Below are 127,973 nucleotides of genomic sequence, written 5' to 3' on the forward strand. Positions count from 1 at the left end.
GATTGCCTCAAATGGTTGTGCAACAAAATATTAAGTTAGGGGTGCCATCATTTTTTTCCAGGCCTGATCCAGGAGTTTATAATTCCAATCAACTGTTACAAAGCAATGTCTGACTTTCACTGGTTACATTTAATAGAATTTTTATTTATTTTTGTCAGACTCAAGTTATTTCTGTGACCTTTATTGGCTTTTCTTTCATCAACCGAAGGGTACCAACACTTTTGTCCATGTCTGTATGTAAAACATCGAGAAACTTTCAAAATAACAGACATGTGGAGGAAATGATGCAGGAACTAGCTACTGTCACCCTGGCTCCAGTAGACGTCCCGCCTACTTTTTGTAAAAGGATAGGATTGTGTCCAGATTTTAAAATATAATATAAAAAAATATGAACCATGTATTACCTATAGAAATCTTTTGGAGACTGTCTATTTTTACACTCTTTTATTAACCTTTTGTTAACTTTTTTAACGACACCATAAGACTTATACAAAATTGGGAAAGACTGCAGGAGCTGTCCAGTGATTTAACAATAGTTGCCCAGGCTTTCTGAAGGCCGTTTTTAGTTTTCTTTGGACTTTCTGTTTGTTTCACATGTTGCAATTCCTTGTTTCTGACCTGGTTTAGAGCAGTTGAGTTCAGCTTTTTCAGCAACATCATTAATTCATAAAGAAGGCTGCATAAATGATGCACGAGTGTTGTGTCAATACATACAACTTGTTTCCGTTTCTTGAACCGCCTCTGTTAAACATTAAATAAAAGCAGCAGAGTTGAACTCAAATTGAGTTAACAACTGTCTGAGGCTGCAATCAGGAAAAGACAACTGAACTGTGTTTAACACTAGAACACCCATACCATCCCCACTAGTTTAACATTTCAGATAGTAGCTAATTTAATTAAGCCGAGTTACCAGACTATCTAACATCATTTCTAAGGTCATGTTTCTTCTATGCCTCTGTGCCAGTTTCTCTTTCTTTTATATTTTAGTTATAAAAGACAAACATTCAATTATGAGGAAGAGAAAGAACGATCAAACACTGGAGAAGCTATTTGACTGTAAAATTTCTCAGTCATGGTGTCCTATTTTTGTCCTGTCCAAGGAAATCAGCGAGAAAAATACATATTCTTTTGTCTTTAGCACAATAAACATGAAATCTATTTTTAATAAACTGTACACTGTTCTAGGACAAGTCAGGGAGTAGCAAGGCTTATGTTTAAAACAGTCTGAATAACGCCTTTCTAGTGTGAATAAATAGAATGATGTCATGGTTCTATCTCTTGAATCTTTTTAGCTCATTCACTTGTTTTTTTTTTTTTTTTACTTTAAATCATAAATAATTTGACTTCAACTGATTGATTGTATCACACCCTGTCCTGTCTCCCCTTTTGGTTTAGTCCTGTGTCTCTGTTAATTGCTCCCACCTGCCTCTCGTTTTCCAATCACCCAAACTCCCAGCCCTCTTGTATTTAAACCCCTTTAGTTCTGTGTCTCGTGTTGGATCATTGTTTCTATGTCTAGTGTGTTTATTATTAAAGCCTTTAACCGTTCCTGTCTGCCTGCCTACCTGCCTTCTTCACCTGCATTTGGATCCTTGCCTCCGCTCACCTCGCCCACACGCCGTGACAGATTGAGATAATCTGTTCATCTAAAGCTACTAAGAAAAATTTGGAAAACAAATTAGCTTCAAACATTTTTTCATGCCTCTTAACCATCTTGTTGTCGATCCCATCGAACCGCCGCACATCTGCACTTTGTTGGGTCCTCCACTCATTACGCATTATGCCACAGGTGTGAGAGGTTCTCCGCTCAATAATATCAGAGAAGGAGAAATAGCCGGCTGCTACCACTTCAACTTCAGGACAAACTACCAGATTCCCAAAAAGAAAAAGACCGTTTGAATTCACGGACTACAAAATACATCTGGACCTAGAAAACTGCCAATGATGTTTAACGCGCTCTCTCATTTCATCCGGGATTGTGGGTTTCCAGTTCCGGCAGAAGCATCTCAGGGAAGATTTCCAAGGGGAGAGAAAGTGATCGAGTTTGTAGTGAAAGCCTGGCTTATTTGCTGATTTGTTATAACAGCTTTCATTGGGTTAAGCAGACAAAATATAAAAAAATGTAATTCAATGATTCTAATTAAAGTAGCAGCCCACCCTGCAGCTAATTGAAATGGATGGATCCAAATTATATAATGCATTACAATGTATTTATCCACATTACCAAAGTGTGACAAATATGACTTGCATGGCTGTTGCCGTTTGTTACCCATGACATCATGACACCTACATGACTTTGGCCTCTGTTTTTGTGTTTTTTTACAACTGATATTTGTACTGAAACAAATGCATCATATCTTGATATAATGTGGCCCAACGTGACCCTAACCCTGTTTTTTTTTATTTTCTCACATCACAGCCTCCCAGAATCTCCTTCTAACATCTAAAGTTGTTTGGACTCCATCCTTGAGGGTAAAGCAGCTGTGCTGGGTAATTTGTGACTATTACATAACATGCAGTCTGTAATGTTTATCGCTTTCTTATTTATTTCGGGGTAATAACACACGGCTGTGTTTGGTGGGTAGAGACGGTGAGATAATAATCGTTGAAGCAGCAATTTCTGTGCCATTCGGATTTCAAAGTCAAATGTGTTCAACTGGTGAAGCCAGTGGAAGTGAGAGGCTTGTTTCTTTTTAAGCAGGATGAGGTTTTCTCTCTTGACAGTCAAGAAGATCCAGGATCTAGCTCCAAAAGCCTCAGTGGTTTTTAGCATCAATCTTAACCTTAATTATGTAAATATTAATTACATGAGATTAGACACGGCTGAGTGCGTGCTCAGTCAAGCCTTTACAGAAGATAGTGAAGTTTGTTTTACATTAAATGCAAAGTTAACACACTTCAATCACACCTAAAGAGGAAGTCTTTGTTTCACTGTGTAACCCTCAATCAGAAGCAGATTAGGCAGAGTTCAACGACTACCTTGTTGGCTGTCAGTGGTCCATGTTGGAAATAATGAAGCGCTAAGAACAAGACAGACACAAATAGCATGATTTATGTGCGTAACGAACTGTGCTGGCTTAATTGATAGTTGAATGATGAATAAAGTAAGACATGGGAAAACTCCCATTAATTAATAGTGGTTGGGAGAAAACACCCACGGTGCTCTGTCTGCAAAATATAGACGCACGTTGTTGTGAAGATATTATAATGAATGGCTGCTTTGGGTTTTAATTAGAGGCAGTAGCAGTGTTGCTCCGTCTTAAACTGTGGGAACCTGTACACCGTGATGGCTGTTTGCACTCTGTTAACTGTGCCCAGGGTGTCTCCACAAGTTTTACACAGCACCAATGTTAGCTGTATGTTATTCATGTCATCGATTCTTGGATGTGATAGATCAAAATCTGGTTTCTGGGCTTCGACTAAAGGTAATGTTTAGACAAAAACATTGTCTTGATCAGGTGGAATCCAAAGAATTTTTCTTTTTTTTTTTATTTATGACGACCATTCAAAGAACTTTAAAGGTGTGGGAAACTCGTTTAAGCAATACATTTGCAGTGATCCCTGGTAGAAGTGACTGCCTTGCAAGCCGTGCTCGAGGCAAAAAAAAAGTCCAGAAACACCTGCATCAGCAGAGACAAGTCTGCCACGTCAGAGGAGAGCTGAACACAGCAGGATTTGGATCTTATTTCCTGATATTTGAACATCTTGCCTGGGATTGGCTAACAGCAACAAAACTCTACCACTGACTCAGTTTACTCTGGGGCATGGATGTTTCATCTCCACTAATAACACAAGCTTGGAGGATCTTCTGCTGTGTGGTTGAGTTGTTAATGCTAATGGTTAGCTTCTGCTATCCGAGACGTCCTCTGATTCTGGACCCTAAAACAACAACAGTCTTCCCCATTGTGAGTCAAGATGTGACTCCATGAACGTTAAGTGACAGTGTGACATAGATCTGTCAGGATCAGATTCACTGTGTGTTTTCTATCAGAAGCTAATGCAGGAGATAGATGTAGGAGACTATTTTCATCTTCAGGCTGCATGAAAAACGCTGTGATCAATTATGACCAGATATAATTCTAAAAAAAATGTTTTATGAAACTAGAAACAGCTCAAGGCAAGTGTGAGCTATTAAACAGTCAAGATCATCATTTAACATCTATTGAAGTGAGAGGGCAGGAAACACACTGAATGTGTCAGCGAGCTCATTATTCAGACAGTTATTGTCTTGTTAGATTTTAAATTTGCTCTTTGGTATCAAAAGGCAGCTTTAATCTCCTTTCTAATATTACCGAGGGTTGTTGAAGAGCTGATTCATCGTTACAGTCCAACGTGACTCGTGCCATTCATCATGTTGGGAAATGTAGCACAGCTCCCACTGAGTTTGGTGTGTTGCCCACAGCTCCCAAGGAAGTGGATTCTGGGTTCCAGCTGCTGATGTGCCCTGCTTTTGGGACGGATTAAACCTTGCAAAGGAATCATCCACTCAGTTAAATGATTTGTTACCAAAACAAATGTGTGCCACTATTTTAAAGTATGCATGATAATGCAAACATAAAGAAAACATCTTATTATTACTCGGATTTTGTTGGGGAATCAATTTTAGCATTTGCATTTTGATAAGTCACTTGTATTGGCAATAATGAATACATTCAGGCTAATCTGGTTTATTTTTAAGTTTTTAAAGGGGTATTTGGCAATTTTTTCATATTATTAAATCATTTTCTTGAGCCAGAATGTGCTAAAATGACCCTTTAGGGTTAGTGAAAGGCCACCCAGCTCTTACCACCCCCTGTGGCCAGAATATTCCACTTGCAACTTCAGACTGGTGGGCTGCTCTGTTGGGACTTGAATTGAATAAACCTGCTTTACAGGGTAAATGAAATGTCACTCAGACCCCTAACACCCCTTTTATTGTGGCCAGAATACCACATTTGCAACTTTGGTGTGGCGGACTGCCACCTGTTGGACTTAGAATTTTTTTTTACTGACATACCTGGTGCTGCAGTCTGCTTCCAGCATGTTTCCTGCATATTTAAGATAATGAAGACATCTGATTTGTTTAGTTTAGGGATGAACCACTCCTGTAGACATTAATGAAGGCTGGGAGACATTTCAGTTAGATTAAAGTGTTATCAAGATGAGCGCACAGATAAAGAGTAGATACGTTTTGCTTTCCTTTCTACAAACGGACACTAGAGGGTGCTAAAAGCAAGCCAATACTGCCTAGTTCCCCTTTAAGAGCGTTGTTTAGAAAATTGGGAAACTTTTTACAAATTATTTTACAACAGCTGCAATCTATTGTGAATTTTTACATAACTTTAATAAATGATTACCTACAATAGAGATATATGAGAGATTTCAAGCTTTTCATGTTACAGATGTGCAGCCTTGGGCATCTTTTCTGCAAGGAAATTAGGACATATAGCAAGTTTTTATCTCTGTTTTGTGGTTAAGTAGAACACATAATGGAACATGTAAAAATAAATTTATGGTTAAAAACTTTGAGAAAAGGGCATGGTAATCTGACAAACCATTAACTTAAAACCTGTTTTGTTTTTCATTTTAAAAGGTTTAGAATCAGAATAACTGAGTTCTGCACATTTATATGAAATCAGCTCATACCAACTGCACAACCATATCATTTATATGTTTTGTTAGCAGCATATTTAAAATAGACCATTTAGACCAGGAAACTGCATATTGGCTTTCTATCATGATAACTGGTAGTTTGTCCATCAAACATCTGATGCACCTTTTTTAATCTAAAAATGCACTAGTGGACAAACACAATGGTTTACTAATGGCCAGGATAAATTAGGAATTTCAAGAAAGAAAAAGCAAAGATGTAAATTTCATCAAGAGAGAGTGTTTATTTTTTTTATTTTTACAAGCTTGATTTTTGTCAAATGAACATTGTTAAATTTTTATCCATCCATCCATTTTCCTTTGCTTCTCTAGGGTTGGGTCACAGGGGCAGTAGCCCAAGAAGGGAGGCCCAGACTTTCTTCTCCCCAGCCACTTGGGCCAGCTCCTCTGGGGAAATCCCAAGGTGTTCCCTGGCCATCTGAGAGGCAGAGTCCCTCCATCGTGTCCTGGGTCTCCTTTAGGTCTCCTCTTGGTTGGATGTGCCCAGAAAACCTCACCAGGGAGGCATACAGGATGCATCCTAACTGGATGCCCGAGCCACCTAAATTATCTCCTCTCAATGTGGAGGAGCAGCAGATCTACTCTGAGCCCCTCCCGGATGCCCGAGCTTCTCACCCTATCTCTAAGGGAGAGCCCAGACAGAGAAAACTCATTTGGGCCGCTTGTGTCCGTAATCTCATTCTTTTGGTCACTGTCCAAAGCTTGTGATCATGGGTTGGGGTTGGAACGTAGATGACTGGTAAATGGAGAGCTTCGCCTTCTGTCTGAGCTCTCCATTTACCACAACAGACCGCTCACACTCCATCTTTTCCTCACTCGTGAACAACACCCCGAGATACTCCTCCACTTGAGACAGGACCTCAGCCCTGACCCGCAGAAGGAATTCTACCCTTTTCTGACTGATTTAATCATAACCTACAATCCTTAACTCTAACCCTAACCCTAACCACCTTCTTCTTTCTTGCCCTGATCACTTCCTATTCTTAGCTGCACCCCAGTACTTTCAGCAGAGTCTAAGAACAGTGTCACATATCCACCGTACACAGAGATTTTTTTCTGTTTAGTAACAACCCACTCACATGCACAGCTCCGTCTCACTTGGAGAAAAGCTACACAGTCATGTGCCAACAGGCGGTGCCTCAGCTCATTGCTTCAAAGGTGAAGTTTCACCTCAATTATCAAAAGACGTCTGCTGATGCAATCAGAAAAGGTGAAAAGGTAGATTATTCCAAGCCCTACTCAACAATTGATGAGTACATTTTGTTAGTGGGGCAGTGCTCATGCAAGAATCTAAAAACACTCTTTATATTTTATGATATTTTAAGAAGTTTTGGAAATAAAAGGTGCTTGATTAAAATGCTTGATTACTACAAATCTGTTACTATTCAAGGATAAAAGAACACTCAAAGGGGAAATAAACGTTGCAAAACCTGGCAAGGAATTGTTTTAAATGTATTATTAAACTACACAAGTATTTCTTACAATAATGTCAGTACTATTTTAGCCAGATCTAATAAAGATTGTAAAAAAAAATAAGCTAAGTTGAAATAAATCCAGTGATGCAGAAGTGGGCACCTCTACAAAAGCAATGTTGACAAATAACTATCAGCAATGGCATGGTAACAAAAATATTTTTAGTTGAATGGATAACAAATTTTAATTTATCTAACTCAAGGTTTATGAGTAGAATTTATTGAGAAATTTAATTTCTATAGACTTAGAAAAATTTGTTTTGCAACTCAAAAATTTTAAGGCAATTGTTCGCTTCAAAAATTTTGAGTTGTGGGAACTTATTTGGTTTACAGTGTGGTAACAGAAAATATTTTGAGTTGATTGGATGAGCAATTTTAATTTAATTTAACTTCAAATGTATGAGTAAAATGTATTAAGAAATTTAATTTATGAAAACTTAAAATGTTCAGTTTCAAAAATCAAAACAATTGAGGCAATTGATTGCCTCAAAATGTTTGAGTTCTGGGAACTTATTTGGGTTTACAGTGAACTGTGACACAGATCTTGCGACTAACAGTGTACCCTGAGGAGTACATGAGCTCTCCACACTGAGGAAATAAATCAGATGTGTACAACAGGTGTGGTAATCTGTTACTGAGACCAGGTGTGTGACAAAGCAGAAGGTTGGACTAAATTTTAAAAAAGAGGGATGTGCATTTCAAGTTTTAAAATTGCCCAAAATTTGCAGAAAACAATGGTTTATACATGAGGCATAGAAATCACATTGATGATTCATACACTGGTGTTTATATTAACTTAACGAATAAAGATACATCAGATTCCCTGACTGGAATAAAAATTTGAGATGAACAGCTGGTGTCAGGAAGAAAAAAAACACCCAAAGACCATCAGAAGTCCTGAAGAATTAGCACCCAAGGCTATTTTCTGCCAACAGGAGCAGAAAATTTGCAATAAATCAGGTCTCCTTGAGAGCAAACTATAAATAAATGAGCAGTAGCTTAAAACTTTTACACAGCGCTGCATGTCAGTTCTGCTTTAATTATAGCCACTAGCTGTTGAAAACTTTATGGAACCCAACAATATCTAAAAACTCCTTTAGATTTGCTTTCATTCGGACTTGCAAAGCGAAGATATATAATATTTATATCCCATCTAATTGTGAATCATGATTACAACCTTGGCCTCAAGAAAGGCTCTGGAATAAATTGAATTAATTTGGCAGCCATGAGTTGTGCCTGCATGCTGATTCACTGTGCTCCACCTTTATAGAAAATCTGATTAAATGCACTAATAATGCATTTACGCCAGTAAAGTTCTCAAAAGAGAAGGAACCCACAGCCTAAGTCTGTCTAAGTCAGTGTCATTCAAAATCTCTGTGCAGAGAAACAACCTAGGTCCATACATTCTTACCTCAGCAGGTCTCAATGTTTCTTCATCATCTCTTTATGTTTGTCTCTCCTTTTTTTCCTTGACTGCTCACACATCCCAGTAGGGACTACTGATCCCATCCCCGCCACCCCTCGGTGGTCTTCCGACATGCAGCTGGGGTCACGGATGATTAAAGCTGTGGCAGGTGGACTCCACTTTGAAACCATCAATAGACCTCTGGGAGTGGAATGAAACAGCAATCCCTCCATCTCTGTCAGCCCAGTCTCTCGGTGGCACAGAGGGAAAGGACATACAGAGGGTGAGAGGGCACACTCCACCTCTGGATCTTTGTCATGTACTCTAGATTTAAACCAGAAATCTATCTATCTATCTATCTATCTATCTATCTATCTATCTATCTATCTATCTATCTATCTATCTATCTATCTATCTATCTATCTATCTATCTATCTAGCTATCTATCTATCTATCTATCTGTCTATCTGTCTGTCTGTCTGTCTGTCTGTCTGTCTGTCTGTCTGTCTGTCTATCCGTCTATCTATCTATCTATCTATCTATCTATCTATCTATCTATCTATCTATCTATCTATCTATCTATCTATCTATCTATCTATCTATCTATCTATCTATCTATCTATCTATCTATCTATCTATCATGTGTTGTGGTGATTTGAGAATTTGGAGCACATTTTTCAGATTTGTTTGACAAAAATTCAGCTTTAATCCAACACAAACACAATTTTATCTCCATATCATGTCTCCTTGTGATTTCATATTCATTACAAAGCTAACTGGGGATGTGTTTAACACTGTTTTGTACAAAGGAGGGACAAAGAGAGAAAGATAGATGGAATTGTCATTTAAAAACAAACAAAATGTAGAATATAGGTCAAGTATCTTTTGTGCATTAAAATCGATGTGGTCGTTTGGCTCAAAGCAAGAGTCCTAAATGAGGAATCATTTGTGTGATGAACTACAGGTTACTATAGAGAATGGCTGATTCAATGGGCGGAGGTGTTTTAATAGTTTCATGGATGTAATAACTGTTAGTTAGAACGGTGATAAAAATCCTGTTTTATCAAACGATTGCGTTTTTACTGAAGAATCGTTTGGAGAAAATCAAACCAAGCAGCTCAGTGGAGCTGTCCGTGGTGCTGATCAGAGCAGTTCGGAACGGGGAAGTTCAGAAAACTCCAAAGCTGTTTGACGTTTGGTGGAATTGTTTACAAACACCAATAATAATAAGAAACTATTTAATTCCCCTGAAAATGTCAGAGTTTTTGCAACTCTGCTGTTTTAAATCTGCTCAGGACCGATTTGGGATCCGGGTTACTCCGTTATGATTTTCAAAAGGGCGCGGTTGTTCTTATCGTGTAATCTCCAGCAGTTGGCATTACAGCACAATTAAAACGCGCACTGAAAGCGACCTGTCACCGCGGTTGTTTGCCGCGCTGCGTGGCAGCCTGTAGTGGAGAAGGTGACATCTTTGACTCCTCTCCAGGGGAGCCCGGCACCAGTGCGCCCGCGCCTATTTGCACTTGTTCCTTCAGCTCTGCGTCCAAAATATCATGAAAAACTTCTCCATAAACCTCCAACGTCTCTTGGTGGTTTTAACAAGGAGTCCTGCAGCCTGCACATTTTCGTACGTAAGGTAAGAATTTCTTAAATGTTGTATTTATCGAAAGCATCGATGCGTTGTGGTATTTGGTAATCATCAGCGCACACGACCATGGGATATCCTTGCAGTTTAAACAAAAAGCAAAATATTTTTCACACTTTTTTCTGCTTTCTAATCTCCATTGTATCCTTAGAATGCGTGTTACGTTCTAAATGTGCTGTAATTTCTGGGCTGGGGTGCGCGTTAGTCCAGATTTACGCTCCGAACCTATTTTTTGTCCATGTGAGTTCACTCAAACTCATAGATCTCATGCGCTCGATGAAACGTTCATCATTTACAACCGGAAACACGTGCAAATGCTCCGCTGACTTTTGCGTTTTCCAGATTGCATTAGAATATGTAACGTTACCGTTTTCTCAGTTGTCATGGTACGCGCTTCTCTAGATAGAGACGCATCATTAATAGCAATTATCAAACCCCTGTACTCCTCCATGCGCTCTGTTGTGTCTACTATAAATACCATCGCTGCCCTTATGTATTACCCAAACCTCCTAAGTATGCTTTAGACAGAAAGTAGCAGCAAGCCTTCATAGAAGTTGAGATTGATCAGCAATCAGTTTTATCTTTAGGACCCGGCGGAGCGCTCATATGTAACTGGACATCGTGGCTCCATTTCAGAAAGATTGCTTATCTCTCTCCACCTCTGTTCACAACTCAGCTGGGCTGAGAAACCAGCCTAAACCATCCAAGAGTTGCTCTCCATCGGGAAGCGCTTGTTTACGCGTAGATGGACTTGGATAAATCTTGGACTACAGTGAAACTGCTACTTAAGCTTTTTATTTTCTCTCTCCATGCGCCATTCCGGCGAACACTGCGCCAGGCACCGTAAAGTCAAGCTTATTTCGTGAACAGCCGTGGATTATTGGAGTCTCTAGTGGAAAAGAAGCTTTCAATATCAGCTGATCTTTTCCAGGATCACTGTTTGGAAGAATAAATGCTTCGTTAGAAAGACTGAAAGTTACAGGAAAGTTGTAACAAAAGGAGAAAGCGGTGTTTTTCCTTAAGCGCAACGCACGAGTTGTGCGTGAATTTAACGTTTATTGACAATTTATTTGCTAAATAGAGCAAGACACAAAAAGGCTGTCAGCTTCGAGTTCAGATCTGTCAGCGAATTCTGTAAATTACTTGTTGAACGAGCAGCTCGTCCCAGGGGCGCTTTCGAATGTAAGTACTCCATTTGACCACCTCGTGCCTGTCGCACGCGCAAAAAGTTATTTGAAGTGAACGGATTTGTTATTATAAATTTGTGTTAAAACAGTCAGGGATGAGCGTTTTATAAAGGATGAAAGGCTGAATGCTCCTGCTCTACAGCATGGTCAGACTTCCCCTGATCGGGAGAAAGGCTCGTTGTTTTACAGCAGGAGCTTCTCAATCCAAATAAGAATCTTTTTCACCGTTTAAATCACAAACAGTCAACGAAATTAGACTAGCTGCATAAAAAAATGAAGCTCACTTCTATGTAACCTGATCAGGTGCCAGCTTTGAGGATGAAACATTCTTAATTTTGCCAAACAATTGCCTTTGGTGACCTGACTGCAAATCAGCTAGATAACTGTAGCTTTGGTCTCCGATAGACATCCAGGATTTTAATGTGTTTCAGACACGTGTGCTTTTAAATGCTATGACCTGAAGAAGAACTTTGAATAATGCATGGCTGCAGATGTCATGCGTCCCTGTGCTGCTGGATGGATGGATATTGTTGGGACCACGGATATCTGTACATCACTCACAACATTTCACAGAAATTGTTCTTTGCAGAAAAGCATGCAAATAACAAGATAGTTAATGTGGCGGGTGTTCAATCAGTTAAAGGTGGAGCGGTAGTGCTTTATGTGCTTCTAGATAACCAAAGTGAATGCAGGGGGTGGGAGACAAATAATATATGACTAATAATAGAAGACTAAAAGACAAAATAAACGAAGGTCTTCTTAAAGAAGAGAAAAACATGTTTCCTTCTGACTGCCAGTTGATCCCGCTGTGACTCATATTGAGGGGTCTGTTCTCACAGAGCGTTGGAAGAATTTAACCCATTTATTGTTGCTCCCATCAGCCAGAAAACAAAGCATCAGTCTGCACACATTGGCAGTGTATCAGAAGTTGTTTCTTGGAAGTCAGTTAAATCAATAAGCACAATGACAGGGGTGATTATGTGTGTCCTCATCGAAAAAACCTGAGCAGCTGCACAGGGTGGAAACAAAAGACAGCTATTGTTTCGGGATGAATACCAGGAAACACGTTGGCTAGTGTTGCCTACATGACTTGTACATGCACAATTGCTGTGATTGTTGTAATCAACACATTTCCAGGAATTCAGCACTATGGACAGTTCCCTTTTTGGGTTGGTCCTGAAAGCCTCACTCAGACAGGATCACTGTAAAATAAGCATGTCTGGCATGATTTTTAAGAGTCTAGCTGGGAATTTGTAACCATTACAAGCCATGGGGGCACGACTGCCTGCTGACTTTTAAAACACTCAGCTATGCTTGAGCTGCCCGGGGGATGGGAATGCAAGCGGACACACGGGGGTGTTTCAAAAACAAGTGAAGGGAAAGCAATGAGGAGGAGGGGCGAGAGGTGAGATGATAACCTTTAGCTCTTCGTCTCCTTACATATAGAGAGCTACTTAAAAATTCATGACTTTTAATATAGAATCTGACCTCATGTTTTTCGCTGGTGAAATTATGGCATTCTGGGTTTCTTGAATGTGAGGCAGACGTGAGGACACGGAAAACAAAAGCCAAGACTGATGTTTATTGCTTCAGCGTGAACTGAGTCCAAGATAAATAGAAGAAAATAAAGAAAACACGTCCTTTCTGTGTCCTACCTGATGCATGTTTTATAGAAGTTGTTTTTTCAGCATAAAAATGTGCATTCGGTCGTTGTCTCTCATTTATGTTACCTATGAAAGAAAGAAGTTGATAAGTGGCCTCCACTACCCACGCTGATACCTAACTCAGTTAGTGACATTACAAAAGTCAACCTTGGTGTTGTGTGAAACAGGATGATGGAGTATGATGGGACAGAGTGTCCGTGCATGAGCATCTGAAATTAGCGGTCCATCTCGCGGTGCATCTTTGATCAGAGACTGACATTTATATTTATATAATTTGATACACATCCCAGTGAAATAAATTGCTTATTCATCACTCAGATTTCTAGCTGTGTTATCAAATTTGTAATTGGTCTCTTGTTGGAAGGCTTCTTGATTGACATGAGCAGATATTTGTTTCCTTCTTGCTTTTATTTGCTCTGGTCTCTTTCTTCTTGCTGCTCGAGGTCTGTCAAAAGAAGGCTGCCATCAGTGACATCATTTACTCTGAAGGGTCTGCTCAGTCTGGATGGCAATGCAGATAAGTTAGAGTTAGAGTGTAATTAAAAGGTGCTTTACAAGCTGATGTTATAATTGCCAGGGATACCATCCAAAACCATTAAAACTGGCATGGATTCTGCTACATGCAGGATAAATTAGAAGGTTTAAATTCTTGTCCTTCCACACGTTAGTAGGAAGTAACGTGTGTTTCACCATAACCGGATAAGTCTGTATAATGATGAATATAGTGTAGCGGAGATGTAATATTCTATATGAATATAAAATATTAACCTGCAAGGTCTTTATTGTAATTATTCAGAAGATTCTAGGATTTAATTCAGAAGATCTAGGTTCTTTGCTTTTTCAGTGATCAACCACACTTCGTTTTACTTCAAGAAAGAGTCAAGTTTATAAAAGTAAGAATTTATTTTACAAACAATTTAAAACATGACAAAGTGGTTAACTATTATGTACTGTGAGTGGATGGAGCTAAAGGTGATGTCTGGAACCTATGTGTGGATGCGATGTTGGTCAGAACTTCCGTATCTCAGAGAGCTGAGTTCTGGATGTAAAAGAATTTGGTCTGTGTTAAACTATGAGGTTGATTGTTATCACAAACCCACATCAGACACTATCGGTGTGTCTACATTACCCGTATTCAGAGACCCTCTTGGTGGATCTGAAAGTCACAGAGGTTGGATGACCGTTGGCACCGGAGGGCTGTAGAATACTGTGGTACCGATCCTTTCAGTCCAGAGATGTCTCGGGTCACGACAGATGGATGGAACTGCGCATCTGGGACTCTGAAGGAGTCTACACAATATTAGCTTATTCTGCAGGAACTGTTTGCTCATCAGCTTTGAAGGAGCAAAAAGGTTTTGACGACGTGTCAAAATCTTTGATGGTTAAAGAGGTTTTGCTACAGATAGCCGGTCTGAGCGATTCTCTAGAACTGTTGAATCTCTCAGGATGTTCTAGTTTTAAGGTTTATCTGCTATGATTTGGACAGCCAATCAGACGCTGACAAGTTTGAGAGATGTTACCAAGACAACTCAGAAACAAACCCTCTTTGATCTGGAGGCTCTGATCTGGGTAAAAGGTTAATTATGTGTTGTAGTCTTAACTTAACCTGTACTTGTTATTGTGTGGATTCAGGTGTGGAACCTTGTCTTCAAAACATGGTGAACACATCGCAGATTCTAGTAGACAAACATGATATCACATCCATTCAGTGTGCACAGGCTAATGAAGCACTTTGTTATACTATAATTATCATAAGTAGTAATAAACAAAGGTTTATTTAATGATTATCTAGATTATAAGTCATAGAAGGAGTTCATATTGATTTGTCAAGTCAATCTTGAATTTAGCAACTGATTCAAACTGGAGTTCTTCTTTCTTCTGGAGGCAGAGAGATGGGACCTTGGGGAAAGAACGTTATTGTTTATCTTTCAGACTAGCATGAGTCTGAATCCCAGCTGGTGTGAAGCCTACTCATTAAAGGGAACACAAGCAATGTTGTGTATCCTTTCTGACCAGATGTTGAATTGATGGTGAAAGGTAAGGCTGTACCTAAACTGACCATTGCTGGACGCTACAATAGGTTAAAAAAAAAGTCAGCATATGTATCCAATTATAATGCAATTTTTTTTGTCTCAATCTGACTAAAAGTCACACCACTTCATCACACTTCCCCAGCACACCACTTTTACTTTAAGACTATGTAGGTCTCAACTGACTTGATGCAAGACACCTGATGAGGATGGCCCACCTGACTGATGGCTTGTGAAAGCTCTGAGAAACATACAATCCCTCAAATAAACCACTTCTGTCTCCCAATTTTACTTAAATGCGCCTTCGACGTCTCTGTAGGTGTTTCGACAACCGCAACTCCACGTCAAGGAGTCAGAAGAGTCTGAAAAAGCAATAACTTAAACGCAATGAGCTGATGCATGGAAATAAGCCTTTCTGTATGAAAATCAAATGGAGATTGCACTTTGCAGAGCGAGCTTGATTTGACTTGCACACAGTGGTTTTGGCAAGGTTATTATCTGGTGTTATGTTGAAACATGCAAACCTTGCATTGTGTGCATGGACGTAATTTTGGGGGCGACAAGGGGGACATGTACCCCCCCCCCCCCACACACACACACACACACACACACACTTTTTCCAAAGTCAAGTTTTGACCCCTGCACTTTTTACCATCCAAAAACAATATTACGCTATATTACATTGACACTGGTTGAGCTCTAGGACGAAGCGGAAAACAACTGTAGGTACAGTATGTTCTAACTTACAGTTAGAACATACTGTAAAGATACCCCCCCCCATGCCCCCCCCCCACACTTCTAAAGTGAAAATTACGTCCATGATTGTGTGTGTGTGTGTGTGTGTGTGTGTGTGTGTGTGTGTGTGTGTGTGTGTGTGTGTGTGTGTGTGTGTGTGTGTGTGTGTGTGTGGACAGCGAGATGCATTTCCTCTCATTATAGGGGATTTTTTGCATTTTTTTAAATGTCAACATTTCTTCACTGCATCACAAATATCTTTAACATCTCTACGTGATTGTTGTGTTTAACCAGAGGGTGTTCTCCTCTTTCCCTTCAGGATGCTGCCAGATGCAAACAGCGTTTCTGACAGAGGATCAAGATCAAATGTCTGCTGACATCTGAGAGGTGTCACTCCCCTCTGAGCATCGCTTCTGACCACTGGTTGACCTTTTCATTGGCGATTACCACCACGGAAGTGCACGTGTTGGCACATCTCATCAGCCAGTCAGACGAGGTGGCAATCAAAGGCAGAAAAAACAAAAACTGAATGGAGGCTAATCCTTTCTTCAACCTGCTCACACTCAAGTGCAAGATGCTGTTTCTAAATGCTCGATTGCGCTGCTCAAACCTGCAAAAATACTAGACACAGCCAGAGAAGAAGCAGCAGCTTTAGAGACAAAAAAGAAAGTGTACAGAAACCATAAAGAAAAGATCAGCAATGTTTTGGCCTATATTATTCACCCTGCAGGCTGTGTGCACCAGTGTAGCACACGCTATGCAACATTACCCAGCAGCCTGGGGACACTATGACGTGTGCAAGTCGCAGATCTATACAGAGGAGGGCCTGGCATGGGACTACATGGCCTGTCAGCCAGAAGCCACCGACATGACAAAGTACCTACGAGTGGCCCTCGACCCCCCAAACATCACGTGTGGAGATCCGCCCGAGACGTACTGCGCCTTGGTGAGTCGTAACCTCGCTTGTCCCCTGATGGAGACAAATGAGGCTGTAGGCAGGATCACACAGTATACTGGGTCAGGGATAGGGAGCAGAGCACACAAGGCGACGTGGTGCAGCTGCGGCAGAGATTAATGCACACCAGCGAGCATCAGGATACAAGTCCTTGCTGCAGCTCAAGCACACGGGTCCACATCAGCAAAGATTTCTGATACATTTGGACAAACTGGCACCAGCAAAGACCGGCAGGTGTACATGTGAGGATACATAAAACGTGCATTCAAAGACGAGCAATGAAAATCAGAAGTATAAAAGTAGCGTACATACTCATGGGCATGCATGAAGCGGTACAATTACCGAGCATGCACACAAAGACACAATATATGGGTCATCTGTTGGAATGAAAACTGTAAGATTTGTCACATATTCCTCATGGATATAAGTATGTGCATGCTATAAGTCCCCAGAAACTAACATTAAAGTAAACATTTCCAACAGAAAGCAAAACGCTTTGATTTGCTGTGTTTCTTTTACAGCAGTAGCGCTCCTCTGATTCACAAACCCAGACCTTTTTTATCCTGCATCTCCTTTTGGAGCATCCTTCTTTCTTCATGTCTAATTCAGAGTGTCTAGACAGTCAGACTTAGTTTATTTTCATGAATCAGAATCAAGACAGGGTGACAAACATCTTGTAGATTTCCTTAGAAGGAATCTGCACTAACAGGACACACAAACTCGTTCACGCCTGCACACGATGGCAGTGGCGATGAGAAAGTAATTGCACGACTTTGCTGTTTGAGTGTCTCGTTCCAGTCCTTACAAGCTGTCATCAATAGTTCAACCCCAAGCCGCGTTTGTTTAGAAACACGCTAAAAGTAAGCTTGAAGAGCCCAGAGGCTTTGGTGATTCATTAAACGCTGTGCGCCTGCCCACCGAGAGTTGCTGCGAGTAAATATTTACCAATTAGAATGGGAATCTTCAGAAGTGATTTTCTTTTTATTCTCAATGCTCCAGATGGCATTGAGACCTTTAACACCACTGTAGGATGAAAAAGAGTTAGTCTTGTGCAATCAGTCGTGTGTGATATTTTTGTATCAAAACAAACATTTTAACCTTTATCAGCCTGGAAGTGCTTCTATTCTCACAACACAACGATGAAAAAGACAGATCTTTTCTCTTCGTGTCATTTTATTTTGGACCTGTAAATTCAGATTTCTGTAAATGCCTTAAAATTGATCTAATCTACAGTCATGTTTAAGTTTCTGCTTTGCAACAAACAGTATACATTAAGAAGTTTGCAGGTAAAACTAAGTGCAGTGGCTTTTCTGCAGATGAACATTGTGTACCGTTTGTCAAAGCAGGGGCTTTATCTGGTAAAACCGTTTGTGTCATTCACATAAAAATATGTCTGTGGTAAAGTTTCTTACAGATTGCATCACTTAAGAATGATACATGAAGCTGATGGTGTAAAGTTGCATCAGCCGAGGGTTCCAGTAATATTTAGTGAGAATGCTCACTAAGAGTTTCACTCATTGATTGCTTCTATCAGTGACATTTTATTTTGAGTCGGCAGCAGCTAAGTGGCATTAATGGTTGTCCTCCGACAGTAATGTCAACATGCCCTCAATCCTATACTCCCTGTTGACAAAATTAGATTTTATCTGTGTGCAACTTCAGAGGAAAGAGTCTTGCATTCATTGTCTGCTATAAGAAGCACATGACTAGTGTGTGTACACAGTTTCATGAAAACAAAAAAAGCACTTTTTAGAGCTTGGAAATGTTCAAAGGGCAAATCATTTTAGGTCGAATTACGGCGTTTCATTTAAAATGTTAATCTGAAGAAAGCTGAGAGCCTCTGACATAATTTCACCACTTGTTACACTGTTTAGCTTTCCTCTCATATTTTCCTAAGTAGCTTTTATATGTAGATATTTACCTGTTTTGTGATGCAAATCCTTGTTTTAACCTCCCGTCACCGAAAAAAGGCAGAAAATGTTAATTTTATGCATAATACTCTCTTTGAACACGGTTTACCAGTTGAATTAGTTTGCAGCTGTTGAAAATACCTCACACTGCAACCTTGTTTGTTTATGTATGGTATAACTATGGCTGCCATTTAACTCATTTGGTTGAATAGTTGGGCTAAATTCAGATTCACATATTGTAACCCATAGAGCAGAGTTGTTGTGATCAGATCCTCATCACATTATTTCATTATTTAGTGAAATAATGTACGTATAATATAAAGACAGCACAGCTGCTCCTAAACATTGGCTTGATTTATTTTGATTTTATTGCTGGCAACACGCAAAATGCTTAAGTTGCTAACACAGGTGAAATTGATCAATTTAAAAACAAATAAATTAAAAGTGTTGTCAAAAATAAAAGAATTGTTTTAATCCTGGAAGAACCAATCATTTTGAAAGTCCCATTCTAAATGACTGGATGCTTATCCATCCATCAAATTTCCTCTTTCACATCCCTCCCTTCTCACGAGTACCCCTCTTTGGGTACAAATGATGTGTTCTCAGCTTGGAGCAGCTGAACAGGAAGCTAACTCCTTTGGGTAGGGTAGCATTTGAATGATGGCATCAACTATTTAAACCGTTGAATTCTGCATTCTCCCGTATTCTGGATTTGCAGCTTTTGGGGGAGTCCTGAAGGAATGGGGTTGGCACTTTAATTTTTTTTTCTTTTATCAAAATGTAGTTTCCTCAAAAAAAGTTTTCTAGTTATCCTAACCCCTACTTCACACTGGAAGCATCAGCAACACTGTACGGTTTACCTGCGAGCTTCAGTGTGGTCTAATACGCATCGGGAGAGTCTTGGCCGCAGATTGCAAGATCACAAAATTTCTCGAGACTTCAAAGTTCCTAGTTTGTTTATGCCATTCACCATTAAACCAAAAAGAAGGAATCACGCTTGATATCTCTGTTTGATGTCATATGTGACTTTGTTCCTCAACCATTGACCAGAATTAAAGCCATGAAAAACACACCGCTGCACTTCTGGAATGATGCTGGGAGTAAATAACTGTTAGTTCCCACGTATTGACATAATCTACTTAGATATGAAATTGCATCACTGTAATAGTCTTTTATTTAGAAAATCACTGGGTTTTTACACTGAAACCATGTGTGATTTCTTGTTAGCTGTGGAAATTGACGCATCCCAGAAGCAGCCCACGTCAAAAATAGAACCCGATATTTAGCGGTGAGGTGCCGTGTGCTGCTTTTGAGACATGCCTAAATCTGCTGCGCTGCGGCTGGTTTGAATTGCCCCCAAAGACTAAAATGGATTCTATTTGAATAGAAATGTTACGTTGCTGGATGGGTACCGAATTCGGTACTTTTTAAGGTACTGACCGAATTCCATAGTACCGACCGAGCACCGATTCACGACATTTCAAACGGTGCCTCGTTTCGGTACCCGTCCTTCATAACAAGAACTTGCCAAGACAGCTGCGCATGCGCAAGAGCGTTATGTCGTCGCTCACTGCGAGCCAGTTGTAAACAGAGCAGCATGGTAGAAAGAACACACGCTAAAGCTTGGGTCCACTTCACTAAATGTGATGGGTAACTGGGTGATGATGAAACCAGCGACAACGATCTAAGTGAGACATCCTCATCTTAATCTGCTCCAGTAGGAAAATAAAATGTTTAAGATAATGTTAGCTTGATATGTTAGCTTCCGTTTCACTAATGGTGCGTTCGCTTTCTCGTCGGAACTCCGAATTTCCGACTAGAAGAACATGAAAGCGCTCTAAAGTTTGGCTTCACTTTACTAAACGCGACGGGTGATTGGGTGAAGATGAAACCAGTGGCAACGATCTAAGTGTGAGGCATCGTCGTTCTAATCAGCTCCAGCTGTTAAATAAACTGTTAAAAATAACGTTAGCTTGATATGTTAGCTTCCGTTGCCACCGCTGTTATCAGCTAATGGTGCGTTCACGTTTTCCTCGGAAATTCTAGCTTCCCAGTAGGAAAAATCAAATGAAAAAAGACGGCAAAAGGAATGAAGATACACAGTAAATTTAGTTCACAGTAAAGATGTTTGCTTCAGTTTAATTATCAGCTTATAGAACTACAAGGGCGATGTTAAAATTGTCACACCCTGTCCTGTCTCTCGATTTGGTTCAGCCTGTGTCCCTGTTGATTGCTCCCACCTGCCTCTTGTTTCCCAATCACCCAAGCTCCCAGCCCTCCTGTATTTAAACCCCTCCAGTCCTTTGTCTCTTGTTGCTTCATTGTTTCCATGTCCTGCGTGCGTGAATCATTAAAACCCTTTCAGTTGTCCAGTTTGTCTGCCTGCCTGCTTTCTCCCCTGCATTTGGATCCTCACCTCCGCTCCACTCACCCGCGCACCCTGACAGAATGAAGCAACCCGTTGAAGGATCCAGCGGGGAGATTCTCCCGTGGGAGTATCTGCTCCAGTGGCTCGCTCCAAGCCACCACCCGGCTTCTCCAGCTCCAGCTCCGCCTCGCCGCGGACGACGGTGCCGGCGTGTACCCTCGGCCTTCCTCTCCACCCTCCCAGCGCCTGATGAGAGATCGGATCGAGAGATGCGTTCGGATCACTCCAGTTACGTGGGCACCCGTCTGGCTGTGTGCTCCCCCGGCGTTGGTCCACGGCGTGGGGAGAGACGCCGGGCCCCTCCGCAGTCCTGTGTTCCGGGACGGAGCTGTGTGCCCGCCGCTGCCCCTGCTCTGCGCAGCAGTTTGGACAAGCCCCCGGCCAGACCAGCAGTTCCGGCTCTGACCCAATCGGCGTCTCCGTCATCTGCAGAGGGAGGAGCGTTGGCCACAGCCCAGCTGACTGAGCTCGTCAGTCTCCAGGCGGAGCTTGGCCGGTTCCGCCAGCTCATCAGCTTCCAGGAATCCCGCCTGGACGCTCTATCCTCCTCATCTCAGGACCAGACGAGCAAGCCCGGTGTTCACCCAGTGGAGCTCGCCGATCTCCGGGCTAAGCTGGCCCAGCTCCATTGGACCCTCAGCCTTAAGGAGCGTCAGCTGGACGGTCTGTCCTCCCTGCTTTCACAGTTCTCAGCACCACCTGCTCTGTCGCAGCCAGCTCCAGCAGTGGTCCCGGTGGACGCTCCGCATCCAGTTCCAGCGGAGGTCCAGGAGGTCGCACCGCATCTGGTCCAGCCTGGCCAGGCAGCTCCTCCTGCAGCAGCTCTGCCTCCAGCCCAGAAGCTGATGATACCGGTCCGGAAGCAGGCGGTCCCGGCCCAGAAGCAGAAGGTTCGGGCCCCGAAGCAGACAGTTCCGGTTCCGGCCCAGAAGCAGAAGGTTCGGGCTCCGAAGCAGACGGTTCCGGCCCAGAAGCAGACGGTTCTGACCCCAAAGCAGATGGTTCTGGTTCTGGACCAGAGGTCGACGGTCCAGGGGTCAACGGTCCAGGGGTGGACGGTTCGGAAGTCGACGGACCAGAAGTCGACGCCCCCGGACCCGAAGCCGACGCCCCCGGACCTGAAGTCGATGGAAGTCGACGCCCGATCCTGTCCTGAGGTCGACGCCCGTTCCTGTCCTGAAGTCGACGCCCATTCCTGTCCTGAAGTCGACGCCCGTTCCTGTCCTGAAGTCGACGCCCGTGCCTGTCCTGAAGTCGACGCCCGTGCCTGTCCTGAAGTCGACGCCTGTTCCTGTCCTGACGACGTCTCCCCTGATGACGTCGCCTCCAATCCTGAAGTTGGCTCGTCTGATGACGTCGCCTCCAATCCTGAAGTTGGCTCGTCTGATGACGTCGCCTCCAATCCTGAAGTTGGCTCGTCTGATGACGTCGCCTCCAATCCTGAAGTTGGCTCGTCTGATGACGTCGCCTCCAATCCTGAAGTCGGCTCGTCTGATGACGTCTCCTCTGAAGTCGGCTCGTCTGATGACGTCGCCGCCTCCCAAGTCTGCTCGTCCGACGACGTCGCCTCCCAAGTCTGCTCGTCCGACGACGTCGCCTCCCAAGTCTGCTCGTCCGTCGACGTCGCCTCCCAAGTCTGCTCGTCTGACGACGTCGCCTCCCAAGTCTGCTCGTCTGACGACGTCGCCTCCCAAGTCTGCTCGTCAGACGACGTCGCCTCCCAAGTCTGCTCGTCTGACGACGTCGCCTCCCAAGTCTGCTCGTCTGACGACGTCGCCTCCCAAGTCTGCTCGTCTGACGACGTCGCCTCCCAAGTCTGCTCGTCTGACGACGTCGCCTCTGAAGTCGGCTCGTCTGACGATGTCGCCTCTGAAGTCGGCTCGTCCGATGACATCGCCTCTGAAGTCGTCGCCTCTGAAGTCGGCTCGTCCGATGACATCGCCTCTGAAGTCGGCTCGTCCGATAACGTCACCTCCTCCTCCGAAGTCGGCTCGTCTGAAGTTGCCTCGTCTGAGGATGCTCTCTCCAGTCCAGAGGTCGACGCTCTCTCCAGTCCAGAGGTCGACGCTCTCTCCTGTCCAGAGGTCGACGCTCTCTCCTGTCCAGAGGTTGACGCTCTCTCCTGTCCAGAGGTCGACGCTCTCTTCTGTCCAGAGGTCGACGCTCTCTCCTGTCCAGAGGTCGACGCTCTCTCCTGTCCAGAGGTCGGCGCTCTCTCCTGTCCAGAGGTTGGCGCTCCCTCTAGTCCGACGTCTCCACCGTCTCCAGTGCCAACGGTGGTTCTGGAGGTCATACCGTATCCGGTCCAGCTCTTCTACGAGTCTCCGGTCCAGCCCGTCCAGGGGGCTTTGTCCCCGGCCCAGCCTGCAGAGACTATGTCCCCGGCCCAGCCTGCAGAGACTCTGTCCCCGGCCCAGTCTACAGAGCTCCTCTGCCATAGACGCCGGCCCCCAGGAGCCCGTCGTCGCCTCCTCCTCTGCCCCAGGCGCAGGCCCCCAAGAGCCCGTCGTCACCTCCTCCTCTGCCCCAGGCGCAGGCCCCCAAGAGCCCGTTGTCGCCTCCTCCTCTGCCCCAGGCGCAGGACCCCAAGAGCCCGTCGTCATCGTTGCCTCCTCTGCCCTGGGTGCAGGCCCCCGGACTCTGCTGGTCCCTGCCTCCTGATCATCGGGCCCTCTGTCCCTCTCTGCCCTCCATCCGGGTCCCCCTCCTCCGGCCCTGTTCTGTGTTCCTGTGGGCTTCTGGAAGCCGCCCTTTGAGGGGGGGTGGGGGGTGGGGGGGGGGGGGGGTACTGTCACACCCTGTCCTGTCTCTCGATTTGGTTCAGCCTGTGTCCCTGTTGATTGCTCCCACCTGCCTCTTGTTTCCCAATCACCCAAGCTCCCAGCCCTCCTGTATTTAAACCCCTCCAGTCCTTTGTCTCCTGTTGCTTCATTGTTTCCATGTCCTGCGTGCGTGAATTATTAAAACCCTTTCAGTTGTCCAGTTTGCCTGCCTGCCTGCTTTCTCCCCTGCATTTGGATCCTCACCTCCGCTCCACTCACCAGCGCACCCTGACAAAAATACAAACAGTTGAATGTTATTTATCGTGATATTTATCAAATATTGTTATATATTGAGCAAAATATATATTTAATTATAAAAGAGAATTAAAATAATAAACACTCAAAAGTATCTCAAATTGGTACCGTTAAGTACCGGTATCGATTCCTAGGTACCGGGAATTAGTACCGAATCGATTCAAATGTCAAAGGTACCCATCCCTAGCCTGCACTGCTGATGCTTCCGGTGTGAAACCGGGGTAACCAGTCAGAGGGGAGACCCTACTCTACCTTTAATTGTAAGAGAAATAATGACTCATGTCAAGTCCATGATCAACAATGTTCCAAGATTTTCCAAAAGTGTCCAGACAATATTGTCTGTGATATAACAGTCAGGCAACTTTGTATTTATTTAATACAAGATAACTATTGTTTTATATTATTGTGCCTAAATTAAGTGTAACGGAATTGAAGTGATGTAACTATCTAAAGTTTGACTTTATGCCAGTAAATGTGCATGTCAAGTGCAGTCACCAGAATGTCACACGCCCTGAAGAGGGCCTGATTTTTGACGGGCTTCCGGCTAGCGGTCTGGAACCCGTTACTCTTCCACGTTGGTAGATGACACAAGAAACTGAGACGCACGTAGTCCGAGTCAGTGCAAACCACCAGTTCACAGAAGCCACGGTCCTTAGCGCTACGCAGCGCTATCACGATCCCCGCCACTTCAGCATAATGTGAGGTCTTACCACCCAGAGAGTAACATCGGGACTCCCTGCGGTCACCGTCTACCCAGACGACACCCACGCCCGCACTAGGCGCAGAACTGTGCCGAAAAGCACTGCCATCCACGTATACGGTCGGTAAACCCGCACAGTATGACTGGTCGTAGTAGTGGTGGTTGCGGATCAGAAGATTCTAGGTTCGGCTCCTGGCTGGCTCGCCATATGTAACGGAATTGAAGTGATGTAACTATCTAAAGTTGTATTTTAATACACTGTAGGTAGTTCACTTTTTATAAACAGAAGAATAGGCTGTTTTTATCATCAGGGAGTTTAATTAAACACTCTGTATTGACTTTGAGACAAGAAAAGAGAGAGAGATGGGATCACTTGAGAATCTTTAATTTCTGAATTATAAATTCTAAACAATCTACCAGGACTAACTCTGTGATGAATGAAAATGGATTCGGATGTTGTGTTGGTGCGTGTGTGTGTGTGTGTGTGTGTCTGGTTCAGGTTCTCTAGGCTGACGTCACTGAATCTGGTCGTCTTTGTTATGACTAGATATCACGAGGCTTATAAAGTGATGACATGAGCCGCTATTTTGCCGTGTACGTACCCAGTGGGGGTCTCCCAGATAGATCAGGAAATGCCAGGTCTGGAGACCTCGGATGTACGCTGGAGCTGTCGGTGCAGCGATCACAACGTTTCAAAGCCCGTCTGGAGGGTCGACCCCGGTACCGTTCGTCGGCGTCAGCAGGTGCTCCTATTTTGAAAGGATGTCCTCTGGTTGTTAAACGACGAAAATCTCCCGCTTCACAGTTCTTAGTTTAAAGAAGAAAACACATCTGGCCAGGCTGCGTTTTTCTTTAGGATGACGGTGAATAGAACTGAAGTCAAAATGGAACTGACTTAAAATGGCGTTGCCTTGTTTTATATCTCTGAATTGTTGAAAGTTGGAGTAAAGTGGATTGGACACTTGAAGTCAACACCAGATTCTCCTGCGGCAGCCGGAAGCTCTGATTGGTTGGAACAATGTGTCATGCGTTTCTATGGAGATGAGGATCAGTATGTCTGTGCCGTAGTCCTGTTTTCATTAAACATAATTCATGACATATTTATTTCACAGATCATTCACTTGATTATTGTTGATCAACATCTGTTGTGTTTAATAATTTTAATCACAAATAAAGTACTTTGATTAAGTGAAGTTTCTTCTTCTCCTTCGGACTCTTCTCCTGGAATGTAAACAGTCTGAGGAACACCCGACCTTGGTTTTCCTACACGGTGTTATTGTGCACAGGGGGCAGCTGTATGGAGTTGAAAACCATGAACTTCATAACCTTACATATGCATCAACTTGTTGCTTACTTCTTTTCAATATCTCAGGTTTATAATTTTCCAAATACAGACATTGAAATAGGTTCAAATATATGATTAAAATATAAAGAATATTTAGGAAAAGAAAAATAAATCTAACTATTTCCACAAAAGGTTGAAGATCAGCAACACGTTTAATCACTCTGAGACATTTTTATTCCTTGTACTTAAGAAACTGAAAGGTCCAAAGCCTTTTTTCCCACATAAGATAAATTTGTGTTTGGAAATCCAATATTAAGCCGTGCGTTTTTAAAATGTGCTTTTACTACTTCTTTCATGCTTTTGATTTCCAGAAAATTAGTCACTTCTGTCATGAATTTGAAGTTATGATTGTCCAGATGATTAGGAACACAGGCGCCCTGTGGACTTGCTTAAATGGCTGTTGCATGTTTGATCTGTTTACACACTTAGCTGGCACACAGGCAGACTGACACCAGTGACCTTATCCACTGGTGCTTCCTGAGAGTTTGCTGGAGATGAGAGAGGCATGCAAATGAGCCCTTTCAGCCAATCACTAGGTTGCCTGTGGTTGTGAGCCTGGTCTAATCAGTTTCCCCAGGAACTGATTTGCTTCATAGATGATGGTCTAAGAATTCTGGGTGGCTCGTTCCTCATCCAATCGCTCGGTCTCGGGGCTTATGATTCTATTCTCTGCAGCTCAGTGGTGGTTTCTTTTTAAGACAACTCTAACAAACATAATTACTAAGGACAATCTGTTTGTAAATAATGTCCTGAAAGAACACAGAGCCTTCAAGGATTCATTACAACTTCTCCATTTATCAGCATGAGATGAAATAGGAGAATCAAACTGCATTCGGGACAGATGTTCTGCATCACATAGTTAACGTTCCTCTTAGCTTTAGCTGCAGGCCTTCACTGGTTCTTGATAACGGTTCACCATAAAATCTGTTTTCATGTGGTGCACTAAAGCACTGAAACTCAGTACCTCCAAACTTTGTTTTAGGCTCTTTTGCTCTGCAGAGGTCCTGCAGTGTGCCAGTAGGGTCATTTGCATAACTTCACAATTAAATACTTGATTGAGGGACGCAATCATTAAAGCAAATTCACCAGTACGTTGTGTCCTCCAACTTCTTTTTCAGTTTTGTGCAAAGATCACTCGCTCTTTTTGTTGTAATCAGTTTAAAAGAGAGAAATAATTATTCAGTGTTAATAAAATTGCTACTCATCTGACTTTCTAAGGTTCAAATCAGGCTACATTCACAGATTTTTAAGAGCATTCTAGCAATAGTAGAAAATTCAGACCTTATTTCATTTTGATACTGCCAAGTAAAGGTTAAAATAAAATTAAAAAATACAGATAAACTTGCATTAACCCTGTCAGGACTCTATTTGGCACCATAACATGCCATGAACATGCACCAAAAACGGGGAAGAAGGCGTGTTCATTACAGACACAATTAGCAGTTTTGCTTGCTTTTAGCACCTCCTTGTGTTATTCATTCTCTGTGGTTAATAGGAAGCGTATCTCCTCGCTGTGCATGCGTCTTTTTACCATCTGCTGAAATGTTTCCCCAGCCTTCATTTGTGTCTGCAGGAGCAGTTCATCATTAAATTAAACAAAGCAGCTATGTTCATGATCTAAAACATGCAGGAACCATGCTGGTAGCAGACTGCAGTCCCAGGTTTGTCAGCTACATTTTGTCTAAGTCCAACAGACCAAACCAAAGTTGCAAGTGCGGTATTCTGGCCACAAGGGAATGTAGGGGTCTGAGTGGCATTTAATTTACCCTGTAAAGCAGGTTTATTCAATTCTGGGCCTGGAAAGCCGATATTCAGCACGTTTTAGTTTTAACTCTTTTTCATCCCACCTGAGTTCAGTCAGCAGGTAATTAACAGCTTCTGCATAACCTGATGAGCTGCTGCACAGGTGATTCAACCACTGAATCTAGTGTGTTGGAGCAGAGAAACCACTAAAACATGCTGGAGACTGGCCCTCCAGAACACGAATAGAATAATCTGGTTGTCAAGGGTAATTTTAACACATACTGACTCAAGAAAATGATTTAAATATAGGAAAAAGCTGCACAGTATCACTTTAAGCTTGAATATACAGCACATTGGTCTAAATAGAATGTTGAATGGGCAAGTTTACCTTTTTGTAACTAATATGGGATTTCCATGACAAGTCTTCATCAATAAGAACTCCAAGAAATTTAGTTTCTTTTACTTTTTGAATTGCAATCCCATCTATTTCCAATGACACATCCCTGTTCTTTTTATCATTAAACATTCCCACGTGTTGCTGACCATCGATAGCCACGCTAATTCTACCACGTCATCGAGGCAGTTGAGTAAACATTTCTGAGCCTGATTCAGTTATCGTGCCTATTCGAGGCCGTCTGTGTATAACTGAGCAGATTCCTGTAATTCCTCTGAACTTTGCTCAGTTCTTTCATAGTGGATGAAAAGAACTGTAGCTGCCAGTTCACCCATTGTTCCCGTTGGTGGCTTAGAATGGAAGACGAAAGGAGAGCTGTCGCTAAGCTACTTGGAGATTGCACATTACTGGCAGTCAGAGCAGCAGGACTTATCTTAGCTGGCATTGACAGGAGTCATTGTGAACTTTCAGTTCTGTGTCTTACATGTTTAAAGGAACTTTTTGGACGTAAAAAAATTTATAAGCAGAAATAGATCATGGACACGAGAAATGGTTGCACACTTGACTTGGAATCAGGCTGTAGGGTGTTTATCACTTTTTCCATTTACATTTTATTTAAAGTAAAAACCTCTTTTTCGTGTTTCCCTTGTGAGATTGAAAAGCAGCAAAGCTTCACAAATTTGAGATTCAAAGCTACAGAAGTGTATTCCCGTTAGTGAAAGGAAAAACAAATAAAGGACTCGTTTCTGGTTCTGTGTTTTCTATCCAATTTCATTTTTTGTGGTTCTTCATTACGCAGAACAAATAGAGCTTGTTTTTAACATTGCTGAAATGTTTCAGCATCCACTGCTGCCTTCGTCAGACCAACCGCCGATGTTAGTGGCGACACTTCTGTGTATCTGCAGGCAGCAGAGGATGATATCGCCCCCTACTGCCCACACCTTTTCCATTGATGGGCACATCCGATTAGTGGTCCAATGTGTTTACACCTTTGTCCTTGTTCATAGTCCTGGGTCCACCTTCTCCTTTTCTCAATTAAATTCAATTCAATTCAAAAATACTTTATTAATCCCAGAGGGAAACTGATTGCTGTAGTAGCTCAGAATAATAATAATAATCAAGTCATCAAAGAGTTGTTGTATATTACAATGGCTGTTGGCAGGAAGGATCTCCAGTAGCGGTCAGTGTTGCAGCAAAACTGGAGAAGCCTCTGACTGAAGACACTCTTCCGTTGTCGGACAGTCTTGTGAAGAGAATGCTCAGGGTTGTCCATAATTTTCTTGATTCTCTGGAGAATCTTCTTTGCCTTATCTCCTCCAGTGGTTCCACAGTCGTCCCCAGAACAGAACCAGCCTTTTTATTAGGCTGTTGAGCCTTTTTAGGTCCGTGCTTCTGATGCTGCTACCCCAACAGACGATGGCTGAAGAGATTACACTCTCAACAACAGGCTTGTAGAAGATCTGCAGCATCTTGCTACAGATATTGAAGGACCTAAGCATCCTTAAGAAGCGCAGTCGCTCCTTTGATCCAAAAGGTAAAACCTAAAAAGCTCTATTTGCTCTGTGTACAATGAAGAACCACAAAAAAAACCAGAAAAATCATGTTTTCTGTTATAAATAATGTTTTTTGTTATAAGGTGATATACAGTAAATATTGTTTTAATGAGAATCGTTCCCGTAATGATGACACAAGTCGTTTTAACAAGAGTTCCTTGTAAAGTGAAATGTCATAACGGTATAAAGGAGAAATTATGTTGCAGTGTTCCAATCCCAGTGAACAAGCCACTTAGATCAGTTTTGCTATTAATTTTTGCAGACATACATCAGCAGCAGTGACACAGCAAAAGGGGGAAAACCGCTAAACAACAGTGCATAACTCAAAGAATTACACTCGCCGACTCTCTTCTCCGCAGTCTCTGCCACGCAGAATGTATTGCCAAGGCAACACACTGACATCTTCTTATGCCAAGAGGTTGTGTTCAAGTGCAACAGGTGTATAACACAAAAAACTCCCACTCTAATAATAATAGGGACTTTATTTTAATGCATATAATTTTGGTCATGTAAAAAAGTTTCTAAGTTTTTAAATGTAAAAAAGCTCAAACAGGAAGTTAATTTTACTTTAAAGGCACAGTGTGTGATATTTGTACCTGTTTACTATCAAATCCTGTGTTCCCAGTTCACAAACTTGTCCTTTTTCACTAATATTTCTCACCAACATTAATTCAAAATATTCCTTTCAACATCAAATTATACATTTTTATGTACATAAACTGTGGTCGACCCTCCATGGCCATCCACCATCTTAAAATACAGTAGCTGTTTAGGGACATAAGAGCTCCACGTTACCGTTTGGACTATGACTGTAACCTGAAAGAACCAGCAGAGGGCAGCGGTGCACCCTGGAAGCATGGAGTCCGCTAATTCAACTAAGAAACAGAAAAGAATAGCTACGCCGTTGCTGTACTTGTTAGTTTGAATAATAAACAATTAAATGAAAATACATAAAATTTGTCAGTTCGTCATCATGTCCAACACAAGGAAGCCGCACATGTTCAGACCTCCGCCTGCCATCAGCTGGATGCCAGCCTCCAATTAGTGTCTCTGACTCCCAAACTCACCTTAAGCTGTTCATTCGTCTTTTCCTATTACCAGAACTCCCGACCAGTCCCAACGTGTCCGTTCGAAAGTACTTCTACTCAAGTCTCCTCTCTTCCTGCAGCCTGCCGTCTTGCCCAACATGCTCATCCGCTAGCCAGTGGCTAATCAGCATTGTTTACTTTTTCTCCACAACACTTTACTAACGGCGATGTAGTTCTCCACGCATTACTGAGACGCTCCAACACAGAGGGCTTCCCCTCAAACGTTACCTTTAGACTTGGGTCTCCTTTTGCTGGTAATCCGTGGGAGTTTACAGCATACACAGCGTCTCCCTGGCTCTAGCTGTGGCTAACAAGTAGCTCGGTAGCGCGTGACACCGATCTCCACCACGCCAGCCATGAGCCACGATTAGCTGGTGGATAAGTCAGCATTGTTTGTTTGATCTCCAGCGTGTCCCCGGCTCACCAACACACCTTCACCAGTCGTAGTTAACGATCAGCCAGCGATTGTTCCATATCCATATAAGCTGGTAGCTGCAGCCAGTTTGTTTACATCGAGCTGTGCGCTCCGTGATCCATGTGAAATGGGTGTTGTGAGAAATTATGTTCCCCTGAAATATTATGTTTCCCTTAGGCAGTCAAGAGCAAACATTTCCAAATCCACAGAGCTTATTGTCCATTATAAGGACTGAACAACCTCAAATAAAAGGTGGTTAAACTGAGTGAGATTACATATTTTTACATAACTTTCAAAAATTATAAATAAACTTGCTGCAAAAGAGTGAACAAGAAAGTTTTTACTGTTTCTTTTTTTATTGTTTTTAGGAGGAAATACAGATAAGAAATCACAAGCATAACATTATTACATTACATTACATCATTTTTCTGCAAAAGTTTATCACAAATATTGTGAAAATAGCCAGAAGTGTAATCTCCTGACACGGGGGGACAGAATATTTCAGGGGAACACAATCTCTCACAACACCTGACCTCCCGGCTGACGTCTCCCCTCCACGGTTGTGACTGCTTCAATAACAGAACTAGCTTGCTTCCTTCAGGCCTGGTAGGCTGATAAAACGCTTTAAAAAAAAAAAGGTTGAGTAGCTTGTTTGAAGCTTTGTGTGGGTTAGGCTTCACAAGTTTGAAATCCATTATACAGTCAAACTCATGAGTGAGCCACCGTAGCTGCAATACTTTCTCGGAACTGCATGGCGCTAAAGAGTTGCGTTTATTCATCATGATTTCAATGGATTTCACACACGGGGCCTTTAAAAACTGAATCTTTTTTTAAATTAATTAATTTATTTAATTATTTATTTTTATTGTGGTAGTGTTAATTTGTCATTTTGGTTTGACTCAAATGAACGCTCTGTTATATTGGCTTTGTGTTTGCATCTTTGTTTCCAGGAGGACCCACTTGTAAACGAGATGTTTCATCTCAAGTGGGTTTTTTTTATCCTCCTTAAATATAAGTCAATAAATAAATAAATTAAAATTAACCTCAACTGCAAACCTGCATGGACAAGAAATCCACAAGATACTGCGCCTATATATTTTTCCTCACATTAGTCTTCTGTGCATAGCGATTCAAAAGTTAAAGATTATCTGCTGAACATTGGTATTATCTGCGCTCGCGCGCACGCACGCACACACACACACACACACACAATCACTATTTGTATCTTGTATTTGTATTTGTATCTATTTTTATTAGATGCAACAAAGTGTAATCACAGAGCACTTCATCCAACTTAAAATGTTTGTTTGTTTTGCTGTTGAGTGTGATGTACTTTAGCAAGTGTAAAGAAAAGTGCACCACATACTTTGTACAGAATACGACTGTTATTGCAACCTTATTGCATCAGAGGATGGATTTTAAAAGACAAAGTTGAGCGATTTACCCCAATTACGATAAATGCAAGGATTGATCCCGCCCAACTGTCTTGATCCTTTTCAGATTCTGCGGTTATGTCCAAAAAGTACTGCTCTTCACACTCATTAGTTATTCCCTTTCTAATGGAGCATTGCTCATTCTGTAAGGAGCAGTAAATGAATGAATTCCCAGGTGTTTCATTTTTTTTCCTTTGAGGGTGTCTGTTACCTCCCGGAGCTGAAATTTCCGTGTCAAAACAGTTTTCATGAACTCTTTGTTTGTCTCAACTTCCTGAAATGTCAGGTAGTTCAGAGGTCAAAGCTAAAACTGTCATTGCCCCTCTTTGATCTCTGTGCCCTTCCTCCTCGGTGGGAGAATCACTCATCCATATATTTGTTTGGAGACAGGGAACAGTTGGAGCATTTAACTTGCCGTCACCTCCGTGCCCTTGACTCTGTTCTGAACTGGCCCTTCCCGGCACATCATCGCTGCACCACTGCGTACCGAGACACCGAGATGACATGCAACATGTCCCCTGACTCCAGGAGACGGGGGGAGAGCCATCATTTATTCTTTCACTCGCCTGCCACCTTCTTTGTCTTCTGGCTTTTTAATTTCCCTGTCCCTTGTTTTCTGTCAGCTGATGATGCATAATATCCATGTCTTGTTTGAACATGCCGAGGTTGGATGCTCCATATGAGGTGTGCGTTTGACAGACAGAGATATGTCGGCGTTAGTTCCTGGGATCTGCGGCAGGTTCATCTTTAGTGGGATGTAAAGAGGAATTAAACGTGGAGGTTTAAGGTTATGCTCCATGTGGTTTAAAATGAGTACCTAAGATTTAAGGTAACAATAAATAGTTTTTAAACTTTAACCTAGAGCTTTAACATTGATCTCAGTGAAAGTTGGGCTAGAAACTTATTAGACACCACTCAGCAGCCCTCTACTGACCAGATTCTGCACTTAATAGTTTTGTGGAGTGGGTAGGTGCTCTAGGGGGCACTCTTATACATGCATTACAGTCGTTAGCTATTTTGCGTTTTCAGTTTGCTGATCATCACTAAAAAGCACAAGAAGAAGAAAAAGAAGTTTGCTTTTGTGTTGGCATCTTGGCAGGGCCTGGAAGTAAACGTAAAAGATTAATGTCTTTGGAGGTGAAGCAAAGAGCTAAAACTGGAGTAGCCATTGATGCGGCCTATGCTAGTTTGAGGAAGCTGACAAAGGCTGTGAAATCGCAGACTGATCGTGACCTGGCTTTGTTGCTACTGGACTTGTAAGTAATAATGTTTTTTGTCCAAAAGTGTGGATCTTTTTAATTTGAGGCTTATCTAGTAAGATGTGGCTCATGTTAGCGTTAGCTCGTTTGTAGCGCTAGCTACAGCGGGCTGCTGCAGGGTTGTTTTAGGCAGTTGTAATTCCACCATCAACCAGTAGGGCAGAGGAGCAAGAAACTGCTCTGTATTACTTTAAATGCATGCTGTTCATCTTAAATTCAGTTTTTGATGCTTTATTGGGGGTGATTTACTCATTGCTTGATTTTAAAAGTAAACGAGACAGTTGTTTTGGATCAATGAGCACATATTAGTTTCACACCACAAAAAAAAAGTTTCATTCCTTTTGCCGGCTTTCCCCTGACCCAAACCATGCTATATACTGTATTTCTCCAACAATCTCATTTAAACACATTCTTTTACCATCTTTTTTACTTTTTTCACTAACAAAATGTAATTTGGGAGTGACAGTTTGGTTGTTTAGTGGTTGGGCTGGTGCTTGGCTCTGATCCTGTTGGTGATGTTCATAGACAAAGTCTAAATGCCTCGTCATGGAGCAGAGGGTGTTTGGTTTTGGGAACTTGGGGTCCCATATGTGCTTTTAGCAAATGGTGTAGTTCTGATGGTATCTTCAGGGGGTTACACCTGAATGTGAAGTGGTGGTGATGAGAGTTGGCTTCTTTAAGTGTGTCTTTGTTCTCAAACCAGGAAATCATCTGGATTGGAAAGAGGATGGATGGATGGATGGATGGATGGATGGGTGGATGGATGGATGGATGGATGGATAAAATAATGAGACAGTATGTTAGCACTTAACACAGCTGGGAGTAAAGAAAAAAGTTCACACATATTTCATGGTTAAGCAGCTCCACAGAATTTAATTTAGTCCAAGCTCAAGAGTCTTTATTGTTTCCGCTTGGAGCGATTAGTTTCACAGCCAGCAGTAATGAAAACAAGCATGAATTAATGATTTTGTAAAAGTTTAATAAAAGTGAAAAATATCTTCTTCACAGCAAGAAAATCAAACCATGAAAGGCTAAAAAAATTAAACCTTTGATCGATTTTATTTATTTGTTTTCTTTAAATGAAAACTTAGAACAAAATTCAATGATTCTAAATCTCATCTACAAAAAGATCTTCACCAATTCTTGACAAAATTTATAACTTTATGAATGCTTAAGATCTCTGATCAAATCTGGTCCCATTTTCTTTTCAAACTTCATCACCATTGTTGGTGAATGTTGTGCATTTCTAGACAATGTCATGGAAAATGTTTAGGATCACTAAATAAATGATCACAGTACTACTGCAGTATTACTCATCTATTTGATAGAGCAGATTGTGTCGTATCTGATCGTGTCATATAAAATATCTCTAACAAATACTTTTAAAATTTTCTTAAAAATCACATTTTGCAGTTTAGATAGTAATTTCAGACTTTTTAAAATAAATAAAATGAAAAAGACTGAATGAATGCAAAAAAAATATAAAAAAATAAACAAGAGAAATTATCTAAAACAACAGGAGGCAAAAGTCTCGAAAGACAGAAGGAAAATCTGGAGTCAAACTGTGACTGATGGGATAACGAGGCCCAGGTGGGAGCAGTCAGGAAAATTACAAATGCTGGAGAGCAAACACATAGTAAAGGGTTTTTGAGAATTCAAACACAGTTTATAGTAAAAGTTCAGTTGCTTCTTAACAGTGAATTCTTTAGAAATGTTACTTTTCAGCTGGATCATTAGAACATTTAGAATCTGTTAGACAAGCTTTTATTGAACGAAGATAAGCTCATGTTGGATTTGCTGAAGGACAAAATCTTTTCGGATTTTAAAGAAGAAGGGAGTCTATTTTAATGTTTGCAAAAGCAGGATTGCATTGTTAGGTTACTGATTTGGACAACTAAAGACATATTTTGTCATGCCATGTAGGTGGAGTGAGTCACCACAGTCATCGTAGCTCTTAGAGGACTGATCGTTCTCATTCTTCAATGAAGTGCTTTTCTAGTGATGTCCTTGTTATGGTGACCCAGGGGCTCCTCTTCTCCAAGCCCTTCCCCACTTCCTCTTTTAAAGCATCTTTCTTGTTTTTATTCATTTTCTCTTCATCATTTTCAATAAATTTATGAATTATTTTCAATGTGTAAATGGGACTTCTGCTAGGGTTTGAGGAGGGGATTGTCTCCGTTTGGATGGAGAAACAAGGGTTTAAAAAGTATCTCAACAGGAAATAGATAAACGTTTCAAACAGTAGTCACATTGACAATACCTTCATGAGTGTGAAATGACACAGGATGATTTTAAGGAATTCCCAAAAATAAATGTACATTGAGTCCTGTTGTGTTTTTTTATGGCTTAAAATATGGGAAATGTTATTCTTTTTGTCAAATTACTCATCTAGCACTACTACTGAGTTTCTGGTACAGTAAAATTATTCGTACTCTGAACTTTTATGCATTCAGAAACTACAAACACAAACTTAACTGATTTAATTTAATTTAATTTAAATTTTTTTTAGATTTTCAGTGAGAGCCTAAAATATGTCAAATTCAAGGGGTATGAATGTTTTTTAAGGCACTGTACTTCTGTCATTGCAGAAATTGTAACTTGCATGAAAAAGTCTATTAAGAAGATTCCCTTTTAAATTCTTCAGTTCATGGAGCAAGCAGTGAAAATTTTGTGAAAAAGTCATAAAAAATAAACACTTTGGGTTTATGACATCTCTATGGTTTTCATGAGAAGCCTTCTGGTAATTTAGTAAAGAGGGTTATTATCAGTGGTTAATACAAAATGTGGTAGTCAAAACAAAGAAAAATATTACTTGACAAGCTTTAAATTAGCTGAATAAATTGGGTGATGATTGAAAAGAATTGTATAAACAAAGTCATAGATGTCTTTTGTAGCCAAAATAACACAAAAATATTAGCTGCAAATAGAAGATCGTACCGTATTTGAACTACTGTGTTGAAATTTGGGGAATAACATGTAAAACCTATACACATTCAGTTTGCATCCTACAAAAAAAAAGCAATAAGAATTATAACAAGAAGCAATTACAGAGATCCGTCCAACCAATTATTTATCAAATTAAAAATATTAACATTTTACGACCTAGTAGTATTTTGAAATGTATGTATAAAGTCGACAAAAAGCACCTTCTAACAAATTTGATTATAAGATTTAGGGAAAGAAAGAGTAGTTATGATTTCAAAGGCAATAAAATATACACAATAACAAATTTAAAGGAACGTTGTGTCTCAATATATGGAGTCAAAATGTGGAATAAACAAAGTACTGAAATCAAGAATACTAAAGCAATATATACCTTTAATAAACATATCAAAGATTAAACGCTTAGCTTATATGATGTTATGAGATAGACGTATTTATTAAGTGGAGAGAAAGAAAGGGAAACACACATTGTAGGTTCTACTTTCTTTCTTTTTAGCTGTTATTTTTATGTGTTTAGTTTTGCATTGATTGTTTTCTCCTTTCATTAATATAAGAAGAAAAAGAAATTATTTTTGTGTGCATATTTGTTTCTCTCCATTTTTTGCCAAAGTTAAAACAGTAAACCAGGTCAGACATTTTTTTAACTATAATAAATTTGTTGTCATTTGTATTTATTTTGGTTAAGGGGAACAGATAACATAAGTTTTGCTTCTTTCTGTTCCTTTTTCATTTTTTATTTTGCAAACCTGTTTTGTGTTTTATTTTTATTTTTGAATAAATGAAAATAAACTTTAAAAATTAAATAAATAAAAATTAAAGTGTAGGAAGGAGACGGAAATGGCTAAGATCACATAAAAATATTGGGTAGTGTCTGGTATCATAGTCTTGCTAAATTGTGGTTGCTGTAGACATTTTCATTTATCTAAAAGCTTGTTAACTGTGACAATTTAAAGAGGTCCTTCACTCATAATTTCATTACATTATTATTTGTCTTTAGTAAATGAATGACTTGTACATGATACTCTGAGGAAAGCAAGCTCAGGTGCACCATTTTTAGCATGAATAATTCAGCCAGAGGAGAAAGTAGCTTCAGATGGAAAGATTTGGAGACTTATTATCAGGTATTTGGAATTCTCCCCTCTGATTAGATAACAGCAATGTGACTCTACCACTGACTCTGTTTGCTTTGCAATGTTGATCTCCACAAATAACACAAGCCTGGAGGTGTTCTGCTGTGTGGTGGAGTTGCTAATGCTAAGGGTTTGATTCTACTAGCCGAGACGTTCTCTGCTGTTTTGTGCACACTAAACCAACAACTGCCTTCCCCGTTTTGAGCCAAGATGGGTGAGTCCATCAATGCTAAACCTGATTTATACGTCTCCATCAGCTCCACAAGGGTGAAGCGCGCTGATGGAGATGTTTTGCTCTGAGGTTTCTCCGTCACCTCGGGAGTGTTGCGAACCAATTCCCTGCCAGGACAACAGAGGATGTAGCACGTTTCTGTGGTATGCCACCATTACACACATGTATCTGGTCCACATCAGTGTATTTACTAATGTGTTTATATATTTTAGAGACTTTGATAACACGGATGATTTTGTCCTTCATTCTCCTCTACCTCGTCATGCGGTCACCACCTCTAAACTATCTTAACTCAAGTTTCCCATCTATTGCATCCATGAATAAAATGTTTGCTCCGCATTTTTGTACTCCTGCAGTCACGGGTGAATAAGTGTTTATATTTTTGGATTTATTCCACGATGTTTTCTTCCAATTGTTTTGGTTCTGCCACTATTTATCTGTTTACTTTTTAGCAGGGAAATGGCGGTGCTGTTGACAGATTCACAGGATGCAGCGTCCTGACCAATCACAAGCTTGCGGTCGACGGATTTTTTTTTTCCAAAATATGTTTATTATGATTTTCAGATTAAAACAGAACAAAAAACATCAACACCTCCACCCCACCCCCCACCCCAAAAATCCCCTCACTCCCACCCCCCACTTCACTCCGCTTCTTCAAAGTCAAAGGCGTCTAGAAGATGCAGAAAGGGCAGCCAGATGTCCTTGAAGTCCTCGAGTTTTCCTTTAGCCATATATGTTAGTTTCTCAAGCGCCAGATTGCTGGACATAGAATTGATCCATTGTTTCACTCCTGGCCTTTCTGTGGCCTTCCATTTCAAGGCAATAACGTGTTTAGCTTGTAACAAGGAGAATTCAATCAATTTCTTATTCTTTTTGTTACATACAAAGCTGTCTGGATAGATGTGCAGTATACAAAGTTTACAGTCAAGAGGCATCTTACATTTAATTAAATCTGAAATAATTGTACATATTTGCTTCCAAAAGATTTGAAGTTCTTCACATTGCCACATACAATGGTAAAGCGTCCCTTTTTCTTTTCCACATTTATTACAATCATCAGGGATATTAGGGTTAAAATAATGAAGCTTCACTGGTGTGATATAGGTTCTAAACAGCCACTTGTATTGTAATAATCTAAATCTTGTGTTAATTGTTTGTTTTTGCGCACGTTCACAACAGTCATTCCACTCTTCTGCTGAAATGTCTGTTTCCAGATCAAATATCCAGGCCTGTAAATATGAGTTGCTATTTTCGTTCATGCCAGAGATTAAAGTACTGTAAAATTTGGAGAGGAGGCCCCTACTTTGGTCATAGTTAACTGCTGTATTCTCTATAGTAGACAATGTGGGTTGTACAGTCGATCCCAGTGTATTAGTAACAAAACTTCTAATTTGAAAAAATTAAAAAAAAATGTTTCCTAGGCAAATCGTATTTATTTACTAATTGTTCAAAGGACATTAGAATTCCATCCTCGTACAGATCTTTTATTTGGCCTATTCCCTTGTTTTCCCAGATTTTAAAGCCTCTATCAGCACGTGCAGGTTTAAACCTAACATTACCCCAAATCGGCGACAAAGCTGACAGTTGTGACTCTTCATTTAAAGCTATATGTGCTTGGTGCCAGATTGAAATCGTATTTCTAACCATAGGGTTTTTTTGTATTTTTCAGTATTCTTTTAGCTGTATCTGAATAAACATAAGACTGTAATGGCAGTCCTATATTGTTATTCTCAATTTTAACCCAGGAAGGAGTATCCCTATTTGGAAAATAGCAAGTAGCCGCACTTAACTGGGCTGCCTAATAATACATCTTCATATTGGGCACTCCAAGCCCCCCACGCTCATAAGGTAAGTATAGCAGGGAGAGGCGTAACCTGGGTCGTTTGTTGTTCCAAATAAATCTGGAGAAAAGTTTATTCAGTGATGAAAACATAGAGTCTGGGGTATATAGGGGGATGGACTGAAATAAGTAAAGAAATCTTGGTAGAATTGACATTTTCAACGTATTAATGCGACCTATCATAGAAATCGGCAACCCATTCCACCTTACCAATAGCTCTGAAACTTTTTGTATCAAGGGGTCATAATTAATGGGAACAATTTTCTTTATGTCAGGGACAATCTGTATTCCCAAGTAGGTAAAGCCTTCACAGGTACTGGTGAATTGTGTCTGGATATGAGGATTGTTTTTATTTAGAAATAACAGGGAGCTTTTCTTCTGATTAATCTTGTACCCAGAGAAGTACCCAAAATTCTGAAGAATATCCCCCACTGCCGGAACCGACTTCTCTAGGTTAGTTAAAAACAGAATGATGTCATCTGCAAATAATGATACCCGATGTTCGACCTGACCTATTCTTATTCCAGTTAATTCAGAGGAATTGCGTATCGCCATAGCAAGTGGTTCGATGGCCAAAAGAAACAATAATGGACTGAGTGGGCAGCCCTGTCTAGTAGACCTACCAAGTTGTATAGGCCTTGATATCTGATTGTTTGTAACGATTTTGGCTATCGGTTCCGTATATAACAATTGGACCCATTTCAGAAATTCTCCTCCCAAATCGAATCTCTTAAGGGTTTCAAAAAGGTATCTCCATTCTATTCTATCAAACGCCTTTTCAGCATCTAACGATAAAAAGGCATGGTCAGCAGCAAATTGCTTATCCCACAGTATATTCAGAAGCCGACGAGTATTATAAAATGCCTGGCGGCCCATAACAAATCCATTTTGATCATCAGAAATTAATTTTGGAATGTATGAATTAATCCTACGAGCTAAGGCCTTACACAATATTTTAGTATCACAGGACATTAGTGATATGGGGCGGTATGAACTCATATCTGTTGGGGCCTTACCAGGTTTTAAAATGACTGAAATAGATGCCTCCCTCAGAGATGGTGGCAAAATGCCTCTTTCATAGGACTCATTAAACATTTCAAGCAGGTGTGGCAATAATTTGTCAGAAAAATTTTTATATATTTCAATTGGGAGTCCGTCCGGACCTGGGGCTTTGCCGCTGTTCATAAGACCCAGTGCTTCTCTGAGTTCCTCTATGCTCAACTTAGCATTAAGGGCCTGTTTGGCTTCTTCGGGAAGGGTCGAAAATTTCAATCGTTCTGAAAACTGGTTTTGTACATTTTCATTTTCAGGGTATTCTGATTTATATAAATTTTCATAATAGTTGGCAAAAGTGTTATTTATATTTTCCGGATCTATGATCTCTATTCCATCGTCCAATATAATTGAGTTTATGGTTCTTTCTGATTGTAATTTTTTTAGCCTCCAAGCCAAGAGCTTCCCTGCCTTCTCCCCTTGATCATAATAGGACTGCTTCAACCACATTAGATTTGTAGCAATCTTATTTGTGCTGAGTTCATTATATTCTGACTTTAACAGAAGGAGTTTTTTGTATTTTCTAACATCATTGTGGTGATATAAATGGTCTTGTAAGTCTTTAATTTGTTTTTCAAGTTCCTTTAGTTTGTTCAAATGGATTTTGGATTTGCTCCTAGTATAGCTTATCATTTCTCCCCTTATATAGGCCTTAAAGGCTTCCCATTTTATTGATGCATTTGTTTGGTTCGTATTAAAAGTGAAATAATAATTTATCTTCCCATCCATGAATTTTACGAACTCTGTATATCTCAACCATTTTGCTTGGAAACGAAATGGGAGTGGCTGGAGTAAAAGGTTCGGCAGTAGAAGAGATAAAATGACTGGGGCATGATCGGAAAGTAAAATAGCTTCATACCAGCATTTTTGTATCAGAGACATTAGATTTGTTGAGATCAGGAAAAAATCAATACGTGAATATGTTTTATGGGTGCTAGAGAAACATGAGAACTCAGTTTTATTAGGGTGTAATAGTCTCCACACCTCGATCAAGTTGAGGTCCTTCATAAATTTCCCAATCATTATTCTAGTTTGTTGGTGAGAGGGAGTATGTTACGTCCCCGACAGGAGATGTTAAAATGTGAAGGAGGGGGTAACATAAGAAATACGACAGTGGCATTTAAAATGGGTTTATTGTGATAAAAGGTTCTAAAAACAAGAGCAAACAGATGGCGAGCATTATTAAAATAATGCAAAACGAAAAATTCACAATAAGGTTAACAGTTAAAAGACAAATTATCAACTATATAAAACACCTGGTTAAAACTTTATTAAAAGTTTTACCTAAACTGAAGGTGTTTTAAAACACAATGACGTTGATAAAAGTCTAAAAACTAAATCCGAGTTAACCTTAAAACACAGTCAACACTAGGTGACATGCACAAAAGATCCATGTGGATCACTCAGAGTTAAAACTATAAGTTAAAACTCATCATAACGACGGTGTTAAACCAAACGAGACCTGGAGGACAGCAGAACCCCTGCACTGCTGCCTCCCAGACTGCTGAAGGCACAGCCTTTTTATCCCAGGTGTGGCTCATCAGGAGGATTCAGTTCAGCTGTGCTCCTCAGCAGCCTGGAAGAGAGGAGGAGGAGGGGCGGTGTCCAGTCAATCACCAGAGCTGGGTGATCCTGGCTGCTTTTTCCCCTCTTCAGGCTGGCAGCCGTGACAGAGTAACATGGGTGTTTGATCTATCAACCACCGGGTTAATCACACAGTTGAAATCACCTCCTATTATGTAATGGCCAGTATAGGAGGAAATAGTTAAAAAGAAATGATGGTAAAAAGTAGGATCATCTCCATTAGGGGCATATAAGCAAACAAGATTTACTAGAGTTGAAACTATAGTGCCATTCAGTATAATAAATCTCCCAGAGGGATCTAAATACTTATCTCTTAACTGAAACGGAATCGACTTATGGACCAGAATTATGACCCCCCTAGAGTGGGAGGAGAATCCAGAAGAGAATACTTGTCCAGGCCATCTGGTTCTTACTCGGTTGATATCTTTCTATAACAGGTGTGTTTCTTGTAAAAAACATACTGTGGCCCCTAACTGTTTTATTCTGCCTAATACTTGCTTAAGTTTAACCATGTTATTTAAACCGCGCACATTCCACGTAAGTACTTTTATAGCAGATCTACCCATCATGATTAATATGTTTTAGTATGATAGTGCCAAAGGATCGTGGCTGCACCTTTTTGACTTTCGTTTTCATATTTAGTAAAGACTCTTGATTTAAATCATATTGAGTGAAGTTTCTAAAGCAACACCCCCCACCCCCCACCCCACCACCACCACCACGTTTCCCCAAACAAAACGTGGTTCCAGACCCTCTTAACCTAAGACCTTGGGTTACATAAGACGTTTCATCCCCAGTGGGGGTAACGTATAACTGCTCTTTCATATCAGCTCCGGTGTGCTCGTCTCTAAAGTTGACTCCCCCAATAGTCAGCATCAGCCAGGAGGAGAAAAAAAAAAAAACAGAGGTCCATATCGCCCCACACAGGAGATCCCTGATCAGTGCAACAATAATTATGATATCAGTAAAAGACTTAACCATTCGGTATGTAATTCAACAGTATATAAGTAAGAGATAACAAAATAGGATACGTGACGTAGAACTCTTATAATAATAATAGTAATAAAATAAAAAATATATAAATAAATAAATATCATAAATAAATAATAATAATAATAATAATAATAAAATAAAATAAATCCTTACTTGCTTTTAGAGCCACCATAACTTATAATATATAGTTTGGTTCTTGCCTCACTGTGTGATCCACCCCCATCAAAGGGGGAGAGACAGGGATAAGACCAGGCCGTCCCCGAACTCAGTCAGCCCCGTTGTCTGTCGCTGGTTGTCGTTTTATTTTCTTTTTTATGTAGTCCTCAGCCTCTTCTTCCGATTTGAAGATGATGCGCCTGTCGTTATGAGTGATGATCAGCTGGGCTGGATTTAGCATCCCGTAGCGGACATTCAGTGCGCGCAGCTGGGCTTTCACAGGGTCAAATCGTCGCTGCCGGCTCCGCGTCTCTGGCGACAGGTCAGGAAACAGGCTGAGTCGATGGCCCCCACAGCGAATCTCCTTCTTCCTCCTGGCCGCGTCCATGGTGGTTTCTCGATCCCGGTAGTTCAGAAACTTCATGATGACCACCCTTGGTATTTTCGCTCTGGGGTCATATTGCCCGATCCTGTGCGCTCTCTCAATGATGGGGGTTGCTGCATAGCTATTATCAAACGTATCGACGAGCCATTTCTCCAGAAACCCACACATATCTTTGTCCTCTAATTTTTCGGGTAATCCCACCAACCTGAGATTGGAGCGCCTGCTTCTATCCTCATAGCTTGTAATCTTACTGGATAAGTCCTTCACCTTGTCCTCGAGTTGTTGAACTTTTCCTTGAAGAGCTGTTATGTTATCTTCAGCCTGGGATATTCGCTCTTCTGCCTCATCCAGTCTTCGTGCATGTGCTTGCACGTCCCCTGTCACACTTCTAATAGCTTCCAGTGTGTCCACCGCATGTCTCTCCATATCCGTTCACAATTGACGGATGGCATTGAGAATTTCACTGTTCGTAGTTGTTTCTTGGTCCACGTCTTCTGAGCAGGTCTGAGGGGATGGTTTTGCTAGCATTAGCGCTAGCCACATTAGCACCGATGTTCGATCTTGTTTTGGCTGCTTGCTGACCTGATGCAGCGCTTTTAGGCGGTGGCATGATGGATTAAGAGATGCTAATAGCGTTGCCGAGTCCAAATAGTTGCTAGTCGAGAGTTAATAAGTAATAATTGTCAGAATTACAAGGCGAGCACACACTCCTGCGTCCTCTCCCTTTCACGTCATAACCCGGAAGTCCGTCGACGGATTTTTTCAAAATTTGGACATGTCTCCATCATCCTCTGCAAGCCTGTTGGAGAGCCCTTGCGCCAACGCATAATGACGTTGCACCAACGTAGACGTATAAGTAGGCTTAAGTGACAGTGTGACGTAGATCTGTCAGACTTTTCAAATCCTAGAGTTTCACCTTCTATTTTCTATCAGAATCCAATGCAGGAGATAGGTGTAGGAGACTATTTTCATGTTCATTTTAAACCCAGAGAGATCGATCATTTGCATAAATAATGAGTAAAAAGTGGTTTCTCAGTGAAGGACCTCTTTAAAGAATACAACTTAGATATTGTAGAAAACATGTCTAATTTGCACTGTTCCTTTGGGTTTAAACGTGAAGCCCACCAAACTTTAAAAAATTGTTTTTAAAAATGTTTTGTAATATTTTCTTTACGACTAAAGCTCTGCACTGAAGGGCGAGACTTGAGAGAGAGAAATAGTAGCAAGATGACAGGCAACTATTGCGACGCAGCTACCCTTAGGAAACCCAGCCATCATGCTGTCAGGCCCTATCGATCTCTGAGAAAGAGTGAAAGAGACTAGGTTGCAGAGCGAAGGGAAGTCTGAGAGGTAGGAACAGAAGCATGGAAAGGAAAAACCTTCGTTTCCAAAAGAGGTGCTGGTGTGATTTGATCGTGCTCGGTGAATGGGTGACATTTCAGTAACGCTTTGTTCCTCACTTTGGCATTTCAAATTAATAAAAGCCTCTAATAACTATGCAGATTGAAAAGATGGAGGACGAGTTGACACACTATGAGCTGGCGCACTGATGAACAACGTGGCCATTTCGCTCTCGCGCTCCCTCCTTCTTTCTTTCATTCTTTCAATTTCATCCCAGTTTCTACCAATTTATTTGATATGACCCTTGCATCTCATTCTAACTGGCTGAGAGACGAAGATGGTGTTTTCTGATTTTCTTCTTTAATGACAATCAGAAAAAGGGGATTTCTGTTTGATTTGAGGGTGTTTAAATGAAAATTGCAAGTGAAAATCAATAATACATTGATTTAAAGGTCACTCACTGGTGCTTTGTGAGACTGAAAGCATTTTGGGATAGCAGATGAATTACACTCTGATTTTAATTTTGCTTTAAACTACAGAGCCACCAAGGAGTGGAACTGAGTTGATGAATCAAAACCTAAACTTGGTGCAAAGAGCTTAGTTTTACCGGTTAATGACATTTTTGTGACGTTTACAGGCAGAAAAGTATATTTGGCGTTAAAAAAAACATTTTATATGTGGATTATTCAGCCAAAGTTGCTCATACAATGCTGTTTATCCTAGAAGATGCAGATACAATGGCTGTTGGCACATATTACAGAAATAAAATTATGTTTTTTGAGTTTTTAAAGTGACAGTGTGTATTTTTCCTAACAGTAGATACCTAAATCTTTGCAAGCAAGCAGTATTTTTGTGTTGGAGTTCCCGTAGAAGGAAACACCCCTTGGCTGCTTTCTAGGATTACAAAATGTATTTAGAACATCAGTAAGTCATGTTAGAATATGTCTAAAACAATAACTTTTAATTATTTTCTTTTTCCTTTTTTCAGAGAAAATTTGTTGTATGTGTGTCGGGTTGTGTGAGTCTAACCCGTATTAGTACCTAAGATGTTAAATAATAAATGGTCTGTATTTATATAGCACCTTCTTAGAGTTCTACAGCACCCCAAGGCGCTTCACAACACAATATGTCCTTCACCTATTCATACGCTGGTGGGGATGGGTCGTACAGTATGAGCACATGGCTCGTGGGATCTGCCCTGCGTGGAAGTCGTACAGTTTGAGCTGAAGCTGAGTGCTACGAGTGAAAAGTCGCACATTGTCCGCCCAGCTTTAGGTATCTACTGCCCCCTATTGCCAGGGAAAATACACACTGTCACTTTAAGAACATGTAAAACAATGTGTTTGACTTGCTTTTGCCCTTTGGAGCCCCTCTGTTTTAATAGCTTTGAAATTTTGAGTTGAAGTTAAAGTATTTAACTCATACTTGCAAGTTTGTTCTTGCTACTCACATTAAATTATGAGTGGTGTTTGGTCTTGTGTCAAGAAAATGTGGTTTTAATAAAAACAAAAGTAAATCTGAGCTGTACAGTGGATGACACACTGATATTTTTAGGGTAACTGCTTCCAATAAATAACAATAAAGAACTTTGGAGAAAAGTCTAAATATAAAGTCTGCAAGTACCAGTTTTTTAACCTACACACAAACATTCCTTTTGTTGTAAATAATCTACCCAGAGCATCTTAACAGTTAATATTTGACATTTGATCCATTTAGTGCTTTGAAACAGACGTTTAATTTCCATTTTTGTCCTCAAAAACAAACAAAAGTCACTTATGATCTCATGTGTCTGGGAACTAAAAACGGCTGGTGTCTGCTGTTAGTAATGCTACACTAACATAAAAACAGCGTGCACGCTCATCAGATCAGAGTATTGTGACAGTGATCGCTGACAGTGAAGCTTTCAATCAGACACACAGATCATATGTCTGTCTTCTTTCAGAGAATGATGAGTTTTTGACACTGAATGAAGAGTTTTATGCAACCAGACGCTGGCATTTTCATGTTTTATTAAACTAAAGGTAAACTATATTACTGAATCCATGTAAAAGAGAGAAAACTCTGCAGACAAACAAGCACTAATGTGCTCGTAACTACAAATACCAACACAACAAATGCACACACACGGTTTAGTTTAGGTCTTCATGCATGAAAATAGATGTTTAATATGCCTAATCAAGTGTACAAACACATGAAGGCTCACCCCCACCATCGTGCTAAATGTACCCCAGTGGAGTTGTGCCACATGGGACAGATAATGAGGCCAGGTGTTAATTAATGTGGAGTGTGTTTCCTCTCATCTGCTGACGCCCCGTGAATCCAAATCAAGGCTGCAGCCCTGCAATTTGGTGTGGCTGAATTGCCGAGCGATGCACTTCAAAAGGCCAGACTGGCTGTGCTGCAGCCCTCAAAGGGACTGCTTTGGTGAGGGCTGCATTCCAAAGGGCGGCCTGTTTGGTGTGCAGCAATTCCAAACGCGAACGCCTGAAGAAGTTTGTGTTTTCTTTTTGATCAAACATCAGCTTCAATTGAAAGTTACAGACATCACCTCAGCATCCTCTGATGTGCTGTTAGAATAACTTCCTGATCTAGCTACGTTGTCTTTGTTCACCGGCCAGTTCGTATGTGTCAACGGCATATTTTTAACATAGATGCAAAATAAAAGTAGCTATGCATTTTTCTTTTTTATTTTGACTGTTTGCAAATCAACACAATTTTATTATGCAATCATTACATAACCATAATTTTATTTAAAAGTAACATTTCAGAGAGTAATTATTGGCGGGTACATGAAAAAAATGTCTTTCTTCTGCTGTTTTGCAGCGTGCAGAGTAGGTATTGAACATGAGTGAGTTCACAGAGAAACTAGCTGATCATGAAAAAATACAGGGTAAACCTTCAAATCCTGCCCTTTTCTGCACCCCTCTCTTCCAACCAACTTCTGGTTTCCGAAACAGAAGCACCAGAGCTTTTGTTCCCCACAGAGATCCACTCACAAGGCCTTCTAGACAGATAAGGCATACTAGAGACCACTGCAGATGTGTTGGAAAAAAGAAAACAAGTTAACTGGTCTTTCAATAAATAATGTTGGAATGTGAATCCTAAAGGTGAAGTAACAACTAAAAAAAGACCTAAATTAAACTGTGCATTCATTGTGTCTGTATTTGTAGCTACAAGCAAATTAGTCCTTATTTGTCTGTCTGAGCAGAATTTTCTCCTTTATACACAAATCCAGTAATAAAGTTTAACTTCCCCTTTAATGAAACATAAAAATGTCAGCATATCTGCATAAAATTCTTCATTCAGTGTCAAAAACTCATCATGGTCCGAAAGAAGACAGACATGTTCTGCTGTGCATAATTTCTCAGACCTAAAGGTTGCCCACATCACAGCTGAGCCTCAGGCAGCAGGTTTGGAGCCTTATTTCCGGATATTTGGACATCATACCAGCAATGTGTCTCTACTGCTGACTTGCAACGTTGATGTTTTATCTCCACAATTATCACAAGCCTGGAGGAGCTTCTGCTGTATGAGGAAGTTGCTAATGCTAACAGTGAAACTAGCCGGGGCGAGATTGATGTTAAAACAACAACAGCTTCCCCCGTCGTGAGTCAAGACCGGTGAGTCCATGAATGCTAAATCACAGTGTGACTGTGAGGATTTTCAAATACTAGATCCTCACCGTCTATTTTCTATCATAAGCTAATGCAGGAGATAGGTGTAGCAGACTAGTTTCATGTTCAGCCTGCATGAAAAACTCAGTGACCGATTATAATTAGACATAATTCAGTCACCCACACCTTTAATAAAATAGCATGAATGGGTTTTTGCTGGCACTGTGTCAACATTTAAACAATAGTACAATAAAATGATTTAATCACTGTGTAAATGTAAGTCAGTAGTACAAGAGTAACAACCAGCAGGAATACCTAGAGTACAATTTTCTGTTTTAGTAGCTGCTGGAAAGAAAATCCATGGTCAACTTCCTTCCTAGATTTCAGTAAATATTGGGGGAAATAAAATAAAACAACTGCAGAAACAGCAGAAAACATATGTTTACTTTAGCAGCTTGACTGCATTAAATGCTGCTGGTACATCAGGTCATTCCTGCCAACCACAATACAGCCTTATATAATCTCCATATGTTGGGTTTTATGGTCAAGAGAGAACCAAAGACATGGAGGCAGGAAGGTCAACAAAATTTTATTATTTCTTGTTTTAACAAAATGAAACGCTGCAGTAGCAAATGTATTTTATGTGCATCTGTAAGCTAGTAAGAGTTAAAAAAAACATGATGAAAAGGTGAAACACAAAAGGGAAAGACAAAAGTCTGATGATTACAAGACAAAAAGTGGTTTTATTTCTGAGATGTATTGTCTCAAAGGGATTCTGGTGGTGATGAGAACTTGAGAGCAGGGACAGCACAAAGGAGAAATTCAGAAGTAAAAAAAGCTCGAACAAAAAATATATATTAATTATAAAGCAATTAAGTGCTAATTATAACTGCATGGCCATAAAAAACGGAATATAAATTTTCTAATGAAATCAAAAAGGTGAGGGATCAGACAAAGAGCAGCCCGAAGACCTCTTATGGTGAATTATATAAATGGAAACTGTGTTCCCTCGCCCGGACGTGGGTCACCGGGGCCCCCCTCTGGAGCAGGGCCTGGAGGTGGGGCATGGAAGGCAGCTCGGGTGGTCGTCGAGGCCGAAACCCGGGCATGGGAGGAGTTCGGTGAGACCATGGAGCAAGACTTCCGTACGGCTTCGAGGAGATTCTGGTCCACCATCTGGCACCTCGGTGGGGAAAGCAGTGTGCTACCAACACTATCTATAGTGGGGAAGGTGTGCTGCTGACCTCCACTCAGGACGTTGTGGATCGGTGGGCAGAATACTTTGAAGACCTCCTCAATCCCACCAACACATCTTCCAGTGAGGAAGCAGAGTCTGGGGACTTTGAGTTGGCCTGTCAAATCTCTGGTGCTGAGGCCACTGAGGTGGTTAAAAAGCTCCTCTGTGGCAAGGATCCGGGGGTGGATGAGATCCGCCCGGAGTTCCTTAAGGCTCTGGATGTTGTGGGGCTGTGTTAGCTAACGCAGCTCTGCACTATTGCGTGGACATGGGGGCAGTCCCACTGGACTGGCAGACCGGGGTGGTGATCCCCTTATTTAAAAAAGGGGGACAGCTAAGTGTGTTCCAACTACAGGGGGATCATACTCCTGAGCCTTCCTGGTAAGGTCTATTCAGGGGTTCTGGAGAGGAGGGTCCATCGGATTGTTGAACCTCAGATTCAGGAGGAGCAATGTGGTTTTCTTCCTGGCCGTGGAACACTGGACCAGCTCTATACCCTTAGGGGGATCCTGGAGGGTGCGTGGGAATTTGCCCAACCAGTCTACATGTGTTTTGTGGATTTGGAGAAGGCGTTTGACCGTGTCCCTCGGGGGGCCCTGTGGGGGGTACTCTGGGAGTATGGGGTACCAGGCCCTCTGATATGGGCTGTTAGGTCCCTGTATGACCGGTGTCAGAGCGTGGTCTGCATTGCCGGCAGTAAGTCGGGCTCGTTCCCAGTGAGAGTTGGACTCCGCCAAGGCTGCCCTTTGTCACCGATTCTGTTCATAACCTTTATGGACAGGATTTCTAGGCGCAGCCGAGGTGTGGAGGGCATCCGTTTTGGTGGCCTGAGGATCAGGTTTCTGCTTTTTGCAGATGATGTGGTCCTGTTGGCTTCATCAGAACGTGATCTTCAGCTTTCGCTGGAGTGGTTCGCAGCCGAGTGTGAAGCAGCTGGGATGAGAATCAGCTCCTCTAAATCTGAGACCATGGTCTTGATTCGGAAAAGGGTAGAATGCCTTCTCCGGGTCAGGGATGAGGTCCTGCCCCAAGTGGAGGAGTTTAAGTATCTCAGGGTCTTGTTCACGAGTGAGGGACAACTGGAGTGTGAGATCGATAGGCGGATTGGTGCTGCATCTGCAGTGATGCGGGCGTTGTACCGGTCTGTCGTGGTGAATAGAGAGCTGAGTCAGAAGGCGAAGCTCTTGATTTACCGGTCGATCTACGTTCCTACCCTCACCTATGGTCATGAGCTGTGGGTAGTGACCGAAACAACGAGATCGCAGATACAAGCGGCCAAATTGAGTTTTCTCCAAAGAGTGGCTGGGCTTTCCCTAAAAGATAGGGTGAGACGCTCGGTCATCCGAGAGGGAATCGGAGTAGGCCCGCTGATCTTCCACATCGAGAGGAGCCAGTTGAGGTGGCTCATGTGGTCAGGATGCCTCCTGGACGCCTCCCTGGTGAGGTTTTCCAGGCACGTCCAACCGGGAGGAGGCCTAAAGGTAGACCCAGGACACGTTGGAGGGACTATGTCTCTCACCTGGCCAGGGAACGCCTTGGGATTCCCCCGGAGGAGCTGGCCCAAGTGGCTGGGGAGAGGGAAGTCTGGGCCTCTCGACTTAGGCTACTGCCCCTGCGACCCGACTCCGGATAAGTGGATGAAAATGGAATGGATGGAAATCACAAATGTATTTTCTTTTTCATTCATCAACATTTTAAACAAAAATATATTATAATTTATAAAATAAATATATATATATATAATATATTTCATTTTAGATATCACTAATACCACCTTTGTTTATGAATTGCTGAAAGCTAACATATTGAATGGTGAAATTATTTCTGCAAAAAACAAAGTTTATTCCATTTCAATAAATGTTGGAAAACTGTTATAATTTTCTTTTTATCTGCAAAAACTAATGACTAATTGGTGTGTTTTGAAAGCAAGAGGCTTTAAGCGAGTGTTCAAACAGACTAATAAAAATGCCCATGGACTTGGTGTTCCTGAATAAATGTGAAAAGATTTACAAAAAGAACCTTTTTACCTCGTGTCCTCAGCATTTAGGCAGATGAACTATCGTGTAGAAGGGAGTATTTTCTGTGTGCATGAAAATGAATTAGCTGCTCTAAGCTCCTTGATGTTAATAACCAGCCCAGTTACAGATATGATGGAGCAGTTACAGTCATACATGAAGTCAGCCTGTCCTCTGTTCCTCTGAAGGTCAGAGACATGAAAGGCTCAGCTCAGATGTGTGTTTCTCACGGTCGGTCATTATAGCTCTATTGAGTTTCTGCCTAAGCTCTGATAATGAATATCTCACCATAGCTGATCCCATCTGTCCATCCTGTCACATTTATGCCTGATGGGATCAATATGCAGCATCTTTGCATCATGTTACAGCATCTTCTTAAATGTTGTTCAGAATATCAGCTAAGACTGTGTCATTTACCTGGTTCAGGTCCCCGAACACTGAATCACAGCCGTCTGCTGTGAGCGTTCTCCTCCTCCAGCGCGCACCATGAATGAGAATGGGCATCCGGAGGTGTGGTTGAGAGGGTGTGGGGCCAGTGACAGGTCGGCAGGTGTCATGTGGCAGGTTAGGAGGTGCAAGGCCGAGCAGGATGATGGGCTGATTAATCCAGCAACACCTCCGGTCCGAAGAGAGAGACCTCTCACAGCCGCAGAGGAATCACAGACGTTAGAGCGAACAAACTTACAAAGTACACACAGGTCAGAGAGATTTCTCAAACTTTTTCTCATTGGATTTCTTCCTCAATGTGTGTTCCAAAAAATGGCTAACACCTATATTTAATAATAACCTTTAGGACCAGCATTGGGTCATCTTACTCTGGCTTTTCTTTGTGCCTATTGAGGAAAGTTGGTCATGATACCAAACAAAGAGAATCAGATTAACAACAAGCTTAATATATTGGGGAATGTTGTAAATAAAACTCTGAAACTAAATTGTAAAATTGCATTTTGTTAGCCTGGCAAGCCAAATGTGAATATAAAGTCTGGACACGGTCTATTGACAGCACTCAGTCGTGGGACGGGATCTACTGTCTCCACATGCGATTGGATAACGAACAACATGACATACTCGCCGCTACGGATGTCAGTCAACGAGGCAGTTCACCATACTTCATTAGAGAAAATGCAAATACCTCTCTTTTCTAAATAAACTGAAGTACATCTATCTTCTCTTGACTCAAAGAAAAGCTCAAGTCCAAATAGTCCAAAGTTGATGCCAAAGCTGATGCCAAAGCTGTTTCAAATGAGCCGTTGCCATCTTTGTTTTTACAGTTGCATCCCGCCCACCAATAGAGTGCTGTCATTGGCCCTCCAGACTAATAGAGTGCTGTGATTGGACCACTACGGTTGTCGGTAAATGGAGCCGTTCACCATTACATCATGGAAGAAAACTTACAACATAAAATAAATACATAGATTTTCTTAATAAACACGATGGAAATGACCAGCCACAATACTAGCCAGGGCTACTGAGGTTCCTTTGGAGCTTGTCCAGAATGAAGGTCTGGATTATAGGTTAGTATTTAGTAGGTTTCTCAGTGTAGCTACACAAGTAACTAGTTGTGACAGAATGCTGAAGAGTTTACTGCAAATTTAGGAAAATATCTTTGAGACAAACCCTTGAGAACATCTTTAATATTTACTGTACTGATTGTCCAAAGTGAGCAAGGCCTGTGCTCCCAAAACAAAATTTCCTACATAAAACTTAAAAACAAAAGTCATTTGGCTTGAATTAATTGTTGTACAGCTTATTCACAGATTTCATGTATTTCAACCTCCAAAACAATGGGGCGTTGCTCATTTGGGTAGCTTTGACATAGAAACTCCTGAAACCAAATAGACAATAAAACCAAAGTGTGTGTTTGTTGTCTGACTTATTTGAAGGACATCAAACTAACCGTGAACAGCCATGACTCGTTGTTGAGTTTTGACACAACAGATTAATGTTAAAAAGGCCAATTCATTTCTAAGGCTTCTGATATTTGAGATTCTCAAAAGTTGGCAAGTTGAACGATATTGCATTTCATTTCCATTTTACCCATTCTGACACATTCATTTTAGAACGAGTACCTTCAGACCTGAGCTCCACTGGTAACTTTAAGGTTATAACTAGATCAGCATTTTGACATCTTCATCAAATAGCTCGACCCAGGGGTCTCAGGTCCAGACAAGATCTAGAGAAACACATTCATGTGTTCATCTCCAGCAGGCTGGACTATTGCAATGGTCTTTTATCTGGTCTTCCCTAAAAAGCTGTGAAACAACTGCAGCTTTTTCAGAATGCTGCTACTAGAGTCTTAACAAGAACCTATAGAACTGAGCACATCACTCCTGTTCTTCAATCTTTACACTCGTTAGTAGTTGGGGCGATGGTGCCACAGGAGTTAAGTGCTCGCCTCATAATCAGAAGGTTACAGGTTTGAGCTCCGTTCAGTCTGTCACTGTTGTTGTGTCCTTGGGCAAGACACTTAACCCACCTTTGCTGCTGGTGGTGGTAGGAGGAACCGGTGGTGCCAGTGCTCGGCAGCCTCGCCTCTGTCAGTGTGCCCCAGGGCAGCTGTGGCTACAATGTAGCTCAACACCACCAGGGTGTGAATGTGTGTGTGAATGGGTGAGTGACTGATTGTGCTGCAAAGTGCCTTGGAGGGTTCCAGGACTCTAGAAGGCGCTATATCAAATACAAGCCATTTACCATGTAGTAAGTACAGAACTGATTTCAAAGTGCTTCTACTAGTTTATAAATCACTCAGCAGTATGAGGCCAGAATACATGTTGGATCTCCTTCCTGTACATCCGGTATAGGGCTCTGAGATCCTTATAGGAAGCAGTCAGCTGGTAGAACATCGGGTCAGAACCAAACAGGGTGAAGCTGCTTTTAGCTACTATGCTGCTCACAGATGGAATCAGCTTCCTCAGGACCTCAGTAGTGCCCAACTCTAGTAACTTTTAAATCTAAATTGTAAACTTGCATGTATTCATCAGCCTTTGAATGCCTCTTCTTTTGCACTGTAGCTGCTCACCCTTCAACTTATTTTTTTTTTCTGATTCTTAAATCTGAAATAATGTGTTTTTAATTTGATCTAAACATATTTGTGCTATCATGTTATTTTAATGTTAGTCCTATTCTCACTAATGAAAAGCACATAAAATTGCCTCTGAGTACGAATTGTGCTGTACAAATAAAGCTGCCTTGCCTTGCCTTCTGGTTCCCTATGAGGGTGCTGGTCTGAGGATTTTCATCCCAATATTTCAGTCTGACCTTGTGTTGTGGGCAAGCGGACAAAATTCTCCCAGGTACCCAAGGCTTTTAATTTTACTTGTACAGTTGTAGAGGTATTTATTGAACTGGGGCATGTTAATTATAGAAAACAGCTTGAGAAAAGCTAATCCTATTATATTATGCTACATCTTCTTATGTAAAACATTGACAAAAATACAAGAATATGAATCAATATTTTTGTTTTACCCAATGACATCACTGTGACGCTTTTACTTGTAGTGTTGCAGAGATTTAGCAGGCAAACGATTGTACCAGGGTGATTTTTAGAAGCAGCAGCAACCACATTCCTCATTGAAAAATATACTTTTACATGTTCTGAATATTTTAAATGGGAAGTTTGAGTTGAAGAAAATGCTGGAGTAGAGAACTGTTGTGAATTAAAGCTTGACCAAAGCTCCAGGTCCAGAAATCTGTCAGCTGAACTGATTGGTCGGCTTGCCTGTGCCCATCTTTCACCAGCAGCTGTCTTTATCGTGGGAATTTATCTGCAGGGCCACATCGTCTGTCAAAGGGGACATCCACACGAGGTTGCACTTCGTCACCCTCATAGGTTACAGGACACTCATTTCAATATGTGCTTCTCTCCAAACCAAGCACCAATGTGGGAATTTCTGTGGTTCCCTGCAACTTCCAGGGAAAAACACACACTTGTGACATGATAAATCTGCAAAAGAAATAAAGTCTTGATGTGTTTGATGTGTTCTCCATTGAATTCTATACATTGCAAACAAAGGAGCACAGTCATGAAATTACATCCCAACATCCTCTAAGCCTTCATGATGATCTGAGGTGTCCTGATTTCTTTACATTCCAGTAAATTACATTTGGATTCACAGCTCAAGTGTTTTCCTTTGTCTGCCTTGCTCTCTGGCTCTCCTGCTGTGTGATGCCCTGATATTGGATTGACCTTATAGGCTGCAGAGATCAGTACATCATTAGCTGCCACCGGCCACAGACTCCCTGCTCAAAGCCTTCTGCACTGAGCAAGCGCCTTCAGACGGATCATGTAGCTCCGATAAAGACCAGCAAGGCTCGGTGACAAGGCAGCCAAGGTGGTAATATAGATGTCAGCTGGAGCAGAAAGACAGACCATTAAAAGGTGTGTTACATGTGCTGTTTGTCGATACATGTGAATCTGCGTTAGCTACCTGGTCGGGTATGGAATGGGCTTACTGAAGCAGAGATGTGCAGATATTAAAGATTCATGGTCACGTTTTACTAAAAGTTTAATACATTTGGTGGATAAGCTATTTTTGTCACAGGGACTAAAGGTCTTCTTTCACTATTGGGAGCTGTCTGAGACATTTTTAATCCTATAGATTCCCAACCCAACACAGACTTGGTGTTGTGCCGAAACATTTAGTTCTGCTGAAATCTGATCGGCCTGCGTGACAGTGTGGGAGGCCATTTTTCAGCTGACCACAAACACACCTGAGCTGATTAACCTGCACGTGATGGAAACGTGGTGGTTTTTGGCTTTGGAGATTTGGAGTTTGGATGTTTCGTTGATCTACTGGCAGTAAAACATTAATCGTGCATATTTTATTCAAAGTGGAAATATAGACTCAAATGGGATATTTTTCTGACTATTAAAATTGGAATAATTTGGAAGCATATTTTATTTACCTGCAGTGTTGGGCTACGTGGGTTTCAAGCACATTTATTGATTTTAACAACTTGAATCTACTCGCTTAAAAAGAGTACAAAATCTCAGCCTCCCCTTGTTCCCTGCAGTCCATCCATCCATCCATTCTCCTCTGCTGATGGGGTCTGGTCGCCGTGGCAGTAGCCTGAGAAGAGAGGCCCAGACTTCCCTCTCCCCATGCAGCTGCTGGAGCTAGCCTCTCCAGGCCAATCCTAAGGTATTCCCTGGCCAACCGAGAGACATAGTCCCTCCAGCATGTCCTGTGTCTTCCTTTGGGTCTCTTGCCAGTTGAACGTGCCTGGAAAACCTCACCAGGGAGGCATCTGTTATTCTGATCAGATGCCTGAGCCTCCTCAAGTGGCTCTTCTCGATGTGGAGGAGCAGCGGATCTACTCCGAGCCCCTCCCGGATGACCGAGCTTCTCACCTCATCTCTAGCCCAAGCCACACTGCAACTATTTATTTAGATCCGATCCCGGCTCCGACCAGAGAATGCTGCTGTTGTGTCCTTGGGCAAGGCACTAAACCTGCCTTGCCGCTGGTGGTGGTCAGAGGGACCGGTGGCGCCTGTGTTCAGCAATCTTGCTTCTTTCCGAACACCCCAGGGCAGCTGTGGCTACAATGCGGCTCACCATCGCCAACATGTGGATATGGGTGTGAATGGGTGAATGACTGATTGTGTTGTAAAGCATCTTGGGGGGTTGTAGAACCCTAAGAAGGTGATATACAAATGCAGGCCGTGTGCCATCTTACTCCTTTTATTAATAAAATGAAACTTGGTTTTGATCATTTTAAAAATCTTTTTTATGGATTTTTCATTTCAAGATGTAAATAAAATAGTTTCTTACACACATATATTGTTTGACATGACATCATGACTATGGTGCATTATATTTGAAATAATTGAATTTTTCCATAACAGTGACCTATCTTTTCATAACACCCCAAGCTAAGCTGTATTTTCATGCAAGCACTTCCTCTTTTAAGGTCACGTCTATTTTCTAGTTGGTCGATATTTAATTTTGGTACAAAATTCTTGTTTCTTTGAAATCCTCTGCTGACTTTTTCCCTCTCCCACAGCCGTGATCCACAGGTAAAGGATCAGGTTGAGAGGGTTTATTGTTTTTCAATAGCTGCCCCCCGGTAGAGCACCGAAGCCCTGGGTCTTAAATGACCATATAAGGTATTGATCTTCATAAGGCGGTGTTTTTGTTGTTAAATAACCACCACAGGATGCCCACTAAAAGGTGTTGACCTTTTTAGGTCTCTCATTCCACCTAAACAAGGTCCTCTGGGGATATGCTGGCAAGGGTGGACTGGCCTAACTGGCATTCTGGCACTGTCCCGGTGGGCCACTTGCCTATTTTGGGCTAACGCCACCACCCCATCCCGCTCTGAGGTCCGACGAGTCATAAAGATTCCAGGGCCGAAATGCCATCCCAGTCCACCCCATACACTGGTAGTTTAGGGCTCATGGAGGGAGAATAAATAAAGTACCTTTTTAAAAGTAAAAAAAAATGTTGCCCTAATATCAGATCATTGAGGTACATCATCAGCGGGGTATGAGAAATATTATCTTTGTGTCTCTTTGAGCCTGTTCCTGGACACTTGTGGTGACTTGGCTGAGCAAATGTCTCCCTTAGAGGTTCCTGTTTATCCTCTTTTTCCTGTTTTGCCAGAAATATGTGGTCTCATTAACCACAGATGATGTTGTCACAGTGTGACTGTGAATAAACATCCATCCTATGTAGATACAAAGACAGCCACCCCACTGTTCCTGGAAAAAACAGTGGGAACTAGTAAAAAAAAAAAAAAAAGTGTAGACACACGCTTCTGGATCACAACAGGGAAATCACACTGTCTTCTAAAGTCCATCTCTCTCTCTCTCTCTCTCTCTCTCTCTCTCTCTCTCTCTCTCTCTCTCTCTCTCTCTCTCTCTCTCTCTCTCTCTCTCTCTGTACCATCAAGCTCTAACAGACCTCCAGACCCATTCAAGCACAAGCAGGGAATTTAACGAGCTTCAGCACACATCATTGGTAAACTGTAGACTCGAGTACAATTTATTGTCCCTGTGGCAGAACTCAGACAGCCACCATTCTCCTTATTACCACTTAACTCTCCTTTTCAAATCTTCTTTTTTTTTGTTCTCCCGTGTTTGTGGTTTCAGGCTACGCCGTGGCCTTTCAAGCTTTCTGTTAGTTTGAATGTGTGTGGGTGTGCATGGGCGGGAAAGGAGACTACTTATAGCCGCTGAGATCTTCCTTTAAAAAACACACATTTCTAAAGGGTTACATTTTCTCTACCTCCCACTCTTTTTCATCCGCACATTCTCTCTTTGCTTTATAACCCTTATTACCCTTCTAATTGGATCATGTAATGTGCGTTTGAGTCAGCCGCCCGGGCCTAGTGACCCACAATCCGGCAGTCTTTTTCCTTCCCTCATCGAATAGTTATCTCTTCTAGCTTCAGAGTAAGTGACTGATAGCATATCAGAGTCCCACAGGAAATGAAATGGACTCTGGAGATGTATATCTAAAAACAGAGCAGCCATCCATATATCTCCCGGTGAAGGAGATAAAAGAAAATCTAATATAATTTTTCTCTTTGGGGAAGAGATTCTTAAAATCGCTTTAAGACAAAAGCAGCTATTGGTCTTTTCAAATAAAAGACAATGGTTTGGTGCTTATCAGTATTCCTGCCATTGGTCTTCCTTCAAGAGAGTGGCAGTTTGGGATGAATGCACCGCAACATCTAAGCGATAGGTGACTAACGTCGGAGATAGCGCTGCTCTCACCTTAAGATAATTTTGAGTGTAGAGTGTCAGATGATTGCAGATTATCGAACCATGTTACAGTTGATCTGAATCTCATCAGCACTTAACCCTCATTCTTTGTGCAACAGAGGTGAGAGGAATGTAAATTGGAGAGTTTTGTGCTTTCTGGCCTTGTTTCAGCTCTCTTCTCTCTCACTGTTCTCTCACCTCACTATCCAATCACATTTGTGCACTCATAAGTACACCCAGACATACAAATACATACAGCACACACACACACACACACACACACACACACACACACACACACACATTCAGAGCTCTCTATCTCTGTCACAAACAAACACATCAAGAGCGCCTCTCTTTCTCCCCACAAATGCGCTCGCACAAGCACCCGGGCTTACTGGATGTCTATGGTAGAAAGCAAACATGGGCCCATGAAAAATGCATGTCCCTTTGCCTGTTTATAAGAAACACTCATCGGGATTCAGTTCCCCTCCCAGCTGAAATACCACACAGGAATATCAATTACACAAGGCAATTTGGGTGGAAGTGTAGGCAGGAATGATGCTCAACGAGAATACGGTATCTACAGTGTCGTCTCAGTGAGAGGGGTCACCCTTTCCTCCATCCTGGGAAGGGACGTTTCTAAAAAAAAAATTATATATTGGCTGGAATTTGATAAAAAAAAACTGTGTTGAATCGGTGGAATTTTGATAGGATAGCAAGTCAACAAGGCAGCAGAAAAATAAATATCTTCTCAAGGCCAAACGCAAACTTGTAAGACAGTCCAAAGGACTTGGTTTGAGAGTTGTTTTCAGAGCTAAATTTAATGCAATATTTGTGAAATTGTGATTTTTGAGCCTTCTTGAACAAAAAAACTCTGTGTGTATTTCCTCCCTGTCAAGTTTATTGAACAAAAGACAGTCTTTGACGTGTTAAAATTTCAGAGACCGTACATTCTACCTGATGTCTGTTTCTTGCTGTCTTTACCACACCCCTGATCAATTCTGATTCAGCTTCAATCAGTTTGCTGTAGGGTCACTCATTTTACCAATTGCTCTTGGAACAGCTTATCAATATAATCTAAGGAAAAGAAAGTCAAAACACAGAAAAACAAGTGAATGCTAAAAGTAAGGAGCCAGGTTTATGTTACAATTGAGTCAGACCTCTTTTGTTTTAATTCTTTGGTTTTGACCCTTTTTACCAATATTGTTGAAACTTTAACTACTTTTTGCACATTAAGTGTACAAATTACTGTTAAATATTTGTGTTCACGAAACATTTTCCCCAAAATGTCTTCATTTGCATAGATTCCAGTTTAAAGTTTTTTTGGATCAAGAAAATACATTTTTTCCCAGAATCACTTCAGTAAGCACTTACCTTGGTGTTTTTCTCTCTTTCAGGAGAATCCTTACATGTGCAACAATGAATGCGATGCTGATACAGAGGAGCTGGCTCATCCTCCTGAGCTCATGTTTGACTTTGAGGGTCGTAACCCTACGACTTTTTGGCAGTCAACGTCGTGGAAGAAGTACCCAAAACCCCTGCAGGTCAACATCACTCTTTCATGGAACAAGACAGTAGAGCTGACTGATGACATTGTAATTACTTTTGAGTCGGGTCGACCAGAGCAGATGGTTCTTGAAAAGTCCCTTGACTATGGTCGGACCTGGACCCCTTACCAGTTCTATGCCACTGACTGCTTAGACGCTTTTACCATGGAACCCAAGACAGTGAATGACCTTACCCAACGCACCCTGCTCGACATCATTTGCACCGAGGACTACTCTCGCGGCTACGTGTGGAAAAATGACAAGACTGTTCGATTTGAGATAAAGGATCGCTTCGCTCTGTTTGCCGGACCCCGACTACACAACATGGCCTCGCTATACGGCCAGCTGGATACCACTAAGAACCTGAGGGATTTCTTCACGATCACTGATCTGAGGGTTAAACTACTGAAACCGGCAACTGGAGCCACCATGGTGGATGAAAACAACCTGTCCAGATATTTCTACGCCATCTCTGACATCAAAGTACAGGGCAGGTAAGACCCACTAAGGTTTGTTTTGTGGTTTTTGTTCTTGAATAAAAATAAAGATGTTTTTAAAAATAGACTGCTTTACACATAAAGTAAACAAGGTCTCATGTTTTCAGTGTGGTTTGGGGCAAAACCTTCTAGGGACTAGCGACGGTGGGACAGGAGTTGAGCGCTCACCCGTAATTGGAAAGTTGCAGGTTTGAGCCCAGCTCAGTGTCGCTGTTGTTTTGTCCTTGGGCAAGACACTCTGGAGAGCTGAAACCTGGGACCCACTTCTATGATGTTGATCGTTCTCAGTAAGAGTGCACAGCTTGTCAGGGTGTGCTTTTTCCTTCTGTAAGTCATCGGAATGAGTCTGCTTTTTCAAGGATTGGGAACAATGTTGTTTCCGGATGCACAGAAACGGTCCATGCGACAGTCATAAAGCCCTCACAGCTGCTCTCCAAATGGAACCTTTGTTGCGTGCTGCAGTTGGTTTATGTGGAGGGTAACTAGGTTTGTAATGACCCATTAGATGAGGCCCACAGTAAATTGAAACAGTTAGTCTCTAATTAAAATTCAGTAGACTTCAATGGTAGATTACAACCATTAGCAAGTTGGCTAATTGGTGGGAGACTAATCTTGTAATTAAGAGCATTTGCAGCTGATTAAATGCTAATCATCTGGGACACATCAGTGAAGCGTGAATACATCTAGAATAACCAAACTGTTGTTCTAAATTTAGCTCTGCTCAGTTTGTAAAAGACTGGATTTATGGTTGTATATATTAGTTTACAGTTTAAATATTTAGCACCTTATATGTGTTTTTTCTTTTCTTTATTTGGTCAGTTTACTCAGTTTGACAAAGAGACAAAACTTTGAGGTGCTTGACTTTTTTTGGCCTCACATATTTTTCCTAATGGAACCACGTTATGATAAGAATGTCGTGTTCTGAAGTCAAAGGAACCATTTCAGGATTGAAACTTACACTCTGAAACATGAACTGATGAGTTTTAAATTGAAAGGACTGCCAGCGTGGACAACATAGCGTCTCCCACAGTTATCTTGTTTTGTCATTCATTAGAGTCTCGAAAAAGGTTGGACACCATGAAAATAACTTATTTTGCCCAATTTTCCATCCCACCCCTGGGCATCAAATTCAATTTTTGAGCAAAAGTTTTCAGGCAGGAAGAAAACAAAATAAACATATGATTTCAGTCGAGGAGTGGATCAGTCACTCACATGAAAGAGTGCGATGGAGACAGGTGGAAAGTGACTGATTAGAGCTCCCAGCAGCCTCAGCAGCCTTCTGGCTACCACCAAACCTGAAAGTCTTATCTCAGGATGGCCATCCTGTTCGAAAACTCCCAGAAACCCCCACAAAGGCTGATAAACTCTCTCTCTCATACATAACTGAATATTTGCAGGCTCAGGTTAGCTGCAGATGTGTTCAGGATTTTGAAGTCCGAGCTCTGAAAGGAAGAAAAGCTGCACGTCATTTAGATACAAACAGAAAAGTTGTTGCTGAATCAAATTTACGAAAGGAGCCTTTGAATTATTTTACCAAGTTCAAAATTGAGGTTTCAAACAAAGAAATATTGATCTGAACTGATGCTGTTTGAGACCGTATTTAAAGCTGCTAAAGCAAATCTGCAAACAAGATTTGAACGCAAACATGGTCATGGAACACTCACCCCTCCCTTCATTTATCCTCTCTGGAATTGCATCCACCAGAACTGGAAACACGCAATGCCAGAGCAAACGGGAGAACGTTAAACACCAGTCGCTGTTTTCTAGGTCCAAATGTATTTTGTTGTACATGACTTTTAATGGTGTTTTTCTCTTTGGGATTCTGGTAGTTTATCCTAAAGTTGAAGTGGTAGCTGCCAGTTTTTTCCCCTTCTCTGATATATTTGAGCAGAGAACACCAGTGGTGGTCTATTGCTGTATATGAGTGCTTAATAAATGGAGGACCCAGGGAAGTGCAGCTGTTCGGTGAGACCAACAGCTGGATGGTGCTTTTGATCCAAGCCGAGTTATTGGTGAAGGTCTTTAGACGAATGCCAAGCCACTTTATTTTATTTTCTTATTTTTTTTATCTCCACAATATATTTATAGCTACTATACTATGACAGAAGGTTGTTAAGAGGCATGAAAATGTTTTTTTTCCGAATTTGCTGGAACAGCTTTAAAAGTGTAGAATGTCATGCAGGCTGAAAATGAAAATAGACTCCTACACTATCTCCTGCATTAGCTTCTGATAGAAAATAGATGGTGAAACTCTAGGATTTGAAAATCCTGACCGATCTACATCACACTGTTACTGAACATTCATGAACTCACCCATCTTGACTCATGACGGGGAAGGCTGTTGTTGTTTTAGCGTCCAGGAAACAGCAGAGAATGTTTCGGCTAATAGAAGCTAACATTTAGCATTAGCAACTCCACCACACAGCAGAACCCCTCCAGGCTTGTGTCATTTGTGGAGATGAAAAATCAACATTGCTGAGCAAACAGAGTCAGCGGTAGAGTTGCATTGGTCTTATCCAATGCAGAGGTGAGGTCTACAAATATCAGGAAATTAGACTCCAAATCCTGCTGTGTTAAGCTTAACTCTGATGTGGCAATATTCTAGTTCCTGAAACAGGTGCACCAGAGATTTTTTTCCCCAGAAAACGACTTACAAGACATTTCTTCCTACTAGAGACCACTGCATATGAACTGATTAAACGAGCTTTCCGCACCCTTAAAGGTAGTGGCCACACTCAGCATTAAAATTGTAGATATACAGTATAACTACACTTTACCATCTATATAAATATGAACTGGGTTCAGTTTTTCATTTTTTTAAGGAATTTAGTCATAAATCATTACAGAAAATCAGAATTCTCTCCTCCACGCAATGAAGAACTGTGTTCAGCATACGTCACTCACACACGTCATAATAGGTAGCTGCTGTTGCTAGCATGGTAAATCACTGTATTTTGTTTACTATTGTGTTCCTAATAAAAACAGAAAATTGTGTTTACTGCTGCAGCTAAAGGCCTGAGCCATATGTCCGTGTCCTTTCGCGTATTTTTAACTAACATAGGTTTGATCTAAAATAATAAGCTACATCTATAAATCCATTTAGAACCTCACCGGCACTTCTGGACTCCAGCAGGCGAGTCCCGTCAGCATGACTGCCGCAGCACTATCCGTGTTAGCACCGGTAACAAATAATTTGTGAAAACTACGACACACACACACACACACACACACACACACACACACAGAGATACAGATATAATCTAAAAGACAATCCCCATTTTTCAACAATAGATCCTCCTATAGGACCGGTAGAACCTCCGTGTCATCCTGGATCAGAAAACAACGATCCGAGCTAGCGAGTTAGCATCAGGAAGATTTATTCTGGTAAGCAATCGTTTAAATATTTTGCGATGTTATATCAATAAATACACAGCGGTAAAGCTGACAACATGTTATTTTACACATCTGCAGATTATGGAACTATATTAGGACAATATGATGGAGCTAATCAGCTGAGAACTTAACTGAAAGCTACCGGTGGAGCACAGACATGAAATAATAAACAAACTTTAACAAACTGTACCGATTTTGGTTCCGAAGACAAACAAAATCCTCCCAGGTGTCCCAATCGGGCCACGGGTTTTCTGAGTGAAATGGTCCAAAGCATGTCTGCACCTCTGGTTCTGATATCCAGCTGCAGGGCACAGAGTTCAGTTGAATGTCTCTGGTAATCCAACATCCATTCTTGTTGCCATATCCCAGAGAAAAAAAAAAACAAATCTGACCGACTAGCAGAGGCTTCAGAAGCTACATCTGACTGATGACACATTGTTCTCTGCTACAACGCTAACGCAGAAACACCGGAGTCAGGCTTTGTTTACTATCACTGTTTCAGCAGAAAACCTCGTGAAATCCTCTAATACAGGCCCGGGCCTGTATTTGACTCAAGCTCATCAAGCTCCAGGCCTTTATTGGAAGGAGGACCAGAATTAGAGGCAGGCCTCAATTTCTATTTGAGCAAAATGAACTAATGGTTCGCTGGAGTTTTTGACAATTAAAATTGCGCCCACATTTTCAAAGTTAAACACATTTCTTTTAACAACGGTAGTTTCTGCTTCAGCCATCTCCCCCCTCCCCCTGCGCAGCGGCCGCAAACTCACTGATGCGCCTGCAGCCTCTCAGAGTTCCTGCTGCTCTAAACATTAAAATAATTATTTCATTTTCTGTTCCTCACTTCTGATTACCTTCAATGGTGTCTGTTTGTTGCAACCACTAGGTACAAAAACTAACTTTTTTCTATGACTATTTTTCTGTCCTGCCTGCTTATTATCTTCCTGCATCTCCTCTCAATCCTAAAGAAAAACTGCTACCTGGGTTCATATATATTCACCTTATGAGTTACCTTTGAACTGCAGTTCTAAAAGATCTACCGACCACAAAAACAGCGGAGTGCTCGCCGGCCACATCAGTGATCGGTGCGTCACCGAGGACAAAACAGGTGATGCACCCCGATCCACAGCAGCGAAAGGCATCAGGCACAAATAAAAGACAGAAAACATAAAAGGAAATGAGCCGACATGAACGAACGCGTGTTAAATTAGTTTTTGAGATGGTGACACCTGATTTGATAATGTTACTGTGGCCGTTCTCAGGACGCAGATGTCTGGAGCGCGTCAACAATCAGAGCGTTGCATGCGCAAGCTGGTTAAGGTTAGGATGGGGGTGAGGGGAAGGTTAAATTGCAAGAGGGTAAACGTCACAATTTGGTTAAATGTCCATTTTACGGCGGGTGTCAGTACCGACGCTCTGGCACAGCGCGTTGCCTCCCGACGCGCAGGAGCTTGTCACCTGCTGACAGCAGGCTGCTGTATTTTACGTGGACTGCATCTTGCCGGTCATTATCACGTGACAGCGACTAGTCGATGACAGGCATAACAAGTCACTATAGAGCGGTGAAATCGACTAGTGACTAGTTCATACAACCCCTGCTACTGCTCCCCAGAGTGTTCTGCAGCATAATCAGCACGTTCTCTTTGAACTTGATATCAAATTTCTGCCTCCTCTTCGTCTCCGCACGGTTAAAGTTACCCTCGCGGTCTATCACTGACAAATCAAAAGTGAGATGGATGACACAACCACCCCCCGTACTTGCTTGTTACCACATTCCACCCGGCCACAATAAAAAACCGGCCATTATTCACCTCCGCCAACTCAGGCACCTGCCAAAATATGATACCCGGCAGTTAATTAAATACAGGCTAATATTAGAGGAGTTACGGTAAGATAAGTGTTAGTTTGACTTCATTGTTGTAATTTGCATTTATTTTAGACCAATTATGTTGTTTCTTTTAAAATCTAACCAATGCTTTGAATGGTAATCAAACTAATTGTGCCTTTTTCCATAGGTCTGACAGAGTTTGAAAAAAATTCAATTCTCCCTTTCATAGTATGAGGAGATAATCCCATAAATGCATGACTTTAACTCAGCAGGCAACGTTTGATACATCCAGCCACTTTGTTAGATTATTACAGAAGTAAATAAAGCTGAAATGTCAGCACACATTTTGTCTTTGATTCAAACAAACTGTTTGTTTTTTTTGACAAATGAAGCAGCACATTAGCAAAACATAAAAATCTGGATATTATTTGAGCAAAATACCAGCCTTCAATGTATTCAGTTACAAACTTAGATTTAATTCAACATTTCAAAGAGAGAAACTAAAAGCAGCTCATTGTGTGAATATTAGAGTTAGGTCTGATGTTATATATATATATATATATATATATATATATATATATATATATATATATATATAATATATATGTACACACATATGCCAAACACGTATACACATATGTATATGTGTTTGGTTGATATTGTGTTTTATTTGTGTAATTCACTGTGAATTATTCAGTGTACCTTGGGTGTTAGAAAGGCACCTGAAATAAAATGTATTGTTATTATTATTATTTATTATTATATTGTGCAACTAAACCAACTAGAATTCTAAATTTCTTCTGAACTGTAGAAAACGTTATTTAAATAGTTAGCCTTCAAACACGTAAGGTGTTGTTTTGAATACGTTTTCAATCCAGACTTAATCCAGATGTGTCTTATTGAAACAACGCTCCTAATATTCATGGTAATTTAAACGTTTTCCTCGTAGTTTCGAAAGAAATCCCTGTTTTCCAAAGATCTTACAAATGATTTGGTGTTTTTTTTTATTTTATTCAGGGTTTTTTTGTTTGTTTGTTTGTTTTCTGCATAGAAAGACTATGCATGTGTTCCCCACAAGACCTAATGCTTTATTTCCCATCAGCTGACAACAAAAACCTTGAACCATGTCGGCTTTCCCACTTTTCACATCCCCCCTCTCCATTGTTCCTCACTTATTGATCAGATGTCTCCTTGTTAATTAAGACATGACCGCTACCGGGTGGTTGCGCGGTCAGCGCTGCACATCTGCAGGGCTGCAGCAGAGCCTCGGAATAACAGGCAGTTAATCCATAAGTGCTAATGTGCTATTCTTCAATCCCCATCCCCTGATATCATTCTCTCCTCTCATTTTATTTTCACTCTGCCTTTAACCCATTGCAGACATGTTCTAGTGTTGGGAACATTTTTTATTTTAAAAACTAGTAAAAACATGTTTTATCAAATGTGATGTTCAGAATCAGAAGGGCTTTATTGCCATTTGTGTGAGAAATCACAACATTTGGAAATTGTTACAGTATTGGTGCAAAAAAGAAAGATGAAAATAATAACATAAAGTGGCGATGATAAGAGAAATGGCTACTACATACACGACAGTGTAGCAATCGATCAGAGCGGAACAGTTCATGTACAAACACAACACAAGGTCATGTGACTGAAACCAAGCAACTGAAGTGGGCAGCCCTAGGATTGTCATCCATGAGTCCAACAACAGAGTAGACAAAACTGTTTTTGTGGCAAGATGTTCTGGTCCGGATTGATAGGAACCTCCTGCCAGATTGGAGCGAGTCAAAGAGACTGTGTCCAGGGTGACACGGGTCAGCAGTGATCTGACCTGCACGCCTCAATGTCCTGTGTACAGGTCCTGCATGGAGGGGAGTTTTCAGCCAATGACATTCTCAGCAGAGCATACAACACGCTGCAGCTTCTTCGTGTCCCTGGTGATAGCAATGATTGAATAGAAGACAATGAACTCAATGACTGCAGTATAGAACTTCCTCATCAACTGTTGACTTTCTTCAGCTGCCTCAGGAAGTACATCCTCTGCTGGGCCTTTGTTTATGATGGAGGTGATTGTGGGCTCTCACCTGAGGTCTTGGGTGATGGTGGTGCCCGGGAAGCGACATGAGTCCACCATCGAAATGGGATGGTCATACAGGGTTATGGGGGGAGTGGGGCTGTGCGCTTCCAAAAGTCCACAACAACCTCAGCTGTCTTCAGGGCATTTGGCACCAGGTTGTTTTTTGCTGCACTAGGACACCAGCCGTTTAACCTCCATTCTGTTAGCAGACTCATCCCCGTCCGAGATGAGTCCAATGACGGTGGTGTCATCTGCAAACTTGATAAGCTTGACAGAGTCGTGGTTGGAGGTCCAGCTGTTGGTGCACAGGGAGAAGAGCAGAGGGGAGAGAACACAACCCTGGGGGGATCCAGTGTTGATGGTCCGCAGGTCCGAGTCATTCATATGTTCCCCAGCCTCATTCGCTGCTTCCTGTCCATCAGGAAGGCAGTGATCCACTTGCAGACAGGGTTCATAGTGGTGTGTTACAAAAACAATATGGAGGACTCTATAACAGATGGCAATTATTTAGACAGGTTGCAGTACTAAACTATTTGATGTTTGTTGTTGGCATCAGTATGTTTGTGTAACTAGTGTTTTACCTGCAGTGAAGAATTAGTAGATTTAGAGATCTGTTTTTATTAGAGTATAACAGCAAGTCAGCAGAGAGACTTGAGAGCAATTCTCCAACATCTAACACAAGTCTAACCTCAAAAGATTTTCTTTTATTACACACTTTTTCATCAGATATTTACGTGAGCTGGGTACACTTAACATCAGTTGTGTTTTCCATGTTGCACAAGAAATGTGCGACAGAAGGCCGCAGACTGTATCAGCATGGCTTTGTCTGTTACATTAGACTTTATTGTTATGTTTCATGTAACTATTTCCTGAAATAAATATGAGAAATGATTTCCTATTTCCAACTGAGATGCAAGTTGTTGCATTTCTTTAGTTTTGTTTATATTTCAGACCAAATGCACTGCAGGGCCCCCCTTGTGAGACAGAAGGATATATATATATATATATATATATATATATATATATATATATATATATATATATATATATATATATATACATATAGCTGCAGTTTTAACCCTACAGTATATTCTCAATAACATGAGGAAAACATTAATTGAACAGTTTTTTTTATTGGGGAATTATTAAACAGTCTTAGGGAGCAGGCTGAGTTAGCAAACTCAAAGTTCAATATTAAAAGTGCAAAACATAAAAAATATATTATCTTTCAGTTAAGTTCTGTTTCAGTTTTTCTAAATGAACTTTGACTCCTCCACACAGCACAGCCAGAAGCGTAGACGCACCAACCGCTACTGCCTATGTTGGGCCGCATTTGCGGTTTCTTCTTTTTATAAACTCTGTGGTGAACAGGATGTTTTAGCTAGGCTTTAGCTCCGGAAAAGCTTAGTGGAGATCTGGAGCTAGAACGGCGAAAGAACGTATTCATAAACCTGTTTACGCACGCCAGGATGAATGCACTCACTTTTACGTTCGTCAGGCAAAATACGAACGAGTTCAATTCACGTTCACAAAAAAAACCCAGAACAAATTCACGAACAATCGTTCAATGAACATGTTCAGGCACAACACTGCTCCCAATCACCAGGGTTGGTCTGTGGATCGTTGGCACTAGGCTGCTCAGAAAGTACAAAAAAAAAAAAAAAACCAAAAAAAAGAAAATCCTTTAGCCCTTTTAATATGTATTTTTTTGCTGATTATTTTATTTAAAAATACAATGTTTAGATTGCAATTTGGCAATACTAGAAATGAAGTGCATTATTTCATTAAATGAAAGTAGTTCTGAAATAGGGCTGCAACAAACGATTATTTGGATAATCGATTAATCGGATGGGGTCTCGACACGATTAATCGGATTACATGGGGAAATTTTTAAAAACTGCTAGGGAAACGTTATTTCTCTCCTTCCTTCAATTTATTTAACACAACTTTATTAGAAAACAGTTCAATAGCAGAAAAACAACATGCCATCACCTAAATTGTCTTATAAGGTGTATAGACAGAGACCCTAAGCTACATCTATCTGTGACCTAAAATGCTTGGTCCAAGTTAAACAGCTTAAGGGCAATTCTCATCTGTTTTGTTTGATCTCATCTGTTGACATTTATTTTAAATGTAATTAAACATAGGCTGTGAATTAATCAAAATTGATCACTATTTCCAAAAATGACTGAAAAAATACCAAATAAAACAAAAGTAAATGAATGCCATCCTCCTTGCGATGATGCCCTGGGCAACTGCCATAAAGTCACATCAAGAAATGCTGCTGATCATTCCAATGATCCCAAATAGACTCACATTAGGCCACATGAAAGCAACTGAACCCAAAAATACATTAACCAGTATATAACTGCACTCTCACACAACACGCCTGCAGCAACAGTTAGGACTCCTCCCTCCCTTTTAAAAGCGTTTTTGCTTCTGAGGACATTGTGGTTGTAAAACCACATGCTAGTAGTCTGGCCCCGGTGTGATCAACCAGTTTCTGCGGGAATGTGATGGTGGAACCAGTGCCAGATTAACACTTTGTTGTACCCTGGGCAACAATATTCAAGGGCTCCATCATCACGACCCAAGGATCACCATAATGTGGTCACATACAGAATATTTTACTGTAATATGCAGTAAATATACTCAATACTTGAATGCCTGACAACACGTAACCCGCCCAGAGTAACCTTTGACCCACCTCGTGTGGACTGACCAATGAGGAGAGGGTCTTAACTTGAGGCCCTCTCTTCATTGGTCAGTCTGCATGAGACTGACTCAACTGACGTTCAGTCGTAGGCAGCGAAGTGTCTCTGTGCAGTGCAAAAGCCCGGGTGGACAGTTTGTTTAATGTAGGGTGACCATATTTCCATTTCCAAACAAGAGGACAGGGGATCTGTGCCTATGACGTCACACTATGGCAATGCCACACAAACCATGTTGGGACCCATTTTTTATAAGAACTAAATTAATATCAGATTCTGCCAATTAAAGGGCTCTAAAACAATTCATATGTAAATATTTTGCATATTTAATGCAAAATCTAATTTTTCTGCTTTAGTGCTGCAACAAGGTTTTATTAATAATAAATTATTATACCTTTTGTTTTACTACAGCATCGGTAAGCTTCCTGTGCACAGATTATTAAGGATGCTTGTTTCAGCTGTGAGATTAGACGATAGGATCAATGAAAAAATAAGTTGTCACACACTCCATGGAAACTTTCAGAGAATCCACAAATAGCAGCTTTCAACTAGTTTTGATACTTTTTGCAAGTTTATAAAAGAAGCAGATGAGACAGCATGTCTGATAATTTACTTTTTCATCTGATAATATTAGAACATGTCAGTAATGTCTGAGGGGCTTTTATAAACACCATATAACTAACACTACTGGAGAGGGTATGGATTACACAGAGGCTTCTGGGGAGCCCAGTTATTGGGGGGGGGGGGCATTTTGCCTTGGCCCCCAAAATGTCTTGAAACGGCCCTGGGTGTGTGACTGAGTTTTGAAGGTGACCTGAATTGTATCAGATGTATAAATATGACATGTGTATAACTTATTGTTTTTTACTGGTAAAAACGTGTAGTGGAGATAAATCTACCTACATTTTACTTTTCAACACTTTGTTTTGTTTTCTTTTTATTGAACTATTTTCCTGTCCTGTCTGTCTCTCTTCTTCCTGCATCTCCTCTTAATTCTCCAGAAAATCTGTTGCCTGGATTCTTACCTTTTCACCTCATCAGTTACTTTTGAGCAGATCAAAGGGATCTCCTGACCGAAAAGCGCAGAGCGCGTTTTCGATGCTGTGTGAGGTGAAATCACCACAGCACAGGTGATGAGCTCCGCAGTAGCGAGCTTCAGGCACAAATAAGACAGAAAATAGAGAACATGAGCGGACATGAACGATCGTGTGCTAATTATAGTTTTTTGGTTGCGCCACTTTGAGAATGGACCGTGCGCTGGAAGCAGCTGCCTGGATCATAGTCAGGGACGAAATTTTGATTTCAGAAGTGGGGGGGACACAGCAGGCTTGTGCGGATTTGGGGTGGGGGTGTTATGTAAAGACCCCTTGACACGTCACGTGCCCATCTCAATAATTTTTCCATCCTCAATATATATATATATATATCAAAGTTAAAAAATGTACAACTCTATTATTATTTTTATTTATTATCATTATAGAAGTGCAGTTTTTGCTGTTGACAATGGATAGGCCATTGTATTTATTGTTTTGGGTCTTTTTTTATTGTTTTTGGTGCAACATTTTCTAACAGGGAGTGAGATTCTTTTTTTATTTAATTTTTGTTTGTTATTTTTATTCATTTAGAAGTTCTGGTTCTGGGCATTTCAATGGTAAATGAAGGTTTATTTGTTGCATTTTAAAGGGTGTACTTGCATTGTTATGATATATTAACATTATATTAGTGGTTATTTTGGTCTAGATAATGTTGACAATGATATCGCTTATCATCAACAATTTGTTGGACAAAATATCGTCCAGAAAAATTTGTTACTTTCCCAGGCCTAGTCAAAAGTATAAAAATTATTTATACATAAACGGTCCCTCCTGAGATCTGGCCGTTTCTTCATTTGCTGTGTTAGAGGACATGCTGAACTAATGTTTTACACATGATCATCACCTTAACATTTGAGTGTATAAAAACATATTAAATATGTTTTTCCCTTGAAAGTGTTTAAACAGTTGTTGCATTTCAACACACAAAAAATAAATGGAAAAAATAAGATAAATCTAATGAAAAGTGTACATCTTTGACATTAAGCTTAAAAAATCTGTTGACGATGATGATACTGTTCATTTTTCAGAGCTTTTTAATGTGAAAATATACATTGCAATAGATAAGTTTACAATAAAGTTAAATGATAAAAGATTTGAAGTTACACTTCTACTACTACTACTACTAGTAATAATAATTATGATGATAATAGTAATAATAAAAAAAAAATTATAATAATACTAATAAATTGTGTCTGAGGAGTCAGTTATGTGGAGGAGATGAGTTTGTAAAAGTTAGTTTTGAGTATGTTTGCTTAATGCAGGGGGGTCACATGTTCCAACTTACGTTTTGACTTTGAAAGAAGTCTCTTATATCCACTTTTCGTTTTCTTGACATGCTGCCTCCTGGCTGTGCATAACTACCAAAGACTCACAAATGAACACTTATTCAAATGTTATGTAATGGAAGCTGAGCTGAGCTCTGATATTACACAGCGTCTAGTTGACGATGTGACTCAGTACCGGTGTTCCCTAGCGGCTCCAAACTAGCAAAACAACGCGAGCACGTTCTGACTGTTTGCAACTTGAGTGACAGCAGCAACAGCCAATAATACGTTAGCAAGTATCAGCAGAGCCAATAGATTAGCTTTTGGGCGGGTCTAATAGTAAAGCGGTTTCCGTTTCGGTCCTAGTGCTCAACCAAATCCATTTAATGGAGCGTAACATTGTTTTTGGACGGAAAAAAGTGCAGGGGACCAAAACTGCCTTTTGAAAAAGTGGGGGGGACATGTCCCACCTGTCCCCCCCCAAAATTACGTCCCAGATCATAGTGCAACAATGCGGAACCGGTTCGCAGCAGCGCAAGTCTACCGGCTCTCCCTCACGCTGATCTGCGGCTCTCCCTTGCGCTGATCTGCGGCTCTCCCTCGCGCTGATCTGCGGCTCTCCCTCGTGCTGATCTGCGGCTCTCCCTCGCGCTGATCTGCGGCTCTCCCTCGCGCTGATCTGCGGCTCTCCCTTGCGCTGATCTGACTTGCTCTGGTCTGCGCTCAACGGCGGGCGGGAAGGGGGGGGGGGGGGGGCGCTTTTGGAAGAGTTGTGCGACACAACGAATCGATGACGCAATTCGTTGCCAACGCTTTTAGTAATCGATTTTCATCGAATTTATCGATTCGTTGTTGCAGCCCTATTCTGAAAGTACAAATACTATTCCATAAAGGTTCATTAAAAGTTCTGCATTTCAACAAAATGTTAAAGGGAGACTAGGCAGTTCTGGTTTGCTTTTAGCACCCCTAGTGTCCATTTAGTTAAACCTAAAGTGAAGCGTATCTCCTCGCTGTGCATTTGTCTTTTAACACTTTAATCTAACAGCTGAAACAGGAAATGTGCTGGAAGCAGACTGCAGCACCAGGTATGTCAGCTCAAGTCCTGCAGACCGGACCAGCACTCTGAAGTTGCAAATACTGCATTCTGGCCACAGAGGGCGGTGGGGGTCTGAGTCATATTTAATTAACCTTGTAAGGGGTCATTTTAGCACGTACTGGCTCAAGAAAATGATTTAAACTTTTGAAAAAGTTGCAAAGTATCCATTTAAGAGTATGTATGAAAAAAATCCTGATGTTTTTAAAATACATGATAAAACTGTCAGGAGCTGCCTCTCCTTCCCTGTTAATGTGACGCACCTGGCCTTGATTTGTACAAGCACACCTGTTCCTAATGGGTTTATGTGATCTTCAGTTGTTTTTTAGTTGATGTGTCCAGTCGAGATTATTCACGTCGTCTTACACTCCTGTTAATAAATGTTTACGTACTCGACACTTACGCTTTACCTGCATTTGACACTCCATGACAAAATCTGTCAGACTTTTTATGTTGAATACTTGATTGAATGTAGTCAGGTTAATGAAAACCAAACAAAAGGTGCATTGAAATGCTACTTTGAACATCTTTGGATTATTTTCCAGCTTCAGTTTCTTTTACTGACTGTTTTTTTTTGTATGTTTTTTAAAAATCTAAAACTATCCAGTTTATGAAAATTTCATCTAAAAACCACATTTTCAACCAAAAAGAAAGATATATTTACATTATCTTCAGCTTGTCATTGCAAACACAGTTAGATACATCATAAAGATTGAATGACAGTTACAAAAAGAGTTTAATACATAAATGCAGCATTTTAAACCATAGGAATGTAAAACTATCTAATGTTAACACACCTGCAGGCTTGAATATATTAAAAGACAGTTCATTTCCCACTGGTGTTTTAAGTAAAGCTGATAAAAATCTGAACTTCTGAGATTTACAGGAAAATTATGCTAAAGCATTTTGGATTCAGGAGAATAATAGTCTAAGATGAGTTCTGAAACATCGTTGCTAATATTTGACGCTTTCCAGTGTTCCCCTAAAGTCACAGACTCCATTTTCCCTCCCTGATGGGAATCCTCAGATCATGAAAAAGCCACAGAAATGACCTAAGTTCAATTTCTGTAGCCACCCCCAAGCCTGATTACTACCACACCTGTTTCAATCAAGAAATCACTTAAATATGAGCTGCCTGACACAGAGAAGTAGACCAAAATCACCCCGAAAGCTAGACATCATGCCAAGATCAAAAGAAATTCAAGAACAATCGAGAACAAAAGTAATTGAGATCTATCAGTCTGGTAAAGGTTATAAAGCCATTTCTAATGCTTTGGGACTCCAGCGAACCACAGTGAGAGCCATTATCCACAAATGGCAACAACATGGAAGAGTGGTGAACCTTCCCAGGAGTGGGCGGCCAACCAAAATTACCCAAAGAGTGCAGAGACAACTCATCCGAGAGGTCACAAAAGACCCCAGGACAACTTCTAAAGAACTGCAGGCCTCACTTGCCTCAGTTAAGGTCAGTGTTCACGACTCCACCATTAGAAAGAGACTGGGCAAAAATGGCCTGCATGGCAGATTTCCAAGACGTAAAACACAGTTAAGCAAAAAGAACATTAGGGCTCGTCTCAATTTTGCTAAGAAACATCTCAGTGATTGCCAAGACTTTTGGGAAAATACCTTGTGGACTGATGAGACAAAAGATGAACTTTTTGGAAGGCAAATGTCCCGTTATATCTGGCGTAGAAGTAACGCAGCATTTCAGACAAAGAACATCATACCAACAGTAAAATATGGTGGTGGTAGTGTGATGGTCTGGGGTTGTTTTGCTGCTTCCGGAACTGGAAGGCTTGCTGTGATAAATGGAACCATGAATTCTACTGTCTACCAAAACATCCTGAAGGAGAATGTCCGGCCATCTGTTCGTCAACTAAAGCTGAAGCCATCTTGGGTGCAGCAGCAGGACAATGACCCAAAACACACCAGCAAATCCACCTGGCTGAAAAACAATAAAATGAAGCCTTTGGAGTGGCCTAGTCAAAGTCCTGACCTGAATCCTATTCAGATGCTATGGCATGACCTTAAAACGGCGGTTCATGCTAGAAAACCCTCAAATAAAGCTGAATTATAACAATTCTGCAAAGATGAGTGGGCCAAAATTCTCCAGAGCGCTGTAAAAGACTCGTAGCATGTTATCGTAAATGCTTGATTGCAGTTATTGCTGCTAAGGGAGGCCCAACCAGTTATTAGGTTCAGGGGGCAATTCCTTTTTCACACGGGGCAATGTAGGTTTGGATTTTGTTCTCTCCCTAAATAATAAAAACCATCATTTCAAAACTACATTTTGTGTTTACTTGTGTTATCTTTGACTAATAGTTATTGTGTTTGATGATCAGAAACATTTTGTGTGACAAACATGCAAAAGAATAAGAAATCAGGAAGGGGGCAAATAGTTGTTCACACCATTTTTTTTCTTTCTTTTTTTTTTTATTAAGAAATCTAAAATTATACATAACTTCTTCACAGAGCTTTTAGAGAACCTACACCCTGAAGACAGCTTCAGATCCAGGGGATGTGCATTATTGGATGAACAATAACATAATGCCTTATCTCTCTTTGTACACAGATATTCGCCTCCTTTGTTTTAAAAACAACGTTTAAACATCTTTCTGTGCTGAAGAGACAAACCTCATGCTCATCCTTTCAGCTTGTTAGTGTTTATTGCAGCACAGAATGCAGCAGTAAGCAAATCAATATTCTTGGAGTGTTTATAAAAGACTGTTTAGCAGCTTGATGGAATTTTTCTTCTGTGTCTCATTCCTGCATCTTGAAAACACTAGCAGGTTAACCTTGCTTGCTGATTTACACATTTAATACTCTGGTACTTAGGGTCTAGGGTGGCTTTTTGTTTTAGTTGTTGAGCTCTGGTAGTCAGAGAGGTAGAATGATTTCTTTTATTTATAATATTCAGGTGTGGTATCTTGTAGGATGCAGAAATTTCTTATAGTATATTTATGTTTATTCATTTAGCATCTATTATCATTACACTTTCAAGGGTCATGAAAGATGATACATTGGTGAACAATCAGTTTAAATGTATACTGAAGTATTTTAGAAGTTGGGATAGTGTCTTACTATCTTTTTGCTTTGTGGATTTTTATTTTTTTTACTGAATGGAAAATTAATCTTGGCACAGAGTAGTCACCTCCCTCTTTCTATGCCGTTACAGATGTTTGAGCTGCACACAGCTGGAAGCAGAGGGATCATGGACTGGTACAAATAACAAAACTAACACTAAATCATTAGAATTTTATGAATAAAGCGTAATTCTCTAATGTCATGGTCTGCGTCTGCATCTCCCCTCATGTGTCTCCTTGTTTTCTCCATCCCTCTCTAGGTTTGCCTTTGTGTCTCCTAGTGCCCTCATGTGTCCCGGTCTGCATCTCATTTATGTGTCTCTTTGTGTTCTTTATGTGTCTCCTGTTTGCAGCCCTCCAGAACATTCCTCCCAGGTCCTTGTAGCTCCAGCCTTTTTGTCCCCAGCTCCCTCCTGGTTTTCTTCATGTCTCTTAGTCTCCCCACCTTAGTTTCTATAGGTCTGTTATTTCAGTTGTGTGTGTGTGTGTGTGTGTGTGTGTGTGTGTGTGTGTGTGTGTGTGTGTGTGTGTGTGTGTGTGTGTGTGTGTGTGTGTGTGTGTGTGTGTGTGTGTGTGTGTGTGTGTGTGTGTGTGTGTGTGTGTGTCCTTCCCCAGTCAGGTCTGATGTCCTCCCCTGCTCCTTTCTGCTCTTCCTCTCAGTTATTGTTTTCACCTGCAGTTCCCCACACACCTGCTCCTCGTCTCCTATCACTCCAGCCCCAGTGTATAAAACCCAGTCCTTGTCTCAGGCCTAGTCCACACGTAGCCGGGGTTTTTTGAAAACGAATATCCGCCCCTCCAGAAACTTGCATCCACACCACCTCGTTTAAAAAACAACTGTCCACACGTACCTGGATAAATACGTTGTTAAGGACATGCCAGACCTGTAGGCGGCAGTACTTCCCCCGTTCTTAACCTCGTCCTTCGTGTGTGGTCTTCCGCAAGGAGCAGTAATTCCGCTTGCAAAAACAAACAAGCAGAAAACGCTTGGACAATTGATGGATCGGGTAGTGACAGAGCGCAGCTCTGAGGGCTTCCATGATGTCGGCTAGTGTAAACACAGGTCGCACACGAGATGTCAGCATTTTTTGTCGCGGAAAGTGACGTTGCGGACCTTAAAACCGGTTTTGTCTGTCCACATGCAGACACCCAAAACGGAGAAAACGCAGATCTTCACTTTGGCCGGAGTTTTTAAAAAGATCCGTTTTCGTGTGAAAAAACTCCATTTTCGTGTGGATGACGGGCCAAAACGTAGAAAAATATCTACGTTTTGGCAGATCCCCGGCTACGTGTGGACAGGGCCTCAGTGTTGTGTCGGTCCATTGTGGTATTCTGTAAGTCTTCTCGTTTTCGATCTCTAGTGTTATTTGGTGTTTCTCGTGTCTCTAGTGTTTTGGATCTCTAGTTCAGTATTTGGACATTTTTGGATTTTTGGCTCCCAGCCTTTTGGATTTTTTTTTTTTTTTGGTTCATCCTAAATAAAGGATTTTTTCTTAATCTTCACTCCTGCCTCGTGTCATCCTGGGTATCTGCATTTTGGGTCCTAATCATCTCCTTGCTCGCATCGTGACATCTAATTCATGAAGAAGTTTCCATCATTTCTGAAAACAGTTTTAAGGCATCTGAATTTCTTGCATTTTCCAGGTGCTTTCCTCTGAAAATAGCTGTTTGTCTCCACGAGTCAGAAAGAGTAAAAAATCCATATCACCTTTCAGAGGAATTAGTAGATAAGTGTTAAAAATCTGAGAAAATTTAAATCAAATTAATATTGAGACACGTGACTGACTGCAAGTGGATAATTAGGTCTTAAAAAGCAGTTACAGAAGTGTCCTAAATGTATCATTTTAGGGAGAGTCTAAGTGGAAATTTTGCTTCTTTTTCCTCATCTTGGTGAGATAACGGGTTAATTGTCTGCAGCACAAGACCTTGTTTTTATGCTCTTAAAAGTTGAGTTGTGTGGTCTTTTTTGAAAAAGTGATGCTCACACAGATAGGTTAGGACAATCTAAATGGTTTTATCTGCGCATCTAAACAACTTTGTTAGAATTTGAAAAAATTACTTTAGCTTTAATCAGAATCGGTGACAAAGGGCAGCCCTGGCGGAGTCCAACTCCAAGCTCTGACACCGGTTATACAAGGACCTAACAGCCCGTATCAAGGGGCCTGGAACCCCATACTCCCAAAGTACCTCCCACAGGGTCCCTTCTATTCATAACTTTTGTAAACAGGATTTCTAGCTGCAGCCAAGTTGTTGAGGGTATCTGTTTAGGTGACCTAAGGATCAAGTCTCTGTTTTTTGCAGATGTCCTGTTGGTTTCATCAGGCCGTGATCTCTGGCTTTCCCTGGAGCCATTTGAAGCAGAGCATGAAGTAGCTGAGATGAGAATCAGCTCCTCTAAATTTGAGACCATGGGTTGCGTCGCAAATGGGTGAAATGCCTTCTCCTGGTCAGAGACGAGGTCCTGCCCCATATGGAGGAGTTTAAGTATCTTGGGGTCTTGTTCACGAGTGAGGGAAAGATGGAGCATGAGATCGATAGGTGGAGTGGTGCTGCATCTGCAGTGATGTGAGCATTGTATCTGTCTGTTGTGGTGAAGAGAGAGCTGAGCCGGAAGGCAAAGTTCTCAGTGTACCAATCAATCTAAGTTCCTACCCTCACCTATGGTCACGAACTTTGGGTAGTGACGAAAAGAACGAGATCACAGATATAAGCAGCCAAAATGAGTTTTCTCCACAGGGTGTATGGGCTCTCATTTAGAGATAGGGTGAGAAGCTCAGTTATCTGGGACGGGCTAGGAATACATTTGCTGCTCCTCCACATCAAGAGGAGCCAGTTGAGGTGCCTCGGGCATCTACCTAAGATGCCTCCTGAACACCTCCCTGGTGAGGTTTCCTCAGCACGTACAACTGGGAGGAGATGCAAGGGAAGACCCAGGACACGCTAGATGGACTATGTCTCTCAGCTGGCCAGGGACCTGCTGGGATTCTCCCGGAGGAGCTAGCCCCAGTGGCTGGGGAGAGGGAAGTCTGGACTTCTCTGCTTAGGCTGCTGCAACTGCGACCCGACTCAGATAAGCGGATGAAAATGGATGGATGGATGGATGGATAACTTTGGCTTTCAAAATCTCTTCATATTTTGATATTTCAACTAAATATTTAGTGTGAACTAAAATCATACGTTCTAATATTGCGGCAAAAATCACCCAGGACGCATATTCTACGCCAATGTGTTGAATGTCTATAATCAGGAAACCAAATAAAGATTTAAATGTTCTAAGAGTAATCTGATTACATGTTGTGTTACATTGAGTTGCAAACTCTGTTTCTGTGGTTTAAGCTGTGTTTCTGATTGCCATTTAACTAAAAACCTAAAAAATATAATCCTAATATAAATGACTGCATTGCAAATGTGCCCTTCATACACACAAACCTGCAGAAATCTACACACACACCCAAATCTCACTGGCTCCGATCCAGTCGCTCACATCTAGAACACTGATATAAACTCTCAATCCTCTGAGCCCGTGCCCTCTGAACCAGAACAGCTGTAGCCGGCTTGATTGACAGAGTTTGAAAGTCAGGTTCAAGTGCAGGTTCACACAACTGCAGCATTACTTTGCTTCCACCATAAGGTTCTCTCCAGATCTGCGATTACATGATCACTTATCTTCCACCAGATGTCTGTCACATGCTGCAATGTTTTCTGCCAGTCAGAGCTCCGCGTCTCCAGTGTTTAATTAGTGCTCATTACGGCCCAGGCTTTCTTTGTAAATAATATATGGGTGCCAGAGAAAGTACATCAACATAAGCTGTCTCTGGAGAAGAAATAGCCGTGAATAGTAAAATCATCAGCACGTTTGTTGGCTAAGTTCTACTGTAAGATCAAACCGGACCAGCAGCGAGACAGACAAGCGTGTAGCTGTACTCTAAACTGTACATCCTTATGAGGGATATTTACTCACTAATGAAGAGGGCGCCTCTTTTCTTTTACCACACTTTTGTTATAAAAGTGGAGAGCAGTACATTTGCAGGTTTTATGCAGACAGAATACAAATTTACAGTCAAACGACCTTTGAATTTCTTATGAATACAGTATTTTTTCTCCTTGCAGATTTCTCCAGGGCTTCCTTCTCCACTTATATCACCTCAAAAATTGTACAGCCATCCACCATGAGCACTGAGGTGGGATTAGGGTTTTAGACATTAGAATACTGTATGACTACATCAATGCACATTTCAATAATAGGCCCTGTCATTGAAATAAATCACAGGCTTTTGGGGGCACGGGCCCCGAGAAATGCAAATTCAGATTCCGTTTTACCTCTGCAGAAAATCGGAGCAGAGGGAATTAACGTGTTCCATTTCTAATATTTCTCCAATAATTCGGTAAGTTCTAGCGAGGCCACTTAATATTTGGATGGAGGACAGAAACAATTTGCTTGATATTGCATTACACTACAGCCAGAATGAATAAATTGGCCACAACACAGAGCGACAAAAACAAACTTAATCTGACTCTTCAATTTCACGGTGACAGACCTAGCAGTAATGAGGTGACTCTCGTTTCTCCTTGTGAAAAACCTCAACGCCATCTGCGATGTGAAACAAGGCAATGGAAGGAAAAGCTGGTTAACTCATTGTGGTAGCTGGAGTTACAGTGGGGCAAAAAAAGGAATTGGCAGTCACTGATTGTGCAAGTTGTCCCAAAAAGATGAGGGGTCTATAATTTTCATCATAGGTACATGCAAAAGTCAACTCTATTCATATTTTAGTACATTTGCTGTTGTTTCTAGAAGGAATGAATGCCTTGTAACCAGAGGTGTGGACTCGAGTCACATGACTTGGACTCGAGTCAGACTCGAGTCATTATTTTTATGACTTGTGACTTGACTTGATAAAATCTATAAAGACTTACGATGTGACTCGGACTTCAACGCCAACGACTTGCGACTTGAATCGACTTGCATCGGTTGACTTGATGACGACTTGAGCATATTTGATATTTTAGCACAAAAGTGGCACGACATGGTCAAACATCATCAGCCATTCTTCGTTCTGGGTTTTATTTTGTACTGCTAAATGCAGCAGCACTTTGTTTATAATCTATTTCAGTTGCACTTTCTGCTTGTTTGAGCAAATAAATGAAGCTTTAAGAAGCTTTATTTCCAGAATTTATTTATTATCATTGTCATTAAATTGAAGTTGGACAGATGACTTGATTATGACTTGAAAATTCAAAGTTAAGGACTTGGACTTGATTAGGACTTCAAGATCATTGACTTTGGACTCGACTTGGACTTGGTTGTCTTTGACTTGAACTTGACTCGAGACTTGACTGGAAAGACTTGTGACTTATTTCTGACTTGCAAACCAGTGACTTGGTCACACCTCTGCCTGTAACTCTGAATCCACACTGGAGGCATCAGCAGTGTGGAATGGCAGTGGAACGGTTTACTCGCGTGCTTTGTGGTGGGTTAATCCACCCCAGGAGATTCTTAGCCGCAATGTAGCTTCTCCGCCATCGCTCTTGCTGGACTCGTGAGATCACAAAATCCCTTAAGACTTCAAAAGTCATGGTTTGATTATGCCATCTGCCATTAACCCTCTGGAGGCCGGCGTTGCAGATTTGCTATGTTAAAACTTACCTACCTGGTTACTCCACATACGTATTTCATGAGCATTTCTTAACTCAGAAGTACCTCTGAAGGACTTAGTTGTTGGTCCTTTTTATCAAAACTTATTTTGCGCCTGAGAGGGTTAAACCAAAAAGAAGAAGAAGAAGATCATGTTGGATATCACTGTTTGATGTTGTGTATACAGTGGGATGCAAAAGTTTGGTGCAGCCTTGTTAATCTCCATGGTTTTCCTTTATAAATTGTTGGTTGTTACAATACATTTTTTTTGTTAAATATCAAACAGGAGGCACACAGAGATGTTTGAGAAGTGAAACAAAGTTTATAGGATTTACAGAAAGTGTGCAATAATTGTTTTAACTAAATTAGATATACTTTTTGGCACTGTTGTCATTTTATTGATTCCAAATGCTTTAACACTAATTACTGGAAGTCTAAACAGGTTTGGCAAGCTCAGTGACCCTTGACCTCCATACACAGGTGAATCCAATTATGAGAGTATTTAAGGGGACCAATTGTAAGTTTTCCTTTTTGAATATTCTCTGGAGAGTAGCAACACTAGGGTATCAAAGCATCTCTTAAATGACCCGAAAACAAAGATTGTTCACTATCATGGTTTAGGGGAAGGTCACAGAAAGCTATCTCAGAGATTTCAGCTGTCTGTTTCCACAGTTAGGAACATATTGAGGAAAAGGCTCCAAGTGTCAGACCAAGAAAAATCTCAGATGAACAGAAGTAAAGAATGGAGAGACCAGTCAGAGTTAACCCACATACCAGCACCAAAGACCTACAACATCAACTTGCTGCAGATGGAGTCACTGAGCATCGTTCAACTATTCAGAACCCTTTACATAAGGAGATACTGTATGTGAGAGTGATGCAGAGGAAGCCTTTTCTCAGCCCATAGCACAAACCGAACCGCTTTGGGCAAGCCAGCTTCATTTTGGAATGAGGTGCTGTGGACTGATGAAAATAAAATTGAGATATTTGGGAATAACAATGGGCATTGTGCATGGAGGAAAAAGAACACAGTATTCCAAGAAAAACACCTGCTACCTACAGTAAAACACGGTGGTGGTTTCTTCGTGCTGTGGGCAATGGCTCCTTCAAAAGGTGGCCAGGGTAGAAAATTGCTATAAAATGGATATACTAGATATACTCAAAGCTGTTGCACATGTCATTGAATTTTGCACTTATGTATCCGTAAGTGTGTGAAATGTGAGACACCTTTGGAATGGATTGGTGTCCAAACTGAGAGGAAATTGCAAACAATGTAAGACATACTTTGGCAACTTTTTGGTCAAATTATGACGAGGAAGTTAGCACAACAGTTGCATGCAATGTTGTTGCACCACATATCCCATAAGACATGGTCATTCATTTAATCTATACGTACACACCATAATCATGACTATGGCTGAAATTTGCATCTTTTCTTGCAAGATTCTTTTCAAAAATTGCAATGAAGTTCTAGCTTAAATTTGCAATTAAACAGGTGTACTTATTCCTCCAAAGGAAGTTTGCTGCCGCAAACGAAACGTAGTGGGAAAACAGGTAACAAAACTGGTAACAAAACTGTTCTGTGTTTTAAAAAAGAACTACAGCATGGACTTAGGGCCCTAAGCCTATTTTTGAGCAATATTCTCAAAAATGACATATCCATAATTTAAATGAGAATATTTCTTGAACCACAAGGTCTATTTGATTACTTTTGGTCTCATTTTGTCTGGTTGACAATATTTATTTAATTTTTGGAGGAGTTTTGTGGCATGACAGATTGACCCCCCAATTGGGGGCGCTCGGGTTCTATGCAATTTTTTTTACTTTGGTGTGTAAATATAATCTTTAGTAAAAGTAACTTGCTCAGGCTTGTATTTACAAGAGTATGACTTAAAACGGAACTGGGTTGGTTTGCAGATAATTTGGACCTATTTGGGTTTTCAGATTAACTTTCACTGGAACGGTTCACAGCTGAGATGCGGCTGAGATGAAAATCAGTTCCTTTAAATGCGAGACTATAGTCTTGAATCGGAAAAGGGTAGAATGCAATCTCCAGGTCAGGGATGAGATCCTTCCTTGAGTGGAAGAGTCAAGTGTCTCAGGGTCTTGTTCACGAGTGAGGAAAAGATGGAGCGGGAGATGATGCATCTGCAGTGATGCAGTCGTTGTTTTAGAACTGAGCTGGAAGGCAAAGCTCTTGATTTACCTGTCGATCTATGTTCCTACCGTCCAACCAGGAGGAGACCTGAAGGACGACCCAGGACACGCTGGAGGGATTGTCTCTCAACTTGTCAGGGAACACCTTGGGATTCCTCCGGTGGAGCTGGCCCAAGTGGCTGGAGAGAAGGAAGTCTGGGCCTCTCTGCTTAGGCTGCTTCCCCAGCGACCCGATGCCGGACAATAACGCCGACGATAATGGATGGATGTATGAAAATCAAGAAATATAAAAATCAGCAGTGAAAATAAGCTATAAATGTTGCTGTACTTTTCCATGAACACAGGTAGCTATAAACCAATAATATCTGTAGAAAAATGTTCATCTAGTAACATTAATTTCTAATGCTACACAAAGTAGATTGTTGTATTTGTAGGATTTTTTTCTTGGACTTTGGTGTAAAGTTCAAGTAACAAACCTGCCGGTTTCAGTTCCCTACTTAACGTGCTCTGTACTCTTCTCTGTCTGAAGAGGCAAGGAGCTGTCACTAGGAAAAAAGCTATGAAACTTGGTACCCCTGTCAACATGGTGGTAAAAGCTGAGGCGGTAGTAAGCAACAGACAAAAGGAGAAGCCAAAGGGCATCCCTACTCTCTCCAAAAAATGTCAGCTTCACAAACTAACGTTTGCATGCATGAAATTATTTATGTGGCAATTTAAAATAATGAATTCTATAAGTAATTGTGTAAAAATAACACCCCCAACTATAAATAGTTTCTTTCTTCTTTTATCAAATTCTTACTTCCACTTTGAGGCATGTAGGTTCCGTCGTGTTCTGAAGGTCACAACAATAAAACGTTTCATCCCACGACCCTGCATGGACAAGTGGGTACAAAACAAGCTCATTTGCATTTGACTCCAAAAACTTTTTTAAATGCTTTTACTTATCAAATACAAATTTCCTTATGCTCTTAGAAGGACAGAGAGGAGCAGAGGTATGTTTTCAGAGTCTCAAAGGGAAGAACGCATATTTTTTAATAGATACCGTATCTGTTGATCCACATGTAAATTAAAATGTCAAAACTCAAATCTTTCTTTGAAACAGTGTATTTGGCTGGACATTTAACAAAGAGGCTGCAGATCTCTCCCCTCTTGTGACCAGCAGCAGCAACAGCAAAGTTCTCCAATTTCAAAATGACAATGCCGCCGGCAAAAGCATCACATCCTAGAGCTCCCCAGAGTCCACATCCTCTATCAGTCCACTTCCAGCGGCGCTTGGACCTGATGATCCAGATTTTGCTGTTTTTTAATTAAGTGGAAGGTCAAATCTCATCGCTCTCGACTTCAGGGAGCTGCTGCTGTCTGCATGGCGGAGGAGCTACACCCAGCCATTAATTTTATGGAGCAGGGACTTTAATAGATTAAAAAGGGAAGGACTGTGGGGAATTTTTGGTGAGAAGCAGATAAAATTTGTTAGATAAATGAGAGGCTTACCAGTGCAGTTCATAGGCGTGGTCATGCTGTGAGACACCTAATCTGAGGAGACCACCATTTCTGTTGTGATTAATTGGTTGGTGCCTTTGATTTGGTTAGCCCGTATCATATATTTGGTGTTTTGTAAAATGAATTTAACACTAAAAGACCATTTTCTGAATTTTGACCATTGATTGTATCCATAAGGTGGATGAACTCTCCACACCATTACCTGTAGTTTTCTGTAGAGCTGAACTGAATCCCAGTGGGGCAGTTTCCACCACCGCCATCTTGGCTGCATCATGCGTCTCGTCACTGCTGGAAAATACAAAGATGGAGAAAAGAGGGTGGGGGTTGTAATACTGTTAACGTGAGGCCGAGGCTAGCTGTTAGAGCTAGCACTGGTGACTCATCTGCTACCTGTCAATCAAAAGGGCACCACTCTAATTACTTTTAAATTACATTTAAATGGATGAGTTACAAAAACATTCACCCCCACAGAGTTGTCATGATTAAACTTTACCTATTTAACCTAAAATGGTTTTTGTACCAGGCTGCAAACATGTTAATCTCTGCTGTGAAGTTGACATTTTTAATATGGGAGTCAATAGCTGCCTAGAAAACAATGCTGCCAATTTTCCACAGCGCTGAGCCAACATCTGGGAGCCTTAGGTTGTTTACAGGCGGTCAGAATGGAGCGGAAATATGGCTCAATCATGTTCTTTTTACAAAAGATAATGCAATGGCAGTATAAAGGGGTATGGGGTGGTTTCTGTGCTGCCACGGACTTCCGTTTAACTTGGACATAATTTGTTTTTTATCTACTTTTTTTTCACAATCTGCTCCTAAAGGCATCTGTCCTCCACAGTGCCTGTGCAGTCTCTGGTGACCTAAGCTCCAGCTCTAACGTAGAGACTTCCAGAGCTCTGCATTGAACTAGTTCATCATCTGAGCTGGTTTCGCTAACAAAAGCTAACCTTACGGCCCATGTTTACTTTCATTTTCAACATAATTGCCGGCCAGAGCTCCTCAAGTGATCATGAACCTTCCTCTGTTGCGCCAAGGTGTAACATGTATTCACAAGTCCGGCGTTGCGGCAATAGTACATCACCATGCTGCCACAGCACGTTCATAAGACACACCACGGTGGTAGTATTTGCCTGCATGGTGTGTCTTCTAAAAAGGGATAATGAGAACTTGCTCCTTTCTGAAACCACCCCCTAGTGGATGAGGAGAAAAACTGCAATTTTATCACTTCCGCGTTGTTCGGCAGCCTACGACATTATTATGGACTTAAGAACACCCTACCATACACAAAATGTCAGTAATCAGAACATAATATCCCCGAGCAAACATGATAACAGAAGAAAGACACTGTAAACAAGAGGACAAACACATACAACACACTTTAAAGACCCACGGATACCCGACATGGGCAATAAACAAAGGAAAACAACAAACAATAACAGAAAGAAAAGAACAACCAAAGCAAAGAACCAGAAACCCAGAAAGACAAGAACCAAAACCAGTGATAACCTTACCATACATCAAAGGCATAACAGGAAAAAATAACAACAACAATGAAAAACACAACATAAACACACCATCAAAACCATACACAACAGTTAGAAACAGACTAGTACACCCAAAAGACAAGATACCAGCTGGACTTAAATGTGGAGTCGTTTACGAAATCCCATGCAAACTCTGCAATAAAACATACATAGGAGAAACCGGACGCCAACTCAACACACGAACAATAGAACATAGAAAGGAGTGCGAGAGAGAAACAAGTCGAAAACACACAAGAACAGCAAAACAAGAAGCAGAAAGCACAATAAAGAAGTCAGCCGTAACAGATCACTGCACAAGAGAAAACCATATAATGGACTGGGACAACACAAGGATCATAAACACCGAACAACATAAATACAAAAGATGGATAACAGAAGCTATAGAGATAAGGAGACGTGGATGTGGGACCATGAACAGAGACGATGGGGTTTACATACTGGATCGCGCATGGGACTGCATCATCGGAGAGGGGAGAGCGGGCAGGAGAGGGCGACAACGTCCTCTGCTGCCCGCGGATAAACAGCGTAGGAAGTGATGCCACCATCAGTGTCTGCTCTGAGGATGTTTGCAGCTGCAAACAAAACTGTCAGCAAGGTAAAGAGAAACCTTTTCTGTGTTTTTAAAAATAACCAGAAATGGAATCAGAAGTCAAACGCAGCAAGAACTTACCAAAGAGACTTTTCTGTCTTTTAAATAATCCCATGTGTTTTAAAATGGCATAACTTTACACCTTTACCGGATCTGTGTGCAGAAAATATGCAAACTAGTTCGATCTGGCCCTTGTACTCACATCCTGTCGCTACTCCCTATTTGCATTAGTAAGGAAAGTCATCCCATCCCACATACATTGCTCCCCTACAGCAAGCAAGAACATAGAGCCCTGGAATACACCAAACTCTCATCAAGAGAGAGACAACCAGTAGTGTGGACATTCATTGCAACATGTGCAAGGATACTGGATGTAAACCAAGAATATGAATCATATGAACAAGTCAATCTTTTGGAATACGTTGTACAGTTGTTTCCCAGAACAGAATGCTGCTCCACCATTTAATGCAGCAAAACCTTTTTGGATAAAAACACGTTTTCCCATTTGCTTCATCTGCTTTTTCATTGTCTTTTTCGCCCCAATTCTTTTTGTCTGTTTTATTGTCTTCAAACGTCTGCCCGAGGACAGTAGTTCAAACAGAGAGGGGTGGATTGGATCGCCGAATGTGCTCGGGGCCTTTTTGAGGCGATGGAAACTCCAAAGCACCTCCATGGACAGAGGGGGCCAGCCAATGGTATTTTGGGCCATGGCGATGACCCTCTGGAGTGCTTTCTTCTCTGCTGCTGTGCAGCTGGCAAACCACACACAGATGCATTTGTAAATCATGAGGTCCTGAATCACAGAGGTGGTTCTGTCCAGTGGGTCAAGAGAAAGAAAAGGCTATTGAATTTATCAAAACATGCACAGTTCTTGTATCGCCTATTCTAGTGCACGTGACGTTTGTTAAAATTAAAATACAGAAAAATACATTTTTGCATATTAGTTGTACTTGAAATCTGTCGACAGTGAGCTCACAAAGATACACTTTTACTTTCCACTGACATTCTTCATGTGCAGTGAGCACATCATTCGGTTTTAAAGAGGTTATGAATTTTGTGTGTTGCTGTAACACCACATTTTATCAGGGCGCTCGACAAAACAAATGGTGCCCTAATAAATGACAATGGCAACATGACTGCATTTATTGTTCCACAACAGGGACACTGATCTAAAGGCAAACCAAAAATGTTATTGCAAACATTTTATCTTCTAAGTCCAACAAGAATTGTGTTTTAGGAGAACACTAGCTATGCACTTATGAAGCCTAAACTATCAAACACGGGAGCCTAAGCTGAAAAGTAAATGAACCTAAAATGTGTAATTTATCGCAGCCATTTGTCTCTCCCATTTACTTACATGTATTTTGAAGGCCTCTTAAAGGTGACAAATTGTCCTTAGAAAAACAGTTTCATGTAATGTCTGTCATTTTCTTACATCAAGGCATAAAATGTCTTTGAAGCCTGTTTTTATACTCTATTCTGTCCAAGGTTGCAAAGGGCCCCATCTTTGCCTAATTTCTAATGAGTATCAGTTAGGGTACATCTCGGAGAAGTTCCGTATTAATCACGTGACAAACCCAAGACAGACATGCATAGAACTATTTTTAGAATCTCGATTTAACCTAGCTTGCATGAGTGGTGAATACATTTTCTTCTTTTGACTGTAAAGACAGACACCAACGTGGGCAGAGATATTCAAACACTACAAAGAAAGGTTTGCACAGCTGGAGGTTTTCTTGCTGGGATGTGACAGGGCAAACTGTGGTGCCACCATTTTTAGAAAGCATTCATAAACAAATAATAATTCCTGTTTGAAGCTTGATTAAAATCTTAAGATGCTGCAAAAATACAATTCAATTCAAGTTTATTTATATAGCACCAAATCACAACAAGGGTCGTCTCAAGGCACTTCACATAATAAACATTCCAATTCAGGTCAGTTCATTAAGCCAATCAGAAAAAAGTTTCCTAAATAAGGAAACCAGCAAATTGCATCAAGTCACTGACTAGTGTCAGTGTCTTTACAGCAATCCTCATACTAAGCAAGCATTTAGCAACAGTGGAGAGGAAAACTCCCTTTTAACAGGAAGAAACCTCCAGAGGATCCTGGCTCAGTATAAGCAGCCATCCACCACGACTCACTGTGGATCGAGAAGACAGAGCAGACACACACACACACACACACACACACACACACACACACACACACACACACACACACACACACACCATATATACCAAGTGAATACAACAAGTCAACAGTCATTATTGGCCACTTTGGTATACTTGCTGGCTACTCAACCAACCCGTGTCATGATCTCAATGCATGTAGGCACCTGGACATGATCAGGATGAATTACTGAGATTCAAAATTGGAATGGAAAAGAAATGGAATTCAAGAGACTTTGAATGTGGCACCATTGTTGCCAACCCTAACCCCACATCGCAGAAGTCCACGTCACTCCTGTCAGCTAAAAACGTGAAACTTGGGCTGCAGTTCACACTCATCAAAAGTTGTCAGGAAGATAATGGTAAAATGTCATCTTGTCAAAGGGATCTCAATTTTTGCAGCAACATTCTGATGGCTGGGTCTGATTTTGGCTTCAACAACATGGAACAACGAATCCACCTTCGCTTTTAGGAATGCTAATAGGGCTCACGCTATCAACTTGGAAACAGTTAAGACAAATTACCCGCACTTGTTTAGTACCTTTCAGAGTCAGAGGTATACACTACAGTGCCCATTCACACACACACATTCACTCCCTGGTGGTGATGAGCTACAATGTAGCCACAGTTGCCCTGGGGTGACAAAGGCGAGCCTTCCCAGCAACGGCACAAGAACACAACAGCAGAATTTTCTGCCGGGATCAAACCTGCAACCTTCTGATTACTGGACAACCTGCTCAACCTCCTGAGCTGCTACAGTCCCTAGTTAAATACCACAGACTGGTATCTGCTGATGGCTACTTCCAGCAGGATAATGCAGAACTTGACACTGAGCACCAAAGGTCTCTATAGTCACTAGATATATTTTCAATCCCAAACCTTTAGGAAGTGGCAGCGACACGTCAGTTATGAACATCTGAAGAATATTTCCAACTCTTTGTTGAATCTATGGCATGACAAATTAAAGGAGCAATGAAGAGTTCTAGTGAAATATTTGCTAAACAATCTTATGTTTCAGTCATGTTGGGAGAAAGGTTGCATTGAAACATTGTATTCTCAGGTGGCTGGAGGGTTGTCAATTTTCCTCCTTTCAATAAAATGAAAGAAGGTTGAAGTTGCTGTTAACACCTTGTGAGTTTGACAAGTTTGCGCCAAGCTAACACTACAGCGATGGCATTTGTTATTCTACATCAGCAGGCAAAAAGCTCTAGAGTTGTTTAAAGAGCAAAAGTCAGTAAACAGAAGCGACCCAAAAGTTATTTATTTTACCCCTAAGAAGCTACGACTTTTTTTTTACTCTAATATCAGGTGAAGCAGGCTAAAGGCTTACAAAAAGCTAAAAATGCTAATGATGAACTAGAAGCAAATAGTCAGGTCTAAACAATGAAATATGTGTGAAGTGAATAATGAGTTTTACTTACTTTAATGAGTCATTCAGAACCATAACAACAAGATGGCAAGCACACTTCCTGTGATGCTGGAGACAAATGAACGTACTAAGTGCAGTAAGTGCTCCCTACCATAAACACCCAAGAATGCAAACACCAGATATGATAATGTATTTATCTAAAGTCAAAGTTCCATAGTCATCATCACACACTGGTGAAATTACATCTCCGTGTTTGACCCATCGTCGTGGTGGGCTGCAGACACGGCTGCACTTGGGAACTATTTGGTGGTTTTGTCGCGAGCGTGTCCTATTTGTTGGTTCCTTTAAAACCTGGTTCCGCACTTGCTTTCTCAGGGCTCATGGGGCGTCGGTGAGTTTTATTGTATTAGACCCTGGTTTGGACCCCCTAATTAGAATCAGTTTCCTATTTTGAGGTGAGAATGATATGCCGTACTTTTTCTTTTGTGATAGCACACTTTCCTTTTGATTTCTCCTGTTATTTATTTGTTATAAATACTAAGGCGAAAGTTCAGCTGAGGGCCGGTCATGCTGACAATTCTTTGGGTCATATTAGGATTAATTTGCGCCTCTGTCAGCTTTGTGGGTGGTGGTAACTAGAAAATGATTCTTGTTAGTTGATCAGGCTAACATAGATTTATCAATTAATCTAATTAATCCAACCTTCACACGCTGGCAAAGACTTTTTTCACACTTGCAAACAGAGCCTATTTTAACCTACTAATGTTTTGGCTTATCAATCCTTAGGATATCTCGTTACTCACGGGAGAGGAGAAGATTAGCTTCTTCACCTAAGGTTTATTTTTCTTAATCTGTCACAAACTGTAAAGCAAGTCCTGAAAATTCAGGAACCTGTAATTACAACATGCTTACCTCTCCTATTGTTTCGGGATCGGGGCTCCCACTCGAACCTTTAAAGAGGACCTTTAAGAATCAGGAATGTGAATTCTTTTTCAAAAAGTTTATTACAAGATTAAAAAATACAAAAAATAGGTAGATATAAGACTGATCACTTCCCCCAAGGAGAAATGCTAATCCTAATAATTAACTAAGAATAATCAGTTGACTTGCATCAACTCTAAGTCTTCTTCAGCTTCAGGCTAACACCCTCTTGCTCTGTCAAAAATTGCAAAATATCAAAAATAAGTAAATATAAAACTAACCTATCCCCTGTGGAGGATGCTAATGCTAAAATCTTCCTGAGAATAAATGGATGACTTGCGTCAACACTAACCTGTCACTCTCTAACTCTAGGTATGACTCTCTCCTTCTCTCCCCAACGACTGACCTGTCGTCCTCCATCCAGAGGACGGAGGACGACCTCTTCTATCCCACCTCTGCTCTGTCTCTCACTGTCGACTACCCCAGCTCTTGTTTCAGCTCTGCTTCTAGCTGCTCTTTTTATACTCTTCTTGGGACAGCCTAGACCAGGGGTGTCAAATATGCGGTCCGCGGGCCGGATTTAACCCGCTTGCGGGCCGAATCCGGCCCGCGAGATGGTTGTGTAAACTTTATTTTCATACTTTACAATGTAGAGGGAAAATAAACTTATCTTTGTGAGCAAGTTTCCTCTGTAATGAGTATAAATAAAACAAAGCTGCGCTCAAGGCTCACACAAGAACTTGAATCACATCCTGAAGTTGGCTGCCACTCAGGATGTGACTTCTGATATTGATGTGCTGGTGAAAGCTAAAAGATGTAAAGTAAAGTGAGTCAAATATACTTTAAGTGCTGCATGAAACTGATCTTGCCATGTGATCTGTAAGCTCTTTGAATCACTAAGGAATGTTTTTTTTATTTGTTGATTTTTTTTTTTTTTTTTTTCAAATTTTCAAGTACACTTCAGGTGTTGTACTTGTACTACACTGTCCTCAGGCTCCAGCCTTGTTTTATATTGATTGTATTAAAACAAAGAAAACAATCTGAAGTTTTTTTTTTTTTTACCGGTCCGGCCCACTTGGGACTAGATTTCCCTCAATGTGGCCCCTGAGCTAAAATGAGTTTGACACCCCTGGCCTAGACAAAGTAAAAGTTTTCCAGTTACACATCCATCATTATCACATGACAGCAAGATCATGGGGTCATTTATCAGTTTCATACTTTTTAGCTCAACTAGTGTCATTAGTGTCCATTAGTGTCATTTTTTGCAACTGATCTTCAGCTTCTCCCGAAGTCCAGGATTCTTCATGAAGGCTTTTTAGCTCAACACAAGACATTTGGTGTCATCTTTGCAACTGATCTTCAGCTTCTCTCAAAGTCCAGGATTCTTCATGAAGGCTTGTTGTCTCCTGATAAGCCTCTTTTCAGTCTGCCTCCTTTGACCCCACCTCTCTTGCTGAAGGCTGGGTCAAACACTTCTTGACCTTCTGCCCAATTTTACTCACAGAAGCAAGTTCTGATCCCTTGGATTCTTCATGAAGGGTTTGTCCACTTCTGAGATGCTTTATCTTCAGTTGATCTTCTTTTGTCCCAGCTTGGATGCTTGTTGTGCAGTTGGGCCCCTGTCTTCTGGCTGATTTTACTCGCATAAGCAAGTTCAGTGTGTTTCAGTGTGGGTCCAATTTTATCTCTGTGGCCCACCTGTTGACTCTGTTTCTTGCCACTGTCTTTGGCATGTGGGAACTTGCAACAGTTTAACCCCCCAATCCAACCCCTTAAAACTGAGTATCAAGCAGGAAGGCCGTGGGTTCTATTTTTAATCCCGACCAGGATTTAAACCCTTATCTCCTAGTCCCAGGGTGGACCCTCTAACCCTAGGCCACTCAGCTCACTGTGTATGAGTCGTCTTTGCTTGTAATTAAGAACTTTCTTGTGCTGGTCCATAACTGGCAACACCCATGAAACTCATGAGACAGCAATAAAAATGTTGCATAGAAAAAAATGGACTGCAGCCACCCAGGTTGATCACCATGTCATTTTTACTCCAATCTTACATTTTGCTGCTTTACGGCAACCACGCGTATTTAACACACTCACCACATATTTGCATTTCTTGACAATTCAGATTTATTATCTTGTGTTAAAATGAGCTAATTCAAATTAAACAATTCATTAAAGTGTTAACATTCACTTATTAATATTCTTTACACAGCATACTTGTTCACCAATACAGATCTGAAAATAATATCCATTTTTTCCCGCAGTTATCCATTAATAATGTCTGATGTTGCCGCAAGGCCAGGAAGTCAATTAGAATAGATGTATTTCTGACTGCCTCTGTCGTTTCTCTGTCTCATGTTCACTTGCAGTTGTAGAAAATAGATACATGGATCATCAGACTCAAATGGGAGAAATCTTCCCTCGGAAGCACTTTGTAAAAACAAACATGCCTGACGTGAAACCATGAGCTTCCCGAACCTCTGGAGAGGTCTACGGTGTCAGTTCCACTTGATGGTCTCCTCCCAGCTATCTGTATATCGTTTGCCACCCCACAAGACGTTGAAGTCACTGGTTGTAATCTTTTACCCTGTCGGGAGTAACTCCAAGTATCAAGAGTTATTTATGGAATACAGTTGTAATCCGTGAAACGGCTTGTTTTGTCTTTGGTAGAGCTCTTTGCTGGGGTTGAAACACAAGTTTGGCTTCAAAAGAAATGATTTCAAATTATGTTTTGCTCCACAAGCGCTGAAACTTACTTTTCACCAAAGCAGTGAAGCAGAATTTTCCTCTTGGTCCAAACAAGGATGGAGTGTTAGTATAGAAAACTGTCAGGCTTCCTCTCTTCCCCTGTCAGAAGTATCTGTCAGCTCTGCTGCAGTTCAGTCTAATAAATCAGCTCCGCCAACTGCGTTTCCCACCTGAAGGCTCTCTTGCCAAACAATATAACTTTAAAAACAAAGATACAAAGAGAATTCCCAGGATGCACAGCTTCTTTTCCCCCATCATCCTTCTATCAGGCCTTGTTTTGTGCTCAATTAGTGAATCTAACAGAGTGCTTTTCATTTAGCTCACACAGTGGCAAAAGTGACCTTATTCGCAATGCTGTTCTCTCCGCAGGGGCACCAACAAGTGGAGCCTTGTCTTTTTAAAGCAGAGCATAATGAAGCTTTGAGGAGGCATGATTCAAGTCAGATAACCCACCAGGATTTCAATTTACCCCTGTCAAAAAATTTGAAAGACACAAATAAAAGTTGCCGCAAGGGCACTTTGTGTATTCCCTCCAGAAGGTATTGATTCAGTGGGTGCAGAATGATGTCTATTCATGTCTCTGTCTTTTTGTTTCTATCCTTCTGTCTCAGGTGCAAGTGCAACCTGCATGCCAACAGCTGTGTGTTTGACAAGGGGAAGCTGGGCTGTGAGTGTGAACACAACACCACAGGGCCGGACTGCAGCCGCTGCAAGAGGCACTACCACGGAAGAGCCTGGAGCGTGGGCTCCTACCTGCCCATTCCCAAAGGAACTGCTAATATATGTACGTATAAGATGAACAAGTAATGATGGGAATAACCCTTTTTCTAGTATTTTGTACTAGAGCAGCAGTAAGAACCGCTAACCTTTTTTTTTGTTCAGGGTTAATAACCCTTTTCTACCTCCTTCTCAGTTATTGCTTAACATCTGGGCAACATCTCTCCTAGATGTCATTTACAGAGCAGTTGATGTTTGTTTAGTTATTTGACATAGTTATGGATCACATGTATGAGATCATTTTATAATACGCTAATATATCTGCAAAAGAGGCAACTGTTCATAAAATGTCATGGTGTGACTTAACAAAACAATCTCAAATCCAATTTTTTGCCATTTATTCTTTTTCACAGTTAATTTCTGTGTGTCGTTTGTATCAAATACATGAACTGCCTGCTTTTTAATTGATTTAGATGTTTTTATTCAATTTAATTTTGCTTTAATTTCTTATTTATTTTTTGTCAGATTATAATCTATGATAACACTACTTTACTTTCAAACTACGATTTGGTCCCCTCTTCTAGAAAACAGGGTTTCTCCTCCTGTTGTGTAGTTCATTTTGTTGAATTTGTGTCCTGATAAGACTGTTTTTGATTTTGCATCAGATTGAACCAGCAGAGATAAAAAATACCAAAAGCAAAAACAGGTGAAATGTGAAAAATTAGAATACGGCACAAAAGTTAATTTATGTCAGTAATTCAACTATAATCTTACCAGGATGCCTGTTCAATGACAATGAAAGTGTTTTGTATCTAAAAGGTGAAACTAACATATGAGATAGACTCAAGCCAGATTTTTCAAGCCTTATACAGTAGCTGTGATTATTATCAAATACAGCTGATGCGAAACCCAACATTCAATATCTCAGACAATTAGAATATTGTGAAAACGTTCTATATTCTAAACTAAAAGTGTCTCACTGTAATCAGCCAATGAATCCAAAACACCTGTAAAGAGTTCCTGAGCCATTAGATGGTCTCTCAGTCTTAAGATGAAATTACCAAATTACTGAAATAAAGAGACGTTTTTCCCCATTTTCTAATTTATCCTGTTTCATCTGTAAAAAAACATATATGGACACACACACACACACACACACACACATATATATATATATATATATATATATATATATATATATATACGGAATATGGGACAAAGAGCACGAGAGAAAGGGGTGTTCAGTTTGTTTCTTCCCAGAATGCATTTGGAATATTTATTTCCTCCTATGTTTTAACAGATTAACATTTATCAGCACCAAATTAAAAGAGCAAAGTTTCAGGGTCCGTAAGCCACAAAGGCAAATCTGCAAAACATTTCTTTCATGCCTCGACTCGTAACAACGTTCTAACTTAGTATAAATATTTTGTGGAGATGACATTATTGAAGTGGTTCTCACACATTTGTCTATAAACCTCCACCAATAATACAGCATGGTCCAAGATCAACCATTGAGTCATTCGTTTTATCTGTCTCATCGAACTGCCACACTTCTGCATCTACCTGGGTCCTCCACTCATTACGCACTCATATATTTATCAACGGAACACCACTGATGTGAGATGTTCACCACTCAATAATACCAAAGAAGGGGAAACAGCTGGTTGCTACCACTTTAACTTCAGGACAAACTACCAGAGTTCCAAAAAGAAAACCACCTAGACTAGACCTAGACAATAAAAGACCCTTGGACCTAGAAAACTTGCCTGGTGTTTAGCACTATCTGGTACCGTGACAATGCACGTTCCCATATTGGGGGGATGTGGCTTAGGGATGACAGCCGACAGGAGAGGTGAGAGGGCTGTGACTGTGTTTGTGGTTAAAAGCTAGCTTTGGATTGCAGATTTGCCTTTGCAGCTTTGGATCCCAACTTTTTTTTTTGGGGGGGGGGGGGGGGGGGGGGGGGGGGTTGTTCATATTTCAGTATGAAACTCAGGCTGAAGGGGCACTTTCATTCACGTAGTGTAACACTAAATATGGTATTTCCATCTCTGCCCCATTACAATTGTGAATGAGGTGTCTCAGATGCAGAAGGTGATCTTTTGCATTATCCCTATTCTAATCTTGGACAGGATTTCAGTCCCATTTATCAAATCCCATGCCTGGGGTGAGAAAGTTCATTGCTTCAATAAATCTAATGCAGCTACTCAGGGTTGAGATGGCCAGGCATGGCCAGATGGTGGAAGATCCAGCCCTCTGCTCTATGATTTGGACTTCTCCAGCCTTGCAGTCTGGCAGCAGTTTCTTTGGAATAACAGAGCCTTATTCATGTGCCTTATCTGGATTTTCAGACTTGAAATCTCAAACATTGTGTTAACTAGCCGTACATACTCCTAAATATTTACCGTATTACCACTTCATGATTTGTTGTTGATTAAGCAGAGGATAGTCTCTGCATTTGGATGAAGGAACGAGTCTCCGTGTTTGTGCGCGGAGCTCTGTGTGTGCGCATGCATGTGCAGGCAGCACATCTGATTGTGTGTGGGAGTCTGTTTACGAGGAACGTCTGTGAACTCTAAGGAGATATTGCTGGATTTACCCCTGCACCTCTTCTGCGTTATGAGCCTCCCTGCAATGTGTGGTACTCGCAGTCGGATTGACAGGCCATTATTAAAAAATCCAACAGTTGGACGCATCTGCCCTGAACTGATGAAACCAAGGTCTAGCCATATCAAAAGCAATATTAGTGCATGTTTGGCGGTGGCATAAAATGCAATAATATTGTACACGGATGAGATGCAGCGTTATTGGTCCCCCAGGTGTTTGATGAACACTTATGTCTTGAATTATTCCTATTTCTCTCATGGGTAAAGCAATAACATGCCTTTATCTATTACACGGAGCTCAGACATTAAATATAGAGACCTTGAATCAAGAAAAACATGTTGAACATGCAAAATGTAATTATGCTTTAACAGCGTTCATCCGTCATCAATTCTTCCTCTTTTATCTTGGGAGTCATTTATCTAGGGTAGGAACTGGGCAGTCTATTAGGTATTCATGTCCCTGCAGATGCAGATATATGAATGTGTGTAACCTTTCATTAAATAAATTAGAGTCAACATAGAGTCCCGTGTTGCTAAGAAGCCATTACTATCAACACCGAGGCCTGGCACTGACAATTTCAAAGTAACAGAAAAGAAAATCTTTAGATTGCCTTCAGAAAAGAAGAAGAATCACTTCAAGAATTATGTTGACAGCCCATTTTGCCCGTAGCTTCAACTCATCTTGTGTTCCACAGAACATTCCGAGGTTAAGAGACGTTTGAGCTGCAAGTTTAATCAGACTGCACAATGTGTTTTGCCTCAAAAGGGCAATAACGTTTAGTTATTCAGGCTCGCTCCGTGGCTTGCAAATTGGAGCTTAAAATCTGTGCTTTTCTGGCTGCTTGCTGCAGAGTTGTGCTCCTGCCAACAGCTGTTGTCACAGCCCGGAAGCATAATGGAATGATGAATGGGATGCAAACAATGTGAAACCCCCAAACAAAATCACAAAAGACAAAGTAGATAATGCTTGTGAAAGGGATCAAAAATTGCACTAATTGTGGGGGTGGGGATCGCACGCTGACGGCGACGATTCAAAGATCCACAAACAGCTGAGACATATGGTTTAGATGGAAGCTGCAGGTTTGCCAAAGTCCGCTCCAGCTCGCAGGGGAGGGTTAGGGGATAACGCCTCCATTAAACATGAATAAATCTACAGATGAAATGGCTTTTATTTTCCCGTGCTGAAACTTCAAATTCTTTTTGACATTTTGTCTGTGGCGGAGCTGTTATTATCATCAGTAAGAGGCGGGTTTTGGACCATGTGTCGACCAGGTTCTTTGCAGGGCCGTAACAGCTGCTAATCAGTAGGCACAGTGGAGGCCAAATGAATAAGTACAGTATTGCTGGGCTTTGTTAATACCATCTAAATGCTTTCTCTTTTCATTTCTTGACCAAAGTTTTGAAACCTGGAAAAACAAGTGATTGATACCTTTTCTTTGCTTTCTCTGCAGGCATTCCCAGTAACCAAGGCCCAGTGCGTAAGTTGACCTAGCTTTTCCGTTGGCATGCTGACTAATGGGTTTCCTCCCTCAGTCATGACTAACTTTTGTTTTAATGGTGATGTTGGTGTGAGAAGTGGTGCCATGTTTGTATCAGCATGTTTTCCACATTCAAAATATACAGAATATCCAATATAAGTGCACCCTGTTCTGCGTTTATTAAAAGAAGCGACTTCTAGTTTAACCCATACAGTTTTATGGAGGTATATAAGAAAGTTCCTGAAATAAAGTAAATTTTCTTTGACTTTATCAACAATATTTATATTAAGCCTGATTTTTATATTTATTCATTTTATAATTTTGCCAATTTCTCATATTTCACATTCCAACACATAAATCTGCATGCAACGCCTCTTTTATACACTCCATTTTCTCGACTTTCTTGAAAGTAAACGGAGAACAATTCTCAAGCTGTCAGTAAAAATATTGTAGTGTTTTCAGAAGGGTTTATGGATTTCCTACTGCATTATTAAAGTTGTTAAAACTGCAGAGATAAGTACACGTTGTAACTGAAAGGTGCAAGAACACTCTGTTCATATAATGTTGCAGACGCCAAACGTTTGACCCAAGCATTACCACAACAGAAAGATTCCTCCTCCACACACGTGCAGCAACGTGCAAAAAGCAAAAGATGGCCATGTTTTTTACAAAGACATGGTTGAAGCCGTGCGTCCGTGCACATGTAGTTGCCTGCAGGTGACTCCACCTACTAAATAACAAGAGCTACCACACAAATGCACCTCTGATTTTGTCTTTTGGGAACTTCAGGTTGCATGTTCACTCTTTCTGTTTGTGCACTGATTTATTATCCCCAGTGTTTTGGCAAAAAGTGAGCAATAGTCCTGACCAGATGAGACGTTCATATTAAAAAAGGCAAAAGAAATAGCTTTTGCATGCCATCCCCCAACTTTGAAAGCATAACGGAGTGAATTATGGCAACTCGTGTAATTTAAAACTTTTCCATCTTTACACAGATCGAGCAAATGCTTCATCACTTGGTGTTGCAAATCGTAACCAAGGTAGGCTTTTAGTTTTTTAACTTTATCATATTACCAACACAAAGATCCAGTTGGTTGCAAAAGCTTATTTTTAAAATAGTAACTGGAGAAATTAGTCTGTTGTTTCATCCTGCCGACACACCGACACCCACTGGTCCTTACAAGGTAGACCTTTTGTTGTGAGAACACTGCAGGAAATGGACCACATGCCTGACGATCACCAAGTCCACAGCCTCCTAACCTCTTTGATCGTGGCCTCTTTTTAATTACCCAGAATGCTCTCTGCGGGCACACCCTGTATGCCCTCTTCATAAGGTAGAGGGGGAAAAGGACATTGAAAAAAGGAATAGCAGAGAAGAGAAGAGGAGGCTACAGGGGCTTTATGTAGATTGATCTCCAGCTATCTCCAGCTAATCCACAGGCCCAGATATCCTGTGTAGGGAGTGTTAAGTTGCGTCTGCACCACTGCTCTCACAGCCAGCTGAAAAAAATTACAGGAAGACTTTAAGGATTTTCACAATCAAGGGAGGAATTTTTGTCTCACGTTTTTGAAATCACAAATCTGGACTTCTATGAAAACAACACCAAGTGTTCTGCAGGCAGAAGAGAAATAAAGCTATAATTATTCTTGCAGTAATTAACTGCTTAGTAATTATTTTCCATTATTTTTCACACAAGGAGTCTAAACAGTATACATCTAATATAGTGTATATATAGTGTAGTATACAGGTAGTGCATTTTTTTCCACACAGCTGATGAGGCTTGATGCAGAACTAATGTAATGCATGCTGTAACCCATCAACATGTTTGTCTTTTTACCTGCAAAATTTGTGTTAGTGAAAAGCATAAACATTAAAATCGATTAGGTTTTCAATTTGGAATAAAATAATTAACTGCAGTGTCAATTTCTTGTCAACAAACACACAACTTGTTGTAGGTACCTGCTGCACAGGCAAAAAAACATTTGGTTTTTCATCTGGTAAATGAAAATATTTCAGTCTTTGATTTTTCTTAAAGGCCAAATTCAGAGAAAAACGTTTTTTTCTATCTGATATTTTTTAGATATGATCGGTCAGTTGCAGGCCTAACGAGAAAATAATCTTCTACCCTTTTTTCCTGCGTTAGATAGGAAACAGACAGGAACATGCTTGGATATGAAAAGCCTGACGATTGCACTGCACGTCACGTTGAAAATTAACATTCATGGAAGCTAACCATTAGCATTAAACACCACACAGCAGAACTCCTTCAGGTTTGTGTTATTTGTGGACAAAAAAAAAACAACGGTACAGCGCAAACTGAGTTAGTGATAATGTCATGTTGCTGTTTACCAGTCGGAGGTGAGATGTCCGAATATCAGGAAATAAGACTAAATGCTGCCGTCATCAACTCACCTCTTCTCCGGCTCACTTCTAGTTCCTGAAACAGGAGCATCAAAGCTTTTTTCCACACTGAGATTAATTCAAAGGCATTTATTTATAGAGACCCCTGCATGTGTTGAAAAAACAAGTGAACTTGGTCTTTAAAAATGCATATTGTCTGTTTTTAGGCGGGGTGGAGTTTAAACTCAACTGAGCTTCTTTTATGTTGAGAAAGGATGACATTATAGTAACTTTTGATCTTTGAGTCTTGGAAATTACATGTTGCATTACTTTCCAAGATCTTAAGCACCCTGTTAGCACTCAGAGTGTGTGTTGCCAATGGTTTAGCTACTGCAACATGAAACTGTAGCTTAGTGTCTGTAAAATTGGCTTAATTAAATACATTTTTGTGTTATCTACAGTGAATTAACCGTGTTAACCATATTGAACTTACTCTAAAACCTAATAGGTTGTAGATGTACATCCACTGACTGTGTTTTGTAGTTTAAATAAATTCAACCACTGGTTCTTGAGATATTTTGCTAACACTAAATATTAATAAAACGTCTGTTTCCTGCCATCTGATCTGGGTGTAGCAATAAAACGACAACCAGGCTACAATTATTCATAAATGTTTAGGATTTAGCACTGTGGTGTTGTTGCCATTGATAAATGATGGACTGCATATTTTTTATTATAATTAGGTATTATTCTAAATTTGCATAAATTGTTGCTTTGTTCTTGAGCAAAGCAGCGCATCAATTAAACAAACACTGAAGGCAGTTATTTTGTCTTGTTTGCTAAAGACTTGATTGCAACCAAACCCAAACACCTTCATCCTGCTAGGTATTAAATAACCAACATATTTTATTATTTCTTAAACTTTTTTAAGCTAAAATTTAGTTCAACTCAAAAGTTTTATCATCTAGCATCTCAATAATTCTACATTTTGGACTGTGGGAGGATGTCCGAGTACCAGGAGGGAATCCATGCAGACACAGGGAGAACATGCAAACTCCATGCAGAAAGACCTCAGGGTGGGATTCGAACTTGGGACCTTCTTGCTGCAGGGCAAGAGCGCTCACCACGGCACCACTGTGCAGCCTGCTCAAAACCAGCATTGCAATATTTTAAAATGTATAAATTACAGCAAATAATAGAGAAAAACAAACCCTTTCCTTTTTGTGACGCCTCTGCCTCTGTCAAGTGCTGTATTATATCACTGACAATGCATATTGAACTGCAGAGCCCCTTGATTCATCGACTAATGATGAAGCCTGCATGTTAATATGATAAGATGCAGCCAGGCTGCAGTTTCAGCTTACACAGGCATCACGGCAGAGGATATTGATTGTGTGTAATTGAACTATTCTAGCTCTGAGCATCTAATTAGCAGATCCTGTGACGGAGAAATATCTCCAGTTATAATTCAATTGCATGGGTAAAGCCATAGTTCTGAAGGCTTTTTAAAAATATTAAATGCATCACAGTGGGATTCAGTTTTAGCTCTTACATTCAATCAAATGAAGGTGCTGCAGGTCTTTTTAAACATAATGCTCCATTTCAAGGATCTAACGAGTTTTATAATAATATTCAAATTATGTATAACATGATTCCTTCCAACAATCAAGATCAACTGAAAAAACTAAAAGAGCTAGGATGCAGGACATTGATTTGTGACGTCCAGCCTGTTATCATGCTGTGATATTCTATATCTCAGAGGCCTCTGTATCAGAAGACATAAAGAGTTCAACAAGATGAGAGGATTGGAAAACTGCACGAGTTTAGAACATTTACAGAATACCAGTTCCAATGAAAACTCACATTTTAAACCACTCTGGAAAATTCATTTATGGTAAATTAGGGCCCAGTTCAAAATCTGGTGTGTAACTGAGTGATTAAGGCGTAAGTTAAAATGACTTTTAAAGCATATCATCCAATTGCATCAGCTGTTTGTCCTTCCTGTCGCTGTTGTGCTGCTACTGAGGAGGATTTTCATCCTGTTGCTTCATGTACAATCTGCAGGTGGATGTGACACAACTCACACAAATGAAAGATGCCTGTGTGACACATGGATGTCTGCAGAGAGTGTGCAGCATGGTGTTGTGTCCTAGTTCCCTACCAGCTCAAGTTGAGGAGATTTTAAATTTAAATGTGAGCAGATAAAGAATTAGGGGTGGGAATTTAATGCATTGTTTACAATTAATTAGAAAAATAATAATGTGTTACTTTGAGCCCAAGCTTCCCCTAATTGGGTGCCAGAAATAGTTTAGCATCACAATGTATGCCCTATATATCAATAAATATCACCAAACTGCACCTCTAAACCAGTGGTGGCGCTGGGGGGGAGGGGGGGGGCCGCGCTATAGCTACCCCTGGATTAGTCATTGCACCCCCATAGCACCCCCGCGTAAATATTAGATTTTATTATTTTTTTACTATTTAATTTTAATTCAACGTGTGGATGTGATAATATTTATCATACAAAACAAAAATAATCAGTAAATTATCATATAGATAGTAAAAACTTAAATCAAAACAGGAAATTGATGTTAACCTTTGACCTCATTTTCCACCTGCGAACGAGTGAAAGGTAGAGCTAGGGGTAAAATGGATCGGTTTTTGTTGCCCAAATTTCCATGTGTTCAGTCAGAAATGAATGAATCTTTGGAAGTGGTCTCAGACCCACAAAAACCTACGAATCTACATGAAGAGAGTCAACCCTCAACCGCCGCAGCAGTCGAGGGTTTTGCCGCTGGAAATGCTAACACTAATGTTAGCTAACCTTGCAACACTATAGATGGTTTTCTGTGTGTCTATATGTGTTTATGATTTCATGGAAAAGTCAGCGATTGTTCATATGTTTATGATGTATATTAATGATTGTTTCAGGTGTTGTTGAGGTTTTGTGCACGCATGTGTATCTGCTAGTGTTGAAGGTGTTTTAGAGAACAATAGGTACGCATGACCACTTCCTTCATAGCACCCTCAATAAAAAGACTAGCTCCTTCATAGCACCTGCCACTGCTCTAAACACAACTAAAACTACAATTAAATGACACATCACAAATCAATTTTAATGGAGACAGGACAAGCTTAAACACAGCATTCATCTTGTAACCCTCAGCAGAACGTCCCCTGAACTCTACACTACACCAATATTTATATTAGTCGTGCTCTGCTGCCACCGAGTGTTCAGTTCAGTACACAACATTTACAATGCTCCATGTCCATTTACATTTAATCAATGGCACATATACTAATATTTACACATCCCAATAAATCCCACAATAATTACCTTTATAATGAGACCAAAGTAATTAAATAGTAATTAAATAGTCCTTGTGGTTATAGAAATATACTCAGTAAAGCAGGGGTGGGGAACCCTGGTCCACTGAGGGCTGCTATCTAGCATATTTTAGTTTCAACTCTGCATCATCACACCTGATTTCAATCAGCAGGTGATTAACAGGCTTCTGCAGAGCTTGATGAGCTGCAGAACAGCTGAATCAACTATTGAATCAGAAGTGTCGGAGCAAAAAGACATGCAGGACACCTGCCCTCGAGGACCAGGGTTCCCCATGCCTGCATTAAAGTGTGGGTATGTCATCTGTGCTTAAATAAAATTATTTTTAGGTTTTAGAAAATTTGCTTGGGGCACAAATTGTCTTGAATGATTAAAATGTGATTAATCAAGATTAATTAATTACAAGGTTTCTAATTAATAAAATAACATTTTTAATTAATTAAGTAGTTTGTTTATACATTCTGATTTTAAATATGGTCAATGACTTGTAAAAAGTATAATTTATGTCTTATGTGCCTTTTGTCTGATGTCTTCAATTAAAATGTATACTTAAAATAATGAATACATGGTAATAGGTAATTATGTGTTGGAGCCACTAATGCATAACTGCATTAGCAGTCACTGATTTTCAATTTGCATGTTTAATTAATTTATCACTAAAACAAACAGCCTTGCTAGTTCCTTGCCTTTCCTATAACAGTGTAAATGTTTATTGTGCAAAAGACAAATGAAAAATTATGGCTTCTCCCTATTTTGGTCGAAGGGAGTCGTTTTTTGCTGCCAGAGATTTTTTCACATGGTTTTCCTGGACAAGATGAAAATAGAACTGCAAGCCTGAAAAATTTTACAGTCAAAGAGAATCTCAAGCATTTGGTCAGTCTTCCTCTTCCTCATAATTTTGTTATTTTTGTCTTTTGTAACTAAAATATAAAGGAAGAGAGAAAATGGCACAAAGACGTAAAATAAATATGACTAGCATTAGAAAGATTATATAGAAAGTTACGATTCTGAAATTGTGCATTTGGGTGTTATTTTAGTTACAAACATATTATTTAGCAAATTCTATGAAATATTATCTGAAATCAAACTCGCAAGGTGAATTTATTGACCTTTAAATGCAACTCAAGGCTGTTCTAGTGCTGGTGCACGTTCTAATGCAAAGTACTTAGAATTGCATGCTTACTACTGCTTGAGTATATGCGCAACTCTGAAATACGAGTTCAGTGAGCAAATGTCCAAGTGCCATTTACTGGTTTGTTTTAGTTGTAGTAACTTGCATTTAGGTGCATATTACTTTGCAATTATTAGTTGCTCAAACACTTAATTACCCACTCCTGTGTGCTTATTGTTTCAAGTGCAATCTGTTTGCATATTTTTGCTTTTATATTTTTCAAAAAGGGAAACTAACCAGATTTTACAGTGTAATCTGGGCTAAACTGGGCCAAAGTTTATTAGTAGGGATGAGCCGGATAAAGCATTTTTGACAAATACGAGCATGAAACGAGTAAAACTTGTAAATATCTGTAATCGTGCTGAAGGAAAATCCTCATTGGGTAACTAACTGTCATCACGCTCTGTGATTGGCCAGTCACATAGAGCACCCGCCCCTCCCTACACACAAAACTCTCCAGCCGGGAGCTCAGTCCGTCCGGCCCTTCCACGCACACACACAGACAGTCACGGATGATCCGGATCTCTCTGTGCTTGCTTCACTGTTGCTCACGTTTCTTCAGTACTCTCTAGGTTTTCTCCAGCTCGCCTCTATTTCGGTTTAATATTTAAAGTTACTTTTTTCGTAACTGTGATAACTTGACTACCAAATATGCAGCTCCACACAAGATGGAATAGAACTCTCGAACTTTTAATGCATCATTCTTCAGCATTCACATGTCTGGACCGCCGTTGCTCTGGAGACCCCGGCAACCAACTAACACTTCCGGGTGACAGCTCCCCCTGTCGGACCGGGGTAATAATGCTCTCAATATATTACAGTAACTTACGTGGTGTATTTGACAAGACAGAGCTGAAAACAGCTCGTGTCGTACACTGCCTCCCCGTCGCTCGGGTTATGCCAGCAAATTGGCATAATATTACCACAATGGTATGTCTATAAACGTGCCATGCCGGCATGGTTTTGCGCAAATTTTGCAGCATTTGTTCTGCCTCGCTTGGTAGTAATATTGCAGTAATGGTCTGTCGTATGCGCCCTGGCGCAACAGAGGCAGATGTCATGATGACGTGGGGAGTTATTGCTGGCAAATTTATTGAAAATGAAAGTAAACAAGGCAATTAAGTTTGCTTTTTGAACAAAAATCAGCTGAGATGGCAAACTGGAGCGCCGCTACACTCCATGAGCCTCTCTGTTAGAGTTGAAGCTCAGATCACCAGAGACTGCACAGGGACTGATGGGGACAGACACCTTTAGGAGCTGCTCGTTGGAAAAAACTTAACGATCACGGCTTCAATCGCAATAAAAAGCAAGTTATGTCCAAGATAAACGGAAGTCTGCGGCAGTGCAGAGACCACCCCCATACCCCCTTTATGCCGCCATCACCTAATCTTTTATAAAATTGATGCATGGTGGCGCAGTTGTTAGCACTGTTGCCTCACAGCAAGAAGGTTGCAGGTTTGAAACTCGGCTGTGGCCTTTCTGCGTGGAGTTGCATGTTCTCCCCATGCATGCGTGGGTTTCCTCTGGGTACTCCGGTTTCCCCCACATATCACAACATGCCCTGCAAGTTAAAAATTGTACGTCGCTTTGGATAAAAGAGTCTGCCAAATAAATAAACATAAACATAAACAAACATAAAATTGCCACAATCGAGCCACATTACCGCCACGGTCTGATCTTATAAACCACCTTTATCCTCCCCAGGGAGCGGCGGCAAATCCCGTTTAGCAAACGCTGTGGTCCTGTAAAAACATCTCTCTCTCTCTCTCTCTCTCTCTCTCTCTCTCTCTCTCTCTCTCTCTCATACAATGAGTGATACAGAGGGTACTTCAGCTGAGACTGAATCAAATTGTTTATAATTTAAATAATCAAATAAAAAAAGAAGTTGTGTTTGGTTCTAGTATTTCATATTTCCTAGTTCCTACTGCATGAGTTCAGATGTATTAATCCATGCACTTAAATATTAATGTTCTGATTTTATTGAAAAACTTGTTCTGTAATAGTTCCTTTACTAATGTGATCAAAAATATTTATCTCAATTCGGAGGCTGCTCTATAAATGGTTTTCAAATAAACAATACACATAGCAACTTCTGATCATTCCATATTAATTTCAGACTTAAAATAATGTATTGATGTAAACCACACCCATTTCCGGTTAAACCACACCTGCTTCCGGGTTAGACCACGCCCACTCTGAGTACAGATACAGATACAGATAACCTTGATGGTTGAACAGATACAGATACAGATAGTGGTATACTCGCTCATCCTTACTTGTTAGCGATACTGGATGAATGAAGAGTGAACTTTACAATGAGCTGGTCTTCATGTAAACTTTAAAATTCAAGGCAGCTTTATTTATAGAGCACATTTCAAACACAGAGGCAATTCAATGTGCTTTGCAATTATCAGGACATGATATGAAAACAACATAAAAACACAAATTAAAATACACACAAATGGAATTACAGTATTTAATCACCCATTCTTTAACTTTAGACTGAATCTCATCTCTAAAACATTTTATTGCATTTCTTTGTTGCACCTAACCCTACTTAAGCATAATAACTTACTAAACATGTTTAAGAATTTCATTCACCTTTCAAAGTTATTCTCTATAATAAAATGAACTTCACTGACTTGACATTTTGCTGTATAATTCACAGTACCAAATGGTTTCAGGTGATAACCCTTTTCATCATATTACAAAAGTCTCACACCTTTTCTTGATTTTTTTTATCATTTATTCTACTTTTATTTTACCATGAAAGCACCACATAGATTCAACAATGCAACATAATTCCAAACCTTGGCACGACAAATTAATTGAGGCTGCAGATGCTTTTAGAGAAAACCCGTGGCCCTAGGGGTCTGCTGGAGGGCAAACATGCCATCCTCCAGCCACGGGCAACAGAGTTAATGTGTTGACTAGACAACTGAGACTGAGCTGATCCTGAGGAATGCTATTTTATAAAATACACAGAGCAACTACTTTCCATTAGCAGTGAAATTCTTCTTTTTTATAAAGAAAGAAAACTGATTGAACTGTGCGGACACCTGGGTGTATAGCCAGAGGACATTTAATGTTTGAATCTACCAAGAGAGGGTTTGATGCAGTTTGCTGTTCAGGAGTCTGTTTTCATGCATGCAAACGATAATTTTATTGACTATGAAACAATAACCACAGTATTCAGATCAGAATCAGGTTAAATTGTTTAAGAAGTTCAATCTCTAATGCTGGTAAATTTAAATACCCTGAAACATTTAATCCCAGACCACCATACTATGATTATGACTTTAATCTTCTACATCTTCTCAGCCACATTTGTATTTTTGGTAACAGCTGGAATGATTGTTAAAAGGAAGAAAATGATTTGCCATAATTAGAATGATGAGGTGTTTTCTTCCACAGGAGATAAATTCCTTTTTGTGCTGCAGGTTTGTTTTTTTAAGAGGCATGAAAAACATTTTAAGCTAGCTTATTTAGCAGATGTGGGCCCGACTTATAGAGAAAATGTTGAAACAGGAGACGTTTCACAATGAGCAGGCACTAAAATGCTATCCCTACAGTCATGATCTTTAACAATGTTCTAACATAGTTTAGAAATAAATATATTGTGGAGGTAAAAAAAATGAAAAAATAAAAATGTCTGAAAACCTCCACCAAGAAGATGTTTAAGACCAAAATCAACTATTGGATCATTTGGTTGTCGGTCTGGCCAAACCGCTGCACTTCCCTGGGTCCTCCGTTTGCAACACGTTCATGTATTTAACATCAGAACACCACTGGTGTGAGAGGTTTTCCACTCAATAATATCAGAGAAGGAGCAACAGCAGCGCTACCACTTCAGTTTTAGGACAAACTACCAGAGTCCTAAAAGAAAACCACAGTTTGAAGTCACGGTCAAGAAAAGATGTTTGGACTCTGAGACAAATTATGCTAGCTATGAGGTTCGGTGGTGGGTCTTGAGAAGGATCTTGAATAATGCAACTGAATATGAAGTATGAAGAATAAAAAGCCTTGTAAATTAAAACAGCAGCAATGAAAATGGCAGAAGAATAAATAGCAACTGTGAGCACAAAGTAGTCCATCGTCTGCAGAGGAAACATGCAAACAGATCCTGATCCTTTAACAAAGTCAAAGGAACCAGTTGTCTAATTTGATCATGGGAATCTGCCTCATTGACCCTTGTTCATGCAAATCAAACATCTTATTCCAGATTTTTGCTTTAATGCTGTTATTTCTTTGCTAATTTCCACCCTAAATGTGTAATATTCCCAGAAACAATTTAGGCATGTGTCAGAAGATGTTGTAATGTATCTAATATAACAGGTTCTGCTTGGAGGGTGTCATGCCAGACTCACTTTGCTGCATCGTTTAGGAGACAGCCACAGAAGAATCTGTCACTCAGCAGCATATGCATTTTAGGTCAGGAGTTTGACTGACTGGAAGTGCTGCAATATTCTCCCTCATGACTATTTCCTTATTAAAATGTCACTGCACACATAAAAATAAGAAACGTGCGTTTATCACACACACAAACACACACTTATAAATACAGAGACTTGGATCCAGAGGTGAAATTTCCTCCTTAGCACATAACAGCAATGATGACTAAGTGAAAAAGGAGGAAATTTTATTAAGTTTGATGCAATGCCAACACCTTCTTAATCAGTTTTGGCATGAGAAATGATTATTTGTTCAGATTATTCAGAAGCATGAGCCACATTACTGAAAACCAAAAATGTGATTATGCAGGCAGAGATATCCAATTTCACTGAAATCTCTGCGCAAATATTACCTCTTCCCGGATTTCACCTCCACCGGTAGAAAGGCTACCCGGGATAATTGAGTCGTGAGTTTTTATCTGGAATTGTGAATATCGTCTTATGTGATCCTAATCACTCTACTTCCAAATAAAGTAGTATTTGATAGCTTCTAAAATAATACATTCTTGGAGATTATGTTCTCTCTTTGGGGAAAAAAAGCCATATTGATTGTTGTGAGCTTGACCACAAAGATGAAAATAATAGCATCTGGTGGGTTATCTAGACATCTGTTTTTGTGCAAAGTTGTGGTTGTTTGGTGGCACCAGATGTTGTGGTATTGTTCTGTCTGCTCTTCTGTCCTCTGAACAAAAACATCTCGTTTGCACCTTTTCGGCCCAGTTAAATTCACGGATCATTAACCCTTAAAGAGCGGGTACACCGAGAAATGTTTGTTTACGTATTATTTTTTAAAAACATCAGATATGCAGTTTACCATGCAGGCTGAAAATGGTGTTCTACCCCTATTTCCTGCGGTCAGTGACTTCACACTGTCGCCTGATCTTCATGGACTCACCCATCAGAAAGGGCTGTTGTTGGTGTAGCGTCCAGGAAACAGCAGATTAGAAGCTAATTGTTAGCATTAGCAACTCAACCACATAGCAAAAGTCCTCCATGCTTGTGACATTTGTTGAGATAAAACGTTGCAGAACTAACTGAGTCAGTGGTAGAGTCACGTCACTGTTGGTCAGTCAGAGGCAAGATGTCCAAATATCAGGAAGTGAATCTCCAAATCTCGCTGACATCTGCCACTTTCTCCTCCAGCTGTCTTCTACGTCCTTAAACAGAAGCATCTGAGCTTTTGCCTCCCAAAGTAAGACTGAAGCCTAGTTTGTTCTTCTCCATCTGCATTGGTATGGAGACATGCAAAGATCGTATCCGTCATCACAAGGGCTCTCCAACAGTAGTAAGTGAGAGTAGAGCCAACTTTTCTAAATATCCGTCGAAAGTGACGGCGACCGCAAGCCTGTGATTGGTCAGGATGCCGCTTCCTTTCATTTCGTCAACAGCACCACCATTCCCCCTTCAAAAAAAAACAATAATCAAACATGAAAGACGTGGAGCAGACTGAAGACAGTCTCATGGAAAAAGTCCGACAGTACAAACTTTAACACAGCCGTGATGGAAGGAGTCGAAAAATATGCAGCAAACATTTTAGTCCTGTCAGGAAATTACAGGAAATGTGAGTTTAGAGGTTGGGACTGGATGAAGAGGTGGAGGAAATCTCTGAATACACAAACATAATGGGTGTTTCTCAATGCCAAGAAACCTTGACTTGATGTCTTGGCCCCGCCCCGGTTGCCTAGGAGATACGTCATCGGGAGCCGCCAAGACGTGTTCCAATGTTCATGTTCTACCGAGGCGTGTGTTCTCCAATTTGTTGGCCATTTAGCTAGCTGAGCAAGTATACACGGGAGGTGTCCTGTAGCCTAGCTTTGGTCAAAAATTACCCAGAATACACAGCGGTATTTTCAAAAGGATGGTGGATCAGAAGCCGGTAGCTACTTCGGGGACAAATTTTAAGTTTAAATGCAAGTCTACTAATTAAAAAAGTTTTTTAGATCCAAAGAAGTTATCTTTTTGTTGGTTAGTTGCTTAGTAGTTGCAGCTTCGGTGGCTAGTGGGTAGTAACTCACTTATAATTTTAATTTAATAAATATATACACAATTTAAAAAGTAAAAGCCTTGTTATATATTTATATTGAAACTTCTACGTATAAAATATAACGTTTTCTCCTGTGTCACGTGACGTTACGTGACCGCCGTGGAAGCCACAAGTCTGTTTCATTTAACCGTTTTCTTTGACCAAGGAAGGACAGTATCCTCGTAAGCAAGGGGCCTGGCCTTGGACATTGAGAAACACCCAAAATAAACACACTGGAGACGTAACTGTGTTGATGGCAGGATACCCAAGAAAAGTGCTATGCCCTCTGCTGCCCTGGGGGAGAATTGCTTCACAACTGTCACACCATCAAAGTATTAAAGAAAATTGTCTCCATCAATGTGTGTGCGTGAGCACAAAGTTGCTGACAAGGAAGTGTAACTAGGCTTTACGAGGTATTCATTCCTACTAGAGACCACTTCAAATGTTTTAAAAATAAGAGAAATGTTTACCTTTAAACTTTCAGGTTGACTTCTGGGTAGAGCACATTTTAGTCCCACTCCCAATGGCTAAACTGGGGGAAAAAATAATAAACGATTTTTATAAACATGGGTGTGTTAATATTTCATTATGTAATCCTTCCTTTCTTATTATATTAATATTAACACACAACCAGCTAAGAAGAGTTTATGTAGCAATTCCTTCACAAGCTCAAAAAAACCTTTAAAAAGGATTGAAGAAGATAATTATAAAAAGTAAAATTGAAAAAAAAAAATTAATACAATTAGGATTCAAAAATAAGAATGAAAATGAAAAATGAAAGCAAGGGGACCCAAAAATACACAGAAATTATTGGAACACCAGCATGAATTAAAGCTAGTTGGTAAACGATGGATGAACTAGAAAGCCACCCTCATTATGGTATTAAATGAAAAAATGTGAAGAAAAAATGTATTGCTGTTTTCTTTGTGGTGACATAAAATGGTTCATTCCATCACATTAATTTTGTTTCCCCACACATTACTTTTAAAACATCTCATTCAGTGTTTCCTGTGTTGTCCAGTCTTATTTGTTCCATGCATCCACCACTTTTCCCTCCTCCAAACAGTTTGACGTCCTTGGGTTCACCCTCTCTGACGTGTCTGCTGCGCTGTAGGGACACAGGACCGTGCAGACAGGACAGGAAGAGGCAGCTTGTGCCCTGTGAAACCTGCCTGTTGATGTTTTCTGCTGCCCCTATCACCGAGTGATCTATTAATCACGCCTTCCTGTCTCCACTGCCCTTTCTGCTTTGTGTCTGCAGCTCGGGTGTGCGACAACACGATGCTTCGCTGTCAGAACGGCGGCACGTGCCACCACCATCAGCGGTGCCACTGTGCCCCCGGCTTCATGGGCGTCCTGTGTGAGAGAGCTCGCTGCCAGGGACCCGGAGAGTGCGATGACCAGCTGTCTGGACGGGCAGTGCTCCATCATTGCCCCATAGGTCACCATCTTTTCCTTTCCCTCGTAGTGATTTCAGTTGTTTCCCTTTGCTGAGAGACCAGAACCAAATCCTCCACTAAGACTGAACTTTCAACCTGTACGGAGATAAAAAACAAAACAAAAGAATGTGTAGACGATGCGCTCAGCGTGCAATATAGCAACTCTTTTGTACATCCGGAGCCACGGCGGTGCATGGGTGACAACAACATTACTGCAGGTTGTGCACTAATGCATCAAACTGAATGATATACAGATTTATAAAAAGACTTGATGAAGACACTGTTGTTTTGTAACTCCACAGAAACAAAACTAAACCTGTAAGGCACCCTTGCTTTGTGATAACGCCATTGTCAAATATTCCATCCAAGGGAAACTGGAGATTCTGCTCTGATTAGAGCAAACAGACTCATCGTTTCTAAGCATCATCTGCAGTTAGAGTAGAATAATGGACAGAATTTAAAACATCTTGCTTCACTGCCTCCTACCTTCTCTCCTGTTCTCTCCCCCTTTCCCTGTGCTTTAGTGAACCTGGTGATTTTACTTTGCTGAAGGGTGTCGGATGTTTTGCAAACTGCTGCACATGCAGCACTATCAACCTCTTTCCTTCCAAGGACCAGTCTAGTACCTTTTTGATTTACAGAGGCTTTGTAGTCTTGCTTGAGCTCACCTGTATCAGAAAAAAAAGAAAGTTGTAACATACTGTAACTGTATTTAATTTTGTATAAAACAGATATTTTCATGACTACGCTAAGGATAAAAAAGACAGATGTATTACTTGTTTTCTATTGCCGTGCCCTTCAGTAGACGTGGACAAGTAAGGATGTCGGTTGTGTTATTTCTCTTCCTTTGAGAGCTGCTTTCAGAAAATATGTTTACATACACACTCACACAATACACTTTCACCAAAGCGCAAAAGAAAATCATGTCTTTGTCTTGTTGTTGAGCAGTAATAACTTTACTAGGCAGTAACGCGACATTCGAGACAAGATGTACACCGTTTGTCGACAAGTGCAGGCAAACGGCAAGAGTTGAATGTCATTTTAAAGGCTTTTTAAAAGCGATGGGTTTCAGTCATTGACCATTTCACCGAAGCAGAGGTTGCTGATGATTATATATCGGCCTGTGCTGCAACACGTTGCTGCTGAGCTCGGGAAATGAAGGCGAAACGGAGGAATGTTGAGCCAAAATCCCATCAACCTTATGTAAATTTAACAAGAGGAGAAAAGAAGATTGCACGGCTGTCGCAGAGGTTGTCCATCTCAAATCTGTAATCCGATCCAGTCCTCCAATCAAATGGTAAGAGGGGAAGGTTTTCTGAACTGCCACGGCTGAAAGGCTGCATCCTGCTGTGGGAGCCACCACAAAACTGCACGTTCAGGAAATGAGCTTTAATTTATGGAGGGTCATTGAATAGAAATGAAGGTGCATCCCACTGGGCCACATATTGAGGACTGAGACCAATTTTATTTGAGAGATTAATTTTACTCGGGAGGTTGTCGTCAAACACCTAATTGTGCTGAAGTTTAATGTAAGTGCCTCTCATTAAAAGACACTGTCTACGATAGAACAGAAGTAGCCTTTTCTTGTGTCTGGGAGCCAGAAGATGGTTTTTGTGATTCATTCGTCTGTTGTTTAGAATTACTGGGAGGCGACGGATGTTATTTCTTGAGAACATATGACATTTCTGAAGGGGAAAAACAAAAGCTGCATGTGGCATAAATCAGAAAAAGAAATGAAGAAACTCTGAGACTGTTGAATTTATTTAGAAAATAAGTCAGCTACAAAAACATATTAGAAGAAAATAACAATGGCAAAAAGTTGCAAGATTTATTTATTTTGTTTTCAGTTTTTGTTGGGGGGGGGGAATTTGGTCAAATTGTCACAAAGTAGAATTTTTGAATTTTTTTTGTTGTTGAAGTGTTGACAAAAGAGTCAATATCATTTCCAGAATTAAGTCAAAATGTTGAGATTAATGTCAAAAATAATGAGAAAAAAGGTTTCATTTAAGACCACGGTAGGAAAAGAGTAGAATGCCTTCACCTTTTCAGGGATGAGGTCCTGCCTGCAGTGATGTGGGCATTGTACCGGTCTGTCGTGGTGAGGAGAGCTGAGCCGAAAGGCAAAGCTGTTGATTTACCGGTCGATCTATGCTCCTACCTTCACCTACGGTCACAATCTTTAGTAGAATGAAATCACGGATTCAAGGGCCGAAATAAGTTTTCTCTGCAGGATGTCTGGGCTGTCCCTCCCTCCCTCATCTGATCCGGGAGGGGCTTGGAGCAGATCCGCTGCTCCTCCACATCGAGAGGAGCCAGTTGAGGTGGCTAGGACATCTAGTTAGAATGCCTCCTGAACGCCTCCCTGGTGAGGTTTTCCAGGCACGTCCAACTGGGAGAAGACCTAGAGGAAGACCCAGGACACGCTGGAGGGACAATGTCTCTCGGCTGGTCAGGGAACATCTTGGGATTCCCCCAGAGGAGCTGGCCCAAGTGGCTGGGGAGATGGAAGTCTGGGCCTCCCTGCTGAGGCTGCTGCCCTCACGACCCGACCCCGGATAAAGGATGAAAATGGATGGTTTAAAATTTTTCTGTTTCTTGTGAAGCGCCTCCTGATTTTTATCTTGAGAGGCGCTTTAGAAAAAATCATTCTTCTTTTGATTTTTACAAAAAAATAAAAGTACTATTTCCTAAAAATAAAAAAAGACTGCTAATGTATTTTTGTGCTGGCTTATGGGTTAGGGTTAGGGTTAGGATAAGGGTTATATATACTTAATATATATGGGATTTTTGTTTCCCCTTGACACAATCTTAAATGTATATTTACTTCTGCAGCAGAAGAAAAAGAAATTACTTGAATCTAATTTGAGTGTCAAACAAAAGGTTTTCTCTCTGTTACCCCTTCCAAAAAACAAAGAACTTCGTTCATAAAATAAAACTTCTTTCAAGAAATAAATTGACTTTATATTGGAAACAAAGAATCTGTCGCCTTTTTTTTCTTTATTTCATTCTTTCTCAGTCGCTGCCCAGATTACCTTTGAGACATTTCCAATAAATACATAAGAGCATTTTTATAGAATAACAACAGAAACTACTATGTTTTCTTGTCAGTTTGCATAGAATGTTTTGCACATCATGGTTGTTGGGCATAAACCTTATTTTTCTTTTTTGTCTCTTTTGCAGCATAACTCATTTGGTCACACTTCACACCTGTTTGCTAATAAAATGTCTCAAAGAGGAGTTCTGATTTAATCTTGGAACTTCATAAGATGTCATAAAGGGGTTAGGGTGGGTTAAGGTTAGGAATTATGAAAACTAAAACAGTGGTTTAATTTAAATAAATAGTCCCTAATTCTGGAGTTAACTTATTTTTTGTTATTTGGTCCAAGAGGAGTAGATGTTTACCTTGAAAAGGTGCGGGAAACTATGTTTTTAGGGGTCGTTATTGATGAAAAGATTACACGAAACCTCCTAACCCTATACTGCATAAAGTAAAGGATTTTCTCAATAAAAAGGCATTATACCTATTATATAGTTCACTGATTGTTCCATATATGACTTACTGCATTGAAATTTGGGGTACTTGGGGTAGGCTGAGGTGAGCATGCGCTGATGCTGAGGGCCGAGCACCGGATACACGGCAGCGTTTGAAGCAGATGGCAGCTCGTTAACAAACATCCACACTTAAGACGCATTTTCACCAAATTTATCTACTGACAACTCAAAAAATTATCTAGTAATTATAACTCACTCAACCTGGAGGTAAGTGAAGAAAATTTAGAAAGTTTACAAAACTATATTGACAGAGTTTTTGAGTTTTTCGTTAGGGGTCCGAAGAAATCAGCAGCTGAGCCCGAAACAACTGGGACCAAGAGAAGCCGTCCTCAGGACTTGCCTGAGGCCTCATCTCCCCGTAAGGACATATTAGAATTAGTGGATTCTATAGATAAACGGCTTCTGGGATTTGAGGGGCGACTTCATCTGCTTGAGGTTCTACACCAGGAGTTTCAGAACCTCCATCAGTCTCTGGAGTTCTGCCAGGAGCAGGTGGAGCAGCTCGCCGCTGAGAACGCATCTCTGCGGGAGTCCGTTTCTTCCCTGGAAGAAAGAATGATGCGGATCACCCAGGACAACAAGATTCTGAAAGAGACGGTTTTGGACCTTCAGGCCCGTAGCATGAGGGATAATTTGGTGTTCGCAGGCCTGCCGGAGCAGGCGGGAGGGGCGGAGAACTGCGAGCAAACGATTAAAAAACTTTCTCCAGACCCAAATGAAGATACCCAAAGAAACGGTAAAAAACATCACCTTTCACCTGGTACATCGCCTTGGAGCTAGACGAGTGGACAGCAGAAGGACCTCGTCCCATTGTGGCTACATTTAAACATTTTAAGCAGAAGGATCTTGTTAAAAGTCACGGAAGAGAGGTCAAAGGGAAAGACTTCAGCGTAAATGACCAGTTCCCTAAGGAAATCCTGGATCGGCGCTGAGTCCTCTTTCCGCTGCGCAAAAAGTCTATCCAGGATGGGAAAAGGGCTGTCATCTCGGTGGATAAGCTTTACGTGGACAATAAATTTTACAAGGAGCGAGGAGTGACAGACTGGCTGTATTAACCCAACATCAGGTCAGACATTTACTATTGTTATCAGGATTCACTGGGTTTGATCACGTCGGGATTAAACAGCTGCTAAATCCGTTTTCTATATGATGAGATCACCTGTTCATCACCACCTCACACCCCTATCACCTATTCTTTTTAGTTCTTTCTTCCTTTTTAACCTGTATCTGTATTTTCCTTTCCTCTTTACCTGCTTCTGTACCTTCACACCTGTATGGCATAACCACACAACTTTCCAACACTGCGTCAGACTCGGCACACACACACACACACACACACACACACATACACAAATATATATATATAAAATCCACAGCACAATATCATAATTTATGCGTCAAATAATACAACCATAAACACTGTTGGATCTTTATTATTATTATTATTATTATTATTATTATTTACTTTTCTGTTATTTATTAACATACTATTTTATGTATTTAGATACTTATTCCATCTTATTCACATGAAGGCGTCATATTTTAGTTACTAACACACACACACATCTATGGGTGCACTAAAGTTTGTCTCATGGAACGTACATGGAACTGGCTCCATAGAGAAAAGATTAAAGATTTTTGATCAGCTAAAGAGAGTGCATGCAGACGTAATATTATTACAAGAGACTCATAGATCTGCCACATCCGCAGATGAACTTAAAACACCTGAGTTTCCCAGCATGTTCTCTGCCTGCTATAACTCTAGGCAAAGAGGTGTAGCTATTTTGATACACAAAAACATCAATTTCACAGTATTGGACACAATCTCTGATCCAGAGGGTAAATTTATAATGTTAAAAATATCTGTACAGAATCAAAGCTTATGTATTGTCAGCATATACTGTCCAAATATTGATGACCCTTCATTCTTTCATAATTTTTTCTCTGTACTCTCCGAACACTTGGACTGTCCACATATACTTGGAGGCGATTTAAATTTTTGGATAAACTCTTTAACAGACAGGCTCAGTACAGCTGGGACCCAGCGCATTTTGGCAATCCACCAATATAGTTAAACAGTACATGAGTGATTATGGGCTTTGTGATGCATGGCGATCTCTTCATCCTAACCGTAGAGAATATACTTTTTTTTCACACGTCCATCACTCTCATTCACGTTTGGATTATTTTCTAGTCAGCAGCTCATTGTTGGCTGGCATTTCAGACACTGAGATACACCCCATAGTTGTCAGCGACCATGCTCCGATTTCTTTAACTCTGGTAAACAAGAAGACAATCCTACCAAGCAAAAACTGGAGGTTTAATACATCACTGCTTAAAGATGAAGGTTTATAGATTTTTTTAAAAAAGGAGTGGGCTTTATATTTAGAACAAAATGACCTGCCTGGAACATCAGCATCAGTTCTCTGGGAGGCAGGAAAGGTAGTGATGAGAGGTAAAATAATCTCTTTCTCATCACATAAGAAAAAAACTGAAAACAAACGTATTCAGGAGTTAGAGGAAATCATTAAGTCTTTAGAGGCATTCACAGAAGAAGAGTTAATGAGCAAATTACGTAAAGCTAAATTAGAACTTCATGGAATTATTGACAAAAGGACACAATTTTTAGCACAGACTACAAATAGAAAACTTTGAACATAGTAATAAATCAGGTAAATTTTTTGCTAGCCAATTAAGAATAAATAAAGAGAAAACTACCAAATCTGCTGTTAAAGACTCAACCGAGAATATAGTTTATGACCCTGAAAGCATAAACAACACTTTCAGAGACTTTTACCAAACTTTGTACTCACCACAGATAAACCCATCAGATAACGAGATCAATGAGTTCCTTGACAGGATAACACTTCCTAACTTATCAGACAGCCAACTTACAGTCCTGGACTCGCCACTAACATCAGCGGAGCTCCAGGAAGCCCTTAAATCCATGACTAATAGGAAAGCTCCAGGTCCAGACGGGTTTCCAGCAGAGTTCTACAAAGAATTCTGGATCATTCTGGCTCCAATATTTTTCAGAATCATGAGGGAAATCGAAGAGAGTGGCAGATTACAGCCAAACATGAACTCAGCCAATATTAGTCTCTTGTTAAAACCAGGCAAAAACCCTGCATTTCCTACCAGCTATCACCCAATTTCTCTTATTAATGTTGATCTCAAAATAATTTGTAAAGCCCTGGCAAAAAGATTAGAAAAGGTAACCCCCTTCATAATACACCCTGACCAAACTGGTTTCATCAAGGGTAGACAGTCATCCACTAACTCACGTAAATTACTTAATTTGATAGATTTCTCTTACAGTAGAAACTAGTATATTATCTCTAGATGCAGAAAAGGCTTTTGATAGAGTTAACTGGAAGTTCTTATTTGCAACTTTACATAAATTTGGGTTTGGGAACTTCTTTATAAACATGCTACAAACATACAGTTCACCAACTGCACGTGTCAGGACGAACGACCAAATATCAGCTAGCTTCTGTCTTCAGAGGGGGACAAAGCAGGGATGCCCACTCTCCTCCTCACTGTTTGCTATCTTTATTGAACCACTAGCAGCAGCAATTAGGCAAACAACAGGTATTAAAGGGATAAAGTGTAAGAAAACAGAACATAAGATCAGTCTTTATGCAGATGATATTTTACTCTTTCTCCGGAATTCTCAATCCTCTCTCTCTCTCATTCAATAGAACTGATAAACTCTTTTTCAAAAGTTTGAGATTACTCTATAAACTGGTTAAAATCCACAGTTCTACCAATTAATTTCTCTTTTGTCAATTTACTTAATACACAATTGGAGTCAGGGAATATCACATACCTGGGAATTAATGTCTCTCCCAAGTTAGCAGATCTAACCAAACTAATCTACATCCCACTTTTAAAGAAAGTGGATGATGATCTTGCAAGATGGAAATCCTTACCGATATCACTCATGGGGAGAGTTGCTACAATTAAAATGTTGGTCTTACCCAGAAAAAATTACTTATTTTCAATGTTCCCAAACAAACCACCAGCTGACTGGTTTAGATCTCTGGACTCCTCAATTACCAAATTCCTTTGGCTGGATAAACCTCCACGAATTAGCTTAAAAATGCTTCAGAAGACCAAAGACAGAGGAGGACTGGATCTACCCAACTTTTATTATTATTTCTTAGCCAATAGGCTGTAATTTATACCAAGATGGTTGCAAGATAGCCCACTAGATGAGTCTTGGTTAGACATAGAACTTTGCAATACAATAGAGCTTTCGGACTTACCATTTATTAGCTCAAGCATAAGAAAGCATGAAGGCTTCAAAAGAATTAGTATCAGCACCTCTCTGACAGCATGGTGGGAGTATCTTAAAATGACAGAGTCTTCACTAGTACCATGCAGATGCACACCTATCTGGAATAATCCTGATATTTTGCAAAATAATAAAATGATGAACCTTCCAGACTGGAAAAATAAAGGAATCCTATACCTGGAACACATATATGAAGGATTGGACTTCATCCCATTTAATAGAATAGTCTCCCAATTTGGAATAGATAAGAATAGCTTTTTAGAATACCACCAAATTAAATCTGTAGTCAAACAAACATTTAAGATCAATAAAATAGAATTACAAACACCACCAAGGGTGGTGGGGATTTAGACTTCTATAATCTCAAACCCCCCAAACTACTGTCTAAAGTTTATAAGGCACTATGCAAAATAGACGATAGAATAGCAATCCCTATTGAAAAATGGGAGGTGGATCCATCAGTCAGCTTTGACCAGAACTTCTGGTCCCAAACTTATTTAAAAACTTTTAAAATGATCAGACACTCCAATTTACAATTAATTCAGTACAAAATTCTACACAGAGTACACTATACAAGTCATCGGATGTTCAAGATGAGGTTTGTGTCGTCTGACACCTGTACACACTGCACAAACAACATTCCTGACAATTACATTCATGCACTGTGGTGCTGTCCACCTGTCCAGGAATTTTGGGGTAGAGTGTGTGAAGACCTGTCAAAGTCTCTGAAATGTCATATCCCAACCACCCCCTCTCTTTGTTTACTGGGAAACCTGGATGATGTCCCGATTGAAACATCTTCGGTTCACGTGGTTCTGAAGGCCATATGCATCGCTAAGAAAACTATTCTCTTGAATTGGGAAAAATAGAGAAACTCTCTGCATTAACCAGTATAGAAATCTTTTGTTAGATCATATTACACTTGATTTAGCCTCTGCTTCCACTTCAAATCAATCTCTGGGCTCCTTTGATCGGTTCCATCACATAGCGAGGATGGGGGACTGTTGATGTTGTCCTGCGAGATGATGTGGGTGGGGGGTGGGGGGTGGGGGGGTCTGAGTTTGGAGTATCCAGATGTTCCTTGGAGGTGGGTTCACTAGGGGTGTCTGGGACTGGGGGGCCGTTGCCCCCCTCTGGAGGTGCTTGGGTTGCCTAGGGGGGTGGACTACTGGCGGTTGTGAGTGGGGCCCCTTGGAGGTCTTGGCGGCGGCCATGGGTCACTGCCTGACAGCTGCATTGCCCCTGGGTGGGTCTGGGTGGGGGTCTGGGGGCCCGGGGGATTTGGGGGTGGCCGGCGCCATGTGGGGATCTGGGCGGGGCCTTGGGGGTTGGGTCCTGACATATAAGCTGCCGGGAAGAAGGCAGGAACATGCAGGAGTGCCTGGCCCGGGTTCAGGGGTAGACCTCGGGTAAACCTTGGCTCCTCTGCTGTCCCATCACAGGGGAGGGGGAGGTCCAGGAGGGGGGGGGGGGGGGGGGGGGGGGGGGGACCCAACCTTACCTGGATGTCCCATGTCTTATATATTCTGGAAGTTGTGCAAACGCAGGGATGGGCATAGATATTCTGCTGGGGTGGGGCTGGGTTGGTGCCCTTGGACTCCGTGAGGCTCTGTGATGCTGCTGCTTTGGGCCCTGGCAGGATGGTTGGGGTCTCCATGCCCTGCGTGGCAATTTGACAACAGAGGTGCCTATTGGGGCCAGTAGGGGAGCTGGCTCCCTGGAGGGCTAAGCCCAACCAGCCATTCCTCCCCATCCCCGCATATTTCTCTCCTCCTGCTCCCTCACATCATCACACAAACATACACATAGGACCTTGGGGGGTGGACAAGTCAGGGAGTGCAGGTATGGACCCCATTTTCCGCATTCCTGTGGCAACCTGCCCCCCAATTTTATTTGTACCTTATACACTTCCACCTACGACATTCCACACAAACACACACTTGGGCCTTGGGAGTGAGCTCATTCAACGGCATTTGGCAGGGGATTTCTCAGCCTCCTCCCGAGTGCCGGTGCCCACTTCCAATTTTAAACTGCACTTAGACACCGAGGGCTGTGGGTACAAGTGGGGTGCTGCGGTGGCATCAGCTGGCATAGGCCAGACAATGGCCGCACTGCCCGCTCAACACAGCCATGGAATACACCTCATCAACACACAACACTATATTGGAGCAGGCGGAGAGAGACTAGGGGTCTTAGCCACCTCTGTTGTTGCTTGGCTTCGTGGGGCTGGAGGCTAGGAGGGAGATATGGTAGTCTGGTTGGGGTCTGGGGTGGTGGGTTGCTGTGCTCAGCGTTGGGCGGGGAGCCTGCTCATCAGCACCCAGCATAAAGGGTCAAACTCTGGTAACCGGTGATGGTTGTACCCAATGTGCAGCAGTACCGGGACCAGAGTGAATAGGGTGTGTATGGGGAGCATGAGTGGGTGTCCGGCGTGTATTTTTGTAAGTCTTGTATGTGCATGTGTGAGCATGAGGGAGGGAGTGTGTGACAGTGTTTGTGTATGACTGTATATGTCAGGTGGGTCTTTGACTCCTCCCCTCTCCTGGGACTCCTTTTTGATGATATAGATCTTCGTCCCCCCTCCCCCTGCCACACCTGGTGTGGGTGTGTGCCTTGGTCTGCCTGAGTGTTCATGGCTGTCGGGTCAGGGGGTTTAAGATTTTTGGCGTCTGCCTGATCAATCCTGGTGGCTGCTGGTGGGGTCTGGGTCCCTGGGCTCTGCTGGGTCCCCGGCAGGGGTGGTCGCCCATGGGTCCCGGGTCGCTGGGTCCCGGGCTCGGCCGTCTAGGGATGGGAGGCTGTGGGCAGGCCTGTGGGCTTGTCGCTGATATCACCCGGGACTCTGCCGGCTGCTGGTTGTTGCCCCCCGGGGCGATCCTCTGTGCCTCTCGAGGGGGGCAGGGGCCTTTCTGGTTGCAGTCTCCTTGGGGTTCCTGTGTTCTGGGGCAGCGCCTGGATCTCTGGGACTTGGAGCTCCCCCGACTCCTACACATCTTTGAGGGGCAGATCTGTGGTCCCTCACACTA

General features: G+C 41.0%; 1 protein-coding gene across 3 annotated transcripts; it reads left to right on the top strand.

Annotated features, from left to right (window-relative positions):
* Nucleotides 1-9,863: 9,863 nt before the first annotated feature.
* Nucleotides 9,864-118,671, top strand: LOC107383564 (netrin-G1). Of its 3 annotated transcripts, none has more exons than XM_015956291.3 (7): nt 9,865-10,162; nt 16,107-16,733; nt 61,713-62,356; nt 98,138-98,310; nt 102,301-102,327; nt 103,323-103,367; nt 116,921-118,671. In XM_015956291.3, exons 2-7 carry the CDS (start codon nt 16,488-16,490, stop codon nt 117,151-117,153), a joined length of 1,368 nt encoding a protein of 455 aa, XP_015811777.1. In that variant the 5' UTR covers nt 9,865-10,162; nt 16,107-16,487; the 3' UTR covers nt 117,154-118,671. The 3 variants fall into 3 exon arrangements, with proteins under 3 accessions (XP_015811779.1, XP_015811777.1, XP_015811778.1); XM_015956292.3 differs by lacking the exon at nt 9,865-10,162 and adding an exon at nt 10,524-11,353; XM_015956293.3 differs by lacking the exon at nt 103,323-103,367 and having other exon boundaries at nt 9,864-10,162.
* The last annotated feature ends 9,302 nt before the right edge of the window (nt 118,672-127,973 follow it).

This window comes from Nothobranchius furzeri, chromosome 11 (assembly GCF_043380555.1).
Source record: "Nothobranchius furzeri strain GRZ-AD chromosome 11, NfurGRZ-RIMD1, whole genome shotgun sequence".
NCBI classification, from domain to species: Eukaryota; Metazoa; Chordata; class Actinopteri; order Cyprinodontiformes; family Nothobranchiidae; genus Nothobranchius; species Nothobranchius furzeri.

What these genes read in the sequence shown, in the direction of transcription:
- LOC107383564 (XM_015956291.3), top strand. Translation starts at nt 16,488, where the DNA reads ATGTTTTGGCCTATATTATTCACCCTGCAGGCTGTGTGCACCAGTGTA. An exon ending in CCGAGACGTACTGCGCCTTG is followed by an intron (nt 16,734 to 61,712) that starts GTGAGTCGTAAC and finishes TCTCTCTTTCAG; the next exon opens with GAGAATCCTTACATGTGCAA. An exon ending in CAGTAACCAAGGCCCAGTGC is followed by an intron (nt 102,328 to 103,322) that starts GTAAGTTGACCT and finishes ATCTTTACACAG; the next exon opens with ATCGAGCAAATGCTTCATCA.